Here is a 121,896-nt window from a genome sequence, read left to right on the forward strand (position 1 = left end):
TCTAGGATCAGTATAAATTTATGTGTAGATTTATGTTATGTAGCATGAATGTATATTAATGCAGGGTTTCTGTCAGATAATTAACAGCAGTTCTTTAATTTTATATTATATTTGCATATTTTAATCTAATATATTTTAGTAATAGCTGGCATTACAGAATCTACCTTCTTAATTACTGTTGAAAACACAACCTACTAGTCACTGGATGTTAAACATCCCTTTTCCCAAGTTACAATATCTTTTAAATTCTGCTTAATATCAGAGACATACACATTAGTTTCAGCTGTAAGTCTTTCAAAAATCTATAACAGCTTCTGATTCAGTTCTCTATGAAGGTAGAAAATAACCCAAATATCCCAGAAGCAGCAGAAGTGACAGCTGACCGTGGGTTAAAAGACTGCTTAGCTAGAAGGGGTGCCATCTTGCATCTAAGTCTTTGAGGCACAATGAGATGGTTAATTTAGAAAAAATTTGAATTGGAAAAAATAGACAGCTCAGTCCTACAATAGGGCAGATTGCAGACAGCCATGTCTATCTCCTTTATTGTCAAGTTCCAAAACCATTCAGTAGTTCCACATTTGTCTACCTCAACTGTTTTAGAAAACACAGAATTTATATCTGCAAATTATTTCTTTTCCTTCAGATTTTAGAAAAATGTGGAAGTCCACCTAGCCACTCCCATCAGCAGGTGATGTGCAGGACTTGTAACGTAAGTGAACTTTTCTACAAACACCCAAGGTATGCTGTGAACGTGAGGCAGACACTGCTATTTAGAAGGATAAAAAATCCTCTCTGTATGAAAAAAAACATGCTAAAAGATTGTTGAGTCACTTCTCTACTTGATGAACTATGGGGAAGACTCCCCTTACATCGCATCTCAATATCTGTTGATGGTGGCTTGCCATGCAAAGACATCCTGGCTGCCTTGGCCGTCTCTCTGTCCCTTGGCTCTCTGAAGGGAGAACAGTGAACCGCTCTGAACTGTGACTTTCTTCCCCCAGGGGACTTAGCAGTCATGGTCTTGCACTTCTTCTCACACACACATCACAAGTGATTTTCTCATAAACCTACAGCAACTGTACCAACCGTTTCTCAGTGCTTCGGGTTTCATTGTGCCAGTTCTTCAGCCCACGATCCCTCTCTTCGGGGACTGTGCTGTTTCTATGCTTGTGCTTGGCTCCTTGACATGTTGGAGTTTTCTCTCCATAATCCTGGGAAACTACAAGAAATCTTTTCACATCTGCAAAATACTTCACAGACAGTTTCCAGGCACAGGAGCTTCAGTCTTGTTTTCGAAATTTGTGAATTTCTGCTTCCTCAGGAAACAAAACAAAACAAAACAAAATAGGGTGATATTTGCTGCAAAAGAAAGTTTTCCAAAGTCAGATTGAACATAATGTCTGAATTTCAATTACATCTTCTGTATTAAAACAATCAAACAAACGAACAAAACACAACAAATGACAACAACAGAAAACCCACAGCAGCCAACTAGATTTCACAAAACAATAATTCATTTTGGTTAATGCAATCGGACGTCTTTTTTTAAAGTTCATCTGTGATTAGAAGTTGTGTGTGGACAAGTAGAGTAAGGATCCTAGCTGCCCAGAGCAGCATAGGCTGCTCAGATTTTTGATCTGCATGCATGTAGGTAACAGGCTGAATAATTTTATACATTTTAATCTTCTTGCATAGGTGCATAGAGAACAATAGAGAAAAATAGATGCTCTTTTCTAAAAGCTTAAAGAGAAACCTGTAAAATGTTCTCTTTAGACACTACTCCTGCAAAACAAGCATGCCTTCAATGCACTTAAAAAGAGGCAATAGCAAGCACACATACAACAAAAAGGATGCTCTGAAAAAATGAGAACTCAGACATTCTCTTCCCTTATCTACCTTTTCTGCAGCCTCTCTTCAAACAATCATATTTATTTAGGAAGATGGTAGAAAAGGAACATTTTTCACCTCTTTTACAGAAAGAGTATTTCTAGTTCTTAAGACAGATCAGAGAGAAGATACAGATAGAAAATTCAAAGGTTGCAAAGACAGACTTTTGAAAAGGGCTGTTTCAGTTAAAGTTGAGTCAGAATCAATTCTTCTCCTTAATTCTTACAAAACTCGTGGAAATCAGTGACCGTTTTCCTGAGGACTTCATGACAGTCATTGGCAAATTACACTTTTAAAGTTCAAATCGTTACAGCAGATAAATAGACTGACCATTATTGACAGCGTTAGAAAGACTAGTTGAATTCTGTGCTCATCTGGGCACTACTCAAGATGATGTACATCCGTGTGTCCCTACATATTTTTGCCCAGAAATTATGCTTACATAGTGCACTTCACTAAAGATGCGCAGACCTAAGAATTTCTGAGTCATTCGGGAATGTTACAGACAGAAATCAAGGTAGAAGAAAGCGTGGGAAGTTGAGCTCTTTTGCATACATTCTAGTAGCTCGTCTCACTAATGCCTTATCACTCAGCGTTCATTGATAACCATTATGATAGTAACCATATTTCCTTTGCTTTTAAACCAGCATTAAGGAAATCTTCAGTAATCTTTATTGAAGAAACTGTCTCTCTAGGCAGATTAAATTATTTTTTCTAAAGAATGTGATAAATCTGACAAAAGCCTCACCATAAGAAGTTTTGGAGGTTTTAAGTAGCAGATGGCCCAACCTGATTTGTTATTGACTAAGTGCATCTATGGATTCTAAGGTATCTATAAAAACACATGGCACTCTGTTTAAAGCACCAGTATAACCAATGAACTTATCTCACTGCACAAGAAACCTGTAATGTCTGCTAAACAACAGATGTTGAAACATGTGGAGACATAGCCAAAGGCAGTAAAAATACGAATAATCCTCAAACTTCCCTGTTATCATTTAACTATTTTGGTTCCATCTAACATCCTGAAAACATCTGCTTGGCCATCATAGGGACACCTGCCTCCCAGGTAAGTTTCAACCACATGAACAGATCACTGTATAAATTGTCAGTATGGGGAAGAAGTAAAGCAAGGACCTATGAATGAAAAAGGCATAGGAATCAAAGGCTTGAGAAGAAAAGATGTTACTTCAGCCTTGAGAAGGATAAACAAGAAATAGGTTGGGCAGGGAAAGAACCATAACAAAAGATGGTGAGAACAGAAGTTTTTAAGAACCAGGCACTTCCCTCTGTAGCACCACATTTCTAGTAAGGAGAAATGTAGCAGTACATTTCTAGCAAGGAGAAGTGTAGGGCAACACATCTATTCTGTTTGACTCTGCTTCCATCCCATTTTGTTTCTTTGCTGCTTTTGCAATGGAGTGGAGAAGGGAACAGGATTTTGCTGCTGTATGTAGTATTTCTGTTTGTTTTGGTTTGTTTTTACCATTTTTTTTAAATTGTCTTGGGTTCTTTTGTGCACTCTTGGTTTCTAGCTGTCCTTCCTCTTTTCTCTAATCAGCAGCAGAGTGCTTGTTTCTCAGGGATCAAACATTTCCTCATTCACATTTGCTGGCTGTGTTGTGTTCCTTACTAAGACAGAAAAGATGATTAAGCTCACATGCCTGCACATGCAAGTGACTGCCCTGAAAGTTCTGTGCTGCGATAGTTAGTGGTTGCCTTCAGGGTACCAGGTCCTTCAAAATATTTGGCTGGTTTTGACTCTGTGAGGGAATCTAAGATGTGAGGTAGGATCACACCACTATCTCCATACATGTAATGACCTCATTTGCATTGAATAGCGGGAGCTGAGACAAGCCCAGTAAGGTCTGGGCACCATCTGGCAGCCTGTTTTGATGTTTCAACCTTGCCCACACAAGTTCTTGATGGCTGATGTTTCTCACAGTTCGTGTGATGTGGTACGGGCCACAGACATAAAAATTAAAAGAAGCTCACTTTTTTTTCTTTCTTGCTGTGTTTAGGTGCCATATGCTACACTGGTCCCCAGGGTGAGTTTATTCAGAGCAGTGACAGTTAAGAACAAGACCTGTGGACAGCATCTATGAGAAGACACTAAAATCAAACCACAAAAAACCACCTATATTCATTTCAAAGAAATAAACCCTCATTTTACAACCACATATAGAACTATTGTGATCCAGCATAGTTTTACAGGAATAATGCTTCTTCTTCTTGAGCAAGTAATGCCCAGCACAAGATTCAACCCTCTGTCCATGTCTCCGAAGCTCTTTCAGAGCATTGATTCCATTGAAAACAACAGCATGGCCATGCAGAAAAGAAGAGCAATGCAAACTTCACCCACGGTTGGAGTTTTTGGAGGACTTTTCTGGCTTTGTTCTTGGAAGGAGGTATTTAGGAGGATAATCTAGCAACATTTATTTCTACTGAGCTCCATGGTTTTCTGTTCCAAATGAGAAATATGAACATCCACATACATTTTAATTCACAGAAATTGTGAGGAACTGCTTCCTGCTTCTCATTATCTTACAGCTCCCTGTGTCTTCATTTGTTACCACTAGTATGAAATCTATGTGTATTCATTAACTACAAGCCAGAAAAATCACAGATGCACAGGGAGTGGGAGAGAAGTTTCTCACAGAGATCTAATGGTTGAAATGTAAATCTGCCTCCTGCTGAGATGTAAATTCAAACCCAAGTGCAGCCAATATTCTGGAAGGCATTTGGAGTCAAAGCCACTGCTGCTAGTCTTAATATTTTGCCTCATCTTTGCTGGACTGGCAGCGTCAGCAACACAACTGTGTAAGTGCCAGGCACAGGAAGGAATAATTGAATTTTTCAGTTTGCCTTCATTTTTGAAGTCTTGTATGAATATGAGGAAATATCAGAGATTTACATACCTCAAAATATATTTTGAGACTCTATATTTATAAAGACTTATTGTTTATAGTACGAGACTAAAGAGAGATAACTGAAATAGAGGCCAAGGTGTTAACAATAAGAGATATTTAGCCTGAGTCATGAAAACAGTATAGAATATATTAAATGTTGAAGGCAAGCTGGAGAAAGTCTGAAGAAACCAGTGGGAGTGATAAGAAAGTAAGAAACATGTCCTATGAAAAAAGGTTGAGGAGGAAAAATGTTTATTTTGTCTAGAAGGCACAAGGACATGATAACCGCTGTCTGATACTTAAAGGTTTGTTGTTCCGAGTCTGGTGACCTGCTGTTCTCTTCTGACCATGGAGGAAGGCAAGAAGTACATTTGAATTGTTACAGCAGAGATATATAATAGATGTTACATTTTTGTTGTGGTGTCAGGATGGTAGAACATGGGAATGAGCTAACTACTTCAGCAGAGAAACCTGGGCATATTTAGGGCATAATTAATGTAATCTGATTTTAGACAACTACTTTAGAATAAGATGAATCATGCCCTGGAAATACCCTTTTCTCTCTGTGGGCTCTGAAGAAAGTCTGGAGTGACTAACTTCAATGTAGTCACCCTCATGTCAGATGAATCCTCATCCCAGATGTCCAGCTTGGCTTGATAGTCCCAGAGCACAGGGGCCATCTTGGCACTCTGACAAAATATAAGGATGTTATTTTTTTCCTCAAGTTTTGTCAGGACACCAGATTTTCCCTGTCTCTTCCTGTCAAGCTGCAGCCCTGAGAACAAAATCATTCCCAGCACCGTAGCAAGGGAGATGTCAGGACCTCTCACGTCCCAGTTCTTGACCTAGTCACATAGCCTGCGGCAGGATGGGGGCATTTCCACCTACCTTACACCCTTTTAAAAAAAAACAACACTGAGTATTTTTAAGAGATTATCAGAGACGTGTTACTTGTGGTTGGCCTAGGTATGATTCATCCTGGTTCTGTTCTGATCCTCCAACTCAGCTCATCAACCAAGATTTCTTTTTTTTTTTTGCAGTCATACAGTTACTAAGAGGAATTTCATGGAAAAGACAACAGAATACTGAATTTCTAAAACACAAAAAGTTTACTAATAGTAAGATCTGTTAGACTCGGGGTAGATAATTATCTCAAGGTTAGAGGAGGAATGTTAATGAGGCACTTAAAAATGGATTTGGAGCATGTTGGAATATAGACTGTGAGCAATATTCCAAAGATGACCTTGAGGGACTGGACTAGAAGTAATCTAACAAGTCTTTTTGACCATTAACATCTACAAGTTTCAGACTACACTAGCACAAAGTACATTTTTCTCATAGATCAGAAAAAGAAAAAAGACCTTCTTTGAAACAATGATATCCAGCTGATTAAAATTCCTAGAGTTAACTATCTGTATCTGTTCAAAAGAGGATGTTACTATCTGTTCAGTAATTAATGTGACAAATATTCATTGCCTTGGTTGCTGAGACATTACAGGTTGAATACTCTGAGGCACCTGCAGATAAAATCTTCCCATCTACAAGCCTTTCATTTAAAACAGTTTCTCCCAGCATATGAAAAGCTATTTCCCAAACCTGGTTTCAAGACACACCTTTATTTTCTTCAGTTTTTCTGAGCTCCTGGTAGAAAGTAAATTGTTATTGTCCTACAGCTTTCCAGAGCACAGCCAAGCACTTGAAGAACTATGGTCTAAATCAGTGTAAGTTAAGGTGGGCTCTGATCTGAGTGCAGAAAACCCCAATTAAAATGTCACCTCCTCTCCTTCTTCCCCCTCATTCACTGTCCATTCTCCAGACACTATTACTTACATGGCTAAAAAAAGGTACAGTTTCTTCTCAAACTGATTTTGACAAATTATCCTTGTCAATATAGGTGCTGTAAGAGAAAGATAGAGCCATGAGGGTTTGCAGGGGGGACTGGAGATGGTAACTTTTCAATGCTGCTCAGTCAGAGGCAGAAAAAAATACAGTTAATTCAATATAACTAAGTGCATATTCATGGACTGAGCATGGAGGAAATGGGACTGAGCAGAAACATGCCAGCACCCTTTTCCTCCTTAGGAGATCACACGTGCTACACCTGCACACTGCCAGGAGCTGCCTGCCGAGCCTCCCAGTCACTCTGGGGAAAGCTGCCTCCAGATGTAAGACAGTTTGCTTGAAGAAGACTGTTGGGGTGAGGTTCGCCAGAGACAGTGCTGCTGGTTGGTGTGGCCTGTTCTCAGGAACAGCACCCAACACAGCTGTCCCAAAGAGTGATGGTGAACCTTTCTGGAACCTGTGGATTTGTGTGTAGGGGGTATTTCTGACCATTCACACTGACACCAACAACTTTCACTTAGTAATGAACATTCAGTTTCTCTCAATTCCTAACTCTTTGGTGTGCTACATAGATCTGGAGCAGTTTCTCAAGCTCCTGCCAGCTTCAGGAGATGCTGAGATATGTTCTGCAGTACTGAACAGTTGGAGTAACTGGATGTAATATTACCTTAAATTGTTTGTCCAGAGTTGCTCCCATGTTCACTTCATGAGAGTTTGTGAACTGGTGGCTCAAAAGAACAGTGATCCCTTATTCTTCAGAGATGTCCGTGGGGAGATTCACGTGTCCTGAGATGAGTATGAGCTTAAGTGGTTTGGTGGAAAAAAGCCAGTTTGCTCAGCAGCATCCCTATTGGATAAAGCACCCACAAAGTAGACTGAGAAGGTAGATGAAAAATCCATCAGTCATACATCGCACATTTCACCTATTCAGGATCCTACTCAGTAGCATTGAGGATATATTTTGATTTCTCAAATGCAAAGTCATTCTGCTTTTAGCTATTTCAAAACCACAGAGGACAAAATGCTTTCAGAGAAACTCTTAGTGAGCATAAGATGCTATCAGTGCATATGATGGTATACAATCAGTCAGTTATGGAAATATTAAGCATGTTGGGTCTGAATCAGAACTCACAAAGGGGTTTTACAGAGGCATAAAGCTTTGGTCCTGACTCACACAAATGAATATCAGATGAGAACTGCAATGTTTGTATTTGGGGTACAAACAAATAAAGTGGCAGCTAATGCAGTCATGACAGCAACTAGAAAAGGTCTCAAAGTAAACAGTAGCAGCACTTCGTACTAAGATGCACTCCTACTCGTCACTGAAGTCCTGGGTTAAACCTTGCATTTGTTTTTCTTCGTGTTGACCTTGGATTATTAACCACTTTCCTGTGGCCTTTCTCAGATGTTGTGATTAATGCTGCATTAACATAAGGAGGCTTTTTGGCAAAGTAGCACTCATCATCAGGATTTTCATAGTAATTCTGTGCAACAGGAAAAATGTAGATCTTATTAAAAAGTTATTCCATCAGACTTCTGATTCCATAGCCTCACTCTTATTTCTATTGCCCTGAATAGTCACTTGAGAAACTAAAATTAAAAAGTTAAACTTTTGAAATGTGATGCTTCTACCACCTTCCTTCTTCCTTCTGGCAGAAGCTGCTAGAAGCTTCCCTTGTAGGTCCCCCCCCACCCTACTACCAAAACCTTGCCATGCAAACCAAATACAGACATCAGAGAGTTTTGGAGATACTTCAGAAATGTTCTTGGATTCATGTGAGTTACAATGAGACAAACATTATTGTAATGCTTTTGCAACAGGAGAAATGGAAGGGGAAATAGGTACAGCAACACAGAAACAGAAGCAATTTTGGAGTAAATTGAATAACACACTAATATCTCACCAAGGTGATTTTTTTCACTCCAAGTACAATTGAACTGAAAACCTGTGAAACTCCATCACTTTCATTACCCACCAAATAAAACTCTCCATAATTTCATAGAAGCTATAGAGGACTTTGCATGGAAATGTGAGTAGCTAATCCATGAAAATTTATCACAGTCAGACTAGAGGTACAGACCTGAAAAGGTAGCAGCAAACATTTAAAACCTAGAAAACACCTACAACAAGCAGAAATTAAGCAGATCTCCAATTGCAGCTGAATGTTGAGCAATGAAGAAGATAAAGTAGACAGGGAGCTAGTTGAGATGTACCATTCCACCTGCACATAACGGTGGAACCTGACAATAAAGTAGAGTAGGCAGTGAAATGACTTCATTTGGTATGTGGGTGACTTAGATGTTAATTTTGTAAGGCTAAAGCCAGGTGATGTCCCCAGTTCAAAACAGACTTCTGTGGTGTTCCTTCCTGATCCGACAGGTCTAACAGGAGAAAAATTTGAAGAAACACTGCGTGTCAGGGTGTGCAGTAATAGCAGTATGTTATTCCTTTACCCTCTTTCCTATTTCTCATGCATTGCCTTGAGCTGCAGGAGGTGCTGGGATGGGTGACTAAGAAAAAAATGCATAAAATAGAGTGCTTCCACAGAGGAGTAGGAACCATCAGATTTTTTGCTTCTTTTCATCAGAGGGATATTAAACTTTTAGTCATAGGTTCTTTTCCTTTATAAATGAAGCAATATATCCCAAATCTATGAAAACTGGGTCCAAGACTCTCCCAGGGGCTGTGTGTAACAAGCCAACCACACAGTCAGAGACTGCGTAGCTGTAGCAGTTTACAGCCTCTTAACACTCAGTGATCATCACTGTTGTCAGTTAAGGAATACATTATTTGAACTATAGCAGTTCCAGATTCCTAGAAATCTTTTCTGAAATTTCCTAGGACTGTCAAATATAAACTATAAACTGGCATCAGATAAAACCCCTCAAGCTAGCCTCAGCCTAGTGGGATTGTTTTTCTACTAGGCATATCAAATTTGAGGGAAAGGATGAGCTTGTGATGGATGTGCATATAGGGAGTTTTGCCCCAGCTTTCCAAATAAAAAGAATTTAAAACCATTCTCCTTACTGATTCTGGGGCAATATGAACAGTGCTGGGGACTGGTATAAATCAAAGATCAACCTTCACTACATGCAAACTTTACAGCCCACTAAGTAGGGCCTTATTACAAAATTAATGCTGCTATACATCTCTTCTCCCTTTTCTGGCTTGCAGTAACACAGTGACACATGTGGAACAGTGGCACATGGGAAATATAAATTGACAGAGACTACAAACACCAATGTGTCTGCACACTGAAATTCTAACTTTTATAGGCTGTAAAAACAGTTACTGCTCTTCTATGGAATGATAAGACGTGGGACCCCCCGAATCCAAGGAAGAACAGATTCATAAAGCTAAATAATGAAAATAGCACAAAGAAAACATAAGTCTTCTCGTTAGCAATCAGAGAATTTTTATAAGGTATGAGAAGGCAAAAGTCCTTGCAAAAGCAGCCACTACCAGTTGCATCCAGATAAACCATTCAAGACATGGGGTGACTCTGGCCATGCGATGCCCACTGCAGGCAGGGAATACTCTTTCCAGCTGCACCTGCATCTGACGGGCTGCAAGCCTCATCCCCATGGTTAGTGTTTGCAAAGCAGAAACCCACAAAGCAGATATTTGGACCAGCTGCTTATTTTGCACGGTGTTAAGGTTTTAAAACACGCAGAGTGGCAGTATTTTATGTGAGACAGAAAATAAAGAGGTTCTTGTGGTGCTGGGGAGAGGAAGGTATCAGATGGAGGCATGTCAGGTGATAAGGACATGGGGTCAATTTTATTTGGAAGGCATTGGTGGAACATAAGTATACAGAATGAAGAATATCATCAACATCTACCCAAAAAGGGTCCGCAGGACTACCTTTGTGGATGAGATCAGCACAAAGCGAATCTTGCCAACAGCTTAAGTTGTGTTGTGTTTATTGACTGAGATGAAGGCAAGGCATATTCAGCTACTGAAGATCTGTGTCAAGACATTGTATGCACAACTCTAGCTGTCTGCAAAGGGACCAGATCTGAAGAAGCAAAGAACTGTATCCCCACTACTTAGAATAAAAGGAGTAACACAGAAGAAAAACAAAATGAACAAACAAAAACACACAAAAACCCCCAGAGGTGGAATTAGCTACATTTCTTCATTATTTAATAAAGAGTCATATAAATGCTTTTAGCTGCTTAGAAAAGGTGCCAGTTAAAATTGTGCCACCCCACAGAAGGAGTTTACATTTGAGCAGATAACATCTCTGAAAAAAAGGATGGTAGTGAAAGAAGATAGTAGGGAAATGTGGAATCTACCAAAACTGCGTTTGGAGGAAAATCCTCTAGTAAAGCTAAATTTCATGAGATATTGAGAGAGTCATCATCACTCATTAGCCACAAGAGAGCTATGAATATTAAACTGACTATACAGCACATTTCACACATCTCAAATTAATGTTTCCACTCAATTTTTTTCCAGCCTGTGGATGTTTGTGTCTCCAGTGCTAGACAATTATTTGAGAAAATATTGAATAATGCCGTTCCACTTTTAATTTTGATGAGCTTGTTTACCACTTGAGCAATTAATTTTGCACAGAATTTATTTACGGGCTTTGTAGAAATTTTCCAAGGAGTAGCTGGTAATAAAAAATCACAATAATTAGTTTAGATCAAGTACTTCTCAATGGTGTTTGCTTCTTTAAATGGGAAATTGAGGATTTATCATACAGGACTAGATGCAATTTTATCCTCTAAGTGTCTGATATTTCCAAAAGATTATATCACTGTTGTTTGTGTCTGAACCTTCACGTCTTCAGTAAAATTTATTTGTCCCATTTTGTATTGTAAGTTCATTTCATATAGCCTTGTATATGTTAAAAGCTTGGGCTGTTCTCATGTTCAGCAAGTAAATGTGAGTCAAAGCACAGCTTCTCCACTGAGCACTTTTTCTGCTTCAGATCTCTGTGTATACAAAGTGAAGTAAAAGGATGAATCTCAGAGAACTTCCTTGTGAAGACTTGTCTCTGCCTCTGACTGAGGATAGATGTTTATTTATGCTTCAGGAGATTTCACAATCTGGTGATACTTTTGGATGCAAAAAGCTCTTAGATATTAATGTAGCAACAAAGATCAGGATGTTTTTTAATGTATGTCAGACCGGAAGACTGTGACCGTTTCACATGACCCACGTCTCAGCTTGAGACTGGATTACTTGTCTGCACCCTGAATTAACCTAGCCATTAAATCAGCTAGGAAAATGTAGTTTGTATATAATGGAAAGATTCTTTTTTCATAGAATGCATCAGTCTATTGTGGGTTGACTCCCTTGACTCTTTCAGCCTATAAGAGCAACAAAACATTTACAGATTTGGCTTGATGTTTATTTGAAGAGCAGCAAATCCATTCTGGATATTTTGGGAATCCCCAAACATGTATCACAGTTTGGATCTGAAATTTGTTGCAGATTCAATGTAATTGAGGCCATTTAACTGTGATGTTAAAACATTGATTTACATCATGGACTGCAGCTGCTTCAGAAACCATACTCCTTGAGGTCAATTAGAATGACTGATCAAAACATCAGCAATAAAACAAAACTTATTGTTTGGAAAAATCTCACCTAGTTTTTCCTTTTTCTTCTTCCTCTATCTGTTTTTACAAAATGTAGGCTTATACTTAGCACCACAGTTCTCTAGGTTTTCCACAGAGCGATCTGCTGTTAAGATGAAGTTTCCTACAAAGAGATGCTCTCAGTCCTTGGTTTAAGAACGATCATGTTCCCAAACCCTGAAAAAATTTCCTGGGCCACCAGTAATTTGTCGGAGATGAGATATAGCTAGATGAAGTTTTTGCTAAAATGCCACCAAAAACTCTTCCTGAAACAGCTTCAGTGTGGCAGGAACACAAAGAGAGCTGCCATGTCGCAGCTACAGCTCCTCATCCTGAAGCATGTCCAAGACACCAGCTTTGGGGCAGTTCTGGCACAGCCACACTCTTCTCTTCCTCATATAAGCTTTATTATCAAGGCCAGAAGAAGAAAGAAAAAAATAATCTGTAACCTAGTGTATAGTATGTTTTCCCTGAGTAAACAGGTCCTGGCTGTTTGTGAATGACTGTGATTACTGAGCACAAAATGATTTGGTTTTAAAAACATTCATGTCTTCTGCTTCTCATGTAGGACAGAAGTGCTATTTTCTAAGGCTGACAATATTCAGACGTTAAAGGAGCTCCCGGAAACAAAAGCTCCTGACTTACGGGAGACAAAGGTAAAGATAGATGTCAGTGTCATGGAAAAAAAAAAACAGGTTTCTAAGCCTCATGACCACCCTCTTCCACCACTGTGATGTCACACGGCTGTATGTTGCTGGGGGTGGAAAAAAAAAAAAAAGGTTTGTTTTTTACGTTCTTTCTCTCTCTCTGCATGAACAGTAGGCAATAGTATTTTCCACAACTGTTTAGCAGTGTCTTTCCACTCAGAAGGTCACACACAGGTCTGGTCTCAGGTAGCTGAGCAGCTGTAATAGCAATAGAAGAGTCCTGTTTAATTGCACTGTTTCTGACACAGAGCAAATTGCAAGTGATTCTTGCCCACTTTCCACCTGGAGGCAAGGCATGGGCACAGTTCACACCCACATGGTGGCATGATGGCATGACGAACGCTTCTTTGTGCTGGGTCAAGCCCATTAAAGGCATATTGCAGGTACCTAAGAGAGGCATAAATTTATGCCTTGGAGTATGTTTTTTGAAATTCTGACCTACTGAACTGGGTCTTAACTAGAAATGGCATTTTATTTACATGCCAGGAACCCAGCTCAAGACTTCTTCTGATATTAAATTGTTTACTTTTAATCCATCACTTTTATTTGCCAGGCTGCCTCCTGAGAGAGAGAATGAGCACTTCAAAAACTCCAAGCAAGAACATCAGAGCAAAGCAGGCTCTCAACATATGGGAATCCAAGGCAAGACTCTATTTTATGGAGTATCAGTGTTGAAGTAAAACTCTTTGATCCCTTACTTCCACAGCACGTGAACTGCCATGGACTCAGCAGACAGCAGATGCACTTGCTAATGACTACTAATTGCTGCTGTCTAGACACCATGTGAAGACTAAATAGCCAACCTTGTTTACAAACCACCAAATACCTGCATAGTCTTCTGGTATTATTCTGGATCACTGTGTGCTAAGTCACCAGTGCTGAGTTTGCATACAGAAATGCCAGAGACAATAACTGTTTCCATCATTTTTGCAGTAATCTGGACAACTGCATGGAGTGAACTGGGGAGTCAAGCCCTCTATTGCTAGCAGCATTAATTTTCCTTCATCAAATCTTCACAGTGTTTTTATTAGTTTGTACCACAGGAGCAAGTAATTTTCCACATTAAACTCTCAATGTCTATGAATGAGAAATACTCACAAAGAAGGCTTCCAGCATATAAAAGTCTCACAGAGATCTTGTGTTACAAAATATTTCATTCAACCTCTTTAAAAAGTGGATCATTCAACTTTGTTTTCTTTTGAACTCATACCAGTTGAAGTAGAAAATATTAGTACTTGTCACCCTGTTGTATAAAAAATCTTCTGGTGATTACTTTCACAAATTAAAAAACACAACATGGACTTTCACAAAGCTGAAATTTTTTTGCCATGCCTTTCTGGAGATAGTTTGTGATTGTTTCGAAGATGTGATATCGTAGCCATTCAGCCTCAACTCATCTTTCCTACAGAGACTAATATACCAATGCAAGCACTACAAAGCAGCAACATCAGTTTAGACATTGTGTACACATAGTGTCTACCATTTTACCTCCACTGTGAGGTAGTGCACCTACCATTTTTCTGCCTCATGATGTTTTCTCCCTCTTTAGATGCCATGAAAATGAAATGCAATATTTCGTGCATCAGATGGACAACATTTTAAAACATCTATTAATGGCACATGTGCAGGAATTTCCTACCTGTCACACTGGTCTTGCACAAGAAAACCTGCTGAATGAGACTGCAGATCAGAGAAGAATTAAACTGAGTAATAGGAGTAGCAAATAAAAATAAAATAATGTGGCGGTATGTGGAAATGAAAGACATAGAAAATTAATTTGGAACAGTAAAAATGGTTATCTGGATGGGGCAAGTTAATGTATTGTTCTTTACATGGAAGTAGAGATTTTTTACATCATTCTTCTTACATAAATGGGAGAAAAGCTGTCATCAAGAAAGCATACCAGAAGCTAGAACGAACCTGAATTTAAATTTGAAGTATTTGAACAAAAGTATGTATTAAAGTGTTAGACTGTTAATTTTTTCATTTCTGTAGACTGTGCACAAGCCTTAGATAAGGGCTAAAAAGGAGATACTAAGGTCTGGAGAACAGTGTGTGATACTACTGTTGATCACAGTTGTGAACTGAATTGGCTGACCCAAAGTTGAAATTATCTGAGTCAACATAGTTTGAGGCAGACCATGTCCAGCAACCAGCCAGGCAAAAGCTGATAAATCCTGCTTTAGGAAATCATGCAAGCTGAGCTGTTAGATTTTGGGTAGTTTCTTTTCAAATCACCCAGGAGACCTAGGAGAAGTAGCAAACTGATATAACCAGTGACAACCTTCTCTGTCAGTACCCCTCAGCCAAAATACCCTCATTGCACGGTGTCTCTACGGTGTCTTGCCTTGTCAATGCATCTGGCAGCCCTTGGCTTTGGCCACGGGTGGAGGCAGAGTCTGGGCTGCAGGTTGGCACACAGCATTTCTGTGCAAACACACACCATGTGGAATGGGGGGCAGGAGGTGTCTAAGGAGTCAGATCCCTATATGTGCTTTCCCTCCCCACTGTTACACATTCGATATTTCTTTAATTTTTCCCCTGCTCTTATCTGTGGTACAGTTACTGTAAAACATTAGTGTTACTTCTTTTCACTTCCCTGACTAGCTCAGCATTTGGAGTCATTTGAGTTAGAAAGACAACTTATTTGAGTTAGAAAGAAAAACTGGTGAAAGGACATGGGACTTTTGGACACAAAACCTCTTCTATTTACGAGAATAAACAAAGTAATGCTTTCCAGGGCACACAGGAGACCCAATGTCCAGGAACAGATTTCCAGCTGATAGCTTCCTGCCTCCTTAAGAGAAATCTGACCTAAATGTCCTTTGTCAAGTCTTTTTTTAATGCCAAAGTGGTGTTTTTTCCAGAAGTTTGGAAAATTTTCTCTCTAATTTTGAAACTTTGTGACTTTCTCGCTTCTATCCTTCTCCGTTCTTCAAAACGCCTTGTCAAATCTCTTCTGCACAGACCATCTGAATTTGTGAACAACTTCCTATTCAACATTTGTTTTGGTTGGAATTACGTTATTTTATTCTCTCCTACAATTCTCTGAAATGCAGTACAGAAAAAGAAACGTAGCGGTTCCAAATAAATTCAACCTACTCTGTCATTCTCGAAACCCTTCTACTTCAGACCAAAGTGCATTTTCTCTTGTTTTATTTCCAAATGTTAGCCCATATTCCCTAGAACATGGATTGATATTCAAGTTCACACAGTCCCTCTGTCCACAGCTGGCTTCTCTCCAGCTCTCACAAGTCCCAAGGCACATCTTACTCTGGTTCTTAATGTTTCCACTGGTGCCAGGTGGCTGCTCTCTTCTCCTATGTGTCTCCTTGGGAGAACTGGGCTTTCCAATACACAATTACATCCCTTCATAGCAAAAACTTTCCTCAGCAGGAATCATAAAGAACAATAAGTCAGAGACAAAATAGAGGTCACAAGCTGTACTCAGGGTCTGAAAGGGTAGATAAAAACTCATTACGAAGGACAGAAAAAAAGGGAAAATAGGCAAACTCTGTTTGGTTAGTTAGGTAATACTTGGTCATTTTCTTACAAATAAAGGTTTTATTGTGTTTCAGTAAAACTCAGTATTTCCTCATGAATTTCATCAAGGCCATTAACTGCTCTATAATTTTTGAGGTATCCTGATAGTCCTGGAGGCTGAAGAACCCTTGAGTGTTTGTTCACACAAACATAGAAGGCAGATGGGGTTACAGGGTATAGGAAAGCATAAAACAAAACATACTGGAACATTGTGAAGAAAATTCTTAAAGCAGGTGAGACTAGTAGACCAGAAGTAATACGGATTTTCTGCCTTTGTTTTAGCACTATGAAAAGACTTCCCTTGACTGAAAAGTATTGTCCCTTGCTGGCTTGAAAAGGAGTGTGTATTGAGCTTTCCGAAGGGCTTGATATGGGAGAAGTAATAGCAAAACCAAATTAGCTCTGTGGAAGAAAAGAGTGGAGAGCAATGCTGATGGGAAGTCCTAAAGATTTGTGACTGAGCTCTTGCCTTGAAGTCAAGAGCCAACCACAAGAAGACTTGTTGAAGCTGAATTTCCAGCCAAGCTTGTGGAAATGTCTTCTTGTGACTTTCTTGGCTGAAGCTGTCTGCAGTCACAACTCATTGCTGTAGGATCCACAAAGCTGAGGTTGCAACAGCCATGGTAACTCAGGGCAGCCACTGACAGAGGGTGGTTGTGTCTGCCTTGGCACTCCTTCGCTTCACCCTACTATGCCCAGACTACTGCTGTAATTCACGATTGTATCAGCGTAGACATGATTTCCATTACAAACATGTCATTTGGAGTTCAGTTTTGCAAACAGTTCAAACAGCACCAGCAGTGACACTGAGTCAGTTCAGATCAGATTCCTTCTCTGAGAAACCCGCAAGCACGTTTTCTCAAATGCCATGGTAAGCAACGTCCCTTCTTCTAGCCCTTTGATTTCTAATTTTCTTCAAAAGACAATGCTGATGTCCTTGTAAGAGGTAGCTGAAACATACATTGACCCAGAGTACATCCCAAAGGGATATCAGCTCCTTCTATCTCTTCCTGGTCTCAACACACAGCAGAGGTCTGTAGATGTCTCTGTCTCTCTCCACTGCCTATCTTGAGAAATTACACTCTTGCTTTAGGAATGTCCCCCAAGGGCCCGCAAAGCATAAGACTATCTATTAAGGTACTTAATCATCAACAGAAAAATTTTGGTCTAATTAATTAGTGAGAGTTGAGCCTAGATTTTCAATACTTCATTGACACTTCTATATTATATCTTGGTTCCTGCTGGAAAAAAAGCGTTTTGCAGTCCTGCGCCATTTTCTTCTACAGTCCCCAAAGCAAACAGGCATTTTGCCCTGCTGCAGCTTCTAAACACAGTTCCAGTGTCACCCAAGGGACACGAGGTCAACTAGCTGTTCTGCTTATTATGCTGATATACATCCCCAGGCCATGCCTGCAGCACGTGCTCACAGCCAGTACAAGCAGCAGCAATGCAGCTGCTGTGTGAAGCATGGGACACAGCAGGAAACTTCATTTTTTGGCTCATTTCGTCTTGAGTGATCAAACATGAGGCATTTCAAAGCAATACTCTGTCCCCAGGGCAGCAGGGCTGGCATGGCATGCTCCTTGCACCTGGGCACTGCGGGATGCTCAGCCCTCTCCCCTGGGAACTGTGGGCAGTATGTGCTGTAAGAATGGACCCGACTCCTGGGAACAACAGATGTTAGTGTTTATGAAGGAAATTTTTCTTGGCAGAAATAACTTCCAAGGGACTGTGGCTAATGTTTTAGCAGCAACTTTTTACCCAGGGAAAACTGAAGTGCCTTACAGTCTAAATAATTGGAGAGCAGGCTAGCATCACAACAATGCGTAGGCAGGAGGAATTAGTGCCCAATTCCCATTTCTAGTCCCACTCCTGAGAGTTTTTACAGAAACACCAGCTGCCCAGAGGTGGACCAGGCTTACCTGACACTTAAGCTGGTGTTGAGGGGAGGAGGGAGCGCCAAAGAAGCAGGCACAGCCCTTGACCCAGAACAAATGGCTCCTGAGTTGCATAGATAGAACTGAGGATGCTCAAATCCACTCTGTCCCAGATGCTCAACTCAAGAAGGTCCATTAGTGGGAAATATTCTTCTTCCTTAATTTTGTTTTGGCCCCTGTGACCTGCTCTGGACACCAATGCAAAATGCAGAGCTTATACAGTCCATGGAGCACAGTGATGAGCACAGCACATGCCCACAGAATGATACAGCCGTGGGTGCTGTTCCCACCATGATGTTAGCCAGCTGGCCTAGATGTAGCCTAGTGTAGATACACAGATTCAGAGAAAGCAGTAAATCAGGATGTGCTGTAGCTAACCCCAGACATGCAGAAATCATGAGTCATGCCCAGAATAACCCAGAGATTAGCTTGACAATTTGTGTTTTTTGAAAAGCATAATGAATGTTGTGCTGCTTTTATTTTCTTGCCATTCTTTACTATTTCACATGCACTTTGACTGGATACCAAGTAGCCACATGGCTTAAAACTGTGATTTTTTTTTTTAAAGATAGATCAGGAAAGACCCTATAACAACCTGACTGACAGGGCTAAGTCTTTCATGAAGAAATCTCTATTAACATTGGGAACTTCAGTACAGTTGCAAAGGTTGGTAACATCGAAATGCCCCCAAGCTTTCCCTTAACTGAGATTATGACAGGAACAGCCTCCCTGACTTGGTGTCAGGGTAAATACCCATGGAGAAGTCACTACATCGCAGCTATCTCCCTGCAGCACAGTAACTCCTAATACGTCAGCAACTTGGACACAACCTTTCTCCTCCAGACAGCCTTTACCCCTTTATCTTAAAATAGGGCTGGGTGTTCCTGCATTCCTGGCTTTTTAGGAAACATCAGCCTGGACTTTTTAACCTCCATGTCCCAAGTCTCCTGACAGTTTAAGTGACATAAATAAACTACATGCTTTTAACTCATGGCTCGAACTGCTTGGTTTTTGTCAGTATTGTAGCTAAGCTATGGCTGAGAAAGCTGAGACTTAAATAAATATCCATATATTTACTAAGCTGCTGTTTCACTGATGAAATCTGAACACAAGGAAAACTTGGACAACCTTTGAACTGCTGTTGCACCACTACAGTGAAATGAGATACAGCAGCTGATTTGCCTGGGGCAGCCATAAAATAACTGGCATCCCATCCATTTGTGGTTCAATGTAATGGGGCTTCGGGTTTAGCCACTCCAGCCAAACCAGTCCCTTTCTAAATTTCCCACGTTTTTGTATTTAAACAAAGTCTAACTCTCCCAGGCCCCGTGAGGAGCTGCAAACCCGGTGGTCTTCATTCTCTGTTTTCTTTTAAAAGCTGGGACATATTGCTGTATTTCTCCCCCTACCACCTATCCTTTCCCTGTACTTACTTTGCAGTCCTGGCTACCTCAGCTGTTGATCCCAGGGAAACTTCCTCTGCTAATACTCCCGGGAATAGATGACATTTGTAGCCAAATTGGTAGTAAAACTGTGGTTGCATGCATGTTTGTGAAGTTTGTTTTGTATAGATGTAATCTGAGGCAAAGCAACTGGATGGAAGTTTCTGCTACTTGGGGCCATGCACAGACATTTTGTCTGAGGTCTCCTTAACTTTGCCTGCAAATCCAGGTTCACGTGACTTTCTGTTCTGAATCGATGTGATATTCACAAGCTGAATATTCAAAAAAAGAAGAAATGTTTAATTATTTTTCACACATTTCAGACTCCGTAAATCTTCATCAAAAATAAAATTTAAAAAGCCTATGTGGAGCTCAAAGAGAAAAGAGCTCGTTCACTCCCTCCCTCCTCCTCTCCCCACCAGCTTGGCCTGGAGAAGAGGACCTCTCTGTCCACATCTGGCAGAGAGAGAGACATGGCTGAAAGGAACCAACAGCCAGGCCTAAAACTTGTTTATTTTGTAGAAGCTGCTGAGCTGAGGTCAGGAGGCACTTATAGCAAATAAAAGACAGGGAAGCACGTCACCAGCCAGTGGGAAGTTTACAGCAGCCACGATCAGAAACCTGGGCCACAAGCAGATGTGCCCCACATTAGTGGTTTCCCCCTCCAGGGAAGAGCTCCCTGCCTTGAGGCCCACGGGCTAAAACCTAAAAGAAAAAAAGAAAAAAAAATCCATTTAGGACTCTTCAGAAGACTGAAAAGAGAAAGAGACTCACTCCTATGGGGACTTTTGTGGAAGAGCTGAAACAGTTGGACAAAGACTCTGCTAAAGCACCTGAGTGGGGCAGCTGAGTGGTGTGTGGGCCAGGGTCCCCTGTCCTGGCCACCGGCACCATCTGGCACTGCTTCTCTGGATGCAGCCAGGCTGCTGCCTCACAAGAACCAAAGAGGAGAAGAGGACTAGGAGCAGCTACAGCTGTACTTCGGATGAGGAACAATCCAGTGCTGCTGTATTCACTCCTTTATCTTCACACTGCTTTGGCCTCATCATTTTTAGTAAAATACTATTTGGCAAGGCAATTGACTCTTCTTTGTAGAGGGGAGAAATTAACTAACTAGGCAGCAAGTAGTTTAATTTGATTTTCCTAAATATCTGGATGAAAGCTTGAACTAGTCTTTCAGAGTGATCCCTCGAATCTGATCCTGGCCCATGGAAACCCAGCAGCTGAGTTGGGACATGGGTTTATTACATCTGTGAAGATGTAGCTAGTGTCCGTGAATTCTGAACAAACAGTTTCCAGCTGAGCACTGCTTGCTTAGTATGCTGTTCTCCATCTGTATACTCTGTGATAGATGGTGATGCACCACTCTGGTACTTCAAGAAACTTTCCCCATTGCAGATAACACATTAGTGCTTTTTTTTTTTCCCCCATCATGTCTTTTTCTTGCTGATTTGAGTAAAGCTTCCAGTTCTGTAAGTCTTCCACTGCCAGCATATAATAGCTATTTAAGGGAGTTCTGCTCCTTTCCAATGTGCTGTGAATAAAAGGAAGCTATCAACTTCTCATTTTGGTCAGGGTCTGCTCGGAGGACAATTTCCTCTCATCTTTAATTTTATGCATTACGATGGTGCTTTCCATTTTTAACCCCTCACAAAGCAGTGCCACTTTTGTGTAAATGTTCATCTGTATGTTCCCCCTAGAAATGACAAAATTTAGATGGTATGACATGTCACCCATTCAAAGCAGTAATATCATGGTAAATTTCATACATACAACCCAACCAGCTTTGTACCTCCTTCTTATGTAATACTCTTTGTATTTCCATAGATTTCTCAGTGTAATTCCTTTGACCTCAGCCTTATTGTAAAATTGAATCCAATTTCTTGTTGCATAGTTTTCACTGGAAAAAAAAAAAAAAGTCATGCATATTAATACCTCAGTCACCTCACTCAGTCTCACTCCTCCTAGGTATGTGGTCATTACATATTCATTACAGTATCTGGACATTTGTATTAGCTGTAGATCTATAGGAAATGTATGAGGATATACCAAGGTGGATAGAGAATGGCAAAGTGGATGTGATCTATCTCAATTTCAGTAAAGCATTTGACACAGTCTCCCACAGCATCCTTGCTGCTAAGCTGAGGGAGTGTGGTCTGGACGATCAGGTAGTGAGATGGACTGTGAACTGGCTGAAGGAAAGAAGCCAGAGAGTCGTGGTCAATGGGGCAGAGTCCAGTTGGAGGCCTGTATCTAGTGGAGTGCCTCAAGGGTCACTACTGGGACCAGTACTGTTCAATATACTCATCAGTGACTTGGATGAGGGAATAGAGTGCACTGTCAGCAAGTTTGCTGATGACACCAAACTGGGAGGAGTGGCTGACACACCAGAAGGCTGTGCTGCCATCCAGTGAGATCTGGACAGGCTGGAGAGTTGGGCGGCAAAAAAATTAATGTCTTACGTTTGGGCAGGTACGACCCCCGTTTCCAGTATATGTTGGGGAATGACCTGTTAGTGAGCAGTGTAGGGGAAAGGGATCTGGGGGTCCTGGTGGACAGCAGGATGACCATGAGCCAGCACTGTGCCAGTTCTCCTCCCCTTCTACTCTGCCCTGGTGAGACCACATCTGGAATATTTTGTTCAGTTCTGGGCCCCTCAGCTCAAGAAGGACGGGGAACTGCTGGAGAGAGTCCAGCGCAAGGCAACAAAGATGATTAAGGGAGTGGAGCATCTCCCTTATGAGGAAAGACTGAGGGAGCTGGGTCTCTTTAGCTTGGAGAAGAGGAGACTGAGGGGTGACCTTATTAATATTTATAAATATGTAAAGGGTGAGTGTCATGAGAATGGAACCAGGCTCTTCTCGGTGACAATGCTAAGACAAGGCGCAGTGGGTTCAAACTGGAACACAGGAGGTTCCAATTAAATTTGAGAAGAAACTTCTTCACAGTTAAGGTGACAGAGCACTGGAACAGGCTGCCCGGGGGGGTTGTGGAGTCTCCTTCTCTGGAGACATTCAAAACCCACCTGGACACATTCCTGTGTAACCTCATCTGGGTGCTCCTGCTCTGGCAGGGGGATTGGACTAGATGATCTTTCAAGGTCCCTTCCAATCCCCAACATTCTGTGATTCTGTGAAATTCTAGTTATACGTGTATCTTAGGTTTTTCTGGACTATCCCAGAACTGAAGAGCAATGCATAACATAATCTATTGCAACCAACAGGCCTTTGCCTACAAGCTGCCCAGACTGCTTGCATGTATCAACAACACTGAAGCTGAGCTCTCAAAGGCCTTTTTTTCTATCAGATGGGGAAAAAAGCGAAAAAAAACTCGTTCACCAGGCTTTCAGGCTAAAGACTGGGCCCCTTTTTTTTCCTAGTGCAATGGCATCCTCAGTTTGCTTGGAGTCTTTGGGCACTACTGCAACATAAACATTAAGTAATGATAAGAATACAATAGGAGAATAAAAAACAACCACAGATAATAAGTTCTTCCTTCCACAACAAAGGCAGTTAATATCCTTGAAATGCTGTGAGAAAGACATTTTCCCACTGAAAGATTACACAGGAAATAAGAAAAATCATCAACATTTTGACATTATTGTCTAATTGGACTGTTTCTCTTTGTATGAGAATTTAATGAGTATTAAAAGCATTTCAGTTTGTTGGTGTGCAACAGATGAAACCAAAGACCTTGGTGACCAGAACTCAGAGCAAATATTTGCAAATGTTAAGGCAGTGAATGAGGTGTTACTTAAATGGAGGCACTCTAAAAAGTCTCCCTAGACCATCCAGCTTTCCAAACTCACAGACTGACGATTATCTTGAATTAATTATAAACTTCACCATACTTTTTTCTTCCTTGTGTTGGATTTTTGGGAAGACAAAGTCATCTCACATTTGCTCCACTAACTACAGACCCTGCTCACACCACTGTACACTGGCAGTCAGACACAATATTCCAGATTTGCTCTCAGACCATGACAGCTCAGGAGAACAGATGGACAGAGCAGGGTCTAGTTTGCAAAGTGGTGTGAGCCCTTGGGTTTTGGTCACTCTTCCCAGTGTCCTGCTGTAGGTTAGGGTGCTCGTGGCTAACATTAGGCACGCAAAGATACCGGTAGGACAGAGACCTCTGCATTGCCAACTCCCGTGCAGCTCAGTGGAGGAATGCTGTGTTTCCTTTTATGCTTAAAAAACATACAGGACACTGGGAAGAAGGCAGGTGGCCCCAGAGTCCAGTTTTAAAACATGGGGATAGATCAATAATGGTATTTATCACTTAGAAACAAGCATTAATACAAACCTCAGATGCAGTAAAAAGTAAAAGTAATAGTAAAAAAGTAAAAATAATAAATACACATACACAATCAAAATACAGATGACAGTTACAAAAGCTTTAAAGGTAAATAAAAAGAAACAAAAACATCGTTATCTATACTTAAGATCAACTCCAGGAGACTTCAACCCTCTGCATCTCAAGGCATTTACCTGAACTTAGTGCTTTTTTTCTGCACCCTCTTGCTCTCTGTGCCTCTAAAGAGACAAATCAGATAAAGGGAATATTTAACTGTTTTACAAATCTCTCTGACATTGCATTCCTGTTTAAAGCTGTCCTTCCTACCTCTAAATGATCTGTACAAACATAGTTCAGTCAAGGTGTTAATTTTAACATTTTGCAAAGCACCAAAGCACCATTCAGCTCTCAGGGAACTGCCTCAGAAAAATGACTGCATTGAAAATAACTCATTTCTTTTGCCACCTTCTGTTTTACCTAAATGATTTCCACAGCGGGGTTAACCCCACAGCCACCCAAAGGTGTGCACTGACATGCCTGCTGGGCCATGTTGTGGAGGGAGGGAGCAAGCAAGGGCCAGCAAGGAGCGGGTAGCAAGTGGGAGCTGCTCGATGCAGGGCCCCAGGCTGGAGAAAAGTCCATGGACCTCTGGCCGCTGGATGCAAATACTTGAAACATTGCTGCTCACACAGGCCCCCATGTGCTCCACAACCACAGCAAAAGGAGCAAGATTTTCAAATCACTGTTAGCTCTCGACTGACAGCCCACAGCAGTGCTCTGGCACTCTGAGCTGGTTTCTGCGTGTCCCCTGCCCTGTGCTACTTGGGCACCAGGACACTGCTCTTTTCTCCAGCAGAGACCCCAACACCACAGATGCTGTGCCTGAAGCTCAGCCCTGTAGTAAAATGTGTGTGGCCTCTCCACTGACGTACTATCATGTGTTTGCATTTATTCATCAAAAATATTGATGCTCAAGGCAAGGCCTTGCTGGAAATAGTTTTGGTTAAAGGCAGGGGCTATCTTTAGCCAAGTCATTTGTTAGTTCAGAGTCCCACTGTTTCAGCAAAAGTTTTTATCAATAGAACAAACCTGCAGCCATTACTGAAGACAAATAAGCAGCTCCCATCCAAGTACCAAAGCCAAATATGTCAACAGCAGTACAATTACAGGCTCCTATGTATGTATCATAATGTATATTGATTGCTCTGCGCAAAATACTGAACAGAAAAACAGGGATAATGAGAGGAAAGAGATGGACGGTCGTAAGGATGGATGCAAGCCTGGGGCCAGTAGAGTTAGGTGAGCTGTTGCCTGGCCCTTCTCATGCAGCAGGATACTCACACACAGAAATGTTATGGGAAGTGTTGCCTTGGCTTGGATGCATATGGATTTTCATGGCTGACTTACTTCACTGTCACCCAGTTACAACTTCAGTAAAGCAATAAAGCCAAAGAACTACATTTTGAAAATAAGCATAAGCAGTGTCACAAACTAAAACCTCAGAAAACATATCCAGAAAGGATGTGGTAAACATCTGTCAGTCTGCATTCTTTTTAAAAAATACCCAGGGGAAGCACATTTCATTACTGACTATGCATATTTACCACAGGCTTAACCTTTTCATTGAATAATTGAGTATCCTTCATATTCTGAACCAGATGAATGGTTTGGGAGAGTTGTTAGGGAGATTAGACTGCTTGTAAATAATCCTGGCATCCATCCATTCTGTTCTTCCCTCTAGAAAAAAAAAAGTCCATCAATGAAGGACGATGACTCCAGAGGGACCAGTTTCAGAGTAGTGTTTCATGTAGCCAAAGTTGTTCAGGAGATGTTGAATCACTCAAGGAAAACTTAGTTGCTAATTACTGAGAGATTAGGCTTACATTTATTTCAGAAGATTTTGGAGCAACTCAACAGCTGTTTCTCCCTTCCAGTGTGACTCACACTGCACATGAAAAAATGGAAAAGTCATTAAAATCAGTAATTAAGCATTATTGTATGGATGCTATTAAGCATACCTACAAGAAAAGATTAAGGTTGTTTAGATTTCTCTTAATATTATCTGAAAACTTCCTGTCTACACAAAGCATTATTTTTTGAAAGTTATAACATTCCCCAAATATACTTTACCTGAAATTACATGTATATATACTCTCCAACTTGACATCAATCATTTGTCTCTGAACACTGAGTGACAGAGGTACAGACCACTGGATGTCTGTAAATCTCAAGGGGGCAAATGTGTCTCTCCAACCCTATTTGGTCTCCATCCAGCCTATTTTTTAAAATCTTCTGCTCTACAGACAGATGAAGTCGTCATTACCTATACATTATAATTTTATAAAATACAACCCTGTTGTACTTTCTACAAAATAAGTGAGAGGATAACAGATATTCCATACAACTAATTTCATCCTTATGCCTTTTTATTTATTTAGCAAGAGTAGTATCTTTCAAAGCTTTCGAAGTCTCAGAAGCAGCTCCACCATGTCGGACCAAACATTTTACTTGCATATATTGCATAACAGAAATGCTTAAGCTCAGACCAACCTGAAGCTGGAAGCAACGTAACCACTTCAGTGCTGCTGCTCAATGAGCCTGCTTAGCTTAGCAAAACAGATGCAGTTTTTCAAAACAAGGTAGTATCCATTCAGTGTGGATATTCTGACTTAGACTGATGTTAGAGCTAGTATTTGCATCACTTTCATATGCAAGTATGCCCTAAAGCCTGTAGTCATGCCACCTAGCTTAAGGCACCTGATACATACTGTTAGGAGCATATTTGCCCTAGTCTCTCTGTATACCGAATGGAGACAGACGCTTTCCATTACCATTTGGATATTTGGTAAATTTTAAGATGCAAGCTCCTATTTTACTTAAGTGCTTTGAAAATACTGTTCTTTCTTTCCAACTTCCTCAGTTTTAAACCTAGACTCACAATGAAAAAAGTTATAATTTCTTCCATTTGCCATAATGCTCACCATTTATTTATCAGTTTATAATATATTGTGTACATTAATACAAAATAGCATGTGAAAGCTTTGGAGCATCTATTAATTTCACATGGTTTGGCACAGAAATTCAAGGGCAGTGCATCAAAAACAGAAAGTGTATTACAGATGCATACTCCATGGTACTGCCGAGGACCCAGCTTCCATTTGAAACATTTTGTTTGACTATTTTCATTTCAGGAGCAACAAAAAAAATACCAATTGCAGGCAGTTTCACATTTCTGAATCCCAAAGGACACTGGAAAAAACAGCTACACACAGGAGAGAGGAACAGTGTGTTGGACACAGATTGTACTGAATATTTTATGCTGAAGTAATCGATGTAGCTCATTTAGAGAGCACCTCCAGTGCCCAGTGTTTGCATACTGTGTATGACAGAAGAGGCAGCAGCAGGGTTAATTTCAGAGGGCATTGCTCCCATGAGCTGCCTTGACTCTGACCCCAGTCCTAGGATGTTTGTGTTCATGTGCATCACTTCAAGTTGTCACAAATTCACAAGTTCACACAACACTTCATCAAAACATAGATCATAGTATTGAAAAGAGAAAATAAAGGAAATAAGAAAATTCTGAAAAAAAAACTTCTGATGGGGACTTCTGCACAGGATTGGTTAGTTGAAACTTGATTCCATATTAATAGATTCATGTGGCCCTTGGTGAGTGTAGCATGAACATATCACACAGGCATCCTGGTAGCAGGGCCTGGGCTCATTGCATGAGATAGGACTGTTTTGGGAACTGCATGGCCTGAAGTTACTGCAAATGTGTCCCACAGCTAACAGTGCCCAAACACCGAATCTCCACAATGGTCCCAGGGCTGGGAGGCTGCAGTTGCACGTGTACCTGCTTTAGATCACATTAACTGCAATTTTTCCCAGGGGAAATCCCAAATGAGAAGGAAGGAGGTCTCCTGTGGGTTTCACTTATGTGTAACCCATGACAGTTTAAAAAAAGAAATTCTTCTTGCCAGGACACCACAGAAGGAGCAATTGGGGTTTCCTGTTAAATATTTGCTTGCTAGCCATATAGCACACTCCAGTAAGTATTTATGTAACATAAGGGATTTGTATACATTTTCCCTACTTCTTCTGCACTCCTCTGTCACTTGACGGCATTTTGAGAGTTAGTCCAACCTTCCTGCATCCAGAGCTGTCTCTAGCACAAACGGGAGGCCTGTAATATCTGTGGTTCATTCTGAAATCAAATTCCTTAAATATTTATTTCAGGCACATTCCCACAAAGCAAAAGACTCAGATGTAATTGCATTCTGCCTGAAATTTGTCATTCGTTGGCACTTCAGATTGCTTTTTTAATGTCTGAGTCCAGTGCCCATTCAAATCATACTCCGCACACTCATTGCAAGAGCAAAATTTATTTCTCAGAAAAATAACAAAAGTATTTCACAACATGAAAACTTGTATGTCAGGGAAACTTTAGTAAACCTGTTGTACCTTCCCCTCGCAGCTCAGTGGCTGCTGATAGTTACTTCTTATGCTTTAAGCTGTTTAAAAATGACAATCAAACGATTCCTGATAATGAAAAATTAATATTTATTCTTCTTTAGATAGGATTTCTTTCAGTGCCAAGGATCACAGCGATGAGCAAAGCAGTACCATTGCGTGCCCACACAAGCCTGCCTGCTGCCTTTGGTCTGTGCTAGCTGTACGCAGAATTAAAGAGAGATTAGTACAAAGAAGAGACCTTGAAAGCAAGCCTTAACACAGATTTCCTTGGCTGACTGCTTTTTGCCTGTCCCACCCTTTACGCAGGGTTATGCTGTCAGGTTTGATACCTGTTGGACTGTGTTTGAAGGCACCTCTGGCTCTCCCTGCATACAAAGGCGCAGGGGCCTGGGCTGGCAGCTATTTTGTAGCCAGCTCTGGCTCCCTCCTCCCACAGTGGCCAGAGAAGGTACCCTGTCTATGCTGCCCTGTTGTTATTCCACCCCAAAATCTTTGGGGCCACCCTTTAGCACCTCCCCTCCACAATCCCAGCAGGATGAAATGGACCCAAGAAGCGCAAATTTTCTCTCTCCTGCAGCGGCATCCAGGGCTCCCTGCACAGGCACTGTGCCAGGCCAGCAATTCTGCTGCGCTTAATCCTAGTTATTTTTACAGCACTTCTTGTAATTGTCAAAGATGCATTAGATATTTACCCTTGATTGTGATGCTTTTATGTTGTTTGTGCAAAAGCTGTGCTATGAGAGCTACGGTAAATCAATTTTTTGCATCACATCATAATGAAAACTTCTGTCACATCACCTTGGCCAGTTTGTTGCTAATAAATTCATCATTTTTAAAAACAAAACTAAAAAGGCTGAGTGGAACTGCCTATGCTCTTAGTTTAGACACAAGAGGGACCTAATGGTCACGTAGGAAACCACAAAATGAAAATTAAGTATTCCACAAATAGAAACACCTTGCCACCTTTCAACTGTTCAACACAATTTACAACATATTTTGAGTGAATAAAACATCAGTTCGTGAAATATCCTCAGGTAATTTTGCCCTCAGCTTAACAATTTAACAGGAACCACCTCTGATTTACTGTAGACAAGCAGTAATTTAAACAAATTTCAGAGTTAAGTCTCATTTATACTTTGTTGTCTGTTCAATCTGAGGTGTTCTGCATAAAAATATTTTGACATACACCTTTTTTTTTTTATTTCAAATCAGCTGGTGTTCTAGTGCATGTTATTAAATCACTTTATAAGCGAATTTATGTGGAGGCATATGGTAAAATGATGTTGGCTCCTGCCTGGTCCTATCATGGGGATATCTGCATCATCCCTGTCCTGGCTCACTGGTTTATCCCAGCTGCTTTTCTCCCGCTGCCCCTCTCCCTCTCCAAACACCCGCTCACTGCTTGAGTGCCAGCAGGCACCGAGACCTGCTCTCTCCCTTGAACACCAACATGTCATTGAGTTTGAGTACCCAAAGTGATGCCACAGTGGCAGCCCCTGTTTGACGACTTTTTGCCTTTCTGAACCTGGTGGTGCCCAGGCACCCTGGTCCTCTGAGGGCAGCTGAAAGGCTGTCATATCGGCCCCTCCTTCTCAAACTACTCTTTTTAAGCCATTCCTCTCCTCAATCCCCAAAGCAACAATGGTGTCAGAAATTCTAGGAAGGTGGTCTCCCCTTCCACCTCTAAACACAACCAATTGGAACTCACAGTGAAGTCTGCTACTGTGCCCATCTACCTTCTCCTCTCTGACTAACCTGCCAAAAGCCAAGATGGCAAGTCCAAAAAGGGAAAGGATTTGAAGGAAAGTGAAATCCAGAAGATAAAGTGTCAAGATTATAATCCAGTCTGCAGAGACTTTGACTTTGATCCAGTGTTGGACACCATACACAGACATGCAAAAAGAGAACTTTCACCCAAAGTGTCCCAGAAACCATATAGCAGACTCATCTGCTCAGCCTGTTTATGCAGCACAGGATTGACTTTCACTTCTGCAGCTCTCTGTGGTACAAAACCATGGCACATTTGCCTGCTATGACACTTTTCCAAGAAAATTTTCCCTGTCACTGGGCTATTTTCTTCATGGCACTGTTATTCAAGCAAAGCATTTCTTTCTTCTTTATTATTGTAGTCTGCATTGTTTATGTCAAAATTTTTAAAGCTATCTTTACATCTGCAGTTTTGCATCTTGAGCAATTAACTGTCCCTCAATTTGAACAACATAAACGGTGAACACACTTTACATAGAAATCTCACATGTAATATACTGAAATCCATACAGGTGCACACACACACACACACGCGCGTGAATAATAATAATAATAATAATAATAATAATAATAATAATAATAATAATAATAATAATAATAATAATAATAATAATAGGTTGTGTTCTTACACAGGACATGATATGTGCAGTAATCATCACCAATTCTGCCAGAGAAGCACATATCTTGTTTCCAGGTGTTCTCTTTATAGGAAGAATGGCACAGAGCATCAAGGACTTGGTCTGCAGAAGCAAATCAATGTGATTGATGGAACGGCTTAGCAGCCAGCCCACCTCTTCCTGCCACAGAGTTTCCCCTGCTTCTGAAAAAGCTTTGAAAACTACAGCAAACAGCGCTTACACTAGGCAGATACTTCAGAACAGCACAGAACCCTAGCAGGAACGTCTGTCCATCTTCCAAAAGTGTATTTCTTTCTGCACCTACTCAGATGGGAATCACCAGGTCCTTTCTTCCACTCAAGGGCCCACCAAATGATTCATAAGCTGCAAAAATAAAATACAAGTCTGCTGCCCCAGAATGAATGGAGGAATCTCAATGCCATAGGTGTTTCTGAGTACAGATCTTCCACTTGCAAACACAAAAATCAGTTCATACCTATTAAAGCTCCTGGTATCACAGACCTTTTAGGGTGTCCTACATGAACACTAGGACACCTTCCATGGCAATCAAACAGACTTTAAAATGGGGAGGGGTGATAACCTTTTCTGGACATGAACAGATGTTTCTCAGCAAACAATAGTCATATTTGATTTTCTTTTATCAATAGTCCCAATTTTATTCAGTAATACCCACTGTGAAAATCTGTTAAGGCCCTGGGGTGAAAGGCTTGTCCTACTATACAGGAGAAGAGCAGTATATACACTTAGCTTCACAGACCACAGTATTGACTACAGTCAGCAGCAGATTAATTATAACCAGAAATGGTAAATTTCCAGATTATTATTGCACTTTCCTTAACCTGAAGCAGGGCTCCTCTGAAAGTGTCCATTGGGACAGTGCTGGGAGCAGCTCTGCACATCACTAATAAAGTGACCTTTGACATCCAGAAATCAACCTGCTCTTGCTCTCTGTGCCAGGTCTTCGGTTTCATCGTGCCTCAGATGCCATTTCTTTTCAGCCAAGTAGAGAAGCATCTCTTCAGAAAGTGCAGCCACTCCAGGAAAGACCAAGGAGAATTTTCCCTTTGGTTTCAAGCTCCTCTTCCATGTTACTCATACCACACTGGGCCTGAAGGATCCTGAAAGGATTCACCTGTCTTTGCACTGCTTTCTTAATAAAAGACATGAAGGGCTAATAAATTACTGTGATGAAGAAGATCCTCCACAGACAGCAGAAATTGTAACCAACACAAAACTCAAGAAGAGTAGAACACAAGAGTCAACAGTGCATGCTGTAGAAAAGGGGAAAAAACCCCAACACCCTTCAAGACATCTTTCCTACCAACAAATCCTTCTGGCTTTGTCTCTAAGAGAGGGACAATATACTCATGAAAACTGTTGTTGCTTTCCCACACACATACACACATACATCTCCCTCGTGCAATGCTGCCACAGTTCATCCATTAAAGCAGTTACTCTCACCCGAGTCATCCACTCCCTGTATATTTATAGCACTTCTGTTATTATTTCACTCTTTTTGTGGGTGATCTCTTGAGATATGCTTCCCCCTACATCCTGTGATTATTCATGAGAGCTATAAATACACAACTGAGTGGGTCAGCACATCCCCCTCTCTGAAACAGATCTAATCTATCCAGATACTCTGATCCTTGTTCTCCAAGTGGGGACCTCTGCACTGCAGTGAGAAGGCACTTGCAGAGGATAATGCTGAGACTACAGTACCTGATGAAATAAAATTAGTGAGGTGCATTTCACCAGCTCTCCTGGGGAACAGGGAGAGAACGAAGAGAAGCTGGTACAAGTATAGGAAGATGCTTTATCTTTGCAGCCCCACATGACCCACAGCACAGCATCCATCGGGAAAGCTTCTTGACTCCATTATCTCTAACCAGTGGCCACATAGTTATACCTGGAATCATGCCACATTCAACAGCAACTTCTAAAACACTGTGTAATTTCTTCTCTTTCTGTGCTCTTCTAACAGGAAGAATTCATATCAAATGAACTATTTTAAGCCACACTATTTTAAGCTGGCCATACATTAGGGGACATTAACTGATAGGACAAAACCCAAAGTTCAACAGAAAACTCACAAAACATCTGTCAAAACATCTGTCAAAACATCAGCCACTGTCAGCGCGACCATTAGTTAGCGCAGGACAGCAAATGTGAATCACAGAAATCCTCCAAAATAAAACCATGAGGCTCTTCAGAGCTAGCAGTGGTAGGTAGCTGCCTCACCTCACACACTTCTGGTATCAGTTATTACAGTCCACCTTCTTATCCTGTGCACATTTCTTGAGGACTGCAGGAATCTGCTGAACTTCTGAGAGCAAGAGGCAGAACATCCATCAGGTTAAGTTCCAAAGCAAGCAGAATACTTTTTCCTTTCTTCTCTTCAAATGACTGGTAAAAATGGTGTAAATCCTTCGAAATGAACAAACTTGTGCAGAGATCCAGCTGAAGCTCTGACTGGAACTTAAAAAAAAAAAATTGTTCACATAAAAACTTCTCTGAGAGATCATAAGCAACTGCTCTTAGGAGACATACAAACTACTTTTTAGCAACACAACAGTTGGTGCTTTCAGACTCTTCTGAAGACAACCCACTGACTAACCCCAGGGAATGGAAGTTAAGAGAAGAATGGAAAGGGTATGAGATGCACACACAGAAAATCAATAATGTGGCTATTTTCACTGAGACTACAAAATCAACATTTGCAAAAATATGTCCACAAATCAGATTTTGAATTTACCAAACAACAGTCAAAATAACACAGATTTTGTTTCCAAAGCTCACCTATAAACTGTTGCATGCATACATTGTAGATGAGATTTCCTAGGTGGAAATACTCTTTCAACAGTATTTCTCCTTGGCCAGAGTCCTTGGAGATATGATATGTATTGAAGGAAGGTGTCACAAAGAGAATCAGACCTTGATGCTCTCATGATTCACAGGATATGTAGGGTCGTGCCACCACGCCACCAGTAAGATTTCTTTTTTTGTTTTCATAAGTAGGCTTCGAAGAGTTAGATGCCAGAGAGTATGGAAAACATCTGCCAGTTTCGGTGTCTTCAGGCTGAAGTTTTGACCAGCTGAAAATCACTTCAGAGTAGGAATGCATGGCCCATAATTTCTCAACCATAATCAAATTAATAGTTAAGAATAAGAACACTTCGTTTTCTGTTTCTAGGAAGTGAGTAAGGAAATTAAGTCAAAATTGTACATTGATTTTAAATGCATAAAACTGACAGGACTAATTTCTTAAACAAATCTCCAAAGTCTGTAAATAAAAAGGAATGCTGTAAATTATATTCTACCACAGCCGCTATCATGTGTTGTTCCTTTGTCTTGCAGAGCGAGGACAACTGTGTCTGCAGGCAGCATGAGACAATGACCTATAAGAAAAGGAATGGATATAAACCAACACTCACAGAGAAAGGGTGACTGCTATAGACATAGCTATACCTGTGTACAAGTGTTAGGCGCATGGCCACTGTCCCGTATACCTAGTGTGAGAGTACATATGCACATACAGTTTCCATGAGAGTTAGTAGCAGTGAGGTGCTTTAACTGAGAAAAGAACACAATTACTGACTTCACTGCTCTTTCTTTTAATGCCTGATATGGGTAGTCTGTGCCTTTGTAGCCCAAAAGACTATGTTGCTGTTTGACAAAGTATCACAACACAGATCTCCTGATACGCTATTACCAGCACAACATTTTTGATATGTGCAAAACCGCAATGCTGTCTTCATGTGTTGACATCCACACCTAGACACAGCGGTGTTTTTCTGTTACCTTGTGGTGGTCCAGGTCCTACAGCTCTTGGGATTATTATAACATCAAATCACTCAATATTTTTGTGATGGCAGCTTATCCATTGCCCATTGAAAATATATACTAAAACATGAAGATACCCAGAAAAGTGATGTAGTAGTAAAAAAATAATTCAGTAACTGACTTTTGTCAATGAAATAAAACAATGACAAACACTTGTGAAAGTATGTCTGGACTTCCCAAAAAATAAATAACACAAGCATCAAATCCTCTCAGAATGACATGCAGACAGCTTATTACATCTTTATCACATCATGTAAAATGTTCTCCTACATGTAAGTTAGGTCATTTTCTTTGGAGACTTTCCTTTGGAGGAAATGCCAGCCACCAGCAAGATTCCCCAGACCTTACACAACTTCAGGGAAAGCTGAAAGAGCATCAGGAAAATAAAGAGAAATATTATGGATTTTAAACTGAATCTCATGCTGAGCTACAGATTCTGCTTTCTGGACTTCTCTGACGGGTAACCTGAGCTCCTGGGGTTTTCAGCTGCTTGGGGCTGAGGTATAAATGTAAGGGACACCCTCAGCAAGGTCTCAGCCTTTAGCTCATCCCCTTTCCTATTTCCAATGAGTTAGGTAGGTAGGGTGTCTAAACTCAGCGGAGATCTGAAATTTCATGGAGCAGAAATTAATGGATGCTGAGACATATATTTGTGTCTTTTACACTAATGTCTTGCAGCAGCTTCCAGTGTAATAGCAATGATGTCCCTGGTGCCAGTGAGGGTGTTTACCTCCCCTTTTCACAACCCTCCCTAGTGCACACAGTTACCCACTAAAGACTGGAGCTATGTCACTGGTAACAATTCTGTGCCCACATGCTCTGCATGGCCATCAGCAGAGATGTAAATGAAGGATTTGATGTTCCAGAACCACAGAGGTCTGTATTTAAGCTAAATAAGGCTTTGATTATGCCTTTTATACCCAGGCTTGCCAATGGGTGGGGCATAAATAACACTATTCCAAAAGCATTCCAGAAAATAACATGCCCTGGAGACATACATTCCTATTTCCCTTTGGAGGTGGGAGAAATTATTATAAGTAATGGTTCTCCTCAGGTGATACATATCCACCACCTCACATATCAGCTGACCCATGAGCTACATCTGCTTTGACATCCATTTACCTTCAGTGCTGCCAGAGACCTGGGAAACAAAGTTTGATAGACACAGCCACAATTAGGCAAGCTGTTCCTCCTCCAGCAGATGCCTGGGAGCTCATGAGCTGTAGCACTAAAACTGACAAGATGTTAATTTTTGGTAACACTGATGCTTTAAATATTGCTGTCCTAGTGATTCTTCGAAAACTTTTAAAAGAGTAGCAATTAACAGCTACAGGAAAGGAAAAGAGTGGGCAGAAGGTGTGGATGGTTTGAATATTGGCAAAAGAAGATCCATGTCTAAGGTTTCAAGCTTAAGAGAAGAAAGCAGAGATATAGGAATATGTAGGAATAAAGGAATAATCGATACAGGAAATTGAATGGGAGAAGGTTCAGCAGGTGGAGAACCTGATTTTCTGAGAAAGCTAAGGGATATGAAAAGCTGAAGTGTAAGAGAGAACTGAAAGGAGAAGCTGCAGATAAAGAGGAGCCTTAAGGAATAGGAATAATACAAGCACCATTAATATCAATGGGGATCATTCTGCTGGCTAAAAAAGGGGACAGTATTTCACACTATTTGCATTAATCAATATGCTATATACAAAAGAAAATTAAGCGGCCAACGGACCTAATCACAGGTTAGTGACAAAGATCCCTGCTAGCAGAACCCAGCCAGTGAATTTATTAAGGTCCTCCTGGCAAAAAGGTTGGAAAACTCTTTTGGTACATGGCAATTGCTACTGTGGGTCAGCTGATAGAACAGCTCCAGAAAATGGCTTAATATTAAAACAAACAAACAACAAAGAACAAACAAACCAACAACAAACCACCACCACAATAACAAAATACCCTTAAGTGTGTAGCATTCAGAAAGAACATGACCCTGAAGTATGACAGAAAAGGTAGTAGGATGTCACAAAGAATATGCGTTGCTTAACAGAGCTAGTCACCTAGGAGTGTCATATGCTGGAGCAGCAATAAGGCTGCCTGTATCTGAGCGAGCCAGTGTGGGTATTACCATACAGCACTGCCTTACACTGCACAGACAGACTCAAGAGGAACAGCGAAAAACACATTCAAAACTTCAAAACAACTTACCACTAGTTTATGTGCAGGTATGTCATCGTGTGGATATGTATGAAGGCACTGGGCAGCCTCACTCACCTTCAGGTCTTCTTCCACTAGAAATCCCACTCCATCCAGTGACACTATCTGGGACAAGTGACATCCAGTCTGGCCTGCAGGCCATATTGTAAGCTGGGCACTATTTACACAGACCCTTACTGTGACACTTCAACCGTCATGTTCATTGAAACAGCAACAAACACTCCATCCATTAGCTCCTAAGAAGCTCTTAAAATCTGATTCACAGAAGGGGCACATAGTGCTTCTGGGAAACTTCTTGTTTCAACGAGTAAGAACAGTGCTTAGGAATGGTATGTGGTATGGGAGGAATTTATCTCCTGTATAAAGGGAAACAGATGTCGAAGGGAGCAGGACATGAGATCATTAAGGGGCTGCTGTGAGGGGTCAAGGGTTCTTTTCTGAACAGTGATTGTTTTATAATTTTCTAAATCATAATGTTGAGTAATTTTTATAAAGTCTATACATATGCCTGATTTTTCGCATTTCTGAGCACTCTCAACCCCTATTAGCCCTGGTAATAGTCAGAATTTTTCAATGGCTTTGAAAAGCAGGTACATTATCACTTTTAAAATATGTTATTTCTTCCCCTCCTCTTTTCCACTTCTCTTTTCCTTCCTTATACTCATTCTCAGCATATAAATTACTCATGACAGAGACAGCTAGCATTCAGTGCATAGACTGACCTTATGCCCAACCTCTTTAAATGTAAGCCTATGTACAGATTTTAGCCTAGCATGTTACTAATACAAGTAGTGGTCCCTGTTTTAAGTGCTTTCTCCTGCGGCCATGTCCCACGGCCACTGTGAAATTGGGAAAATGGCTTATGAGGAAATGTGTGTTTTCTAGAATATCCTGGTCTTCCCAAGCAGGTCTTAGCAGGAGTGTAGGTAACCTTAATCCAGGCTGCCTGCACTTGCAGGTTTGCTTCAATGCTTTGCAGACATGGAAAACCTTAAGTGTCTTTCTTGCCAACTCACTGTTACCTGGACAGCTTAGGTCTAGCCAAGGTGCTGTTAAGGAAATAGCTGTTAGGTTTCCACAACTGAGTTCCAGATGTCCTGCTATGAATTTCCTTCTCAGCTCCTGACATATCTCATCAGCAGTGACTTGTCCCAGCTGGTGGTAACCAAGATGTAACTGGCCATGCAGTCCCTGCACACTGCTGGTGAGCCTCAAAACACAAGCTGGATTGCATTTTCCAGAATCAGCTTTGAAAGAATATGGAGACAATTAGAGGGAACTGAATTAGTGTGAAGGTCACTTGTTAATTGAATAAACTTGATGTGGGACAGAAACACTTTGTTTTAAAGCACGGCATATCGCAGAGTTCTGACTCACAGCTCCCCATGGGCTCAGCAAAGGTGAAACACTGTCAGGGACCTGGAGGCACTAATCATTGCAGAGGCTCATCTTCAGCCCCATCTCCTGCTCTCCCCTGGCCATGCCCAGGGTGACTCCCATGACCAGCCTCTGCTCTGCCCCCTGCTCAGACCTGTGGGCGAGGGCCCAGCCACTTGGGGTGGCCCCAGGGAGGGCAGCCCCTCTCCAGGTTCCAGGGTGTTAAAGATGTTACTAGCACAGCTTGACCACACCTGCCGGAACAGCTTTTGCCACCCTTTGCAATGCCGACAGCGGGGCTGATGCTAAACTGACCCTAAGCCACGGCGCTCTGCAGCCCAGGGTACAATATGGCCACTGAGGGTTTAAAGCAACAAATCAAGCTTCAGACTGTCTTTATGGAAGAGGTAAGCACTCCCAGGAATATCATTGGTAAGACAACTCTGGGCAGCAATAACTTCAGCTTAATTCAGCAGGGCTATAGAAAGTCGGTGCCCCTAGTATTATGACAGTTAAATACTATCAGGCATCACAGTGAAACAAACCATTCTTCCAGCATTGCAAAAATGCTACTAACATTGTATCAGTACAAACTGAGCTTCTTGATTTGTGCTTCTTTGCTGTCCCAAAAGAGGTCTGTTTTCAGCAAGCCATCCCTGGAACCCAACCATTGCCGAATTCTTTTTTTTTTCTGTTGTTGTTGTTTGTTGATTTTTTTTTGTTTGTTTTGTGCTTGTCCCAGGCCTTCAAGACTCCCGATCTAAACAGCTGCATCCTTCCCTGATGCAAAGCAGAAATGCTTTAGTGCATAAAGCCTGCCATGGTACATGATGGTGAACGGCAGTCAGGGAACCAGCTATGCGTTTTGCTTTAGTGGAAGGAAACTTTCTTGAACTGCACTTAAAATGCACTTAATTATGGGAGATCCAATTGTCTCTGAAATTAAAACTGCCCCATTTACCCTGAAGACTTTTTACCATAAGTACCAGTGTCTTAGCAAACATTTTGTCAGCATTTTTTGAAAGCTTTCAAGTTGAAATCCAGAGGCTCAAGGTTGCTGCTTTGGCTAAGTTCTTGGCCAGATCTCAGATGGAAAAAACTTCTTTTCCACTGTCTAAAATTCTTGCAAAAACAATAGGCAAAACCCATCTCCTGCTACTTCAAAATGACACTTTGTTACTCTGCTATTCTGATTACTGAAGTTATTTAAAAAGTTTGAATGTGCTAATTCTGTATTCTGTGGATGTGACATTTTCATTTGCAAACGTAATTCCTACTTGACCCAAGAGCCTTGCCTGATGATGAAACTATCCATGTATGTGTCTCCATCTTCATTGGATAATATCTGCTTAGCCTCTGCCTTATCACGTTGCCTAATAATTAAAATATAGGGGTTTTTTTACTGTACAATCCATTAAAAAACCTCAAATTTATTTTAATTTTTAATCACACAACAGTCCTTGCCTAGTTTCAATGGAGTCAAACCAGATCACCTACATTTTCAGTTGTTTTTCCTCTTCAAACAAAAGAATCCTTACTTTTTACTACATTTGCTGAAAGTTCAGGTTTTCCATTCTTTCAGCTGTTTCTATTGGTTTCCACAGGAAAAAAAAAATATGACCCTGTGTAACCATACACACATACTAAGGGACAGACAAAGCGAGGCAGTCTGCTCCAGTCTGCAGTCTGCATGTTTACATCTCCATCACATAATGCTGCATTTAAGGGAGGTGTAGCACCCCTCCAGGGATGGTGTTCATGTTGCTATGCCCACGGATTTGGCCATGGGCACGATGCCTCAGCTGTGTTCTGCCCACCTTTTGGGGCAGGACAGAGATGTCTATGGCCAGGCTGAGGTCCTGTGGAGGCAGGCCTGGGAGCAGGAGCTCTGCAGGAGCTGTGGGTGACAGGTGATGCTGTGGTGGTAGCTGCCCAGGTCACCCCAGGAGTCTCCCACCAGCACCCTGAGGCTCAGTGCTTATGGGGGGACCACAGCTACTGGGGAAGGGTGGGAGCAATGTGCAGAAAAAAAAAGGAGGGACAAGCCTTTCAGAGAGTGTTGTAGGCATATGGTCTTTGTGTCTGGAGTGCTGAGCCACAGGATGCAGCTGGGGAAACCCAAGGACCTGTTTCACCAAACTCATTTCCCCTTCTCCTTTCTCTGCATTTCACTTTTTACATCATGTCTGTCTTGAAGTGCTGTGATAACTACCTTTTAACATGTGAAATCTGCACATTGCTGTACATTGAGCTGAGTCTGTCTTAACATCGCACTAACGATAAGTATCTGGCCATGAAGCTGGTGAAGGGTCTGGAGCACAAGTCTTACAAGGAATGGCTGAGGGAACCAGGACTGTTTAGCCTGGAGAAAAGGAGATGGAGGGGAGACCTTATTTGCTGTCTACAGCTACCTGACAGGAGGTTGTAGCACAGAGGGTGTTGGCCTCCTGTCCCAAGTAACAGGTGATAGGACGAGAGGAAATGGCCTCAAGTTGCACCAAGGAAGGTTCAGATTGGATATTAAGTAAAATTTCTTCACAAAAAGGGTTGTGAAGCACTGGAATAGGCTTTGAGTGGTTGAGTCACCATCCCTGCAGGTGTTTAAAATATGCATAGATGAGGTTCTTAGGGACATGGTGGACTTAGTGTTAGGTTAATGGTTGGACTCTATGATCTTGAGGGTCTTTTGCAGCTAAAATGATTCTATGCTCCGAGCATCTGCCCTGTTATCCCTAGAGGAAGGTATCACTGTCAGACACAGAGTTCAGCTTACCTAAGCATGTGATGCCAGTAGTTAATATACAGCTGCAGCTGAAATATGTCCTATGGGCATATATTGTATTTATACATGATATGTATAAGACTGCATATCTCAAAAATGCCATTACAGTTGTAGAAAAGGAAATGATGAAAAAAGGATGTCCAAAGCCATAGCCTTCATATAAGCTTGTATTCAGCTTGTAAATGTCAAATTCCTTCCATTTTCATCATCCCAAATAATGACCTGAGGGAGCAGAAAGTAGACATGAACATGAGAGGTGTATGTGTTTTATTACTGTGTTTATTGATCATCTCTAAGACAAACTCCAAAATAGTGTACTAAAGCAATGTCAATATTTTAAGGTGCTTTGAATCAGAACACTATTTTCCAGAGATACCAAATTTAAATGTATTAATTCAAATACATTGTGAGGTGCCATGATTCAAACAACATTGACAAAATGATAGAAATGTTGAAGTAACAGGATTTGCAAGATCTTGGTCATTCCTGTGGTGGATTTATAGAGTTAGTGTGTCAGCTTTACAAATAAACAAATAAAGTCATAAGAATTCAGCAAATACATAGCCATGGTAAGTGCACGAAGATGTGAAAAAAGTAATAATTTTTCAAGTTTCCTAAATCTTCTCTGATTATACTTAACAGTAATTGAGACATGCATCCTTTAATGTAGGAATCAAATGTATTTTGATCTCTGCAGATTATGATTCAACAGCATTCAAAATAAATGTTATCTTTATTTTGTTTTTATTTGCTTTTATATTAAATCAAAGTATTAATTGCTTTTTAAACTTTAAATCATTTCTAAGTTAAACAATATTGCATTCAATATATTCAATATATATTAAAACTGAGTTAGAGGCACAAAAATGTGTTACAAGCAAAAATACGTTGCAGCACTTCATCATCTAGACATAATAATGCATAATATATCTTGTTAATGTAAAAAAGATAGCTCAGCAGCAGCAGAAAAGTAGAGAGCTAAAAATGTTATAACATATTCAGATAAATATCATGCTCTTTTGAATTGTAATTTGAAAATTGCCCTGCTGATGTTTTGTTTACATATCAAGACAGTAAAAAATAAAGGAATGATTTTCCAAATGATGGAGCATTCCTTCAGGAACTCCAGGAAAGTGAATAAATGACAGACCTGTAAAGCATTGGATGAATGTCAGTAGGAAGAAATTATAACTAAGGCATTAACAAAACATTGCATGAATGATTTGTTAAGCTCAATAGACAGAAATTACCAAACTTTTATCATGCCCTAAACAGTTAAGAGAAAAAGGAGGTTCTTCAAGGACTTACTTGTAACCACTATAACACATGAGAAGGGTAATATTAATCTTAAAACATGATCTGTTTTGTCTGTACAGAAACCACAATATCTTTCATCTGAGGGTAACTTCAGCTTTTATTGCATATTTATATATTATATCTAACATCTGTAAATAGAAACAACTTTTAACCACTTTTTAAACTTTGAAGTATGTGTTGAAAAAACATTTATATCAATGGTATCCATCTTCCGCTGCATTCATTGGGTCAAATGCCACACATGGAAGTCAAAAAACCTTTTTTAATGAGTTATTCTTCATATCTTATATGTGACATAAAATCAAAGTTAGGGGCTGTCACAGTGTGCTGTGGGGCCCAGGGCCATTCAGACAACTTCACTAAGTCATTTTCCAGCCCATTGCTTTAGCTGAGCCACTTCTCCCTGAGTCACTCTGCTGACTCTACCATATCCAGAGTAAATCCCCTAAACTTCGCTTTTTTTCAGTACCTGCAGAAGTGGCCAGTGGTCATACTGTCACCTGTGCCACAGCTCGTTCTCTTAGCCAAGATCATGCCTCCTTGTAACACCGGAGAAAACACCTCGGACAGGATTCGGCCCATGCTATCCCTGGAGCTGAAAGTGCACAGGACACCTACCGCCCCTGCTTGCGTCCCCCAGCCTCTGCACCCACCCTATCTTCTCAAGGTATTTGACAGTCATTGACGGGCCTTCACTCCATGAGGTTTGTTCAACCACTTTTTCTCTCTAGCAGCAATGTGTTCCACAATTCAACGGTACACTGACAGCAACTTGTTTCCTTTTGTTTTGTCTTGGTTCATCGTATTTTTTTCCTTTCCTCAGATCATTGATTAGACCTAGACAATTTACATTTTCCCAGCAGAGATGACTTTTATAACCATTCAATTGACTTTTGCACCTTTTTGTGTTTTATTGTGTTTATGAGGATATGAAACAACCAGAGGCACCCATGACACTCAAGGTGCAGTGCACACAGAAGAGCTTAACCTTGTTGTCCATTTTGTTCTTCATTGCTTTCTTAATTATTCTTAGCATTTAGTTTCCCTCTGACAGTTAATGAATGTAAGATGTTTTTGAAGAACTATCCACAAAGACATCTCTTTCCAGTGCTAATGCTCCATGTACATTTGTGCATGTAGCACTAGAGTTGCTTTTCCTATGTTTCACTTAGCAGCATGGAAATGAGCACACTGTATTATCGGCGGCAGGTCACTCAGGACATTCAGGTCTCAGCATCTTCTTATCCTCAGTTTTAGTTTAACTGTAAAGTAACCCCAGTAACATCAGCAAATGCTGCTTTCCCATTTTTCATCCTGTTTCCCCACTCACTCATGAACTTCCAGAGCAGAATGGACTCCTCATCCCCACAAAATTCAGCTATTAACCTCCTGTTGCTATGAAAATTGATCATGGCTTCTAGCATTTACCTTCCATCTCTTACTTGGTTATTAATCTTTTTACCCTACAAAAATACAATTTATTTTAAGAGTACTACAACAAGTTCAAGAGCTTCGTGGCAAGCTGAGCACCATACACAAATCTCACAGGCTACTGTGTGATATTCAGAAATGAAGCAGTGGGTTGTAACAGCTATTGATTAACAGGTTGAGCTCCCCAAAGGTTATTGTCAACAGCTGCTTTGGCCTGAGATGCCACCTCAGGCAAATCCCCGACAGCCTCTGTGCAGGGTTGTGATCAATGGTGCAAAGTCTGTTTGGAGGTCTGTAGCTAGCAGGGTTCCCCAGGGGTCAGTATTAGGTCCTGTCTTGTTCAACCTGTTCATCAATGACCTGGATGAAAAGACTGAGTGCACCCTCAGCAAGTTTGCTGATGATACCAAACTGGGAGGAAGGGTTGACACACCAGAAGGGTGTGCTGCCATTCAGTGAGACCTGGACAGGCTGGAGGGCTGGGCAGAGAAGAACCTGATGAAATTCCACAAGGGCAAATGAAGAGTCCTGCACCTGGGGAAGAATAACCCCAGGCACCAGTATAGGTTAGGAGCGGACCTGCTGGCAAGCAGCATTGCAGAGAAGGACTTGGGGCTTCTGGTTGACAAGAGGCTGACCATGAGTCAACAATGTGGCCAAAAGAGCCAATGGTAGCCTGGGGTGCATTAAGAAAAGTGTGACCAGCAGGTCGAGGGAGGTTATCCTCCCACTCTACTCTGTCCTGGTGAGGCTGCACCTGGAGAACTGTGTCCAGTTCTGAGTTCTCCAGTTTAAGAAGGACAAGGAATTACTGGAGAGAGTCCAGCGGCAGGCTACAAAGATGATTAGGAGTCTGAAGAACCTTTCTTATGAGGAAAGACTGAGGGACCTAGGTCTGTTCAGTCTGGAGAAGAAAAGGATTAGAGGGGATCTTATTTATGCTTAAAAATGTCCCAAGGGTGGGTGTCAAGAGGATAGGACCAGACTCCTTTCAGTGGTGCCCAACAACAGGATGAGGAGCAATGGGCACAGACTGAAGCATAGGAGGTTCTATCTGAATATGAGGAAAAACTTCTTTACTTGGAGGGTACCAGGGCACTGGAACAGGCTGTCCAGAGAGGTCGTGGAGTCTCCTTCTCTGGAGAAACTCAAAACCCACCTGCATGCATTCCTGTGCTACCTGCTGTAGGTGAACCTGCTTTAGCAGCTGGGTTGGACTAGATGATCTCCAGAGGTCCCTTCCAACCTAAATAATTCTGTGATTCTGTGAATGCTCTACTGCACTTTGCTCCTGGGTGGCTTCTCCAGCACACACTGCAGTGTCCTGCCATTTGCCTCAGCAACCACTTCCACCACAGGGGCCAAGAGGCAACCACAAGAAAGCACTGACCGTTGATGAGATGGACACCCCTCTGGCACAGCCGCAGCTGAAGTCTCTTTCCCATGTTGGAGAGGAGACCTGGGGCATGAAATCCCCATGCTCACTGGGGGGACTGCATTGCTCAAGATGCTTTGCAGAAGCAGAAGGGTTTTCATACACCACCACAACAGACACCGCTATCAAAGGTCTCAATCAGAGATAACATCTGATCTGCACCATTAGTACACCATTTCCTATGCATACCCCCTGCAGAGGAGATTAATGTCTTTGTGAGATAGTGGGGCCTTGCTGTGGACTGCTCCTACAGTGTGGTGGCAAGCCCAACTGAGGAAGGCAAATCAAATCCAACACAGGCAGCAAGGCACAGTTTGCCACCTCCTGGCACCATTGCCAAAAAATCTTTCTGGTGGTGGTATCTTGTCCCTTCATTTGCTATAGTCTGATCAGAATGACTATTTCTTGCAGTTCCCCTCTTCAAGTAGCCGAAACATAGTAAAGAAAAGACAAGGATACAGGCAAAAGAACAAGGCATAATAACAGAGCACAGAACAAGGCCAGAGGCTGCTTACTAAACATCTGCTCTGCAAGAACTGGGCCTTGACAACAAGTGCCAACCGGCTGACTACAGAGCTTCCAGGGGTGTTTTGTAGGGAAACTGTTGTACAAGGCTTTCCTGTGCAATGGGAGAGCACAGATTCACTGATCTGGGCTTCCCTTTGCCAAAAGGCAGTGTGTGCTTTTATGTGGTGTGGAATTTTTCCACTGTTCTTCCTTTCCACAGAAGAGAGCAGCTTTCACACAGCACACCCAATGGGAGGATAAGAAGGTAAGGCCAGGACCACCACGCATTGCATTGTAGCTCCATCCATAGCTAACTGGGGCCATATCCATGGGGTCTATTAGCTTCAAAATTATTTTACCAGCATTTTGCCCTGTGTAGTAATTTCCTACCAAGGTCCTAAACCAGAAGATTTTCATTACTCATCTTCAGTAGATAAAAAGCAATCACAGAAACAAAACACTTGTTCTGCTAGATCGGCTTGAATTTATGGCTATAAAAAGCCTAGTTCTGCTTCCTTTCAGGACTTTTCTTCCCTACCAAGTAGCAGTGCAGGCAAGCCTGTGGCATGCATCCCAGTGTGACGATGCCCAGCTCCAGACAGGAGGCTCCCAAGAAAAACACTGAAAACACTGATTGCAGCAAGACAACTAGGCAACCCTACATGCCTGCCTGTGCTTAGCAAGGCTGTTGTAGTGTTCCTGTTTGCCAGCTCATTGTATCCATTTCTGTCAGAAAGCTTTCATGTACCCACAGGCATCTTACAAGTACTTTTAAATTAGATGGTTGTAGGATCCAGGCTTCGACTTCTTTTCCAGCATGCTGCTCCCATCATTGAGGCAACCTGCATGCCTACCGCTATCCCCGAGTTGCTATTATTCAGTCAGTAACTCCATCAAAGGTAGCTTACTAAGAACATGCTTTAATTGGCAGGTCAGAGTCAAACCAGTGTATTTTTGCTCAGAGTTTCTGAATGCTTCGGCTTACGTCACTCCTCTCGAGCTCTCTGAAGATCAAAATATTAGACACAGTAAAGCAGAGGGGCAGATGCAGGAGAGCTAAACCTCACTCAAGCATGCTCGAGCTGAGTAAGGACTACCCAGAATGTCCTCCCTCCCCCTCGCATTTTTATGGACGTTACAAATACCCGGCGGCGGGCTCTGCCTTCTTACATTTCACCCCTGGCTGCCCATAACGCTTGGTGCTTCCCCCGCAGCCGTGCCCTGACGGCAGCAGGCAGCCCCGACGGAGAACCCCCTCGGGCATGAGTGGGTGTCGAGGGGCGTAGGGGCGGGGTGAAGCGGGGCGGGACGGGGGCAGACAACGGCCGCCGGAGTGGGGAGCGAAGCCTGAGCGGGGACGACGGCGGCGCGGGAGCAGCGTGCAGGAGGCAAGAGCCGGGGCGGCAGACGCGGGGCGAGAGGGGCGCAGAGAAAACCCCGGAGGGGCGGGGGGCGGGGGTACCTGGGCGGGGCGGCTCGGGCAGCGGCGCGGAGCCGCGGGGAGCGGCGGCGGGGCAGGGCCGGGTCCATCCCAGCCCCGCCCGGCCTGGCCCGGCCCGGCCCGCCCCAGCGCAGCCGCGGGGGCCGAGCGGCGCCGTGAAGCCGGCAAGATCGGATGCGGCGGCCGCAGAGCGCCGGGGGGACGCGGCGGAGACGCAGCAGGTACTTCTCCTCTTCTCCGGGACAGCCCTGCCCGCACTCTGCCTGCACCCCTTGCTCCTTTCCCCGCTGCCGGGGCGGCGGGCTGCGCTCCCCCCGCCCGCCCGCCCGTCCGTCGGCGCGGCCGCGCTGTCCCCGTTCAGCGGGCGGTGTGCCAGGTGTCCCCGGGCGGCTGGTCTGGGCGAGCGGCACCGCTCCGCCTGCCTTGCCGGTTGTCGTGGGAGCGGGAGAGCCACCGTGCTGGCCGGTCCTTCGGAGTGTTAGGTAAAGGCGTAGTAGCAGGCAGGGAGCGGAGGCAGGTTGAGTGGAGCCCGGGACTCGAATAATCTTTCCGTGCGGGACTTAGACACCGCAGACACGTCGGGGATACTCTTGAGTAGTTTAGTCGCCCCAAAAAGGCAGTAGTGCAAATTTGTGAACGGAATACAGGAGTTTTGAGTGGCAGGAATAGGTCGGGAGCGCTGGGAACCGGTGAGGGGGAAGAAGTAAATGTTCCTTCCTTTAACGTGCAAGAATTAAACCAGCCGCAGGCTCCTGTATGAGTTACGCGTGTGTGCTGCTCAGAATTACAAACATAAACTGATGTCTAAAATCCAGAAGCCAAGAAAAATAACCGTTTATTAAAGGCTTTTCTGAGGCTGTAAGCTGCCAACACATTCACCTCTAAAAAAATATTTTAAGGTTTATTTGAGTTGTCCAAGACATTGTTCTGCAGCAGATGTTTGTTGTCTAAACTTCATTTGCAACAAGCACAGCTTAATTTCAGAGTGGAAATGTGTATTCAAATGTGCTCCTGTTCTCAAAAGCCTTTTCTGTTCTTAAATTTAACACTACCAGGGTGTGTCTGATAAATGACACATATTTACTTTTCATTTGGAAAGGATTTCAAAATAAATAATATATACAAAAGTTTGGCTTCAGATGTACATTCTTGGCTTTCTCTTTGCCTGTCTTAAAATTGTCATTGGTGGCCAAATAATATGACTGTGTGTGGAAGAGAAGGGAGAACTGCAATGTGTGGAGTGGGGGTGGTGGTAAAGGGGGGTCCAGTCTTTTTGGTTATGCCTGTTTGTGAATATTTGAAAGGCAGGAAAATACAATTCCAGCTGAATTACAGTGACTGTACTGAACGCGTGGCATCATATGTTCTTGTGTAGGCAAAAGTAGGTAGTGGAAAGTCCTGTTCTCGCTTGTGCTTTATTCTCAGTTGTTACTTTGACTTCAGGATATCATGAAAATTGAGTACATTTTGTTTTGAGTTCTGTTTTGAAAACAGAAATTTCTTATTCTTCCAGCTGTAAAGTACCCTGTGACTTGTGAGATGGTAAAAGCTTTCAGCTCCCCATGGGACTCTTACCAGAGCGCCTGCTGGGAGCAGAGAGTGGAGATGTACTGGGGATGGTTGCTGGATGGCTTTGGCATCTTCATTGTGACCAGTTCCCTGTTGTTTCCTGGCACTGGGAATTACACATTCCCAGAGGAATTTTGCAGGAAAACTGCAGGTTGGCTCGATCTGCCTTACTCAGCACGTTATCTGTGGGGAGCTGGTAAAAGGTACAGCCCTGAGTGGCGGGGCTGAAGATTGCAGTGAGGGTGTGCCTTGCCACATGGCAGATCCAGGGGTCCTGGCCTACCATGCTTTTCATGGCACGTGTGGCACAGGGACCATTTAGACCCTGGTAGACCCTGGGGATATGAGCCATGCTGGAGGGCCCGTGCTCCAACTTGGAAGGGTGCTCTTCCCTACTAGGATCCATAACATCTGCAGCAGACCACACTGACTGCTGTGTAAACCCCAAAGCATAGCAGTGGGCAGGGAGATCACCCAGGAGCAGCAAATAATGGTGTTTGCTGCTGACCCCAACTGCTCTCTCTGTCCTTGGAGCAGGGAGGGCAAAGGTCAGCTGAATAGCTGAAGGAGGTGACTGAATTGTCTTCCACATGACTGTGGTTCTTGACATTGTACCACTGCTTTTATCTGAGTAATTTAGGAAATGCTATTTTGGCTGTCACTGGATTGCTCCTGTACGGCTGATAGGTTTATCTTTCTAGTGGTACCTGGTGATGCAGCGATAGGGATCCTCCCATTTGCTTTAGAGGAAATAAAAGTAATTTCCAGTGGTATCAAGATCTTGGGGTATGGAGGTACCTAACAAAGGCAATGCTCAACACATAACATACCACAGACAGGCTATTTGGGTCCTTTTTTTTACTATATTGAGCTCAAGGTCTGTAATTTGCACCTAGTGGGTAATCCTCTGTATGTGACTGGAACAAAGATATTTTGAGGAGTGAGTTGTAGAGCAGGCAGGAAGCAGTGAGACAGATACCCTGGACCTGGCTGCTGCTTTCTTGATATTATAATATACAACCAACTTTGATTTTTTTAACTGTTAAAAAATGAATGTGTTTTTTGAGTTATTTGCTACAAAGCAGGAGGAAAACAAAAGAAGTACCATGGCTGAAAGATATTACCTGGAAATGTTGCTGCCAGAAGAGAAGTATTATTTATATTAACTTTCAAGTGGTTTGTGAGTGATACTCATTGCCTGACAATCTTGGCAAATAATAATGTTACAGCTCCTATTGCCTTGCCACTAGTTTGTCACAGGCAAAGATTTACTTTTATGATACTAAGTTTGCTGTAATAATCTCAAGAGAAGAAGTAATTACAAACAGTGGAAGAGACCCTGTATGATTTCTGCTGATTGAGTGCATTGTCTATGCCTTCAGCCAGGGGAACTGGTGTAGCACCATTGCCTTTAGTAGAGTCATCACAGTTTACAGCTGCTGAGTTGTGGCTAATGAAATCCAAAGTCTGGCATACAATTTTCTTCAGAGGAATAAATGTATTTGTCCTTTCACAGACTAGTATGATAACTCTGTTTGGAAAAGACTTACAGAAACATGTATTTTGTTGCATGTGGTCCTCTTAAATGATGTTAATATGATTCTCTCAGGCAGCCACCAGCCAGTCTGGTGAGCATTGCTAGTTGAGCTATTGTTAACAAGTACTTTTCTAGTCAAATGTAATTGTTTATTTTACAGTGGAAAGCACTTGCAATTCATACGGACACAGTGGCATTTGTTATAAGCCAATACAGTGAAAGACTGTGATAGTGTCTGTGATAACAGTGTGCAGATTGTAACCGAATTACAATTAAATTGAACCTTAGCTGAGGTGAAGTTGTTCTGTTGAAGGGCTTCACTGTTAAAATGCTTCAGAAAAGAGGTCAACAACTCGAGGGCCCAATTCTGCTCCTGGGAGATGAATGAGATGCTTGCTGTCATCTTCAGAGTAGAAAAGACTGAAGTCATCAAGCAACAACTGTGTTTCTTGGATAATATGTCCCTCCCAGTGGGTCTCTTCACCAAAATAGTTTGGACCTAAAAACTACAATGGGGAAATAATAATAATAGGTAAATAGCAAATTATTTTATCAGAAAAATAATTTTAAAACATCTTGAATGTACTAAAGAATTCAAGACAATCCACTGTAGGCTTTTGTCAGATAACTTCTTTTCTGAAGGATCGAATCCAGGAGAAGGGAGGGTGGGAAAATAGGGCGTGGGTCATCCTTTAAATCATCCTTTAAATTCATCTGGGATGTGTTTTGCTCTTTCTGTCTTCCAGAATGCTGGAACGGCAGTGGCTCACATGTTTTCCTGATTTTAAGAAACCTGTATGTAGAATCACAGAATGGTTTGAGTTGGAAGGCACCTTAAAGATTTAGTTCCACCTGCTCTGCTATGGGAAGGGATACCTTCCACTAGTCCAGGTTGCTCAGAGCCCCATCCAGCCTGGGCTTTAACATTAACAGGGACGGGGCATCACAACTTTCCTGCATAACATGTTCCAGTGTCTCACCACTCTCACAGATTGAACCAGTTCTCTCCTCATCCTGTTTTGGTTACCAAGCTGAAAAATTATCTATCTGTTCATCCTCAGTATATATGTTTGGGGCATGAGCACTGATTCTCATTGGAGTATGCACCAGCTAAATTGTAACATTTCTGGTAAAACAGTAAGTGCTTGTGACATCTTCTGATATTTTTACGAAGCTGTGGAGATCTCTTCCAATACTTATGTATGCCAATGAAAAAAGACAGCTAGGAGGATCTCTGTGAACATGCAACCTATCAAAGTCCGTGGGAAAACACCGGAGTAATCTAAGTCATAACTTAAAGACAAAATAGAAGTAAATTGAGAAGGACAATTAAAGTGGGTATAGCTATTTTTTCTTAAAAAAAACAGAACACATTAAGTATATGTCTTGTATACACATGCAAAGGAAAAAAAATAAGTGAGCCATAAAAAGAAGTAGTACTTACAAAGATATGACTTGCTATGTTTATTTTTTTAAAAGGTAGCAGAAATCCAACTAATTTGAATGGGAATTAGTATTGGTTTTATGATGTCTGGCTTTCAGAGCACCTCCTTAATTGTATTAATAAATTGTATTAATTGTGTAAATTGTATTAATTGTAATAAATGGTGTCATTTTATACTATTAAGGGTGGGAAGTTATTTTAGGCATTGGCAACATACAAACTGGCATCAATACCTGACACCAACTTTCTCAGGCTCTTTGCTGTCTTAGGTCTGCATAGGGAACAAGCTTCGAAAGCAGTGAGTTTTGCCCTGCAGCTCAAGCAGCGATGGTTGTGTAGTGTTTTGGTAGCACTGTGTACACTTAGGTCTTTTTTGAGGAGTGAGCTGGTTGCTGTGAACACTGGGGCTGTCTGAGTCCATTTGCTGATCCTTCTCACTGCTCCTCTGCATTTTTGGGGTTTTTTTAGCATGGAAGTTTTGTAGGGGGAAACACCTATAAGCACATTGCCCTCATATTTCCCTGGCAGAGCTGCATCTGTGCAGAGCATGACCAAGGGCTTACCCACAACTACCTTGATAAGGACGCAGCAATGCTAGACCTTGATGCCTCATCATAGCCAGTGTCCCTCTTGGCTCCTGAGTGTATGTTGTGGCTTGAGCACCCGCAGGGGCCATGGGTGACGTGGGAAGACAGTGAGATTTATGTTGCATTTATTATTTTTATTTTCAGAGCCTGGTTTGCGAGCCATTCTCCCGAATTAATATGCGAGGCTTGCTGCAGCTGGGGATACCCACCGCCCGCCCAGAGGAGTGCTTGGAGGAACGTGGCGTGATCTCCCTCTTGTGGAATATTATCGGAACTAAATTCTTGTGATCCTAAAGAAGGCAAGTCCGGCACTGGCAACCAAATGATGGCAGCAGTTACCGTGGCACCTGATGCCCTTGTCAGCCCTCAAGGAAATGAAGAGATGGACTCTCTGATCGTACTGCATTATAATTACACAGGAAAGCTTATTTTAAGGGAAAAGGCAACTGACAGCATAGACCTGTCCACTATTGCATTTCTGATCCTATGTAGTTTCATAGTCCTGGAAAACTTGATGGTGTTGATTGCCATATGGAAAAACAATAAATTTCACAACCGCATGTACTTTTTTATTGGCAATCTAGCTCTCTGTGATCTTTTAGCTGGGATTGTTTACAAAGTAAACATTCTTATGTCTGGGAAGAAAACGCTGAGCTTGTCCTCCACAATCTGGTTCATTAGAGAAGGCAGCATGTTTGTTGCCCTGGGAGCCTCTACTTTCAGCTTACTAGCAATAGCTATTGAGCGGCATTTGACCATGATTAAAATGAGACCTTACGACGCAAATAAAAAATACAGAGTGTTCCTTCTCATTGGTACCTGCTGGCTTATTTCAATTTCCTTGGGTGCCTTACCCATCCTCGGCTGGAACTGTATAAACAACTTACCAGATTGCTCAACAATTTTGCCTCTGTACTCCAAGAAGTATGTTGTGTTCTGCATTAGTATCTTCATAGCCATTTTGGTTGCCATTGTCATCCTTTATGCCCGTATCTACATCCTGGTAAAGTCCAGCAGTCGTAATGTCACTAACCACAATAACTCGGAGCGGTCCATGGCACTCCTTAGGACTGTTGTGATCGTCGTTAGTGTCTTCATTGCCTGTTGGTCTCCGCTGTTCATCCTGTTCCTCATCGACGTGGCCTGCAAAGTCAAGGAGTGCTCTATCTTGTACAAAGCCAACTGGTTTATTGCTCTGGCGGTCATAAATTCAGCAATGAACCCCATCATCTACACTCTGGCTAGTAAAGAAATGCGCCGGGCTTTCTTTCGCCTTGTTTGTGGCTGCCTGGTGAAATCTAAAGTGGCCAGATCTTTGCCTATTCAGCCCACACCAGATCATAGTCGAAGTAAATCTAGCAGCAGCAATACTCAGAAGCCAAAGGAAGACTTCCCACAGATTAATGTTCCTTCCTGTATCGCTGAGAAAAATGAATCTTCATTTCACAATGGAAACTTCTGTAAGTAAAGGACTCCTCGAGACAAGTACCTTTCAGTGACTTTTAGATTTAAACTACAAGTGTAGTTAAGTGTTCATGCACTTAAGTCACAGAGGAAAACACTAACCACTTATTTAACTTTGAGGACTTACGTGTCACCAATCATTTGCTTTGGGTGTTAATTCAGTAACACACCTTATTCAGAAAACACCCTTCATGCTACCCAGCAGCTAGTATGGAGTCCATGCACATCTCATAACATTGTGCACCACAATGGCATTGTATGATGAGGCTGCACTTGGCACTGCCTGATCTTGCAAGACATCAATAAAATCTGTTAACAAACTTCAGCATTCACTATACACTGCTGATGGTTAGAAAATGAGCCTGCTTATTGCCAACTGGGAGAAAAGCTCATTACATATGTTGGTGATTATAGTTCTCTATATGTATCTTGCTGTTATGTTAATGGCCTTATATGTATGTGGTATAAATAGCTGTATATGTGTACAATTCCTTATTAAAACGTCATAGTTTGGTAAAAGTTTACAATATGCTAAACATTGTATTGCAGTATACAGTGTAAGGTGAGAAACTATACAAATAGATATGTTTCAATGGGGATATTTGGAAATATATGAAGTAGTAGCTTTTATAATAACTGACAAGAACTTTAAAATGTCATATCAATGCAGTATTTTTATATCTTCCACTGTTATTCAAACTTTTCATGTTTTGTGAGAGACAACATGACAGTTGTCACTGTGACATTGCACAACTTATTTTGAACAAGCAGTAGTAAATAACCATTGAGAGAGGCTATATATGTTTGCTATTTAAAGTAGTTAAAATGTGACCCAACAATACACATGTATCAAGTGTATGTACTGTTTCAATGCATATATTTTTGCTTACTATTTCCAATATATTTAAAAATGTATGTCAAACTTATGTAAACCTGTGTACATTGTGAATGCACTACCTAAGCTGAGATTTGTCAGTTCTGAAACAGAGATGTACCATTTCAGAAAGCAATGAACCACAGACGGGTCCAGGTGGAGTTCTTCCTTTTCTCTCCAGGCACTAACACAGCATGGAATTTGTTAGAAATCCTCCCAGGGAAGAAGTCCAGCCAGTGAGACAAGATCCTATTTTCTGGCAGTGGGACCCTACACTCCTGCTGCCTCTGGGCACTTTCACAGATACAAGACGGAAGATGCAGTACAACAGGATCACGCTGAAGGGTGTATCTCCGTTTATACCTGACATTGCCTTGGATGTGGAATAAAAGCCTTTTTAGTTTGGAAGACCTTCCAACTTTCCTGGAGCCCCAGACTTACTCTTTCAAGAGGCTGTTCCAGAGAGAAAAACCTGTATGCAAACAACTTTGTGGTCTACCACTGCCTTACCAGCCTCAGTACAGGATGGTGTTCAGCATCAGAGGGATTCCCTGGGACCTAGAGCAGTTAAGACTTCATAAACACTTGGTTTCAAATCCCCGTGGGAGTGGCCCGTGGTACTTCCATCAGTAGTACTTTATGGCTGGAGGCTTCAGTGGAGGTTGACGGGAAATTCTGTCTTTCAGTAAGAATGTGAGCATCTAACTTTATTGAGCTCTTTCAAAGTTTTATGTTCAATGTCACTAACCACATGCTGCCTTATGTACAATCAGAGGTAGTTCAGGCTTTTTTTAATACACAGCCTGAAAGGAGCTCATCCTTAGCTTTACTCCGGTCTTAATCATTTAAAGCAGCAACATTAGACTTCTGCCAAGTAGCTACAGTGTATAAGTTGTGTAATGTGTGTAGCAAAAGCCTTTAAAAAGTAGAGGTTTGCATTGTGATTATCTTTTACGAGTTATCAGTCTGCTTGTAAATGTTTTATGCTGTTAGAAAAGTGTAAGAACAAAGAAAAACTGTATTTTAATGAAATAACTGTGAAAGAGAGTAGTAAATACAAAGTAATTTCTACCAAAAATGTTCAAAAGCAGTGCACTTAGAGAAGAAGAGAAAGCAAAACTAAGCTAAGCATGATATAACTATATGAACTGCAGATACAGGCTGGGTCAGCAGCTCTGTAGCTTTTTGAGAAATAGAACTGGTGACATTGCATTGCCATGGCTTGCTCAGGTTTTTAGATAATACAGTTCTATTTGACTGTATTTTCAGTGTGGAAGTTCCTCCCTGAAGCTGTGTCTTTGAAAACTGCCAGTGAAAATATTTGTATACTTCTAAATGTTAGTTCATGAGGTGGTGGGATGTGGCAGCACTCCTTGCTATTGTAGAGCAGAAAGGCCTTCGCAACACAATGGTATGAGAAGACATTGTGGCCGACCCCACACCAACTCTCATGTCAAGGATGTTACATGATTCTCACTATGTAGGTGAAAGAAAAATAATATTTTTAATAGGCAAAGTCCAAGAACATGCACGAAAAAGTGAGTTTTAGCATCTGTATTCTAGCCTTAGGTATTTTCAGGGTACAAGTAATGCAAGCAACTCCCCTGTTGGAGGCCATGTGACTGTGTGTCAGTACAAAACCTTTCACTCTACTTTGATTTCCTTCTCTTACTTTGGAGCTGTGGGGATATTTTGTTAGTTCACTACTGTGTGGGCCGACGCAGGCAGGTCGGAGGAACAACCAGAGATCACAGATGCAATGCAAAGAGCAAATTTATTTTCAGGAATCTCAGAAACATCACTTAAACTCCTGGTCAGGGGTGACACAAGCAGAGATGCAGGTAACTGCAGAATTCGGCCCTTGGTGCAGACCAATGAGCCTGCGTATTTTGGCCTGTATGTAGGGATTCACGCAGGCGCAGTTCACCACACTGCTCTGGTCTTTGCCTGCAGAAATCTCAAGGATAAGGTGCCTTTATGACTTTTTTCACAGGCCTGTTATCTAAACACAGAGGGTTCCGCTTGTGATTTATATGTTTTTCTACACCATAGCTGCAGTCACTTGAGTGTATTTACAATTCTCCTCACCATGCTTGCGCTATTCCCACACAGTCACCCTGCTGTACTTGAAGCGGGCTCCCAAGATTCATGTGTCCACATGTAACGCTGATAATAAAATTTACAAAGTACTTATGACTGAAGAGAAAAAACCTGTGGTGGATACAGTCTTCTGTGGCTACATCCCACTGAGACATCTTAGGCAAAGCATGAATTATAGAAGATTTCAGAGCAAAATTTTAAAGTAGGACAAGCCAAAGGCTTAGCAGCAGTAGACCATAACCAGGAAGATGTCCTATCATTAAAGCTGGAAAAAGATGAATAACTTTATTTGCCTCAAAATATTAGTAAATTCCTTAAAATACAATGGAGAATCCAAGCTTTTTAACATCTAGGCTGATTTAAGCATATAAGAAACTGAATTATGTCTCCTTTTCCCAACTGGTTTTACATGGAGCAAAAGCTACAAAGGAGATTAACATTTATATTATTTCATGAATTGGAATATTTATTTTGGTTCTGGATTGCAGAAGAAATGCAAAGTGAATCACCTAAGGAAAAAAAAAAAAAGCTTTCACAAGATGCTTTCCTAGAGTCTTTTATTGCCAAGTCTTACAGAGTATTTTCAACTCATTAGGTACCATAAACATTTTGAAAACTTTTAATTAAATCTCAAGCATATGAACTGAAGTTGTTGCGTACCAGTCTTTTTTTCAGAGAATCGTAGAAAAGGTTTTGGCTTTCTTTGGAAAACACGCATTTGAACTCTGGGTGTCATGGCCGAAAGCGGTGCCTGTGGGCGCACTGCGCAACCGAAGGCAGCGGACTCTCCATCCGCTGCCCTGGAGCCGGAGGGTGGCTTTGCCCCCCGTTGCCCAGGAGCAGGCTGTGTGCCTGGGCTCCCCTGCTCGGAGGAATGTCTGCTCTCTTGGAAAGGCACACACGCACTCCCTTGGTGGCAGCACCATGCACAGCTGCTCCCTTGGAGAGGCAGATTTTTACGAGGAGTGACTGTAATTAGGGTGTCGTGCTGCCTACAAGGTTTGTCATTTCCAGCTGCTCTGGTAAGAAAATGGGAAACACACCTGTGTATACAGTGCCAAAATGCTTGGGGCCCTGAGAGCAGCTGATCTGTCCCACTGAGTGGAGCTGTGCTGACGTCCACCCCAGGGCACAGCTCAGCCCCTTGACTTTGGTGGGAACTGTTGACCGCCATGGCCGCCCCAGGCCTCGGGACACTCACTTCTCATGCTGAAACTCACAGAGGCCAGGCATGGCAGCAGTGATCAGGGGTTTCTGCTTGGCCGGCATTGTGCTGTGAGGCTTTCTGCATCGCTGAGGTCTCCTGGCACCTAAAGTGGTCTGGAGGCACCGTGCAGAGCATGCAGAGGCAGGCTGGTGCCCATGCTGCCTTTAGAGCTGCAGTTCTTCTCCCTGAGAACAAAGTAACTTCCCAGGGCATCCCTGAGCCCAGCTTTTCTCCAAGTGAGTAAGAGAGAATGGCCTTTGCAAGGAGACACTTGGATGGTGAAGGAAGAGGATTGGGGGAACAGCAGCCCAGCTAAGCTTTCTTCTGACATGAAGCCTTTCTGCTTTGATCAGTACACTAAATAGCTGTTTTTGCATGGACCTTGTCCTTGCAGTCACTCTTCACAGAAAGACCATGGAGTGAGCTACCCTTGGCTACCCTCATCTATTCTGTGTGCCAAGCAGGAAAAATACCTTTTCAGGAGAGGGCATCATCTGGCCCAGAAAGAGGGCCTGTATGAGCGATTACTTGCATTGTGAAAATGGCATTTGTCAAAAATGGACTTGTCAGAATCAATGTTGCTACTGTCAAATTAAGTGGAAGCTTCTCTGGTGTAAAGTCTGTGTAACTGAGGTCAAACTCCTCATGTGCCATTTGGTCCTCTGACATTTTTCATCCCCGTTTCTACTAAAATGAGTAGTTCATTGACTTGTTAATATTCGATATCCAGGTAAAGCCTGTAGAATTTCATTTATTCTGCTATAAAACAGGCAACCCTTCAGGCAAATTAAAAACAAAACCCCATTGGGCCATCAGGGAACCTGAGCATAGGAGAACAGACTCAAGCCCACTTTACATGCATTTCAGTCTGACAATAGTGCTCATTATTTTATTACTTTGGTTAATCATATACAAAGTGAATAATCAGAAAACAGTTGCATGACACTTATATTCCAAATTCTGTTGCTCAAGGACTTCCTCAGAGACAAAATTTGCCTCTATAACCAGAATACCACAATCAACAAACAGGCAAAAACTTGAGTTTCACAAAAGTCATTGGGAATATAAATGATCACAATATTTCCACATACATTATTTTTCCTGCAATTCTCAGTTAAAAATATTTCTAAAAGTAATAAATATTAATAAATAACAAATGTACAGTCAAACGCTCTTTTACAGCAAAATAGTCACTTTTTGTTTTGTTGTTGCTGCCCACACAATGCAAAGGAAAACATTTACCTCAAAAGAAGAAATGTGGCTTCTTTCAAGGTTTAACTCTGCAGGACTTCACTGAGAAGCAGTTATCACACCAATGTAGCCACAGAAGGACACAAATATATACCAATTAAAATCTTTCCGTTCTTCACTTGATAAAAAATTTCACTTATTTTGGGTGTGTTTGGTGGTTTTTGACTCATGGAACAAAAAGGAGGACTGCTGGAAAAAGCTGTCATTTGACCTGTATATTATTTGACCATCATGATAGCTACAAAAACGTAAATCTGCATCTTAACCTCAAAATCTACCTAACCTCAAAGGCTGCCTTCCTTTTCTGAGTCACCCGTGCTGTCTCCCACAAAGTGAGGTAGCAGAAAGAGTCACCCACCTTCTTTATTTCCACAGCCTGTTCTGTTGTCAAACAAGGTTTAAACGCTCTTTATTTAGTTTTTTTCCCTGTATGGTGCTTTTGCTAGAAATGTGTACCTCTGAAATCTTATTTCCCTTACTGAAATTAAAAAAAAAAAAAAAGCGCCCTGCTTTTTCGTAGTGGGAGCCATACAAGATTTGTATGCTGAAGGATGCAGAGGAACAAATCAGGGCTTACAAACATAAATGTCTCAAAAAGAGAAAAGCCATAGGCATTGCCTAAGTATTTTGCTGTTCCCCTCCCCAGAGGTTCTGCTTTCACCCTATCGACCAGTTACCAAGATTATAACTTAGTGACAGCTCTCTATTCTCATTAGTATGTTATTTGCCTATTGGCTTGTGTTTCCAGGCTTCACATTTCATTTCTTATCCCTGAGGCTTTCTCACTCAACACAGCTTTCCCCTCCCTATCCAAGCCTCTGGTTAACTGCAGGCAAACTGTATGGCGACATTTTCTTTTCCACAGGTGTACCCTCATCCCAGCTGCATCCAATGCAGATGTAACCAAGACACTACTTGCAAGTGAGTAGAGTAAGTACTGCTGAGCGCAGATCTCTTAGTGGGCATTTGCCCACATCCTGGCAGCTTTGAGCAAGCATAGATTTGTGGAGAGTGCAACTCTAGGTTCAGAAAAAAACACTGTACAAATAAACACATTTTTGATAGTGCACTAAGGTAAATCTGAATTTGGATTTTATGGGGATGTATTTTGAAAGTGTCTGAAAGATAAAAAGGGAAGTGTGTCTGTTATTTCGGCTTAGACTTTGTTTATGTAAATATGGTTTACTTAATATACATTATTTGTTCTGCCACTTACTTCAGGTAGATATTGGATGCTAAGAACAAAATTTTGAAAGCAGGATTTGTAACCTGTTTTCAGAACTTTCACAAGTACCAAATTTGCCCTTTGGAGCTGCAGATTTCCTGGAGAATGCAAAACTCTGCTGATTTTCAAAAGGAGCATTTCCGACTTTCAAATATCTAAATATGCATCAATTCTATTATGAATACATTGTAGCTGTCATCTGGCACTTGATGTGCCAGCAGCAATTGCACTGTGGTATAAATTTTATAAATTCTTATCTTACTGCACAGCATAATCCCTGGGGACCATGATGACAATAAATGTGAGCATATTATTCTACAAAGGAGAAAAAGAATGAACCCAGGATATAGAAAATTTAGTGCTGGCAGGTGACATGTACCAGACTATTAGTAAAGATTTTCTTCCTGTGACAGTGCACATTTTGCAATCAAATCCTGGTCCCAGGATGATGTGCTTTGTTCAAGACGGTATTGAACATGTGCAGCAGGGAGGTTTCTGGCAGAAATGGTATTATCTCCCTTTGTGAACCCTGTAGGATGTGGAGGGAAGCTACTGCATAACCTTCTATCCTCACCGTGTGCACAAAGCCCTGGGCAGAAAGGCAGGCAGTAAGCCATGGAAATTGCATCTCCTCCTATGGTGTCCACCCAGGCATGGCCAATTTGAACATCCTCTTCTTGCATTAGGGAAGGGAACCTGGGAGTCCTCATACTGAGCAAATTCCCACTGAAGTCAGAAGGTAATTCAGTTTTCGAATCACATTTTCTGCTTTTGAGGTTTCATTGCTTGTGAGGCAAGTGAAATAACTGAAAGTTTGAGAACATTACTGTATCTCAATGTCCAGTCTATCACAGCCAGCATCAATGGAAAATTTTGTTAGCCTACTAATTACTCTAGATCAGCAATAAAATAAATCAGAGGGATTTGTTTCACTTCTGAAAGTTCTTTCTTTAAAGGAATCAAATGCATTTTCATTGCACACAGTGCACATAGGTGCCACACAACTGGAATCAAAACTGATAATCAAATAGTACTCAAGATAAATCTTGGCAGTCTTGCATGATATTTAGAATCTCAGTTCTAACTTCTCAGCTGTCCTCTGGGAAAATATTAAAGGATACCATAACGTTGTCTAATCTGCATGATTTCTAGTGAGTTTAGTAAATTTGACCTTTCAGTAAAATCCTGGCTCTTGAAGCCATGGCACTGAATTACAACCAGCAAAAGTCTAGCCTTTGGGGTTGCATAAAAGAGAATAAAAAACAAAGGTGAGGAGATTCAAAACCAAAGGCAAACATTAAAAGGCTGGAATTATTATGGTCTCAGCTGTCTGGTTTTCAGCCAATCACACAGCATTTGAGCCCGTCTTGTGACTTGGACATCTCTCTGGCAGTGTTGGCTCCTCACAACAATGAGCCCTGCCTCTCTAGCAGGTTCAATTCGCTCTTGTGGAGCTCAGTGTAAAATGGTCTTTGACTTTAACGACAACAGGTTTCAAACTGCTACCCAAATGGCTATACAGTTTTTATACCATTTTCATATAGGGGAAAGCCAAATCTCCCAGAGTGACAGTGATAAAAAGCAATAGCAGGATCCACAAAAGGAGCATTGATTGGCCCACATGATCTTCCTTCTGGACAGCTTTGAGATCATTTGGTTCCCAGTGACTTGGAAGAGCCCCTGGATCACCACACATGGCCAGACAGGATCTGCTGGCCCACTGTGGCAGCAGGGCACTCGCACAGCCCAAAGGCACTACCACTACCAGGCACCAAGCTGCGTCTGATCCAGCCATATGTAACCTTTGCATCAGCCATGGGCAAGCTGAACTGGGCAAATTGGCTGTGCTGGCAGAGCAGCTTAAAATGGCCACGTTTTCCTGGGGGCAGAGTTTGTGAAATATACTCTGGGGAGTTTAATATTTCTGTCAAGCTGTTTAATTTTGTTTCTCCTTGCCACCTGCTTTTATTACCAAAACATGCAGCTAAGCAGCTGCTAGGTTATTACAGCTACAGCTTGGACAGCGGTAAAACATTTTAGATGCTTATTTCGGTGTATGTTTAGTGCCTTCATTCATACCCTTATATCTTGTCACATTTTTCCAGACAGACACTGACAGATTTAGGAATCTAAAACAGATATAGGCAGCAGGTGGGATTTTTGAAGGCAGCTAAGAGAGTTAGGCGTCTAGCTTTTACTGAAGGGATACACAATAGTCGAAGTACAAAAGAGGACTTCTCTTACAGCTGGTGATACTTCACTAAAAACTTTCCAGGACATGGCTGTAGGGAGTGGGGAGTACGGAATGACAAGTGTTATATATGACAAAAAAGAGTGGCAAGTGAGATACTTCAGACTGAGATTAAGGTGAGACATAGATGCTCTTAAAGAAAGTTATTTTGACGGATACTGCTTTGGGGTATAAGATCTCCTGAAGTTCCCTTGCGACTTCCAACCTGGTAAAAGGACAACCCAAATTTTAAGAATTCCAATAACTGCAGTGCCATAACAATTTAGGTTGCAATGCAGCATTTCACTTATTTCCTTTGCTCTCAGCTCCCACCCAGACCTGGAAATATCGGCTAATAACAACCTGCAACAAAATTAATCACAAGCATTTGGTTCACTACTGTCTTAGTTTGGCTTCTGAATGCCTTCATTACAGAACCAAGTGTATTTTTAATGCTCAGATCACATGATTAGTCTTAGGAACTCAATCATTTTTGTTCCTGAGATCAACCAAAACCAAACTTCACAAATTGCAATTTCATCATATTTCAAAGCGGGAGGTACAAGAAAGTTCAGAATTTTAATATAATGACCCTACCTGAATAGATTCAAAGTTAATCATTCAGTCAGTTTGGTTATAATTTACAAATTTTTTAAACTTAGCAAATTCTTAAAACCAAGCCTAATTTTAAGTAGATCTAACTATTCACTACTTCAGGGTCAGCAGATGCCTAACCTAGATTCATCCTGCTGAGTTTTGGCCTTTATGAATCAAGTCTGAAGATTCAAGATGCTGGTGCTAGAGAAGACTTTGGAACACTGAAGGCTAAATCCTGACTCTGGCGCAAACTTCACCTTTACAGGAACTGTATATATTGAATTTGGCTCCTGATAAGCTTCATAAAATGGCAAAATAACTTCATATAATGCTTGCGTTTGAATAGAATAAACCTTCCTTAAAACACTTCCCAGTACCAAAAGCCAAGGACATTTCTGCCAGAAATGCGTCCTTAATGTATGTGTATTTTTCAACTAGATATTTAGAGAAAAACAGTATATTTTCAGTATATTTCTGAAGGACAAAGTCAAGTTATGCTTTGGTAGGTAAATGCAAATGACATCATTTGCAAAACTGACCACTGAGTCATGACAGTTTTCACTGCTTATAAGCAGAAAAGGTTTTTCAGATATGTCTTTGAACAACCGTCCCCCTCTCACATTTAACCAATTAAACGCAAGTTACTTGAACTTGCCTAATCAGTATGTAACATGTCATTGGAGGCTGGTAGTGAAGGTCACCTAGACCTTCACTATAAACAGAGAAATATTTATAAATAACCTTAACACTCCAATAAATAAATTAAAATTACAGAATATTGTTGTATTATCATTAGAAAACTCAAATACACACACCTCATACACAGAAATATCACACCAAATCATTGCTAAAGCAAAATACAAATATTTTGGGTAGCATAATATAAGAATTTAAACTTGACATCAGAAAGATAAAATGCTTTTTATATCAATGACACTAAATAACACTTTTAAAAATAATTTTATGCTAAATTTCCGAGTTGGAATACTAGCTGCTGAATTCAGACTCTTTTCATGTTTAACCAGCATAATCTACCTGTTATCCCCATAGTTGTGCTTCTTAGGTAGAATCGGAAATAAGATTCCCAATATTCTTTTTCTCAAGAAATTGAGACTGCTGAATTCTTTTTTTATCTGAACAATCACAATTGGCATTTTTCCTCTGGTAAAAACACATGGCACAGAAGATAGTTCTATATCATCAACAGACTGACTTGAAAAATATAAATATATACTGTATTTATATATATAATGTGTATATATACACTATCAATATTCACATTAGAGAATCTGAACAATTTTATTGAAATTACTTTTTAAGAAAGCCTTCTGCTGTGACTTCATGTCTACATAAAGCATTGAGAATTTTCATTTGTACTGTGTGAAATGGGGCTTTTTAAACCTAAAGAAAACACACTGGTGAAATATATGTAAATATGCTTTTTTTTTGCTTTTTTTTTTTTTTTAATGTACATGTTTTTTGAGATCTGAACTCCACCAGTTATAGCTTTCAAATTACAAAATCTAAAACAGTTATCTGAAGTCAGTGTTTCCTCTCAGCAGGCTGCTGCAGGCAGAGTTCACTCCCAGAAGAAACTATTGGCAAATTATTCTCAAGGTGATGATTGATGAGATGACTTATGCTGTCAAAGACACGATCTTTTGTACGAACCTTCAAAAAAAGGATAAAGAAGACAGATTAAAGAGCAAAATACTTTTCCCCTTAACTTCAGACTAAAATTCTCTAAGAATAAGATGACAAAATCATGTTTTAGACACTGATGCCCCACCCATCAAAATCAGTGGAACTTTGGCATTTCTGGAGTTTTGCTTCTGTTTTTCACTTTTACGCCTTCTTTTCTCTCCAAGCAGATATTTTGCATGCTACCTATGGGCCAGTCTACTGCTATTACTCGTTCTGAATAGGTTTGCTTGAAAACTTTCTGTACAACACTTTGTTTCACAGTAAGCTGGATTTTTACTTCAAATTTTCTTCTTCAAGAAACCACCTGTTTCTTTTAGATGTCTTCAGCTTTTCCATTAGAAAGAGCTGTCCCTCCAGAGATGCCAGAACCCAACTCTTCTCCATGCACTTCAGCGTCTTCGTGTTTTCCTTAACAAAGACCTTCTTCTTCTTTCCCTCCCTCAAAAGCAATCCAGCCACCACGGTGCTTGGCGTGGGTTTGCCCCATGCTGCATTGTACACCCCTCTGCCTCTGAAACAGAAAAACTTCAGGGCAAGAAAAGTCATTTTTCTAGCCCATTTGCCAGTCCTCTGCACCAGAATCCCACTAGGTAAATTATTACACCCATCATAAAAGGAAACTGATATTTCACGGTAAAGCAGTCAAAAATCAGGACAGGCCCAAAACTAATCTATGTTACAAAACAATCTTTAATTATTTAACCACATCTTCACTAAGTATTTCCTTCCTATATTTGAAACAAGTCAGGCATACAGCCTTCATAGGCAGAGCAGAGGTTCTCTCAAGAGAATGTCATGCTGCAGTAAAGCTTTGTATTGGGATGGCTTTGCACTGCTTCAAGCAACAGCCTGTGAGCACTGCTCTGAAGTCATCTGTTTCCTTTGAACTCTTCTCAGAAGGAGAGAACAACTTTTTTTAAGCTTCCCAAAGACAGCTTATGCTGTGGTGGGCACTTCGCTTCAAGTATTTCCATCTTCATCGTTAAGTTCTGGTAGAATTCCTTGAAACATAGCACAGGGTCTCTCTCAGTAAAAAAAAAAGAAACAAACAACTTTGATAGCAAATGACACTATCTGCTCAGTCTGCATGTAGCTGTGCCACTGAAGAAAATCCGCAGATCCTCTGATTTCTGAAACATACTGCTTTGAAACATCATTTTCTGTAGTTATTCAAAGCTATATTTTCAAAATGAAAACATATCTTTAAAACAGCAGTAATTTTCCTTGTCTGTATTCAGATTAACACGTTTACAGTCAGTTCAACTCAACTGAGACTTTTCTTACCATAAGGAGTAAGCTCTGCCATCACCAGAATGCAAACCCTAATTCTAAATGCAGCAAAAATCCTGTAATCCTCCATTTTAAGCATCTCTTACCTGAACTAGATATTAGAGGAGGTGTGTTGTTTTATTTTTGGTCAGCTGGATGAGAACAGAAGTAACTGGACAGCTAATTCTGCTCTGAAAACACACCCTTAAAAGCTGCAATGTGCCATTGAGCAATTTGTGAGTGAAATGAATTTTCAGGCAGCCTTTGCATGAATTGTTTTTTACAAATAACCATGCTGGGGCCACACAGAAGAAATGCAAGCTGCCAGCACACTGCTGCAGCTGGCCACACTGGCATTTTATTGACAACTCCCCGCTCTGATATGTCCCAAATAAGGCTGCTCAGGATGCCACAAATCATATAGACAGCACAGTTAACCTAAATACAGCCACAGAAAAGCTGTTGATATGAAGCGGTTCCTCTTGAATGAGGAGCTCCAGAGTCATTTGGGCTATGATGGCACATCAGAGGGGATAGGTGCAGGCAATAAGGATGTCCCTATGCAAGGTGGTCAGCAAATTAGTGCTGCTTTTAAAGGCAATGCAGAAAAGATGAGGGGACTCTGTCCTCTTCCTTCTGTAGAGGGAAAATGTCCCAGGAATCATCACAGGGCCTGAATACTCCATGCCAGCCAGCAGAGCTCCAGGGGAGGACACAGCATCCCTGCACTTGCCATGTCAGACAGCAGCCTTATCCTTGCAGTAGCCTGTGTCAGCTATGTGTGGGTTTATGTTGAAGAGAGAATTAGGGGGCCCAGCTGCAGGAGTCACAAAACAGCTGGCAAAAGTTCAGCAAAGGAGGCCACCACCCTAGGAGACATAGGGCCAGTTCCCCGGGCTGGAGTCCTGGTCAAGCACAGGACTAGGCACTTGGCATCTAAACAGTGCAAAACCATTCTTTGACTGCCGTCCTGTGGCAAATGTAATTACAGCAACTACCATGGGCATTCCTCATGGCAGTGCTACAGAATCTGTAGGACCCGCACAGTTCAGCTGCTCTGCTGCAGGTTTCCCAAATGAAAACAGATGCCAACAGGCCAACTCCTTTGCAGGAGTTTCTCGTTTACTTTGAAGCTTGTCATCTAGAGTTGTCCTTTACAGAAGAAGAGGAGTTGTCCACTCTCAGCTACCGGAGGCCAAGAATAAAATACGTGGCAATGACTTCATTCTGTCAGATGAGACTAAGTCTCCCCAGAAGTGGGAGAGGACAGGTGCAGAAAACTGGAACTCCCCTGCTTTCTCCATCCAGATGCTGGGAGGGTTCCTTTGTTGGCTAAGGGAGTCCCTCTGCAGCAAAATATGGAGTAGGTCTATGTCGGTTATCTCTCAGGCTCACGTGCAGGAACACACAGAGGGCCTGGTCTGTATCCTGGCTGACGGAAATGTCGTGTGGAAATTGCCAGCACACAGGCTGGTTGAACTTCCACAGCCAGCAGCAGCTGCTCAGCAAGAAGGCTGAAAAAGTGTCTTAGCTATACTTTTGACAAAGACTGTACTGCAGTGGCCAAAGCTGGACCTTGATGGGGAATCAGGTCCCTAAGGCTCCCTGCAATGTGCAGAAATCATCCAGTGGGTCTTCTGCCACACATCAGGGAGAGAATTAGAGATGTGATGGCATATTAGAGACATGAGGCTGTACTTATGATCAGTTGTGAATAAGCTGTAAACAAGATTAAACGCGTGTAGAGAAAATGTCTAGAGTCAGAAACCTCTTGTGTTAGTAAGGAGCTAGCACTTACAGTTCCTTCTGGGTCTACCAAAAGAAGATGTTTGGCTTGTCCATTTTGCATGCCTGTCAGCACATAGGAGCCAGGATTCGTGGTACTTTTCCTCACAAGGAAGTCTCCACATTTCTTTAACAGCTGTTCTGCGTCTTTCCTACTCATCTCTCCTTGATACCACGGCTCTGAAATCAGCTCTTTGGCTACAGTACAGTCAGCTGCTCTGGATAAAAGAGGACTGGTGCATCCAGTGGAGGTGGATTTACTTAACGCAGCCTCAGATGCTTGGTTCTTGAGGGCATCTTCAAATGGTTCTGGTTGTGGAAACAAAGGCAAGATCATTCAGAGGTAAATCATATTACAAAATGGTGCTATTCCAATCAGTTTTAGCAGGATTTATTTTGTGTTACAGCCACTTCCCTTTATGAAAAAAAATGAGGGAAGATGTACTGCTAGCCCTACTGATTTATGGATTATATTAAGACCAAGGAATGTAATATGTTAAAAATGTACGTTACGCACAGAAATATGCTGATGCAAATCAGAGCAAACCTTGGCAGGAGCTTTTGAAAGGTAGTGTGATTTTATTTCAGTAATGGCTTTGTCAGCAGTTGTATTTACTTGCCTGATATCGGGCTGAGGTGTCCTTTTGTCTTGCCAGGTATGTCAGACAGTTTAATTTTAGATAAATTGGGTGCCCAATGTCATTATACTCCTATCTGGTCTCTCTTCAAGCAACACATTCATTTAAAAATTATCTGTTACTGAGTCTCCAGCTCAAGGGTATGTCTAGAAGGCATCAGTCACCCTTACCACTCAGCCCACCCCTAGCCTCCACCTAGGAAGAGGACTTTGCAACACAGACACAGGCCAACACCTTTATTATGATTTACCTAGCTGAAGTAAGCCTCAGGGAACCGTCTTTTAAACTTCAGCTAAATCCTGAACTTAGTGTTACTTTCTGCAGAGTGATGAAAAGATGTATCATTACAGATCCAAACGGTCTTACAGAAATAGTAAATAGGTCAGTGTGTACTTCATTATATGCTGTGATGAACTATTGGAAGCTATTTTTCCTTCATCTGACCAACTAGTGCACATTACAAAGAGATATTGTTCCGTGCCCAGTAGACTTACTAAAAGACATCCGCAGAGCACTACCATGAAGCAATACAGCAGCTCTAAACAGACTGCTCAGGTGTGAGAAGTACGTAGCCATGTCTGCCTGGGGCCACAGAGGGGTTAACTTAGCTCGGAGAAGTAGTGTAAATATTGTGCTGTCACAGCATGTTGATGCCTCAGCTACTTCTCAAAGTCAGCTATATATGTCTTCACTACATTGCAGTCTGCACAAAGTTCAATACACATCTAGCTTGGCAAACCATTAACTTAGGGAATGTTGACACATTTTCTGATATTACTTTTCTCTGATGATCCAATGGTTAATAAGGATTTCTGAGGGCTGGAAGGTGAAAAATCCATTTCCCCTGTTTTTAGGAAGAGAATGTGTATAAAATAGATGCAAGCTTAGAAATGAAGGTTAGCATCCCTGATTTCAGATAGAATTTTCTAATTTCAGATCTATACTCACACATATCTATTCCCTCGACTTTCTTCCCTTTCCTTCAACCCAAAATCTCCCTAATTCATGGAAATAGAGCCATATCTCAGCAAAAGCACGCCAGAAAGACAGTTTTATGTATACTGAGATAATTGAAATGTAGATATGTTACATTACAAAGAACACACAGGCACCAACTGCTTTGTCTCACTGCCTTTTAATTATGTGAACTGAATTAAATAAATAATGTGTCAGCAACTGATTTGAGATAGGAAGAGTAGAAAAATGAAGAAAATTTTCTGCACATCAAACTGTTTTCCCCATACTTCATGTTCAGTGTATCTTCAAGGCTGAAAACAATCAGTAGCAGCAACATCAAATAATGACTGATGCTTAAACCATTGTTTATGGCTATGATTCTGACTATGGAGAAGCTGACTTCAAAGTTGGAAAAGATAGTTGCAGGGAATAGGAGGCCTGTGGAGAGCAAGGGATAGCACAGCCTTTTAATTTCCCTCCCAGCTTCCTTGTTGCACAAAGATTTTGTAATATGCATTGACTTCTAGTAACATATTGACAGGACAGGCAGGAGCTAATTCTGCAGCCTTCACTTTCCTATATGATTTATTTTCCTTCTGACATTGTTGCCTGTAATGCTAAGAACAGCGTAGACTGCAACTCAGCTTAATTCAGATATAATACAAACTAGCTTCTAATCTTTAGCCACCCTTTTTTTAACTCAGTCAGAAATTAAGCCGCAATGAATTGTAAAATTCACCATAGCTCCACCAGAAACACTAAAATTTGGAGAATTTAACATTTTTTTTGTACAGAACTAATGCATAAACATATTTGGTTGCTTGTTAGAAAGGGAGCAAATAGGAAGGGAACTCACTCATGTCAAATAGATCCTTTCCTGGGCTGCTCTCTTTGGTGTCATCTGCTGTTCCACTGAAGGTAATTTCAGCATCTGCCTGAAGTGCCAATAGAGCTTCTATATTTATATGCTGAGTGTTTACATATGCTGGCATCTCCACTGTTGGGGTTACTTGTGATTTCCCTTCCGGCATACTACAGATATCCAGAGAACCTAGAAAATTCAAGACTTTTTTTCTTCTTTTTTGTATTTGACAGAACAGTGGTATGAAGACCAAATATCATCGCACCCCACCACCATCAGTTTAAAATTCCCTGGAATGGCAGATGTAAAGTCAATAACTGCAGGATCTAGTAGAAAAAAAAAATGTTGATGAATGGATTCAGAACCGTGTTTCAATGAGGGTTTGGGGAGGTTGTTATTCAGGAGGAAAGATTTTGTTAATAAAGATGGTCAGTTTCAAAACTGATATTCAGCTGGGGAGCCATGAGAGAAGGAAATGGAATAAAATCCTCAGATCTGTGGAGATTAACAACAAATAACATACTCTGGCATTTGAAAGTAAAGTGTCCCCAGAAACACAGTAAAGCCGTCATATAAAGGTAGAAGGGGTGAAATTTCACACATATGTTTTTATGTGATTTGGTTAAAATTCATAGACAACAACAAAAATAACATTTTGCATTATTTATTATTTGAAGAGCAGAGATCATGTGCAAACACATGCATTGTTCCACATTTTAAAAATGCTTCTGACTTTTGCCTCTTTCTTTGGAAACTCCATCTTGCATAGCCTAGTGGATCAGATTTTCAGAACAGACCAATGGGATTTAAGACATGGCAAGCTAGAGAGTTTGGGGCAGTTCTATTTGTGAACTGCTCCGCAAAAGATAAGATTTTATGAAGGTGTGCATTTAATAATTCATCCAGGGATAATTACCAAATGCTTTTTACTGATATCAATGCTAAGATTCAGACAAAAGGAACCTATCAACAAAGTGCAGTTCATTGCCTTAAGACTTTTAGGCACCAGACTTTAACATGCTTTGCCCACCCAAGACCTCCTTCAGTATTACAGCGAAAACTTGCAAAACTCACCTTGCTTAACCAGGCCATGAGGCCAGTCTTCACTCAATTTGTCTCCTAAGTGACGATTCTGGTAATAGGTCTGGTCTCCTCCCACTCCTGCTGCAGACTAGAATGGACACATGTGCAAAGAAATGTTCAATTACCTTTAAAACGCTCAGATATATTATGAGTGGCTCTGACAATTTCCTTGGCTGTATTCTGTGTACTCCCACTCTTCATTTCTGATTCATCATAGTGTCAGAATATAGATCTCACAAATGCATTTGTGTAGGAGTAAGATATTACCGGTGACCTTCATGTAAACTTCCCTGCTTCCTGCTTTTATTAACCCCCACAATCCCAAATGATGCATCATCTCCTCCAGTACATAGCAAGCCCTGACAAACCGTGCCTGGGAAAAGTGTTTTGCAGAACGTTCTGTGATTCTGTGAAACACACCTGGAACCAGAAGACAGCCCCAGCACCCTCCAAAGCCTGAGCTGAAAGACTCACATTGACACGAAGGGATCCACCTGGGTACGGAAGGGAGGATGCTGTCTACAGACAAGGCCCCTCTGGATTTAAGGAGGGTTGTGCTGAATCTGAAAATTCAGCTTAGGTGGCGACACTGATACTGCAGTCAAACTTCTGACAGTAATGCTGGTAGAAATATCCAAGCTGACCTCAGTTCTAAGCAAGGTGCAAACCTACTTAGGAACACGGCCAAATGCTGATTGCTGCTGAGTTATTAACATAATGAATTCTTAGTAACAATGGCACCAGATTGTTTAAAGGGTTCTGCATCAAATCTTTCTGAGTCAGTGTGCACTGTTTGATACTCTCTGCGGCAGACATGGTTTCTACAAATATAGTAACGCTCAGTGAATTTCTTTTCCTTGAACATGTGTAATCTTTTAACACCATGAGGAGCTCTTCTTCTTTGTTTTTTATGAACATGACTAATTTGCTGCCCCCTCGACCTTCAATGCCCATTCAAAAGGACTCACCACACAGGAAGGGCTGTGAGCTATAAACAGTCACAATGTACCCATACACATTTTTATTAAATTTTGGATTCATCAGCAGGAGAGCAGAGATGCAACTGCACTGACCTGAGCTGTATCTGCAGCAGTGGGAAGTCTTGTTTTGAGCCTGGCATCAATGAAGCCACCAGGGGGGGGCATTTTATTTGGGATGTTGTTGTAATATGGATGTTCTGTTGCTTCATTATCGTCCTCCATCCATGTCTCATCAAAACTCTGCATCCTGTAAGAAAGTGAGTGCTTTATTTTGCCCCTCACTTGCAAAGCACTTACAGATACTTGCAGCATGTTAAAGACTGCTTGTCGGGGGATCACTATGGCATACTGTTTTGACAATTCAGCTACCATCATAAGGCAGAAAGCAATGATGGATCATGCAGCAGACTCCTTCTGTTAGATAAATTTGATTTAAACCTCCTTTGCAATGGATGAAATGGTTTATGCTGCATGACGGATGTTTTATTTAGCTTTAAAGACCACTATAAACTGCATTAACAAACAATTTTATTTAACCTCAGAGTAGCATTTGTAATATTACTTGATTGATTCACTAAGCCCTAAAACTTTGTCTTTAATTATGGCTGCTCCATCACTAATATAAACCTGGAAGAACTTCAAAAAGTCAAGAGATCAGATCTGTGGTTTCAGTCTACATCTAACAGTCATTTACACACCACTAAAGTGAGTACAGAATGCTTCCAGATTAGGATACTAGCATTTTAAATTCACTGTACACTCATTTTACTCTGATATAAGAGATTATACAGGATACCAGCTCACTATGATTTATACTAATGTTAGCAAGCATATAGCAATTCACATCAAAAACACAGCTTACCCAAGAAATCAGAATGCTATATTCCAGCCTTTTAAACATACAGAAGCAGACACATTTTGTATCCTCCAGAGAACAATGCAGTCAAAGCCTCTGTAGAATACATGACATCCCTGAAAACTTCACCCTGGCTAATATCGGAAATAGTGAAACATCACTAGTCATTTTGGAAGACCAGCAACTCTAGCTTATTTCATCTAAACTGATAGACCTGCTATGACAGTAACAACAACAAGGAAATGCCACTAAGAACATTCATTCTTGACCATCCAACTCTGCCTGCTAACTACAACAGAAAGCACATGATCATTTCAATAAGTTTGCTGTGAAATTCATATTTAGCCCATCCTTTTAAAATGACTGTGCTCCTTTTGTATTCATTAAGAAACCCTGCTTTGCTATTTCAGCTGAATTCTCTTTTTAAAGTGTTTAAATCCTGTCCGTCAACATTGTCCACAGCACATTTTATTAAGTAAATACAAAGCTAAAAAAGATCCTTTAGGAGTCTTCTGCAATAATACTCACCTATCATGGAAAGTAGATATCTTAGAGGGGCATCGCAAGTACTGCTTAAATCGAAGCTCAAATGCTTGCCCTATGGTGCTGATGACATCCTGGGCCAGGCCATCACAGCATTCCAGTATATGACAAGCTAAATGAAAAAGATTCGACACATGTACATGCAAATAATTGTTTATATTATGGTGGGATGCACTGAGCTATGACAAAACATCTACATATCACTCATAGTTGCCCTGTCATGGCATGCACATTTCAATAAAACCCAGATCTACATTTCAATAAAACACAGATCTGGCACAGTGAATTTCAGGCAATGTGGTCTATTTAAAGGTTAAAGAAAATTGCTCTGGTGTGTAACTGCAATAGGCAAGACCACAAATCAGTTCCACAATCTTAGCAAGTCTGTGAAGACAGGAAATCTCATTAAAATTCCACTTGTAATAGATTATATGAGAATTCTGAGCTTTAAGTTGAAAATACAAAAATATAGATGGTAACAATAACAACAAAAAAGCTTTCCTTGCTTTCCTCAGTTTTATCCCCACTCCAGTTTTATGTCTAAACACCCCAAGTTTGCAAGCCGTTCCCTTCATTTGAGTTTCCAGAACTTTCCAAATGACAGCCTGAAGGAGGAACAGTAACCAGGATACTTCCTGGACACTTCCTAGATCCCAGATCCTCATCTGATTCCAGTAATACAGAGGCTGGTGTATTTTCCTGCTTGTCTGTATGCAGACACTCCTACCAAACTGCAGGATCCCTGGGGAGCACTGACACAGGATCTCAGCGATCTCATGATTCCCCCATGTGCCACCTCTCTGAACCCACTGTGACAGAGGCAGTAAGAAGGGAGACCAAGAAATCTTTATCAGCTGCCTGAGCAGTGAAATCCCTGCCAGTTTTAAATCTGAGGGTGGCTCGGAGGTACTATCTTATGTCACAACATAAACAGGTGAACTTGTGAACATTTCACCTAATACTGCAGGAACATGGGTAGGTGTTAAGAGCTGGAAGCTAAAGCTATGAATGAACAACACCTCACTGCTATTCAAGAAACCCAGGAAAGTTCATTTTCCCTATTCAGTGCTGGACAAGCACACAGTCTACTGGCTAGAGCCTGGATTGCATTTGAAATTCTGGTTCTTTTCCAAGCTCTTCTGCAGTACAGAGAGACCTTGTTCAAAGTTATTAATTTCTATCACCCCTGACTTCTTTAATAACCTGAATATAAATTCTTCGGCTGAAAGTATAGCATATGCCCAGCATCCAGCTCAGTGGAATCAAGTGATTTGGATGCCAAAGACCTATAAATAAGGGTTGGTCATAACATTTGTGTGAGATAATTTTAGTTAAAGCAATATAAGGAGACTGAGGGGGTTTAGCAATGACTTCTCAAAGGCTATCTGCTGGACAGATCCCTGAAGAGGCCACAAAAAAGGGCCAAGAAACCTGCAGGTATGGAATGACCAAACTGTCTCTCCCTCAGCAGCAGCACCTCATGCAGCACGAGATGGCACCAGTCACAGTGCTGCCCAGATAAACAGATGCAGTGATGCTGTCTTCTCACCTTATAGCACCTGCTATGCCGACCAGCACACTGAGGCAATGGTTGATTCAAGGGAAATGTCCTTAGTTGTATGTCGAAAGCAGGCAAAACCAGGACCTTAATGTGTTCAAAGGCAGAGACAGACATCCCTGGCCAGCAGCAGGATATTTGCTGTTTACACCCTCTGCCTCCCTGCTGGTGGCAGTGAACAATCAGCCCCCAAATAAGGTGCAGGCTTATCTCCATGAACATGGACCAAAAGTAGTTAGGCCAAACAAAACCATCATTTTTGCACTTTATAACTTGAGCCAGGATTTAAAGAGGCTACATTGCTAACCACTAAACCTATCTGGAGCTGAAATGAAGCATGAGTTATTAAGTAGTTTCAGTAGGTGACATAATGAGTAACCCGTTTCCTTGGATACGTGAATGGACTTTCAGCAGGTAGGAGATGTGCTTCTTGCAAAAGGATAAGGTTTGGGTCACAGAGAGATGATTTCTTGTGAATGTTACAGTGGAAGACAGACAGTCTTTAGTTTGCCACATCCAGAATATAAAGCAGGAAGAGAGCTTTTTCATACTTGGAAAGAAATGAGTTTAATATGCAAGTGAAAGATATACTACAGCATCAGCGGTAGTGTCAGTAACAGCAGCAATAACATTTTCACTAGATACCGAACTAAATTCGAGCTCACTTCTAAAGTAATTTGCAGATAACACAAAGACTGACAGAACAGCCAGTGATGGCGAAAGAGGGCAATCTGGATCCCTTGGTAAACTAGACCTTTTAAAAAATGTGTTTTAATACTGGTTACATACAAAGTCACTGATCTGCAAATGACTGATGTACACATACAGTTAGGGAAAGCTCCCATGGAAAGCTGTAAAAGAGAAGGCTTAAAGTTCACAGCATGAATGAATTTAATGTAAAATAACAGTGCTTCGCTACAGCAAAGTTCTTATGCGAAAACAGCTAATGATGGGGACAAAACCAAGTAAGAATAGGAAGGTGCAGCTTTTGTTATAGATTGCTGACCTTTGGTTACTCCGAACAATAACAGGAATCATTTACTTTCTTAAAACAATGCAGAAAAATTAAAGAAGGAGCAACAGAAATTATCTGAAGGATGGATGATGTGGTCTGCAGCTGGAGATCTACAGAGTTGACTCTGACAAGCATTTAAAAGAAAACGGAGAAATTACTTGAACCAGTTACACTGTAGGAAGAAAACACCAGGTACTTAGATGACTCCTCAATCTAGGATAGACTAGCGGAAGCTAATGCTAAACGCAATCAACTTAAATATAAGGAACATGGTCCACGAAACAACTTTTATAAAAAATCCACTCACACAGAAACAAAACAGAGACAGGGCTCCTCCAGACTCTACAGTGCAAATGTCTGCTCTGCAATGCTGGTCCACTACATTGCCACTGAGATCTCTCAGCACAACCAAATCAGTCTCCAGTTTAGCAGAAGGGTACTGCTGAAGCAGGTGGAGTGGGGAGCAGCTCTACATCATACAGCCTACAGTCTGATGCCAGAGCCTTCTAATGGGGGATGCATGATGCTGGAACATAACAAGCATAGCAAAGAACTAGACTATCTCCCTACCTCCCACTCCCCATAAGTTTCCTAGGTGTTTCACTAATATTCAGTATATTAGTATGCTTAATGCAGGTATTAGTTATGAGCTAATACTCTCAAGTCTGGACATATCTGCACATGGACACAACAGATTGTTGATGTATCTGTTATGAAATCATTAAAGATGACAAAATACAGAAGCTCTTGCACTAGTTGTGCCCATGGTAATATGGCAGCTCAGACTTTGTATTGCCATTTTGTAGCTAAAGTGTCTGAATTGCAAAAATATCCTGTTGGAAATGCTTGAGTCTTTTTTTGGAGCTAGGCTTTTTTCTCTGTGAATCTATGAATAATAAATGGACTCTCAGGTACATTATACAATACTTTGTATTTAGCATTAAAACCTTGTGATGCTTTTTGCATTACAAGCAAGTGTGTTTTCCATACCTATTATTTCAGACTGTAATTTACACTTCTTGTAATTTGTTTTTGAGAATCTGAACTGGATCTTAGCCTTTGAAGACAATCAACAAGAGGTTCCTTGTTTCTGACTGATTGCTCATAAATCAATACAACCTTGAATAATACTTCACTGAGAAAGAGGATTACAGCCTCCAGCAAGCTGTCTCAAAAACTCACTATTTGGTAAAGAATCTGATGCTGCCAGGAAGAATTAGGTATGTACTGAGAAGACCTAACAGATTCAGCTGCCTCCTTGGAGGACTCAGTCAGAGGACTGCTCAGGTTCTTGCATAGTTTTGGGGTGTAGGCAGAAGTTAGATGTTGCCTAGAAGCTCACACAGCCAAATAAGACAAGCATTTGATTTAAGAGATGAAGAGAATCCAAGTGATATTTGGAGATGAACTACAGGCAAGACCTGTTCCAAGTTTGAGAATGAACTTGGCCTATGGCTGTTCTTTATTACTACACAATCTTTCCATGGCCCTGTCAAAAGGCAGTCTTTTTATTTGGCTGCATTTATTTTTTTCTAGGGGGAAAAAAAATCTTCTCAATTATACCATGAATAATGCATGTTTCTCAAAGGAAAAAAGTTGCCAAATAGGTATTTCTAACTTACCTCTTCGATTAACAGGATCCTTAGCTACATACGCAACATAGTCAGTTGTATCCTGTCAAAAAAATAAGGTATGTACAATGAATGCAAAAAATCTTTGCACTAATCATAGCAAAAGATCACAGTCCCGAGCCTGTTTATTCCTGTGGGCAGAGCCTCAGATGACATGTTTTGCCTTACAGTTACATACTATTTAAACACCGTACAAATATTTATGGGTTTTGGTACTGATACCACCACTTTGTTTTCTCCAGAGTGTGATCTATTTCAGCAGAACTTAAAAATTTCTTCCAAGACCTTTGAAAATCAATTAAACAAATTCAGTAGGATTTGGATCAGGTCTCATTTAGAAGGAAGGAGAATTACAAGTCTTTGTCCTCAAAATACCCAGAGGTTTTTGTTCAGAACGTGAATAATCAAGTGGTTTTGTGGCAGAAGGAGTGGGAGTCACAGCCCTGCTCCTCAGAAATACTGAGCAGCATTGTTTATTCATGTGTGACAAGCAGGCACGCTAACGTTACTGATGACAATGCCATACAGCACAGAGATGCTCAGCTGCTGCTCAGCTGTGACAAGCAGTTTCCCAGGACGCTCTCTCCCAGCCCATAGGCTGGCCCCAGCCATCCCCATTGCCACAGGCCATCTTCTTCGGGGACTTTTTCTTGCTCTCCTGCTTCTCTCACACTCCTCTGCACAAGTGGCACAGACTTTTATCTTCATGCAGATGAAACAGAAAAGACCAGTGCTTCTGGGAAACATGACCCTGCTGGGACATCTGGGAAATGCCATATATCCTTGTTGTGATCAGGAAGTCCTGGTTAGATCCAATATTTCCTGACATGCCTGGCTTGTCAGGTATGGCTAAACCTAACTGAGATATATGTAAGATACACTACAGCTGGCTGCATAAATCTACCCAAAGGATTTTCAGGGGACCAATCCAAGACCATTGACAATTACATCAAGACCTCGTGTCATAAAAAACATCAATCTACAGTTGAAAGATGATAGACTTATTGAGCTTGGCTTTCTTTAGTGCAAGCACACACCACCACCATACACCCAAAACAAATCACTGTGCTGCATATATATACAACTTCCTTCCTAAAGAGAGGGCAAGGGAAATGATGAAGCCTATTAATGGTTCTGGTGACAGATATGTAGCCATATCATGTAATGAATTATTGGAAGGTAATCAGACACAGCAGTAATGAAGTTTGTCTGTAAAAAAAGCAGAGCATAGAATAATAGTCCTAGCATTTTGTCCAGTAATTTCTTAAGCACTCAATGACATAGTGTCTGGGCAATGACTTGAGCAGAAGTAACAATGCATATCAACCAGTAAGCAGATGAGAAAAGAGGTTATACCTATAGACAGAGAGCCTATAGACCTCGCAAATAGAGCCAAGGTAAAGGCCTGTGAGTTGTTCCACAGGTGTCAATACCATTTAATTGTTGCTACTCTTCCTTGCCTGGCTGTGCTGGTTTCTCACTCCATGCTCTCAAATTCTCTGAGGGGCCAGCACATGCTGGGCATTGATCCCCAGAGACCGCTTGGAGGGAAGAGAGTGAATATGCAGATGCAAATTGCGCTGTGCTGTTTAGATTTGGGGCCAGGAAATAGGCCGCAGATAATTTTATTTACTAGTACAGACATAGATAATGGATACATTTATGCCTGAGTAAATCATAGATCTATCTCATAGCCAGTGTGGGTGTAAGAGACTGGAACCACCTACTCTTTATTTCATCTAAAGCTCTCAGATTCAAGCTGACTATGACAAACCATTAAGGACAGGCACATTTCACAATGGCTAAATTAGAAGACTCCTATCAAAAGGCAATACAGGGATGGCCTGATGCAGCAAAGTGGCCCCTGACATTCAAGGACTGAAGACAAGTATGAATGAGCTATAATTTTCACCTCGAAGAAATTGTATTGCAGTGTTAAAATTTCGAGGCGGGGCTGAAACTGAAAAAGTACTGCCTTCAGGGACCTCTGAGAGACCTGCCTTATTAGACCTTATGAGATCTGCCTATCTGAAATTTCCACAGGCATCTCCAAAACCAGATGTCTTGTCTAGCAGCCTGGAAACAGCTACCCAAAGTGCCTATGGATGAAAAATATTTAGTGTATCATAAGGAGGGGCTGAAGAGAGGTAAAGCAGATTCAGAACAGAGTCTTGGAAGTGAACTAAAAGTGATTCTGAAATGGTATGTAAAAGGATTTGGTGGAGCGACTTTCAAGCTCCCATGTACTGACACAGCCAGAAACTGTCTGACTCATTCAATGGGGAATATTGCAAAAATATATATGGTACTCAAGCTGTTCTCCAAGACTTTGGAACACTTCTCCAGTGGATACATTTTGAATGATGGAAGTAATTAATGCTTAGGCAGTGGGACGAAAGATGCAAACATAATTTCTGGTGTGAATGTGTGGCAGATACCCAGAGCAGAAAAGTGGATGGGTTGAGAAGTGGGGCAGCGTCACTTCTATAAAACAAACTTCAAAATTCAAAATAAGGGAAGTATTTCCTGAAGAAACAAGGACACAGACATGGGTTCCTGTTTCAGTATGGCCTTCCTCCATCCATTTTAAATCTCATATGAGGAGATGAGCTTCTGGCTGGAGCCCAGCTGGTTTGCGGGGGACACGGTTTGGTGGTGGCAATCTTCCAACAAGTGGAGATCATTAAGGGCTGATAACAGTTATGCCTGGGTGACCCTCAGCTGGGTTAATAAAGCTGTGACTTAAATCTTATCCTTGCATCTTATCTTCCTCCTTGTGCACACAGGACAAAGGAATCATCTGCTTTATGAACAAGCTTTTGATTTAAAGTTGTGCCAGATACTAGCCCACTGAGACAAGCCTGTAGAGCATCATTAGATACTCATACCTACCCTCTCCACCTCCAGAATGAGATCATCATGCTGTGGTCTTGTTGGGAATGCATCTTTACAATTTCACTGCCTCTTGTAGGCTCCTTTACACCATGCAATTGGATTTCTCTGGTAGCTCACTGACTCAGTAGCATGATTTTTATCTCTCTAAAACATTTGGAAGAGCTTGTTTACTCCAAATCCAATCCCTACTGCTGCCTCTCTCCTCTTTCCTGGTAAATCACTCTATCAGTGGGCAGTGTGCAATGGTGTTTCCAGGACTCAGCATTTGGGATGGCAGATGGGGAGCGAAGAATCTTCTTATGGAGGCAGGGAACTGTGCTAATCACTCCTCTGCCCACTTCAGGAATTGTTCATTTACAGCATCCATTGCAATCTGTTTGATTTCAAAGCTGCTTTTGATGCATTTTTTGTTACCCAAATTATTATGATACGGTGTCCTTTTCCTTTCTGGAACTGAAATGAGCTGAGGGGAGCTATACTAATACTGAAGTTTGCCCTTATGTTTTCTGAGGATAGAAAAATGAACAGAAAAAGTGCCAAGAATATTCAGATTAACAGAGTTGAACTAAGAGAATTTAATTCACAAAGCAGTCTAGAAATTGCCTTACCTGTAGTACATGGCTGATAAATGACAGTTAATCATATGATGGAGGAATAGGCGGATCCATTCAAATAATCTAGGTTTTAAAGCTTTCAAACTTCTAAGGTAAGAGGTGAGCAAAGTCTCTATTTTATAATTCTCCCATTGCTGGGTGACAAATACTCTTTAAGCAAATTTAATATGTCTTTGGATGGGCTGCTTGTAAAAACAGAGAAAAGCAAAGAAGTCTGCCCTTCGATTTAAATGAACCACATACATAGCTGTATCTGAAAGCTTCGCAAAACTAGAAAGATCTGGGCTTTTCCTGAAAGCCTGTCTTCAAACTGCATAAGTGTAGTGAATATACTTGAAGGCTGTATTTAGCACAGTCTTCTTAATGTACACTTAGAGACAAGAAGAAAAGAAACAAATGCACACATTGCTATAAATATAACTGCAACATAATCTATTGCCATTTAAAAAAAAATAGTCAGGACAAAAATTCACACGATACCCATAGGAACATACTACATTACTCTGAAAAACAGAGCCCTGCTTATCAGTTATTATACGAATGCTCACAGCCATCCGATTCTTTTCATTTCAGTCATTCAAAAAGGAGGATTTATGACTGCTTGTCAGTTGTTTCCCCCAAAAAGAGTTTGATGGCAACAATCAAGGAGAATTTATGAAATAAGAAACAGGAGCTATTGTGGTTATATTTTTCTTTCAGTAAGCTATGCAATAAATTTTGCCACACAGCCCTCATAAAGCAATATCTATGTGGTGGAAAGCTTTAAAGAAACGCTTACCGGGTCACCTCCAGACGCAAAGGAAATGGATTGCATATGGTGATTCGCTATGATCTGTATGGATTAGAAAGAATATGTGTCAGTCAGTAGATTTTCTTACAGTTCACCCTTTTGATTTCTTTTTTGGTTTGTATGGGGGTGAAAATCCAAAACCAAGATCAAAATGACCTCTGCATTTCACCTACAAGGAGTGCAAAGAGTAGCATGGTAATATAAACAAACTTAAGGATTGATGTATCTATTCTATATTCTTTAAAACCTAGAAGGATACAGCAAAATTGCTAAATGTGCTCAGAACTCCAGTAAATCATAGAGATATGTCACATAGTATATTCAGAGAAATTTTCATCTGCTAAAACTCACTTTCTTTATTACAGATAGTGATGAATGGAGCAAAGGGTCCTATTCATCAAAGTACTTTTCTGCTGATGCTGCTCTGGTGAAATCAATGAAATCATGCCAATCTGCACACCAGCTAAGGTTTCTAACATTGCTTCCCATACCTACTGCATCATTTGATGTTTCAAACACCAATATGCAATATGCAAACAGAATTTTGAATCTAGCTGCAACATAGCATTGTGGACAAAATCTCAGGCATTCTTCAGGGCATTTGAAATTCAATTTGCTTATGTACAACTTGAACTAATATGATATATCCCTGGAAAGAGACAAATTGTTGTGAACCTCTAATACAAGGAGAACAGCTCTGCTCCATTGCTATACTGAGATTTAACTTATGAAATCTTTCAATAATTAAATCATGTAACAACCAAGAAAGAAAAGGTCATTTGAAAGTACATTTCACTTGATCATTTAAGTCACAGACACCATGCCAAGGAATTTGTCTGGTATAGGACAGGTCCCTTATTTAGTGCCCCACAGCATGTGATAATAGTTATCTGGATCTTAATTGCCCACTTTGGAGAGGGTACCTCATAGTTTAGAAAACTGGGACTAAAAATATATTATCTGGGATGTTTTCCCATCCTGCATCTTAAAGACCTGAACTAGCAACTATCTTCCTTGGAAAGAAAAAAGCCTGACATGAGTTTCTCTGCATCTTGCTGTTTCACCAACTCAAAGAGTTCACAAATATTTGTAGTGCTTTTTTTCATCTAAAGAGTTCTTCATTTTCAATACTCCTGCCTGTCCCACAGCAGACTCTGAAAATACAGTTAATTTTTAAGTTTTCAGCAGTTAATTCTTGTTCTATTACTTGTCAGCGAGGATTTCCTTCTCTTTTTCCCATAAAGAAGTGAACACAGTGATAGAGATTAACTAGTGCAGATTTGTTACACATTTAATATTGTCACTGTCTTGAATTGTGCAAATAACTTGATCTTTTAGTTCACCATCAAAAAAAAAAAACCACAGGAAAATTATTCCAGATTGCCCCTAAACATATTTTTCCAAATTTTGAGAAAACTTGAAAGCGCTTAAAACCACCAGTTCAAGTTGGACCTTTGTTTTGTTTTGTTTTGTTTTAATTCCACAGGTAAACAATTTAGTTTAGTTTAGTTTTAATCAGGGTTATTTCCCACTCCGTACCGCCCCCCATATCAAAATACTTAAATAAGTATAATAAGCAATTACCAATAAGTATAATAAGCAAATTACCAACACCTTGCATTGCTTAAAAAAACTATTCACTAATGTTAGCACATAGTTTAGGAATATTCTAGTCTACCCAAATCTGCATTTTAAACAAATAAACAAAACAAAATCAACTTCCACTCATGCCTGCTTAAAATATCTACAAAACTGTTGCGCAGGGATACGTGCAATTGCCTTCTTGCTACCCCAAGGTCCAAACCCCATGTCTTGTCTTTTCTTTCCTTCCAGCCCCTCTGGGAAAAAAGATGCTATTATAGAAGTTCACAGCCATCTTCCTGGGTGGGGGCCCAAAGGGCAAAGCTGCTGGGCCAGGCTTATTTTCAAATCAAATGCTTGGCACAAAGAAGAAACAAGGGAGACCACAGCCAGACTGGGGAAATCTGAGAAACCAGATGTTTCCCAGGCCTGCAGTACTCAGTCCAAACCTATATTAAAAAGAATGATGTGAGAGAAAGATAAACAGGTTTTTTAACTCAGAAAAAAAAAGGCAAAACATCTCAGGGAGGATTCTTCCCTGGGATGAATCAGTTTAACTCCATTTCTACCCTGACATTAGCTAAACACAAGGTGATTTTCAGGGTTTGGCTCTTTTTTGGTATATGTAATTTACATCAAGTTCCTGTGCTTCTGACTGGGAGCAACTGTCCTTATGAAAAGCACTGCTGTGTATACACCATTAAAAGGCTTCAAACTACTACAGCCAGCCATAATGCTGCTCCCACAATCTGTGCTTACTGCAGAAGATTATGATGTTTTCTCAGTAAGGATCAGAACGAAGATAAATCAATGAAAACATAATAATAATAAACAGTATGCTTTTTAATAGACAGTGTATGTATTCCTTCTTGTTCTTTAATCCTGATGCTCCTAAGGACAGCAGGTTGGTTTGGTTTTTTTCTCTCTAGCTGTATCTGGGCAGAAGTTGCGTGCCCTGACACAGTATGTGGCTCACAGCAAATACACAGCAGTGACTACGCATGTCTGTCTGCTTTCTCTTGTATACGTATACCCTGAGCAAGGATTTTTCTCATCTCATACATCATTCACAACCCACTGCAGTGATTCCCCAAAGTCTGTCTGTACCTTCAGCACAATGAAGAAGAAGAAATGGGCTACTTGACAAAGGCTGCCTTGTCTCTCTAAAAGACTGGCATTTCACTGCACTGCAAAATCCCTGAGGCTGTATTTTTAGCAGCACCTCAGGAACAGATTGCCCTTAAGGCTCTAAATGAGAAGAATGACAACAAAATTGGGGATGTGCATTGAGTCCTTTAGTCACTTACTCCAAATGTATTGCTTTTAACACTCTGAAAGTTAGTAATTGTACCCAACAAGAACTCCCACGACAAGAAAATGCCATTTCATGTCATAAGTCTTTTAAGAGCAAAGCTACCTGAAACATGGAAAGAAGAAAATAATTCAGCAGAGCTGTGTTGAATACTGGAATAAACTATGACTCCTACTATGCTTTATATTCTGCTTTCATTCATTTTATAGTCGCTATTGTAGAATAACAACTTTGAGCAACTGAGTATTTTTGCAGACAGCAAATAATTTTGCAGTTGGCTGTTTATCAAAAGCCCCACCAATTAATATGGCAGTTACACTCACCTGTTTTGTATCCGGAGTCATTAGGTTTAAGCTGGTGGTGGAGATATTCAGCATTATGCTCATTCCTGCAAACTGAAGATTGCTCTTTCCCAAGATGCTAGAAAGAACTTTGCTTGGTGGCTGTGAGGTGGGGGGAAAAAAGCACATTTTTGTTCTCTCTTTAACTGGGATGACCTTCATTGTATGCAGAGTTAGCTGCAATCTTAAAGGTTTCTAAAAGTTACTGACTTTTCAAAGATCATTTCATTGCAACAGCTGTTTTCCTCTGGAGATAATTTCTCATTTATACTAATACTAGTAAGACTGATAATGCAAATACTAATAACAATAATGATGATAGCTAGGCAGGTATTCATCCACTCTTGACTCAACAAAATAGGGTTTCTGTGAGATATTAAAGTCTAATATTCACCAAGGGACCACATGAGCAGACTAAGATTAATACCTTAAGTCAGCATCTTAAAATGGCATTTTCTTACTCTGTAAAAACAGCCTCAACTCCTGAAAATAAATCTGTTGTTTGCTCTGCATCTACTGACTGCTTTGCTCCCTTCCCAAATGGAAAGTGGGACTCCAGTGATACCAACAGAATACTCACAAAAGGGGATACACAGTGTTATTATGCTTGTTGACTTCTCAGCAGTAGGTAAAAGCCCAGACTTAGGCTAAAACGTCTGTACACTGGGGTATTAAAGATTACACCTAATTCAGAGAATAAGTATAAAGTGTGGGAATATATCAAAAGCGATGCTATAACATTGATAACTTTTGCAGGCCTTTCAATAGATCTTAGGAGGTTTTGTAGCAATGCAAGTTATGTGGCCAAAGCAAAGTTTACAAACTTCTCACCTCTGACAGCTACAAGGAACCACATAGATTCATGAGAGCAGCCTCATTCAGGTAACCACAGCCCGTGCAAAACCAGGCTGCCCACCAATAACAGACCAAGTCCTTCCACTTGCTGTACTTGAACTGATGAATATTTATGCTGGTCATTAGGATACAAAAAGCTGTGACTGGAGGCAGTGTTCTTCTGCCACTGTATTTGCATTTGAACTAAGCTTGTCCCTAGGAAGATGGATACACTTGTGATTCTTTACTCCTTAAACCTTACATATACGCAGTTTTAGCTTCTTTTCCTTCTGTTTAATTAAAAATACACTACTTACATACTGTTTGTATGTAATATTTGTGGTGCACTATCTTAACTTTGGCATCTTATTTCACTAACTTCTCTTTCAAAGAAACCCTTTTGAATACTGTCATTTCTTTTCTTTCCTTAAATCCTCTTCATTGCAAGCTCATGCCTAAGGATCACCTGCCCACAGTGTCAGAAAAGTGTGAAAACTTGGCCTCAAGAAGTACATGTCACCCTAATCAAATTAATAAGCCACTAGTGGCAAAACCACGATGAAGGTAGAGATTGGCAAAAGATATCTGTAACACTTATCTGAAATTTTGTTACTTGGCAAGTTTTCTTCTCAGCCAGTAGACTTACTTTAAAAACACTATTTCTTGTTAATAACTAATAAGCAATGTTGCTTCCAAAACCAGTTATACAGCAAGGTGTCTCACTAGGCACTTGGGACCGTTTAACCTACTTTTCCAATGATATTTTGCATCATTTTGCTTTTCAAGGAAAAAGATACTTTCCTCTTCATTTTCAGGTTTAAAAGCAAAAGCCAGAGAACGTAGGAATGCCAATGTGATAAATTGGTTGGCAGGATGGGAAACCACAACCTTAATTTCTGAGACACTCGCCAATCATGCTGTGACATATGTTGTCATATATGCCTTATTTTGCCAGGGGAAGAGTCTCCATTGCAAACAAATGGCATTTCATCCCATTCCTTTCTGCTGGGATTCTACCTAGACAGTGGAGCAGCTGGAGAACCAGACAGATCTTTTCCTTCACCTGCTTGTTCTCCTGTGCCCAACAACACACACAAGGGCTATAATTCATTGCTTTCTATGCTTCTTCCCTTAGAGTCAGCATTAAATCCCAGCTTTGCTAGCAGGCCCCTGGAAGAGCAGGCAGTGCAATCCTGTTGATAGCCATCAGTGTAGGAGCCGAGACAAGGTTCCACCCACTCCTTGCCTGCAGATCCTAATGCCTACCACACAAATAAGAATACAAGCATGCTGATAACTGTGTCAGGCCAATTCCCGCTGGACCTGCCATCAGTGCTGGCCACTGAGCATCAGAAACAGGTGTTTATGGAAAGAGCATAGGGAAGAGATGACCACCTGATATGTTCTCTCCATTTCCAGAAATTGTTGATTTCCGAACTCATTAATTGTTACTGGGAGAGGTATGCTCCAAGAACAGATCTAATCACTTTCAAAACTGTGTATGTTTCTGGCCTCTGCAATAGCTTCCAGCACCTACTTCCACAATTTACTTATGCATTCTATGAAAAGGCATTTATTTTTGTTTGTTTTAAGCTGTCCACCTGCAATCTACAAAAGAAAGACAAGGAGGAGTTTCTACAGTAGGAACATAGAGGCAGGCCACAGTCTTTTCTCTAGATGTACTCGAACTTCTAGAAGCCTATAAAAGCAAATCGTGATCAAAGGGCAAGAGGCAACATACAGTAGGTGAAAACAGCCAATACTTTAAATGATCAATGATCTGCAATTCTCAAAGCTGCTATAAAGTCACCTGCCTGATGTGTCTCATCTCCTCTGTGTTGAACTTAGAAAAAACAGTCAACTGTACCATAAGAAAAGAAAAATACCTTTCGTTTCTTGAAGGCTCCTTTGGTACCAGGTACAGCTTCACAAACGCGACTGATTGCTTCCCTGAAGAGACAGAAAAAAGCTTTATGTCAGACGTGTGGGTTCCTTCATTATACTTGAAATGCACTGGCAGAGGACAGCTTCGGACCATATTTCTGTTCACAAGTGAGGATAGTCAGCAAGTCAGTTAGCTCTCTTCTCAAGGCAAAAACAGGTGGCATTCAAATTTAGATTACTTCAGTGTGAAGTGAAATACAGTAAACAGTCAATGTTAGTGTAACAAAGAGTATCTTGAGAACTACAAAAGACTTTTTCTTATCAGACATCAGAATATTTGTCTTAATACCTTCTTCCATGCCTCATTTTTGTACCTTATTAAGCCAAGAGGAATCAGATCATAAGACATGTCTTTAATCAACACTGCTTTACATGTTTCTTGTAATGTAAGGGACAGTAACTATCATTTTCTCACTACTATACGGTGCACTTTTCCAGTTGGAGCAAAACCACCTGGCTTTGAATAATATCAGAACCCTAAAATATTCCTGGTAATATGCATGTTTTATACGATATAATCTACAAAATTTTAACTGATTTTTTAATAGAATCTGAATAATTTATTTGTGGCTCTATTTTTACATTGTAAGCAAAATTAATGCCATTAACATTTTGCTTCAGTTTTCTAATGCGGCTTCATTCTTCTTCTCATCCTACTCAGGTTGAATGAAAGAATTGCATGTTGAAAATGAATTTGGATTCATAATCTCTCATAGGAGAGTAACTGTGTACTACAGAAACTCTTGAAATCATATTGCTACAAACAAATCTTATAGATCCTTTCAGTATTTAACAACTTATTAACTGAATAATCAATCTGCTCGGTATTTCAAATTCACTTCTGTGCACGCAGAGACCTTCCTGCGACCATTAGCTACAAAGCTGTAATAGACCAGTCCCATTAAAACTGTAAGACTGAACAGTTGCACAGGGATGAGTAAAGGTGACTCCAAACTTTAACTGTTTTAAATATAGATTGAGACTAACAGCATACTATATTTAGACCTAAAGACATGCAAATTACATGCATTTTAGGAAAGAAATAAAAAAACACACACAGAATGGGAGACAATGAGCTACAAGCTAAATAATAGTCAAAATCATCAAAACTTTGAAACATCACCTTGATAAAAAGATAAATTATTTTAATTATATGCCATGTGCAGGATGATATTTCAACTACGTGTTAAGTGAAAGCACAGGATCAACAACTGAGTCAGAAGACAAATGTCATATACATATCCGCATTCAACATATAATGGCTCAGCAAACGTCACAGATTTAACTGGTTGCAATCAGTAATCGCTATATAGTTATGCCTTGGTTGCTTTTACCTAGGGCCCAATCTGAAGTTCAAGTCACCTAAAAGAATCATATTAATTTATTATATTTGGGTGGTGTGTTGTTGTGGGGGTGGAACAGCCCCTACAGCAGGTTTAAGGTCCTGTCATTCTGAAGAATCATGAGGTTTATAGAAAGAGATAGTAAAAAAAGCTTTCAGTCATACAATCCTTTCATGAGGTCCAGAGGAGAGCTTGTTTGTTCCACAGCTTGTATTTTTCTTTTTTTTTTCTTTTTTTATCTCCCCAGTTACATCTGGTCATCTATTAAAGTTGCCTCTCACTACAAACCCTGCCTTGCACATGCCCTCAGACCATCACAGCTAGAACCGCACATCTCACAGCTCAGCACTTGTGTTTAGTTCCTGCACTTACCACAATGCTTCTTTGACTCCAAACAAGTGTTTTAGTTAAAATAGCTACTAACTTTTCTTACAGAGCAAGTAAAAATTGCATGGTTTTAAGGAGCAGCCCTGAGGCACCTCTGAAACACCGTATGGCAAGCATCACACTTTGTGATCATCATGATACTGAGACATAGGTTTCTCATTAAAATATAATCAGGAAAAAGAAATACTATTCTTCTCCACTAAAAATGCTTTTATTTGATTCAGGAAAAGCAAACAGGCATTATGTCATACAGAGCTATCCCCTCAGCCTTGCCACTGAGCTTAAGCGTCTGGTTTCCCATCACTTTCTTGCACCAAACCAAATCCTTTGCAGGCAATGGGGTGGGAAGTCCAGGTCTGTGGCAGTGCCCAGCCTGCTGCTGTACTTCAGACCCATGCTGCTCGCTTCTCCAGGTGTGCCTGAGCTTCCCAGGCATGTTGACTGCAAGCTGCTGACACAGAGGCATCACCAGCACTTCATCCTCTTTGTCTCCCCCCGAGGCCTGATTAGCGCACTGAGATCCCTCATAGGTTTTGCCTCTCACAAAAAGGATTTGTATTTCAGAGATACGAACTGTGCTTGAGGGGTAAATTGCCTGTAACTTCCTCTCTCTTACTATTTGCATCCACCATCTTCTCTCTCTCTAGCAGCAACATGGAGTAGGTAGGAAGGCAATTTGCAGGCCACCACACCTGACAAAAACAAACAAACAAACAAACAAACAAACAAACAAAACCAAACAAGCTTGTTATTTTTCTGGTGCAGGGCTGGGATTTGTAGTGGGTTTTGCCTCTTCTGCCTGCCAGCTTCTGATAATCAGACATAAGCGCGTTACTCAATAGACCCATCTGACTCGAGGACCTTGTTGATCAAACTGCCACTTGAGTGTAGGAGAGGAAATGCACCAGCTGAAGAGGCTGGAGCCCAGGCCTGAGGGCTGGCAAGGCAGCCTCAGTTATTGTGTGTGTGCCCTGCCTCGGCAGAGCCAGCAAAGCAAGAAGTATCTGAAAATCTAGAATACATTAATACATCCTCTCGCTCAGTAACAAAGCGCTGTAGGTTTTCCAACCACCTGCCTTCCTTTTAGTAAAATATCTTGGTTTCACCAAACTTGATGTTCCCAGAGTCTGCAGGAAGACTGGAAGTGGAGGGAAGGAACTGAGAAAGGTTGACAGCTTCTTGAGATACAGGTCAGATGAGGCAGGATGTCTGAGTGAAAAACTGACAATTGTTTTGAGTTTGTTTTTTGAAACTCTGTGAATCCTAGATGTGCTCAAGAAACTTCAGGTTTTAAGTTAGCAATGCTTTTGGTGAAAATGCTGGGAGTCTCAGAAAATATATTCATAAAGCAGTTCTGGCTCAGCAAGGTCAGAGCAGCCTGGCAGCAACTTTGTGTACCTACAACAAAAGGCACAGTACTTTTCCCACCTAGGAGTTAAAGAGTCTTAAAGAAGTATCTGATGAAAACTAGAAGAAAAAGGATGGCTGAGTATCTGCCACCACACTGATAGGTACTTTTTCCAGGGGAAGGTTCCTGGATCTCTCTGTTCAGAATATTCTAGATCATCTGGGCGGGGGGGGTGGAGGATGGTCAGGGATGGTCATGTGGAAAAGACATCCTAAAGACTTATTTCCAGTTTGCATAGCCAGACAGCACAGGGCAGACATAAGCTGCTTTTTTTTTTTTTTCAGAAAATTGAATTTGCAAATGCCTCTTCAGCACTAACACCTGAGCCTCAAATTAAGCCTGGAAATAGATATTGCTGCTAGGTTGAGAGTGCTGTTACCCAGCTTGTGCATGCAAACACTTGTGTAAGGAAGACAAAAGCAGAAGTTCTGGACATATCTGCATGGCTAAACAGTTGCACAGAGTTTGGAAAAGTTGGATGCAACTACAATTTCTTCCTTTCCAGTAAGAAAGTTATCCAACATAAGCACACATTACACCTTCCTAAGCCACATGCTGTTTCATGAGCTATGCTCAGATAAACACCAGTGTAGAGTTATCTTGATCTCTGGTAAAATTAGCTACTGTGCTGTCTGCAGTAGGGACCACATGCTGAGTTCCAAATCTGTCTGAGTATTTTCTGCCTTGCAGATGGTCATACCGTGGAGTCACTTTCTTGGCACACAGGATGTTGTGTATTTTGAGTATAACTTGAGCACACAAATGTATCCAGTGAAAAACTACGGATAGGTGTTTTCAGAGGCTGACCTATTCTGCTTTAAAGTGACTTGATACCACTCTGAGACAGAAAAAAAAGACATTTTACATTGCCATTTCATTCCATTAAAAAGGCTAATGCCCTGATATTTTTCATAGCTTTAGTCATATTTTACTCTGTTATAGAAAGCAGCCCACTCAGGAAGCTCAAATCTGCTCCTCTATGAAACACCATCACATGAAAATACCCTCCCTTCTTGTGCTTTCAATGATTATTTTGGCTGTGATGCTAGGTTTTGTTGTTGCTGTTTTAAATTACTATGATTTAATTGATTAAAAACCAGAATTCTGGAACTCATATTTCAGGGAAATTACAAGCACATACAAATTACACAGATTTTCTCAACACGTTTGGAAAAAGTATAACCATCTCAAATATCTAGATGAGAAACTGTGACTAGTTTTCAGTCTGAAATGTTTTGTATGATAAAACTTTAAACTATGGATATTCTGTTGCTAACATCTTCTAGTATCTTGTAGTTCCCATGTTTATCTTTGCCACCTCCAAAACACAGGGCTTCACAGGTTAAAAAATAGACATTAAAAGGTGAACTTTATACATGAAAGCATTACATGTCTCAAAAATTTGTACAGAAGGTTTTGAGTTATTTCTTAACAGCATTATATCCCCACCAATTTTGCTGAATAATTTATAAATCATTACCAAGTGTGGCACTACTATTTACTAAAGAGAAAGAAAGTTATATCAAATATAAAAATAACTTGGTTCTGAAAAAGAAAAAAATTGAGACCAAAAATACCTTTTCAGAAATCCGTTTAATAATTTAAATACTACTTGTTCATTTGCCAAATAGGCAAAATGATCGTGTGCTGTCTGAAGTATCACAGGCAACAATTCACAAGCTCTCAAGATTTCATGATATTACTGTTTACAGAACTTCAATTGCCAACTGGCAAATTGACCGTGTCTGGAAGATGTAAGGCTGAGAAGCAGCCAAGGAACACAGAACAGAGAATGGATGGGGAGGCTGTGTGGCATGGATGCACCCACTGCCCAAATTCAGGGTACCATGCCCTGGAAGAGACCCCTCCAGAAAGTGGCGCAGAGACCAAGCAATGCCATTTGTTACACCAGCCTGATGGCAGTGGAACCTGTCCTGACTGCACAAGTGAAAGAAAACCTGGAACAAAAGGTGAGTGGGATAAGGAAACATTGGCAGATATGGCACACAAGCTGTTGTCACTCGTAGAGCAAGGAGACGATGACTCCTCCTTTTCTCCCCCTTAGCTCCTCATTTTATTTCTTGAAATTGAGTTTTTTCACACGTAGAAAATCTACAAGTAGAAAATAAAAGGAAGATGGCCGACTTCATTTTTGGTTTATTGAATAAACTTTATACAGTAAAAGGTTAGGCTTTGGCAACTGTTAGACATAGAGTTCCACATGTTATTAGGTATGTAGTACGCAATCTGTGTGATGGTTGTTATCCATACACTCCTGCATCTTCACGTCAATGTACTAATAGAAATGGATGCACTTGAGAGAACTCTTGCTTCTTCTGCCCAAGAAACTTTTTATCCATTGGTATGCACAATGGCAGCTCTGTTCTCAGTATTTATAGATGATCTAACTTCATGAAATATTTGAGGCAATTTCTGTACAATCTTCACTTTCTTTTGTAACATTAAAGTAAGTTTCAGAAACCCTGTTTCGTTCATCAGTCACAGAGAAGTCTACCTGATCTTGATGACTTCTTCTAACACAGCAGTTCTGAACAACGAATATTTTTAGAAATGTAGAGTGACACTGTTTATCCAGTAACACACCTTATTTAGATATATCTGTCCACTCTGCATGCACACACAGGCAGATTTCTGCTTAGCAAAACTGGAGCAAACAGATCAAGTTTTTCTTTACAGCTATAACAAATGCATGCCACAAACAGGCAATGCCATAGAGGCATACAGCTGCTCCTCCACTCCTGAGAACACAGTCGTATATACCTGCAATTAACCTTTATTTAGACTCTGACAATCTTGGTCCAAAACTTGGGGTACCTTTCAAGGAGGAAACCTCTTAAAATATTTGTTGCAGGATTTATAGACATAAAGTGAGGGTATACAAAACCTTGATGTCGAATGCACACTTACAAAAGCCTTTCTTCTGCATCACCCTCCACCTGTCAAGAGCAAGGTCAATGATACAAAGAAACTGAAGAAAAATGTACTTGGAGGTTTAGATCTGTTGGGTAGCTCCAACCCTTTAAAGTCTTTCGTGACATTCAGACCTGACTCAGGCTGGTCTTCGCTGTTGACTCTAGTAGTGGTCAGGGAGATGGAGAGAAAAAAACCTCTTTTCTGTTGCTAAATCAGGATCATAGTAACCTCCAAACTGGGTCCAGCCTCAGGTCATTTACTCAAAAAGTAGCCCATAGCAGGTATTTCAAAGGAAGACCTAGGAAACCTTACAGAAGTAAAATGAAAAAATTCAGTCTAATGAATACTCTTCTCTAATCCCTAATTGGCTTCATGTCCAAAGCAGGACTTCAGAGAGAGATATCTTCCAAAACCTCTTTTTCATTAGAGAATTAAATTTCTAACACTGCCCTTTTGAATAACCCCATAAGATATATGACATTTTATAAATATACAAACTATATTTGCTAAAAAGGACTGTCCAGTGGTGATGAACTGTGTGATGTGATTGGATATGTCATATGAAACACACCCAAATTCCTTATGCCTTCTTTTCTCTGTGTAATCAAACTGCTAGGTGCTATTAGTAGAAGAACTTGAGATTGTCTCTGTTTCCAAGGTGCCAGGCAGTCGTTAACTTTGCCCTGTGATTTGAATTTAAAACAATTTAAGACCACTCTGTCTCAGTCCTTCTGCTTCTGCAGAACCAACTGCAGTCATCAGATTTCTGAAAATTCAGCCTACAGGTGTGCCAAAACTGTTTTCCTGATCATTTGGCTTTCAAGTCTCCACCTTTCCCATCCTCTGAGAGGCTCTTTGCTTTCTCAAAAAGGCAAGTGGAATTGGGGGAGCTCAATGAATTATTCTAACTCAGGTTTTGCATTACCATATATTAGTTGAATTAATCCAAATACTACCTAACATGTTCTCCACTAATTCTACATTGAAAATGAAAGATTTCAAGTTAAACGTAGAAAGGTCTATTTATTCTAACCTATTTCTGTGCTAAACTAGCCCATGTAAATTATTCTCTGACAGTATCAGGCACTATAGCTGTCACTGCCTCACACAGAGGTGTGCTGTATGAATTATAAGAATGCCCCCATCCACTTTTGGGAATCCTGCTTCCTGGTGAACTAAGCATTAGTCAGCACCCTGTGCATCCTAGGGCTTTGGCCCTGAAGTGACTGTACATAAGGAAAGGAGATTCTCATTCACACCGTTTCCTGCACAGAGCTGTGTATCCAGGCTGCGGTGCAGCTCTGCCACCCTCTAGGCACCATCCCCTAGGCACTACTCCACATCCAGGGTCCACATAGCAGAAAGCAGTGGTGAACCACACTCACCTTCTAAGTAAGACAGCATGTTAAGGAGGAGACTGAGTACAGAACTCACTGCAGATAACACGTTACCTATCCGCCTTCAAAAATAACAGAGGAAACATTCTTCCTTTTCATTGTCTTCCATCCTTTTTTCAGTGATGCTTGCTGACAGGGAATGTCTGCAAAAAAATACAGATTCAGTTGAAAGAAACACTACATCAACTGAACTTCATCCATATTGTTTAGCATTGGACTTGAACCCAGCTCTAAAATTTGGATTTCCATCATCTCCCCTCCAGAAGCTTGGAATACTAGCATAAATGGGTTTAGTTTTCACAATTAATAGTCCAGGCCCCAAATCTGGAGAGGAATCTCTTTCAAATCGTTCAGCCCACCAGGATTCATGGAGACAACTGGGATCAGAGTGTGGATTGGGGTCCACTGCCAATACAAAGTAGTTTGGTCCTCTGATCTACTTGCTCTTAACGCAACATGCAAGATAATGTTTTACTCAGCACAGGAAGGTGTGGGTTTCTGAAGCTGCATGCAGTAAACTGATGGCATTGAAAAACATAAAGCCAAATACTGCTGTACAATGAACAGTGCATGTAACATTATTCTAATTCAATCCAGTGCATAACTACACTCATGCATACAGCACAGTAGCAAAGACTCGTTACACTACAACAGATTTAACAACAAGCATGCAAACATATTATATGAACTGCAAACATGGCACATGATGCAAAAGAATGTTACCTGATTGGTTTTTTTTAATAAACAGGCTGAGGGCAGAAAGGGCTTGGCCACACAAGCTTAAGAGTGGCTCCGTTCCGTGACGATGATGGTAGGTTTCAGATGAACTTAGGATCACTTGCCACCTGCTCAGTAGTCTTGCCTGCTAGCCCTCCTGCTCCTCTGCTGTCTCGAAAATTAAATGCTTCTGTTTGTCTTGCTGCTCAAGAAAGTTATCTTGACTTCACATGTGTTACAAGAATTATTATTGGATAATTAATAATGCAATAGGTGGATTCAGCTGGCTTTTATTTATCATTATGCATAACTGCTGACCTTTGGCTTGCACATCCATTTGTTTGCTCAATAATTCACATGACATTACATTCATTACACAAAAGAATAAACACAACACAACTGATTAATACTACTCTAGTTCTCCTGTTTCTCCTGCAGTGAAAGAATCTTGAGACTCACATTCATAATGATAAAGGAGAAAATCTGTTATAAATTGTACATAGCTGTTCATTTTTCCTCAAATCAAATCCAAAATCAGGATAACAATACCTTTTGTCAGGCACCACAATGGTTGTTAAGATCTGATGAAGAGTATGACAAGTGCTTGCTCACTGATTTCACACGAAGATAAATGTATTGCTGCAAGTTCTAACATTTTAATTTACAAAAAGTGAAAAAGCAAAACCAAAACAAGTCACAGGCCAGGTACAACAGTGTTAGACGGCACAGGTTGATGTTTCCCATGACTGTGACAAGGAGAAAATACTGCTGATCAAACTCTTTACGCTGGAGCCTCAATACATTTCCTGGATTTGAAGTCACAGTTCTTCACTGGTGAGACTGGTCCATGCATACACACCGATGTATACAATTTCCCACTGTATTATATTAACAGCTGAGATTTTCAAAGCCATTCAAAATATCCAGACAAGGTTTTCCCATTAACTTCTTATTTAAAATAGGTGTCTAATTCACTAGATGACTGGAAATGTTAGGCAAATTTTTAAGTAATTTCTAAATGTTCACCCAGTGATTTAAGTGCCCTTTACAAGCACTAATTCATTTAATCACACTGTTATCTGTGACTGGGGCCAATGGTTTCTCCAAAATAACACCCACTGTTTGCAACAGAGCCAGAGACTACACACCTCACCCTCCCATGACTGAGACACAAAAGATTTTTTTTCTTCTATGAATTGGTGCTGTTCATCTTACGTTGGATTTTGTTCTTCTTCGGGGTCAGCAGAGAGATAAAGTGATATATGCAACAACCAGAAGACAGAAAAAGGGCAAACATAGGACTCCTATGTTTGAACTCTGCAACGTGGAGGAAAAGCAAGAGTAAGGAAGCAGCATGGACAGGGATGTGATGCCGAGTGAGAAAAGGAGTAACTGCTTATTTATGTCAAGCACAATGCACTCTTTTTAGGAAGAGATGCATTCAGACTTCCACACTGAATCAGGTAACTTGGTTCACCTTTTCTAACTGTCTTTTAGTCGTGCTTAGTAAATACTGCCAGAAGTCATATTGGCCCAAGACAGATAATTTTCTTCTATTACTGTTTTTGCACGGTCTTAGAAAAAATAATAGTCTAAAGAGGTGTAACACATGCAGTAGGATCAATTTGTAGTGATGAGTCCGAAAGAGACCAGAGCTGCTTTGACATCTGTTTCTCCAGTTATAGGAAACAGTGCAGAGAAGTTTACACAGCCCCACACACAGAAAAGCTTTGACTGCAGCTATGGATCTGGGTTCCTCAGCTGGAGCAGTCACAGCTCACATTACTAGATCTACAGACCCAAGCCTCAGTTGAACTCCATCACAAGCCACTAGGTTATGAGAACAGTTTTCTTACTGGTGGCAGACTGCAGAAAAATCAGCAAAGGACATAGCTAAACATAAATTTATGACAAAGTAGATATAAATGTAACTGACATTTACTTTGATTTTATTTGTAACCAAAGGGCTGCACCGATCATGTGGTGATAGGCATCTTCTTAAGAGGGAATTGGTACCTGTAATATCAGAACAGCTTTATTAATTCAGTACATACCTTGAGGCCTGTGCTATGTTTCTTAAGGTACATGAGCAAACTAATCAGCAAATGTGAATTTTAATAATTCGTTAATAATATTTTCTTAATAAAGAATAGGCTTGTCTACAAAATGCTACATGACAAAGGATGGCAGACTGTTTCCTGTGCATGCTTAAAACTTAAGATATGGCATGGGGATTTCTAGAGACAGATGAATTAATGAGATGCAGATTAAGATGCTAAATCCTGATTCAAAAGTCACCTAAAAACTCCTACTTTCAGAAAAGCTTTATATGAGGAACTACCCAATCAGAATGATGACTTAAGAAGTCTTCATTGGTTTACGATAAACAGAAAATTGCAAATGCAAAATAACAAGTAAAACAGGAAGATACGGTTTCCTGCTGTTTTTCCGGTGTTCTACACGTGGTCAGAGGAAGATGAGCCAGAAAATGCTCACCATGTAGTCAAATATGCTATAATTTCAACAGCAAAAAATATAATTCCTAGTCTGTTCCACAGTAAAAGCCAAGAATCATTTTTGTATTTAAAGCACTATAAGGCAAAGACACCTTTTTGTGCAGACCATATTGCTTTAGATCAGCAAACACACTTAAGTATTAATGGCAGAGTTGTGTCTTTAAGCTAGACAATAAGCAAAGTGTAACACTCTTCCAACGAAGACATATAGTGAAAGAGACTGCAGGAAAATAAGGCCAAATTTGGTTAACCTTCAGGTATAAAATACAATACCAACAACTATCACAACTGTTTTATAAGCCAGTGTCATTCAGCTTCCATGTGGTAAACACAAATATGCCACCTGCACTGGAACTAGAAGTCTGCTTAGACATGAAATAATTTTAAAAGGTTACTTCTGCAAATATCACAGAAATGCACATGATGAGTTTAAAAAAGTACAGTAGGAAAATTCTCAAATGCCTCTATAGTCTGCAATGCCTGAATACCAGAATTCTGTCATTTACCTGTCCTTGTGCTTTTACACCCCTCATCAACACAGTATCTTGACAAATTAATGATTAACATTTTGTGAGGAATAACAGGGTCAAATTCAAAGTTGTTGAATGCAAGTGTTAACTCAAAATCAATGGATACAGACCATACAATCAGCATCCAAGACCAAAAATAAGTAATTTTTCTCATTTAATAAAATAAATACTTAGTTGTCTAAGTATGACAAATGGCTCATAATAGACCATTAGCAACTGTAAGACACCTCAAAGAGCTGAAATCCAAGCACTGTATCCAGTCATATCACTTTGTATGTGTTCCTTTAGAAAGGATTACTTCATTATTTTGATGCCAGAATTTGAAAATGCAGTATCCAGTTGCTAGAAGATATCAGTGCCACAGTCCTCTGAAACCAATGAGCTCAGCTTTTCAAGTGAAAACCCTGTAAAACACTTTGTCCTGCAGTTCTCAGAAAATAGTCTCCTAGAAATAATATGATTCATGCATACTTCTTAAGACAGTGCTGTACTTCTGTACCGCTCTTAAAAAAAGCCTTGACAGGCTTAAAAGAATTGTAATAAGAACATAATACAAGCTTAATGTTTCTTACATACAGTCCAGAAAAGACAACATTCTTTCATTTGTCTCTGACATCATTATGATGATATCTTTCTATTTATATCCTTTTCATGGCCAGTTTATAATTTGACATGTTTTCATGAGAAATTACTACAAAAACCTTTAAATATGCAGCTCCGAAACAGCTTCCTAGATTCATTTTGACAAATGCATTGCAGATTTTAAACATATTCTAATTCTTGCTGCCTTAAATGTCATGAAATTGGTACCCAGATAAGTGCCTTATTTGGCATAACAAATGGCAAACGTTTTCTAATGCAGTTCCTGGCACATCAAAAGACCACAAAGCCTGTAAGCCCCATTGGAGCTATATTAATACCAGATGAGAGATGTACCTGTAAAAGCAAAATTAAAAAGTAGACTTACAGTATCCAAGCGTTATTTACTACATGTTTTGCCAGCTTCCTGGCCTTCCCACTTTGGGGAAACAATCCAGAAGTTACTTTAAAAAACATACTTGTACAAAGTCTTACCTTGCAATCTGTGTTCTAGTATTGAAGTCAAGAGATCTCATTGAGCGTAAGACTTCTATACACCCCAAGTACTGTAAGGAAAAAGAAATAGTTGGAAAACACATTATAATTATTGAGTTCTAGGAGAAAGTGCAGCTAACCATTAAGGGGTATTGCACAATTCTTATTTTTACATTTGATTTATCCTATGTGTCAGGTAGGTTTTTATGTTTATCACAGATTTATTCCATAAACATTTCATTTAGGTGTCAAATTTGGTTCAATCTGTCTTTCTATGTTTAATCTGATCAATGTAATACACCTAGTTCATAATGTGTTGCTGTGCATTTTAATTTTCCTCTATCCTAGTTGTTCCATTTTAGATATAAAGCTGATCAAATTTTTAAAGTAATATTAATGAAAAAGGAAGTGTGGTATAGCAAATTAATGTAGCACTGGTTAGTAGGAAAATCTTATTTAAGAGGGAGAGAACCAAGCTTCATTAGTACAAAAAACCAAAAGGTAAGTTATTGCAAGGAAAGCCGAAAAGTGCACCAGCAATTAAAAAATAATTCCTTAAAAACCAGCTCAGGGATAGATGTCTTTTAATATTTTCATTAATAATACTAGTATAAAGATATAGGAAAGTGCTAACAAAATATATTCATAACCCATGCTAGGAGATGGCTTCAACTGGGTCGGACCAGACTTATTGACCCAGATTTCTGCCCTGCATCTCCATGAAAGAGAGGGAGTATTGTTAGAAAATATGTTAAAATATGACAGTATCTATCACATGAGTGAGAAAAGCTCAGGTGAATCTTCTGGCCTCACTTCCAAAAGTGGGCATAATTCGCATGTGCTAAAGTCTACATACAGCTATAGCTCTCATCAGATATTTGGATAGTGGGTTTGTACAAGTCAACTCATGCCTGGCACATCCCATGGCAGTTGCTTTGCATGTAGGTTAAGTACTCAGCCACACTCCTGACTTCTGAAAGTCAGAAGAAACAGGGATGAGGATTTACATAATAAGCTTGTTAATGCTGTCCTAGCATTGTGGTTTTATATCAGCTTTTATATCAGTTTTAATAGCTATTTGCAGTGTAATGCAAACTATTTGGGTATGAAACTGGTGCAAAAAAATAAGGTGAGGCCACGACTTTTTGTCTATTTGGGAATTTTATTTATTTTTTTAAATTATCTTTTGATTAGAAATTACTACACCAGAATCTAGAATTTCAGCAGTGCTTTTTCTATAGAAACATCCATGTCACAAACTGTGTACAAGCTGAGGGAGTATCTAGTTTAGTTTCACATGTCCGTTATTATTTAATTTATTGCTATCAAATGTTACAAAGTCATTAGACCACTGTATAAACTGAACTAGAATATCAAGTGACTCCTATTCATTAAATTGCTCTACCTTGGATTATAATAGCCCACAGTTTCTGAAAAGAGTTGTTTCAAGATCCACTTCCTAGACTTTTTTAGAAATGTCCTGCAATCTATCTTATGTTTTTTTGAAAGCTTGTAAAATCCACATGGAAAATGTCTCCTGGCACATGGAGCTTTCAAGCTAAGGTCATACTCTCAAGCCATTTAGGTTATCATCACTCTTCTATCAGTGCAAAATTATTTAACCCTTGTGACTTGTTACAGGTAGATTCCTTTTTTACATATACTTCTGTCTGAGTACTTAAAGCATCCAGAACATTTCCATGCTCTGATGCAGGAAGTTAAGCTATTAACTCTATTTTTAAGTATCTCAGAGGGTGAATTGATTTACTTGGAGATTAAGTTCATTAAACATCAATTGAGATAATCAGCTGAAGTCAGTTAAATCATGCCAACATATAGCAATGAAATATGTTTTCCTATACTCTTTTTGTGTCATTTTGTTTTAGTTCTAGGATGCTTTTATACACATTTTTTTTCCAAATATTTATTTCATGTGAGACATTTGTGTAATCAAATATGCTGTCAATGGTATAACTATTCAAAGGTATCCAAGTGATTTTTTGCTACAGAAATGCTTGGTTTTCATTATTTCATCAACTTGTTCATTTAGACCACTCAATACTAAAACCCTCTTGGATTTCGTCTGTTCCTTCACTTATCTATATTTGCCACAAGTCTTTTAAAGCAAAGTAATTGTACACTTTTGAGAACCAGGTCCAACATTTTAGAAGCGAACTCTGGAAGGTAGTTTGACAAGTACATGCAGGCGTGCAAGTAAATACACAAACACATGTGCACACAAGTCACTGTTGGAATAAACACACAAATAATTAGACAAATACCCATAAACATACTTAGAAGGCGTGCATTTAGACTCCTGTGAGTCATACTACCTGATCTGCATTAACAAAAGTAGAGACAAAACCAGACTGAAGGAAGGTCAGATGGAAAAGTTGTCCTGTACTTTTTTTATGTATAGCATGGAGACAATTGAACACAACATAGTAAGGCTTGCAGTATTCCTGACTGATCAAGGCAAAGATGGCAACTGATTTTCTGGGATAAAAGATGTGAACACTTAATCACCACGGCATGTTTTCAAGTAACAAAATTACTATAAAAACTGACATTCAAAAGGTCCAAAGGCCAGCTACAGGGACATATAACTCACCTACTGCTATGCTTCAATTATTCCCCAAGACCAACATTGCTCTCTAAAAATATCCATTTGAAGTACATCCTGACAAGGATCCACAGAAAGAAGACATACAACCAAGATAGCAAGTAAATAAATTATTCATTTATTTCAATAAATAAATATCCTGATTAAAAATAAATGCTATCTTTTGCTTTAGGCATTCCATGAAACATTTAAAATACAGTTATAAAACAGTCTACTTCTAAAAAAGCTCCTCTCCACCCAGCACTTATTGTATATTTTAACCAATCAGCTACTGTGCACTGTGATATTTATGAGCTCCCACTAGCATTCTCCCTCTCGTTGCTCAGGAAAAGAATATGCTGAGATATAGCCCACCTTGAAGAATGAAAATTTGAGACTACCAATTCATAACTCTCTCAGATAACATTCTGCCTTCTGTCTACTTTCTGATATTTGAATGGGTTTGCAGATTGTATACCTTCATTGAATGGTGCTATGACCTGAGGAAGAAGTCTCTCATATGAATGAATACCTTCCTATTCAGAGGTTTTCAATTCATAACTAGTACTTTGCATGCTAAACAGCACCTTGCAGGAATATGATGCAAATCTAAAAGCAGAGCGCCACATACTCTGGGACTATACCTCTCTCACTGCATGATGTTCCAACATCTTTACTACTTATATTTTTTCCAGATAAATGTAAGAGAAGGACATATATCCTAGGTTTCTAGTTTGTCCCATATGTGAAGGTTTTCTCCATATTCCCTAAAGTATCTCTGCCTTCTCTATGACACAATCAAAAAATGTTGTTTAACAACTAACATTTTTTACTGTACCCTGTGTAAGAAAAGGTATTGAATTCACCCAACTTTTGTCAGAAACAGACAGTTCAACACAGGAGCACTGGGTGCATTCATATACTTGAAGTGAAAAGGCAAATGAAGGTCGTCACTCTTAGAGATGCCTTTTGCCCCATGAACACAAACAATCTTGTTCAGCGTTTCCTAACAAGCTTGTTCAAAACACCAAGTTACTGGAAGAAATATTCCATTTTTTTGACTCAGAAGCTTGTAGTAAAAACAGCAACAAGTATCTTTACAAAAACTGAGCAAATTGTAGCCCCATACATACTGCAGCAGTCCAAACTAGGAGTGACAAATGCTTGAATACTTGAACACGCAAACAACATATGGACCTCTGATAGCCAATGAGTGTCTGCCCAGAACACAGGTAGCAGGAAGATCTGCCCATCGCCCATTCCCAAATAAAATGACTCTTAATCTCTAAATCCGAACTAATGGAGTATCATTAGCTCAGCAAAATTCAATGGGTATTCGTATCAAATTAAGATAGACTGGTTTTAATCTGTGTAACCAGATGCCCATCATCAAATCTGAGTGGTTCATAACATTGCAGATTGTACCTGCAACACACAGAGCCTCATGTGAGTTACGTAAGGGATAACATGGTTATATCAGCAAACAAACATGCACTTCCATTGTTAGCCAAAAATTAGCCAGTGCTTTCAAACATTGATGTATCTGAAATCCACCCTAATGTTGCATAGCTGCTGCTAATGGCCTGGGGGCTCAAAAATAGATTCAGATTCCCATGGTTCTGGGTGGTGTATGTAGGTCTAATTTTTGAAAAGAGAAATCTCTGAAACATAAGATACCCTGTAACAAAGTGGTTGATTCACTGCAAGTTTCTAACCCACACACTTAGGCTGCACTTTTACTGGGCAAGTACGTAAAAGTGAACATCGTTTTACTTGCCACATCTGTTCCTCACGTGTCCCTGAAGTCATATTCCTACATTTTCAGGATTCCTCTATAGGGGGTGTTATTTGTTTTTGTGGTTGGTTGGTTGGTTTGTTTTCCATTTTATTCTTGTTAGCCCAACAGCTAGTCCAGAATTAAAGTATGCCATGAAAGTAAACAAGTAGTTAGTATGAATTGACTAGTGCTAATTAATTCCAGTTGATGACTCCCTTATTTAAAAATAAGAACTTTTATTTCAAATTTCAATTATGTTGCTTCTGTTGCAAAACACATTTATGTATGTATCAAAATGGCAGTTCCTTCTAATTTCAGATATTATCAACAGCCAAAGGGGCTTGTGAAACGAGCACAAAGAGTTCCACAATGTTCCGCAATACTTACAGCTTACTTTCAAGTTTGCTATCTGTCCTAAACCACATTAAGATTCAAGCCTAAATACACCCTAACATGCATGGCATAATACAAAAATAGTATTTCAAATTGATTTCAAAATAGTAAGCTTGTCCTCATGTAACTGGGGACCTAGTCAGGATTTTTAATATCCATATTGATGCATGAAAAGCAGAAAAAGAAAAAAGTAACCCAAGTCATAGCCAAACACTGCAGGATTGATAATTGCAAATATCTTACAAAATGAGGTTTTTATCTATAGGAAATCAATATGAAACGGTAAAGCTGAATCCTTTAGTTATCATATTAGACGAATTTCCCACCTTAACTAAATTTACAATAGCTGCTCTCTAAACCACTGAAGTGAAAAAAAAACCAAAAAAAAAACAAAAAAAACAAAAAAAAACCAAAAACACACAAAAACAAACCAAACAAAAAAAAAAGGAACTGTAATCAGAAGATGTTCCTTTTACTAAAATAAACTAGGCAAAAGAAAAATAACAAATGCCACAATACTTCCTAATTTTTTAAATTGTGCTTTAACTGAACATTTATTAGCTTGGATGCTGTACTAATTTGACTGAGATATGCACCATAAATTACTTAGCTCAGCTAATCAGCAGGGAAAAAAAATCACAAAAGCACAACATATATTTGCTTTTTTACTTCATAAGGACATAATAGCGTAGATATACATATTTTATTAAACTACATAGTAATATACATATTTTTGAAATACTTCAAGGACATCTGGCAATACAAAATACTTGCCAATCCATAAAATGATCCTCTGATTGGCAGTTGCCAGTCTGCCAGGTACTTTGTAGCATCTATCCAGTAACAGAGGCAGTAAGAAGGCATTGACAAAAATCTGAATACAGTAACTATACAGTCCTTGATATTTTTTTAAGATAAACTGGGTACAGACATACCTACAATTTGAAATATGTAATTATCCTATCAGTTACCCCTAGGAAAATGCCTTACCCTATGGTAAAGCACTTCCACAGAAGGCTGTAAAGATATTGGCATGTGGGAGGACCAGGAGGAGGACCTTTCCTTCTACACCTTCAGAAGGAAAGGTAACTGCTTGGCATTTTTGCAGACAAATCACCTATCCTTACTCACACAGCCTACACAAGGAGGACATTAAGCCTCCGCATCAATATGTTTGCACTCGTTGAATTCGACATAGTGTGCACACCCCTGTACCAGGCTACCTGAAGGGATTTTTGTGGGAGCCAGGGAAGGTCTGGAGGCACGGCTCTGCATCCAGGTAGATATGGGAATCATCTCTTTAATATGAAATAGTAGCTCCTCATCCTGATCACAACAAATGGCCCAGACACAGAAAAGTGAGCTTCCTGAGTTGTTCTTCATCTAGATTCTCCCACTGGCAACGCAAAACGAAGAGGAAAGAAGGAAAGGAGAGAAGGAGAGTGTGCTAAGTAGCAGTGCGGACGCATTGCATGTTACCCACAAACCAAAGCAGCTTATTCAGAGGCTATCCTCTTAAGCTCAGTTACCTTTAACTGCAATCATTTGCTAATAATGCTTAGTCTTTAACAACAGCTAATACTGACCAGTATTTATAGGACTCACATAAGTTTCCAATAGTAATGATTTAAAATATTATGTGCTTGTACAGCACCTTGAAAAGCATAAATCCTCTCACCAGCTACCAGAAAGTCTTTCAAACTTTTTCAAAACAGGCAAATGGTTTATTTAGTCAGGCTAAATACAGAGGAAGACTATGTTTTGAATTCACATTGAATAAAAAGATTGCTGTAAAATAAAGGGCACTTTGGAGACATCTCTACATATCAAAGACTGAACCTGTCTTGCATATACCATCAATACAGCAGATGAGAGGTAGGATATGAGCTGATTTCATGAGGAGTTATGAAGACTGAAGACTGGGGGAAGCTCCTAAGGTTGAATTTACACTTGAAATCTGTTAAATATAGAGTTACTGCATTCATACTGAAAAAGAGTGTATACATAAAGGGACTTCATACCTACAATGCTAGTCATTGACCTAGTGCTGCGGCTGAGCTACCTGAATGGGACACAGATCTTGGTGGAGGCTTGATAAATCCTTCTGAACTCAACAGTCAGCCATGACACTGGAGCACAGGAGCTACTTCTGAAACTAAACAAAAGGTAGCCATGTAGGGAGATACTTCTTTGCATCACCAAAAAGTCAGAATTTTCTGAAGACCTGCACTCTAAAGTGCAATAATAAATTTTTTTCTTTGCTTGTAGTTATTAGTTTGATTGTTTTGTTTGGTTTTTAACCCTAACAGTGTTAAGACAAGCCTCTGGCAAACTTTCCTGGTAGGTGGAAAACAGCTGCATGTTGTCTTGCCATCACTGTGGCAAACATCCCACCCAGCCTCTGGCACCACAGAAGTCTGCAGGACATCCTTTCACTGCAGGTGTTGCTGGTCACACAGAGCACTCATCGAGCAGAAGAGGCAGCCTTTGGTAAGTACTGGTTACCACTGACTGAGCAGATAGCACCACAGTGGAAAGAAGGTCTGATGTGCACACAACCATTCGGATTTATGTCAGTGTACATAGATATTTTAAGCAGAAGGATAGAATGGAAGATTAATTCTGTGTGACATTTCTAATACAGGGTGAATTACAGTACTAGAAAAAGCCATGGGCAGAAGCAAGATTGCATATTCAGAGAGAAATGTACGAGCACTAGTCACAGAGATCTAAGTCAGCTGCTAGAAATTTCAGTTTCCCCGGTAGTTTGGGATATGAATATTTGCTTTTAAATGCTCTCCTTAGCTATCAAGTAACATGATGGTGAGCTCTTACATAACACAAGTGTTATTCTCCCAGCCATGCCATAATTCCCTGCCCTTCCTTTCCATTGGGGCAAGATACACCTTTGGGACTACTTGAAGACACAGATCTCTGAGGGTACCTGAGGACTGTGCTCTAACAGGGTATGCTCAGGGACCTGCTCTGTACCTCTGCTCCGTGCTTCCCTGTTATCTGCACAATGACAAGCCTGCTAGGGGCAGAAGCAATCCTGCATGAAAGAAACACTGGCAGCCTTGTTCTGAATGAGGAAAAGGCCCTATATTTAGAGATTGTCAGAATCTAACACCAAAAATGTGTCATAAACATATGCTTCCATGAAAAACAGAAAGGCACTCTTCTGTGCTTTCATATTTCTGCAGTTGGTAATTTTCATATCAGTAAGCATCTATAGACCTTTAAAGTAAATCAATATTTCCCCCAAAGGGTTTTTTCTCATTAAAGGATGCATGTCCTAATCCAGACAGAAAACCCTAAGTAAGGATTGATTGAATGGAAATGGAATGGAAAAATCTAAAAACAGGTCTTCTTTGGGGTTCAGCTACAAATAAGCCTTGACCCTTCGGCTGTAAATTTTGCTCTATGAAACAAGTAAACCAACAGGGCTTCTGAACTAGTACAAATTATGATGGATATGACTGTCAATAGGTTTGCATTTCTCTTGGAAACTGGTCATTCGCTTCCTCAGTGATGGGTGAGAGGAGAATACAGTTTTCACAAAAATACCTCCAATTTTGGCCAACACATAGCTCTTCCCTGTTCCCTCTTGTACAACAACTGGCTTCTGTAGCATAAAAATATTTCAAATGCCCCTGCATAAAGCAGACTTTAACAATTCTTAACTGGTGAACGTTAGTCGGCTCTTTCAATGAACTGGGCTATCCTATTTGAACACAGGGCTCAGGTATGTGCAAACTGTAATAATAAAGGGATTCAGGAGGCAAACGTGTATTTTGTGCATGAGATCAGTACCTTTTTGAAATCATTCTTCGATATATATTCCTCAATTTGTTAATTAACACATTATTTTTAGTATAATTCAAGGCTACTTTGGCAACATATGATGTTTACAATCTATAGCTTCTCTATTTTGTTCTTTGAACTGAATCCTTAGATTTTCAATAACAGGAATGCTGCAAAAATTACACTATTAAACTATTTTGGTAGAAGAGGTAACATTCATAAGCTCTCGATTTAATTACCATGGTAGATTTATGAAACATTTTCAGAAGAAACTGCAGTGAAATTACTGTCTCTGTATATCTATGTCTTGATATATTTTGATTCAATGCACCGAACAGAAATAGTGTTTGTTTAGCATCCAGAGTACAAAATAATAAAAAGAAAGGCCACGTTTTAAAATTTTCACTGCATGACTGTGAGTCACTGCATATTTGCTAGACATCTAGCTTTAATCATGTAAATCCTTTTACAGTGAATTTCCTGAAGATTTTCATAAAGGCTTTCAGTCATAAGTAAAGCAAGATGGACTTCCAGAGGGATTCTGAGATCAACTATGAAACAAAGTGCCTAGAATTGACTAATTAATACTCAAAAGGCTGTGAAACTTTTTCAGCTAAATAAATTAATCCTAACTCTAACCTAGTGCTGGTAGAAAAATCAGCTTCTAAACAAAGGAAGGCAACTATATTGTTCTATTTCACACATCTTTCTTGCACTGAGTTGCTTAAACGATAAAAAAGAAACAATCTGCCTTAACATGACAAAAAAATACCAAAACACACACACAAACTGTATACCTACTTTTATTTATATATCTTATATATATGTACATATGTATCTATACATATACAGACCTTGAAATCCTATCTATTGACTTCAAGTGTGCATAAATATACAGTGCCACTGTTATGAAAAATGCTAATCTAGAATCCTTAAGTCTGAAAAAAAATGCTAATTTTTACTATTTTCTGAAATGCAGTATATAAATATTTGTAACTATTTTTAAGTTTCAGTGGGCAGCTGTATGTATCTATTAATAAACTGACAAGTATGATTATACATAAAAAGATCTCAAGATTTTCCAACACTAAAAAAGCTGCAAATATGTTATTCTTTTTTCTCCCACAGAGATCAGAAAATCTGTGAAGTCCTTCTTCAGTAGATAGGGATTCATATAAACAAAGAGGCCTTGGAGAAGATATGAACACTTGTGAACGCCTCAAAATCTTGTAGATAAGGCACAGAGAGAACACAGAATTTTCAAAAGAAAATATAATTATGTGTCACCAGTATCAGGACAGAAGGAAGCAATGTTTTCTATGTCTGTTAAAACATCTGTGAAGTATGATGAAGATTTTACATGACTAAATACTATCAGTTGCTGGGCAAGGAGATACATGAAGAAAAGCATGCAGCAACATGCAACATTTTCACTGTATTGCAAAGTATAGCTTTCCCCTGTTGATAGAACATATTTTCACTTGATTATACTAGAATAAACTGATTTTTTATATACTTTTCCTGTAGCAGAGATGCAGACAGGAGTAGCTGTAGAAATCTCCAGACAACATGAAAATATGGGGCACCTTACCAGTAAGGAGACAATTAAAATGTCTATTCCATAAGCCTCCGTAAGAAAAATCCATTCTACTTGGAATATGTGTACTGTTCTCACTAGGTATTAACAATGGTTTTACATTTGTCCCCTGTGAGAGCATTCTGGCAGCATCTCACAATCAAATCATATGGTAATGATTCAGAACTCCTTAAAAAAAAAAAGAAAAAGGCCAAGGATTCAGCTAGGGGAAGATTAATATATTTTATCTTCTCTTGAAAAGCAATTTCTTAAGTCAACTCTAAGGTCTCATTACTTGGTTGAAAGGGGAAAGATACCATTGGAATTTTCTAATCTCCATCTCAAATGGGGTTGAAAACAAGACATCTTCAAAGAAAATACCTTTTTCTTATTTCTTACTTGGATGTGGATGAAATAAGATTGCCAACATCACGCTCAAAAATATTGCTGGAGTGCAGATGCTAAATGGACTGGGCTTTCGCAAGTTTCCACAAAATTCCCATATCAGTAGTTTTGCATGTACAACATTCCTTATGTTCTTATTTTTACAGGTGTATGTTTTTGCATGCAAAAACTCAGAAATGTTAGAACCAGAAGTGCACACACTGGAAAAACATTTATTCTACTATTTTAAATGTAAACACATTCTACATTGTGTCTCAATTTTTTCATATGTGCCAAAAGTTTTCTCTAAAAAAGGCTACATTTGGAAAAAAACTTCAGTTCCATACTTTTCAGGTTTAATTTTAAAAATACAGGGTGATTGCAATTAATGCAGCGGGATATTAACCACTTAGAACCACTGAGAGTATGCACAGCAGTATCACAGACTAATTGCTTCATTTTCACAGTTTCACATTTTAATTCAGTGAACACTTTCCAGACTGTTTTGCTTGCTACCTTGCATATTGACTAAGCTATATTCCCCTTTAAAGCATCATGCAGATTAGTTCTAGAAACTTAAGTTCTGCATCAGAATTCCTTTAGCACAAACATGCAAAAGCTCCTGCAGCCAAAACAATATGCTTCAAAAGTTGAAAAACATCATTAGGCATCTGAAACCATAAAAGTGGACACTGCAAATACATCCAGTTATCAAAGAATTTCTACTACCTCTGTCATTAAGTAGAACTGCTTGATGAAGAGTAATATTAAAGCACAGAACCGCAAGATGGAAGATGTAACGTGCTTTTCCACTATGCCAAATATAAACCAATGCTAAGTATCTGAAATGCTATACAGCTATGCTTTCAAAATTGTGCACTTGGAGGTGTAATTTAAGAAGGACCTGTCACTCCTAAAACTAAAAATATGAAACACAGAGGGAGGGAAAGGGCTGCATGTACCTCTGGTCTTCATCATGGGAGTCCTGCAATTGAAACACATCTTTTTCCTGAATATTTATCAATATTTAACTTTCTAATGCTTAAGCTATACTTACTTGTGTTCGCAGTAAGAATGCCCAAAAGATGACCTCCAGTGTGCAGAGCAGAGGAATAAGGTGAGAGATGTCCCGGGTTGGATTTAAAGCACAAAAAAAAAAAAAAAAAAAAAAAATCTCTAAAAGGTCTTGTTGCAGCATAAAGGCCACAAAGAATCCCAGTAGAGCAGCTCTGGGGCCACCACCCCTGCCCAAAATCCCCCAGGTCAGTGTCAGGTCAGGATGGGCACCTGCACCAAGCAGCCCTGCTCTTCCAGGTCCTTGGTAGAAATAAATAAATGAAAGAGATGGTTTCTATTTACTTATTGCTCTCTGCTTATTTTAGGACTATAAAATTAATTTACAAAAGGTTCAAAATCACAGAAAAATACATCTTCGACAATCATTATTTTAAGTTTTCCAAATTAGGCCTGCTTCATGTGCAGGCTGTTTATCCAGTGTAACTATTACTGTAACAAATGAATGGTTACACAACAGTCTCGAATCCCAGGGTAATCTACACTACATAAATAACACTATTTTAAGTAGTACCAATCTTGTTTCAACTTGAAACATTTGCTGCACCTAACTCTATAAGCTGTGCATCAATTCTACTTTTTCAGATGTCTCTCAAATATCTTACTACTCGTTCTGCCTGTCGTTGAGCAACCTGAATTGCAATGCGTAACACTGATCTAAAAAATATATTCATAAATATTGCTCACTTCAAACTAACAACATATACTAGACTAAGGCTCTAACATGAACAAAACCTATCTCGTATATCACTTGCATTCTCCACAACTCTGGTCCTGCAAAACATCCACACACCGTAAGAACTTTGAGCTTATAAATAATTCATTGGTTTTTACAAAACAATTTTAGGTATGTATTTCATCAGCAATCTTCTGTCCTCCCTGTTTGGTGTGGCATGCATGTGTGCTTGGTGACCTTCTTTGACAGCTATTACGAGTGCACCACAGAAGACCACGATTCAAAGGTAGTGTCTGCTGACCCAGGAAAAGCTATCTTTCTGTCTCCAAAATTTCTGCTCTAATTTCTGTCATAAATGTGCTGAGTTTGCAAACTGAAAAGGTATTTTCTGATTTGCCTACTCTGCTTATCCAGCTTGAGATCTTTTACAGCAACAGGTCTTCACTCTAGCAACTTTACAGAGCAGTTGGGTTTGGTGGAAGCGCACTGCATGTAGGTGTTGTGTAAGTCTCATCCCTGTCAATAACTTCCTGGACACCCTTAAGCAAATGACTAAAACTCTCTACATCTTTATTTCCTCCTCAGAAAAATCAAAAGCTTGATATTTTGCATTAAATAATACTTTGTATTAAGGCTTTTAAAGAAGCAACACTTTGTAGAGCATGAGGATCTCTTAACAAGCGTTCCACAGAAGCCGGTATTATTGTTATTATTAATCCTAAAGTAAAGTGATACATACTTCATTGTCTTCTTAACACTGCTGAAGTGCTGTAAGAGAAACAGGTTCAGTGCATCTGCCAGCATAGCTTGATTTCATACCAGGGCCTTGTAAAGCTCATTAATTCTGAAGATTTTTATCACGCCTGAGTGTTGCTAAGGATAACAGTCATCCAGGAACAGGACCATACTGGGGACTGTCTTCATAGTTTCTGTCTCTGACCCAAGAAAACACTTTGGGTAGATTCAAAACACTTGCCTGATATGTTTTTAACAGATTACTGTGTTGTTTGCAGTGCAGCTTCACACTTAATTATTTCCTTTCAGAAGGAGACTGCACAGTTTATCTGCCTGGCCTTTTCATTCCTGCTCAGACTTCAAAAAAAAAGTAAGTAAAAATGAATTACACTGTAGCATCTGCACTCAACATGTGGTGACAGAACATGGCCCCTATATCTGGTGGCAAAGGCAGTGTTTCTGAAACATTCTAATTTCTTGGGAAGTTAAGGGTACTTTTACAGTCTCCTGTGATTAATTAAAGCAACATGTCTATAAGAAAACAAATAATTCTGTTTCTGAAAATTACTTCATCAGAGGTATGCAGTGCCAAATGTCAGGATGCTGGTGTCTAATGAGACGTGAACTCCCTTGTATAATTCCTATGCTAATAAGAGCCAAAAATTTGAATAGAGGTATGTTAATACAACAACATATCCAGAAGGATGAAAATGCTGCTGAGAAAGTTAAGATAAAATCTTAAGATAAAATATCTCTCTTTCAGTCTTGTCCTTACTATTTAAGGTCAACTTACATCTCTAATTTCAGGATTTGTTCAAACAAACAAACAAACAAACAAAATCAAAAATCCCTGTATCAAAAAATATCATGTGATGGTGCTGTGGAAAAAAAGGCCTAGACAGATTTTTCTATCTATCTCACATTATTTTTTTAGTGTTTCTCTATAGAGTGTTCAGTTTTACCTTTTTGCTTGCACTTACTGTCTCATTTCAAAGGGCTTTTTTTTAGTCTTTAAACTTTTAGCTGTGACTTGGATTGTCTGAGTCAACCTTTTGAGACTGAAATATTTCCTTTTATTTGAAAAAAAATCTAGGGGAATATCTATCACTTATTAAACAAACATTCTAGATTCCCCTTACTAAATTGTGCCAAATCCATTTCTGAAAACAAGTGATGACTGGAAATGTAGTTGCACTGAGTCCCTTCATTATTCCCATCACAACTTAAATACACAGGCTCTGCCTCAGACCTGCCTGGAGCGGCCAAAGGTAGTGCTGCATTGCATTGTATCATAAATATATAGAATCAAAGGAAATATGAATATTGTATTACTATGTAGAACTGCGGAGAAGCAACATTGAACCACCCCTTCCTCTACAACTATGGAATTTGTTTCATCGCTTAGAGGACTAAATCACCCTGGAAGAGCAGCAGCAGCTGGGAAGGCTGGCTGTCTCTGGCACTATCCCAGGGCAGATCTACATTTTTCCCACTTCGAAAATGTAAGAAAATTTAATATCAATAGTTTGTGCATCACTTCAATTCTACTGTAAAACAAGCTAGGCTGCAGCACAATTATTGCTAGTGTGTTAATTGAGACCAGGTTCTTCAATGGGTTATGTGGCCAGGGGACAAAGGAGTGCCTTGGCACCGGGACAAAAGAACACCTTGTCTCCAGCAGAAAAGGTGTGAGTTTTCCCTAAAGAACTCAGTTCATCTGTGTGTTTTCTTTATGTTTGTAGAGAAAGATATTTACATTGGGCTCATGGTATTACTACTGTAACCATTATGTGAAGACAAGTAAAAAAAACAACAATCCAATTTCCAAGGGAAAGCAGAAAAGGAATTACGGCTGAATGAAGTTTTACCTTCTAAACCAACAAGCTAAATTCATTTGTAGATTTTGAAACTGTACATAACTAGCAGGACTGCATAATTTTTGCTTTAAACAAACACAGTTCTCACTTGAACTATTCAAATCAACATTAAAAGTGCCCAAATTGTGTCACTCACTAAATAACCCTAGGTGTGGAAATTATGCCAAAGCTTCCAAGGTATTTTGCAAACACTCCAAATAAACTGCACACCAGATATTCATGTTGAGAGTTGAATCCTCCAGCACCGAAATCATTACGTGCTTTGCCTTCAGTGAAAGGTGTGTAAATGTACAGTAATAGTACTTGATTCATGCAATTAGAATAATATTGTAATTAAAGACTCTACTGTATGATTTTTGTTCATAGGATCTGATTTAATTTCTGTGAGAAACACTCTTTTCATATCAATGGGCTGTACAAAAGTCCCACAGTGCTTCAGATCCATGGAGCTCAAAACAGAGGTTTTCAACAAAGCAACAGTCATCAGTATGATTCTTTCGTGGCCCTAATAACAGTGAACGAAAATGCAAAGAATACTAACTGATTGCAAAGTAATATGGAGTACTAGGAGGGATTAATTGCTAAAACCAATGCCATCTTTGTCACTTACTTCTTTCTCCACTATCTTGACTGCATGCAGCTTTAAAATCCACGGTGATAAGCCAGGCTCAAAGTCTTTAAGCTCTGGGTAACAGTGTTTGGGTACCTGGGTTGAGGATAGCTGACTCTGAACTAAAGGATCAGTATTCAGTCCTATTATCATCATATGGCTGAAACACACAACCTACTTTTTAAATACAGAAACCTCATTACAAACAGGATGCTTTGGGACTGTGTTCTTTATTATTAGAATCACATGCACGAAATCCTGCTGAGTATGTTTTCACTCAGGCCATGTCAAACTATCAGTGATTAACCATTAGTAGTACTGCAACTTGACTGATAGAAGCAGAATTTAAATCTGATTAAAAAAAAACAAACAAACAAAAACAAACACCCCCCCAGCGACAAAAAAAATACCTTGCACTAATTTTTCTGTAATGAACAAAGATAAATTTAGCATCAATCAGAAAGAGAAACTAAAAAGTCTTGCTGTAATGTTAATTTTTTAAAAATAGTAGATTGTAAATTTGACTTCATGTTTATTTAAAGGAATAAGATGGAAGCAAGAAACCCTCTTCTTTTTTCTTACAGGCTGTACTGGATACATTTCAAACAGGTGGGCAAAGGATAGCATCACAAAGCCATGAAGCACTGGTACCTTGCTCCTACTTTAAACCAGAAAGAAATCAATTCTGGCTAGAACAGAGAGGAGAAAAAAAAATCAAAAACATTATTCCAAAGAGCCCTGAAATCTTGTAGGGGAAGGCCACATATGTTGCAGTTTCCACCATGTTAGCTCCATTTAAGGCTGTACTTCGCAGTCTGAGTCAGCCACTAAAGAGGAAAGTAATTCTGTAAATTCTGTGTCTACTTGCAGAGATCTGATAAAAATCACAGCAGCCCTGCATATATGCTGAAGGGGATACTATAGTACAGAATAAAAGGATGCAATAAGAGCATGCAACAAAGCAATTCAGTTTTTCCCTAAGCACATACTTAATTTTGAGCATATAGGAATAGCCTTGATTATTTGAATGAGAATATTCCCATAAACAGTGTCATGCAGAAACGTTTGCGGAACTGAAGCCTTCACTTGGTGATGTGTTTGAACAGCTTCACAAAAAATGTCTATTTTCCTCATCAGATGGAAATTGTTGTTATACCCTCCCAAGACACCGAAGTGTTAAAATGTTAAAGAAATAATTGTACATAGGATTATAGTCTTTAGCTATTTTGCTATAATATTAATAATTTAATATGCTTTTCACTTAAATATTATTTGCCTGGCTTGCAGTGCTTCTTTCAGATGAAGTCCCTTTTTTCTTTCTGCCTCTCAGATACTACCTTTGTACCTGTTTTTTTAACACTCGATTTACATAGGTCTGTTCTATGCCACCACCATAGTTTTACAGTTTGTTAGGTTTTTTGGATATACTGTATATAGGGTTATAAAATTATTCTATAGTATTTTGGGTTTATTCAGTTTTGAAGTGCTGAAAACCAGCATTTTAAGGTCATCAACACTTGTTACAAAAGCCAGCCACGAATTACCTAAAGACAGACATACATCTGCCTTGACTGTTGATTGCGCTCTTAATTAAACGTAACAAAACCCAAAATGTCTATGCCATTACCCAATTAAACTCATCAGTAGACATCTGTCATTCTAAAAATCCTGATTTCATTGAAACATTTAACTACTGTCAGATTAAACGGTTCTATACTTTTTTTATTATATGTATTTGTTTCTTCTGACAACATGAACATTTATAATCACTCCCTATAGTAATCATTTCCTCTATGGGGAAAACATTGAGCTCTTCAACGACTTCCATCACAGTAAACTATTTCTCTTCTCTTTTTTTTTTCTTTTTTTTTTTTTTAATTATTAATCCATAATTTGTTAAACTGTTCAGCAGTAGTGTTAAGCAAAATATCAGTACCTCAGACTTAATGACCCCTAATATGGCTATGGTCATTTGCTAATTTGCTACCAAAATTTTTGTTTGTTTTTGTGAAAATTTTCCCATTAAAGTGATGCAATGTGAAAACCAGAGGGAGGAAAAAAAAATACAGTAAGAGCCAGTATTTTTATGGATGAAAATAATTCCATTGCAGCAGACCATGAAGATCAGAACACAGTTCCGTTTACCATAATCCTACACCCATTTTTAAGCATCAGAGTTACACTACTCATTTAAAAAAACGGGTAATATGTGAAAATGTGGTGACAGCAGTAAAGTTACAGATTTATCATGCACTGCATATAGAAACTTTTTGTCTTTTACTTCAGAAGATTTGAATGTGAGTTATCAGACTGCCCAGTAGTTACAATTGACAATATCCCATAGATAATTTTAACATTTTGAATGTGGATTAATGAGAAAATAGTAATGCAGTGCACATTTACACACAAAATTATAAAAGCTTTGCCGGTTAACATCAAATCTAATTTTTGTCTCATTTAACTAATGGCATATGGAATTTTCTGCAAGGCATATGGTACTAATTAAACATGGTACAAGTCCCCCAGATAGTCAATATAGCCATGAGGTATCCAAGAAATGTTTCCTTTCAGTGTACATTATCTATGTATGGATTTGATGGTTTGAATGCATAAAAGCGCTTGGAACTAACAATGTTTAATGATGTGGGAACTGCACTTCTATTCCTATCTATATAATGCAGCAGTTGCTGAGGAAAATTCTGAGATACTTAATGAACAGGCAAATTATGAACTAACCAGGACCAGTATATTTTCATTCACTCATTAACCACTGATTTTGATATTTACTTTTAACCATTGCTTCTAGAGCACTGTTCTGTGAGAGTATCAGGTTAAAGATATCAACCTATTTTTTAACAGAAAGAATAATCTAGATTCCATACATTTTACTGACATTAACAAACACCTAAACCATAAGTTGTATGGTGCTAATGATTTATTTTGAAAATTCTAATGTACATAATGCATATAAATACACTTTCATGTTTTTGACACCACCTGCACTTAATTAAAATATATGTTCTACTGTTACTTTTAGATATGGGTTAATTATTAACTTCAAATGTAAGTCCACTCATATGTAATTTTAATTCTCTTTTCAATTGAAGAATACCAGCTTCCTCTAGCATACAGAAGGTTAACCACTGAAAAAATTAAGACAATGAATACTTCCATGAAAAAGAATGATGGGGCCTCAATACCACTATATCTAGCATCAGTGGGTTATTTTTATCGAGACACTGCTCAAAGAGAAGCACAGCAGCAGTTTGTGTTCTGAAAGGCAGCACTGACTCTTTTGTGGTTCCCGTAAATTTCAGAGTAGTAAAAAAGACAGTATAATTTCAACAGTGCTTTGAATTTACCAACTTGCTCAGTCTACCATCACTTGCAAAATCTACCATCACCACTAACAGAAAAAATCAAAACCTGCTTCCTAGTGCTCCAACTGTTAAACATACACTCTGCTTTTGATGATGAGACCCAAGAAAAACCAGGGAGAGTTAATCAACAGGGCTGCCTTTCAGTTTTAAAGTATCCTGATATAAAGTCACACTGTGACTTTTATACCCAAAATAAGATGAGACTAAAAATAGATCTGTAATCTTACTTATAGTCTGCTACAAAACAGTTTAACACTTAAGATGCAGAAGGCACTTGGCAAATAAGCATAGACTGAAAAAAGAATGCTGGACATTATTTTTGCACTTTCTGCACACTGTGCTGGAAGGTGTAACCAGAATCTTACCTGACTACAAAAATATTACACATACCCTTCTCTCAAAGGCTCTAATTTAACAGGTCATTTCAAAATACATTCAAAGCAGATGGAAATACTGCCCTGTAAACTTAGGATTTTCTGCTCTTGACATGCTGTATCAATGAACTGAAAACAGCAATAACATTTAAGGTGGCTGAATTCTCATTATGTAAAACAAGCTCCATTTTCCTGCTCTATTCAAGACAGTATTTCTATTTGTGGAACACGATACGACTTGCGCTCTGTATCTTATTGCTCTAAGATTTAAAATCTAATTTCACTTTAAAAACACACATCTCCTTCGAGGTATTTTCAAACTGAAAGATCATGCAAAATTAACAGTACTTCAAACATAAAGGGGTCTTTCTTTCCTTCTGTATATTGCACCAGACATATTGAAAGCATATGTATCTGAGATATATACAGTATGCTAGCTAACAGTGAAAACCTAAATTCAGAAGAAGGAAAAAAATCCAAACCAAAAAGTAATAAAAACAGCTTTTAGCTCAGGAACTGTATTTTTACACAGCTGTAGAACATTATCTGACAAAGAACCTATTTGCAGGTTTGCTCTAATTTCACAAATTAACACAGCTTCCCAATCCTGCCTTCCTACATTTACATACCATGCATTATGCACAAAAAAAAAAAAAAAAAAAAGGAATATACAAATAGAGATCTTTTCAGCCAGTCTAGCCTGTCATCAAAACCAGCAGAGAATTTTTCATTGACAAAAACACAGAATGGAAGAAATCAGACCAACCTTCACAATGTACGTCACACCAGGTCCCAGGATCTTCTCACTCGAGTGCAGCCATCCTCGAGAGGGTTTATTGACAAAGCTGCTACTTTGATTCCAGTCTTCACCTCCTGGGTGCACTTCCTCTGACCATGGTTTTTTCCCCATACTCATCTTGCTCACGTCCTGCTGAGAACACGAAGTGGCAGAGACAAGGTTACATGTGTTGTCTGAAGCCCCTGCTGCTGAGCTAGAAGCACTCGAGCTTCCCTGCAACTTGGAGACAGCAAGCTCCTTTACTGCAGAGGAGAGGTTTTTGATACCCAAAAGGCTGCCTGTGTGAGAGAGTTTCAAGTGGGACATTTTATGCATGAGGGTACACAGGGTGGTGGGTCCATCTTCATGGTCCTTGCGGAGAACTTCTGGCGAGACCAGGTATGAAGGTGCTGTCGAAGTCGTAGCAACTGCTGAGACTTTGCTGTTCATGGACAAATTGTGAATAAGATCATCAACTGATGTCACCGAATCATTCCTGAAGCGGTTATACTTGGTACGTTGAAGCATGCCCTTCTATCTGGTTTCCTGCATATGTTCTGGCAAATCTGATGCCAACGCAGGAGATGCCTGTGCTAACATAGCAGGCGATTCATAACAACACGGAAGGATAACAAGATTTTGGGTTAAAAAATAAAAGACTGTAAGGAAAAACAAAAAAATATATATATGTTTAAGAAATTTCTTGTGGTTCCCTGTTAAGGTTGGGTGAAGTAACAGTTTTCTGTGAGAGAGATCCCAGTCCTGCTTAGAGCTGCCAACTCGCTCACAGCAAAAGCATGACTCACACAAATGAGAAGGACCCTTTTCAACAAAAGGCTCAGTGAACACTGCAAATCACTTCCTGTAGAAAAAAAAAAAAAAAAAAAAGAAGAAGAAGAAAAAAA

The 121,896-nt window shown here is 40.1% G+C and overlaps 2 protein-coding genes across 2 annotated transcripts; one reads left to right on the forward strand and one right to left on the reverse strand.

The window, feature by feature from the left end:
* The first annotated feature begins 47,358 nt into the window (after positions 1–47,358).
* On the forward strand, positions 47,359–57,591 carry S1PR3 (sphingosine-1-phosphate receptor 3). Its single transcript, XM_082075109.1, has 2 exons — positions 47,359–47,589; positions 52,650–57,591. Exon 2 carries the CDS (start codon positions 52,828–52,830, stop codon positions 53,971–53,973), a length of 1,146 nt encoding a protein of 381 aa, XP_081931235.1. The 5' UTR covers positions 47,359–47,589; positions 52,650–52,827; the 3' UTR covers positions 53,974–57,591.
* Positions 57,592–64,864: 7,273 nt separating this feature from the next.
* SHC3 (SHC adaptor protein 3) lies at positions 64,865–121,519 on the reverse strand (the record flags this gene model as incomplete). The annotated part of the gene is made up of 12 exons (XM_082074873.1): positions 64,865–65,124; positions 68,225–68,520; positions 70,663–70,857; positions 71,743–71,839; positions 72,825–72,978; positions 74,116–74,242; positions 78,326–78,377; positions 82,622–82,675; positions 85,850–85,969; positions 88,588–88,651; positions 100,952–101,022; positions 120,980–121,519. The coding sequence occupies 12 exons, from the start codon at positions 121,517–121,519 to the stop codon at positions 64,996–64,998; spliced, it is 1,899 nt and encodes a 632-aa protein (XP_081930999.1). The 3' UTR covers positions 64,865–64,995.
* Positions 121,520–121,896: the final 377 nt, after the last annotated feature.

Source organism: Streptopelia decaocto, assembly GCF_964273445.1.
Source record: "Streptopelia decaocto genome assembly, chromosome: Z".
Classification (NCBI taxonomy): Eukaryota; Metazoa; Chordata; class Aves; order Columbiformes; family Columbidae; genus Streptopelia; species Streptopelia decaocto.

Excerpts from the sequence above, each read along its gene's own strand:
- S1PR3 (XM_082075109.1), top strand. The coding sequence starts at position 52,828 with ATGATGGCAGCAGTTACCGTGGCACCTGATGCCCTTGTCAGCCCTCAA.